The following is a 144,179-nucleotide window of genomic DNA, read 5'->3' on the forward strand; positions in this document are numbered from 1 at the left end:
AAATTAACTGAAATTCAGATTTGGTGAAAAATGAATTTGGAAGAAATGAAATTAATTGAAATGAAGTGAAATTCGAATTAGTGGAAAATGACATGAAATTAGATGGAATTAATTGGAATTATAATTTGGGGATTGGAAGAATTAATTAATTAATTAATTGAAATGAAATTATTTAATCAAAGGAAATTGAATTCATTAAATCATAAAGATTATTTAACTAAGGAAATTTTTGCAATTAATTAAATAATTGATATTTAATTAATAATTGAGATAGGGTTAATTGATTAAATGATGAAATGATAAGAATTCGATAATTAAAAATGTTAAATGTTCTGATCAGAATAAATATTTAACTTAATCAAATAATTAAAGAATTACTTAATTAAATAGATGAATAATTAGTGTAGAATTAATGAGACATTTTTAGGTGTCTACACTAATATTATTAGATAAATGTATAAATATAATTTTTTAAATTACATAATTAATTAAAAATATTGAAAATAAATTAAAATAAAATTTTAAAAAATGAATCTATTATTTCATAATTAAAATTTATTAAATATAAAAAAAATTATTAATAGATCTTAAGGAAATTTAGTTTCTTTTAATAAAATATGTTTTTTTATATTTTATAAAATAATAGTAAATATAATAGTTTGAAATAAAATATAATAAATTTTAATAAATGAAATAGCTTTAAAATTGATATCATTTTAGATTTTCTCAAGACTATTGAAAATACCTATACCAATTTATATAATGTATACAATAATATTATAAAAAATATATAATATTCTATATGCAATTATTCTCAAGTAAATAAAATAATCTAAACTTGTATATGTACAACGTATAGAGTTTGAACTCGACGTGATGTTGCATTAATTAGATAACGAAAAATGGCTATTAATAGATAACGAAAATGGCAATGAATTTATGAAATTGCCAATAAAATATTTAGTTTTCCATAAATAACAAAATATTATCCAATAAAATTAAATAATTTTCAAATGGTAGATAAAAATCGCTAATACACTTAAATGATTTTTCCTTTGGAGTATAACTTTTTGCTTATACACTTATATATTTTTTCCTTTAAATGAAAAACATTTGCCTCCTACATTATATATTTTCCCCACACAATAATGAATTAATCACGAGGATTTTATGGAGTTTTCATACCCTAAAAAAATATCCACCAATACAAATTATTATTTTTTTCAAATTTGAAAAAAATTTCGCCATCAATATGAAATTTTCCCCCAAAAAATAATGTTTGATTCGAAAGGATTTTACACTTTTCATTGGGGGGTGGTTTCTTAAAGTTATCCCTATTGGCTAGTAACCGGGATAGATTGGAGTGTAAATGGGAACTACCCAAGGAGGGATGGTATAAATTAAACTTTGATGGAGCGGTCAGAGGAGATCGAGGAATATTAGGTGCTAGATTTTTTATTTCAAAATGGGATGGAAGGATCATAGATAAAATGACAAAGCCTTTAGAATAGGGTACCAACAATCAAGCAAAATTCCAAGCTTTGGTGTTAGGGCTTAAGAAATGTAGAGATCTAGATATAAAACTTTTAGAGATCCAAGGGGATTTTGCCACAGTAATCAATGAATTAAGAAGAGAGATAACACAAAATTAAAGATTAAATGCATTATTAAAAAAATCTTTAAGTATTGTTAGCTCCTTTGAAGCAGAGTGGTTTTCAACCATATTTACAAGGAAGGAAATTGGGCAGCAAATGTTTTGGCTAATAAAGTAGCAGACAGTATTTGTATAGATGTAGAGTATCCACTTTAAGTCATGTTTGGTTTGTCAATTATTTTTATTAGTTTTGGTTTGGTAAGGTTTTAAAATCCTTTGGAGCGGGAATTCAATCCGAATTTTGAAAATTAAAATGGAGACTTCTAGGCCCATAGTGATTTAAGTTGGAACGACACATCATCAATAATAAGAACAGGATAATAAGAACGGGCATATTTTATTTAAAAAGTAAAAAGTAATAAGAAGTGAAGTGATGTAGACAAATTGTTAGGGAAAGTATTGATGAGTAAGAAAGCATGTGATCATAGCATCATCATATAACATAATTGAGCAGGGATTCAAGAACTTTTTGCTAGATATGTCGAAGTAAGTACTCCCTTGCCAACTCTTTAGCCTAAAATCTTACAATGATCACACGAGTGGAGTTGGATACATATATTGCAATAGATTTATTTTGTGTGTCTCCAAGGATTCATTATGGGATGTAAATTTTGCGTGAGAAGCTTCATCGCCTCTATTAAACCGAGATTTTATAACCATTCTTCATTCATTTTCTCTTTGTGTTTAGTAAAGCTATGTGGATAATTTTAGTGGATTCTAATATCAGGCTGGTAGTGAAGAAGCGATAAATGGCACTCTTGGGTCCTATCACAGGTAAAATGCTTCAACAAGTGACAAATATTTCAAATCCACTCTTGTTGGATGTAATCTACGACATACTCCAGGAGTTTAGTTTCTCATAGCCAACCATAGGTATAGAGTCAATACCGACATCCTGACTCATTTCTTGGCTACTATCTTGAAATTGGGGGAATCCAAAGTGGTAGCAGAATCTAATTATGTTTGAGGATTTTTAAGGCAAGCTTTTTGGGGGATATGGACAGAGCTCTCTATGAGAATGATCACAACCTTATTATCCCTCCATCTTCCTTTTACAGGTTAGCAAGTAGGAATGGAGTCCCAACACCTAGGTTTCCAATACTTTTCATATGGGATCAAGAGTGTTGGGAATTGAGTATTCATTTGAAGAGAAGATGCTTAGACTTTATCAAAAAATTTATGGGATTTGCAGATGATGGAGTTTTGGTCCCCCTATAGGGGATGATATTGATGTCACTCTGCAGTGGGTTCGTGAGTTCAAACATTTGACTGGAAGGTGTGACAAAGATGATCCTTTCTCAGAGAGTGGGAGTAGCAACAACAGTGAAGAAGATGAGGAAGGCCTAGTTATAGGGAGGGAGTGAGCCCAATATTGACTTATAGCCCTATCATGGTGTTGATAATATATACATGATAATATTTAGAAAGGTATGTATGGTCGAGATATGATAGTAAAATATCTCTGGCTTTATTAATTGTCAGAGATAGTAGATCTACTATGGTTTCCATCCCTATTTTTCTATTTAGGGATTGTTGTAGCTTAGAAGTCCCCTCCGAGATAAATTAGTAGTGATATGGCTCAATATATGATTTAAAGAGATCTGAGAAGGTTTATTTTTTAAGATGTAAATTTCTTCTTATATTAATACAAAATGACTATATGCCCTTTACCGAGCAAAATATATAAATCTGATTGTATAATTAAACATAGCTATTATATCATTTAAATTCTCATCATAACCTAATTGTACAATTAAATTGAAGAGAAACTAACAAATTAGGTTTATGTTATAATTGACATCTTTTTAAGATAAATAATGTACTATTATGCTTATCCTAACCCTAACTTTGATGTAAACCCTAAACATAATTGTAACCCTGACACTAAACCCTAACCATAAATGTCCCTAATATTAAATCGCATCCATAACCCTAATCCTAAACACAATCTGAATTGTAATCCTAAACCCTAATGCTAACCATAATCCTCAACCAAAATCAAACCCTAACATTGATGCTAACCACAACCATGATAGAAATCCTAATCATTATCATAAGCCTAACGGTAAACTCTAACCCTAATCATAGACCTAACCCGAACCATGATGTAAACGTTAACCCTGACAATAACACTAAACTTAACCCTATCACCAACCATAACCATAATACTCATGATTAAATAAAGTTTAATATATCTTAGATTTTAGTATTTGCTTTGATCTTGCAACACATATATATTATAAAAAATAGTCTAAATAGATATATAAAATTTCATATATCTTTGTGTAATAATATAATAATATAATTTATTTTAATAGAAAGGTACTATATAAAATTATATATTGATTTATTTTATGTTTTCCATATTGTGTCGCACGACTTTGGCTAGCATATATACCTTAAATTTTAATTTAATCTATTTTATATAGATTAAATTACAACTTAAGGTATATATGCTAGTTCTTAAGCCTTCCTTACTTTCAATCATATAGAGCACTTTCTAAATTGAGGAGGAAAGGAATCATTGTACCATGGTAGCAAAGGTAGAGTGTAAAGGTGTGAATATGTTAACAAAGAACTTTATTTTGTATCTTCAATTTGACAACCATTTAGACATCAAAAAGTTGATTTATTTTCAATATTTCTTTTTATTATTTAGTTTAAACAATTGTATTTCTATATTTATCTAAAAATTATAGTTTAATTTAAAAAAAATTCTATTTATTTTTTATTTATTTTGAAATTATTATGTTTATATTAAATTAAATAAAGAACAAATAGAAATAAAATTTTAAAATACAGCTATATTTTTAGATAATTGTATTTAAAATAAATGATTAATTAAAAATATTGAAAATAAATAAAAATAAAATTTTAAAAATGAATCTAAAAAAATATTAAGATCTTAAGGAAAATTAATTTCTTTTAATAAAATATGTTTTTGATATTTGGTAAAATAATAGTAAATATAATAGTTTGCAATAAAATAAAATAAATTTTAATAAATGAAATAGCTTAAAAATTGATATCATTTTAGATTTTCTCAAGAGTGTTGAAAATATTTATACCAATTTATATAATATATACAATAATATTATAAAAAAAAATATAATCTTCTAAATGTCATAATTATCAAGTGAATAAAATAATCTAAACTACTATATATTTAATCTTTAATAAAAACATAATTCTCAAGTGAATAAAATTAATAATAAGAAGAAGCATCTACCTTTACCAATTTATACAATATATACAATAATATTATAAAAAAATATATAATCTTCTAAATGTTATAATTCTCAAGTGAATAATATAATCTAAACTATTATATATATAATCTTTAATAAAAACATAATTCTCAAGTGAATAAAATTAATAAGATTTAATGACATCGTGGGAAACAATGAAAATTAATTGAATTCAATAACAGTACAAGCTGTGCAGGTATTAGGCAATTAATGTAAGAAAACCAGTGGTTAATTCACTTCTTTGCCGCCTGTTTTGTGAACTAATAAAGAGGCATTACAAAGTTATGTCTTAACAACAAAAAAAACAAAGAAGAAGAAAGAGTCGTTGTCTTAACAACAAAAAAACAAAGAAGAAGAAAGAGTCGCTGTCTGCAGATCGCTATCTGCAGTTGCTTTGTTTTGTATGAGCTATGGATGGAAAAGCGTCAACCTCCCCTTCGCCCGCAAAACGCAGTGGAGAGTCAAAGAAACAGAAACAGAAGGAGAAGAAGAATTCGCAAAAGAGAGCCCTGCGCAGGAGGCATAATCTCAACCACAGCCTGCAGATGTATCATGACAAGCATAAGCACGAGCACAGTCCCATCTCACCCACACTTAATCTACACAATGCAACTTATTTAAGTGTAAGTCCAACAAGTGATGTCCAGAGAAATAATTGGTTGTGTTCCTGACATGGTGTTTCACTCCTTGTGTGCAATGTTTTAGTTTGCCCCGATTTGCCATCATATTTCTCCTTGTATTTTTATTGTATGCGAAAATGCATGTGGTTTAGAATGAAAAAACTTTCTTTTGCGAGAGGATGTTTCCTTGTGTCATAAGCTTTTTTTCTATTTGTATGGGTTCATGATTTATCATTCTTATGTATTTGCAACTTAGATTTAGATGATGTTTTAGTGTATGGGAAAACCCCTTCTGCTTTTTTTTTTCCCCTCTTTCAAGAGGATGTATAATTCTGGCTGTATCCAATCTTATGTATTTGCAACTCAGATTTAGATCATTTTTTAGTGTATGCGAAAACCCCTTCTGTTTTTTTTTTTTTTCCCTCTTTCAAGAGAATGTATAATTCTGGTTGTATCCAATTTTCAATTCGCTTGGGTTTATCACCGGGGACCTAAACCCACAAGAATTGGACACTTTCCTTTTGGTGATTGCTCCAACTTGTACGCTACAGTTCCGTTGATGGTTTTAATTTTTGCAATGGCTTAGGTTTTGTTATGGAATATAACTAAGGTCTTATTTATAAATTTGGAACCGGTAGGGTTGTATAGTTCAAACCAACATAAGGTAAATGGAAAAAACAAATCATCTAGTGGAATGCTTGCATGAGTGTACTCTCATACATCAAAATGGCGTCTTGTTTGGTGGTGATCTTAAAAAACTGATATCTTGTTTGGTGGTGATCTAGTATAGGAGTTGTCCTCCTAATTTTATTTTTAGATGTCTATGAAGTTATCTGATTGTCCATGAACTTGAAGTTTGGAAAATATATAACATTTTTTCAGCTTTACATAGGGTAGAATAATCCCCTACTCCAGGGGCATTTGCTGTTATATTCTTAAGTCTTAACAGCTTCAGTTGATATCATAGTTAATGAAAACTTATTGTAAAGACATGTTAATAACAATGCAGTGTTTGTAGCCAAATGAAGAAATAAATCATATAAATGTAAACCAAATTCTTTGTTACTAGTGGACATTATTATAATTTCTTGGATTATATTTCATGCCTGTGTGCACTTCATGTCTTATGGTACTTATGTATACTTGCTTCATGCCTTAAGTGAATTCATGTGAATACTTCATGCATACACTTCATGATTTACATGTATTTGTGCCTTATGTGTATATTCTATGTTTTGCATGGATGCTTCTTGCCTTATGTAATTCATTTGTATACTTTGTACTTTACACCTTATGTGTATTCATGTGTATGACTCATGCCTTATGTATTCATCTGTATGCTTCATACTTGATGTATTGGATTCATTCATAAAGTGTTTCTATATACCTTTCTCATGTATGCTTCTGCCTCTATGTGTATTGCCTCCCATGTGTTCATCCATGGATGTGCTTTGTATCTTTTCATGTACTTTCAGCACTAATTTTTTTTGTTTTGAATGAATGCCCCTTATCTTACATGTTTCAATGTGATTGAATATGGTTAGTTATTCCATGAGTATGCTTTATGAGTACTTATAAATGGGGTGATTGTTTTAAATCACCTGGGCCCTTCTTTTTGCAAACATGGGTTTCATACTCCTAATAACATGGGAAGGACAACATAGGGATTACTGAAACATGACGATACCATGAAAATCTATAGGATGAAAGAATGTGTAAGAGTAATATAGGAAGGAAGAATGTGTAAGAGTACAACTGCTCAAACCATGAGGTGATAATATAAGAACTTGATGAGTATAGAGATTTTGCCCATAAATCGTCATAACAAGAGAAAGGAAACATGTTGAGAATGCAGTCAGACAAAGATAATATTAGCCATGTTCAATTTATTCATGATATATTTAATACCAATCTACCACCTAAGTTTACCAATACCTCAATATCCAATCATAACAATCCATATGGTTATAGACTATACAACATGAAGGAGTGATACCAGACTTAATTAATTGAGATCTTATTCATTACCCACCTCTATTTGGTAACTATGATGTCAGTGACATTCACGATGCCCACTAAAATTTTTCATTGACTAAACAATTTCCAATATTAATACATACTCTTTATGGATATTAAGATTAAGCCAAGTTAATATTATTAACTTTTCATGTTGTCATCTAGATCAAACATCTTGCACATTCTCTAATTAATACAACCTCTACATTCTAGGAAATTTATCCCTCTAATTGGGGATTCAGACATATTCATCCAACAAATTATAAATCAATAAGTTTAGACATATCTCATATATGTATTCCTCTCATGAACAGTATGTAATGATAGCGTAAAATCATCATTTGTGGTTTCCTTAGAATAACTCCTGCAATTAGAAGTGATACTGAAAAACAGTATTTATCATTTCACAAACTCCTTATCACAAAATGTTATGTTGAAAATTTGTACCAAGCATGACTAAAAATAATCATCTTCCACAATATCAAACCCCTTTACAAATCTTATAGCATTTTATCATTTCTCGAGCAATGGTGTTAGGCTACAACTACCATACAAAACAACAATATTTAGTGAACAAATTTCTAAGGGCCCCATTCTATAAGGCATTGGGAGCATGATAATCTCACAATTAAGGTCATTTTTCAAATCATCATATTGCCAACCTAACTAGTTTTTGCAAACACAATTGGATGGCCTTGATCCTTTCCTCTAGAAGAGAGCGGGCTTGTCTTAAGCTAAATCATGCCAATTTCCCACTATTGGTTATAACTCACACTCAAATTAAAGGTAAAAGCATATATGCCTTAATTCAAACCTACAACATGTAGCAATATCAGAGTAGAGTCATCTTGAGCACTACCATTGTGATCACCCTAATTTGAAATTGCTTGAGGACAAGCAATCTAGGGAAGGAAAGACTATCATGTCCCCACATTTATAGTAGAAATAATTACTATAGTTTTTGCCATATAAAATCATATGTTAAAAACATATCAAAATTATATTATATCACATTAACATTAAAATAATATTATATATTATCAATTTACATTTTATATTGAATGATGTTATTATATTAATAATAAATAATATTATATTATCAATTTAAATTTTTTATTGAATTTTATTATATTAACAATACACATTATATTATAATGGTGGTTTGTATTAAAACTTATATTATTTCTGTTAACCAATTAATACCTATATTTACCAAGGCTCGAAATGTACAAAAACTGCCAGCAAGGATAATAAAAGAGAAATGTATAGAAACTGCCAGCAAGGATAATAAAAGAGAAGAGGGCCTATAATGGAATATAATAGCTGATATTAGATATATAAAATTTTATATGGTCTTAAATTAATTAATGGAATTAATATGATATAAAGTTCAAAAGCAAATAATGTATGATTATTAAAATAGCATTAAAATGATTATACATGAGAACACTATTAGACATAAGACACACACATATATATCTGTTAATGAATTCAGAGGGAACAAGGCAATCAAATTCAATTTGTATAAGTTGCTATAATATTGTACCATGCTAATAACATAAAATATAACAATAACAATTAATGAATAATTCTGATTTAAAGTAATACTAACAGAAATAACTGTTAACAATCTGATATAAGACACTCAGGCAATATAATATGATGAAGTATAATAACTATGTCAAGTACAAATTGATTACCATAATTAGTTCAATTGAATGACAAATATGATTTCATTGGAATATCACAAAAGGTTCATTGTAAATGAGGGAATCTCTTAAGAATGCCACTCCATAGTGGATGCCTAACACCTGCCACATGGAGCCAAGAGGGGTGAAGCATCTGCTCTTGGGCTTAAGAGAGAAGGTGGTTGTGATGAGGGGGAATAGTGATAGAACACCTCGCTAGGTACGCCACTCCATGATAGATGCCTAACACCTGCCATATGGAGCCAAGGGGGATATGGTATTCTGCCCTTGGGCCTAGGAGGGATGGTTTCTAGGACACCCTATCCAACTAATGGACTAAAGGAATTGATTAGTAACTGACTTACAACCTAACTTTATATAATAATCTGATCTCATTTAGGAAATATAATAATATGATTATATCCTGAGTTATCGGGTTCGGCCCCCTAGACCATTGGTACTAGTCCGGTACGGTCCTGGTTCGGGGTTCGGGTCCGGTTTTCCTATGGTTCGAAAAGGGTTTGTTTTTCACAGGCTTGGTTCAAGCCAAGGTGAACCCAAGATGACCTAGGGTCAAACCCAAGAGGACCCAAGACGAACCCAGGGGTCCGACAGTCCAAAAATGGAATTTTTTTTTGCAAATATATTTTTTTTGAATTATAGCACATAAAAAATTCAAATGACCCTATGTCTCAAGCCACACACCTATGCATCTTACAACCAAGAGAGAAGCACAAGTCTTTATGAAAGAACAAGTCAGAAATCACAATTCCCGTATGGGAGAATGCACCTTGATCAGAATTTTGACTTCTTTGGCCTGGTTCCTGACATCTTAAAAAAGAAAAAAATTGATGCATGCCATGGAGTTCCATGTGGGTTTGAAGGTTGTAATTTGGTGTTGGCAACAGGGGCATAGCCCCTCGACCCTGCCCTCTATAGCGATAGGGAGCGTGTCCTGGGCGTTGCCCCAGGACCCTACGAGGGGCACTGCATATATATATAATTTACATGTTTTTGTACTAACGAACCCAAACCCCTTTTCAAAATTTTTCCGTATCCGCGTACCAGGTTCTTCAAACCCGAACCGGTGCCTAAACCCGAACTCGTAACTTAGATTATATCCCACAATTATAATTCTAATAGCCTATAATATACCAAATTTGATATCATTTAATATAGTTCATTTTCCAATTTAAGTATTATTTCATATATGTTCTCTAATTTTGTTGTAGGAAAATAGTATACAAAGGTACACCTATAAAACCCAATTACCTAATTATAGATTTGGCCAAATTTAGGTTAAATTAAAGTGTAACTAATTAGGGGACATTACAGTGGTATGAGAGCATGATTCTGCCAGCCTATTGGACAAAACAACTACTCAGTTAGGACTAATTATTCCAGTCTCTTATCAAATAAATAGAAAATTGAATTGGTTAGGCCAACATTGCATTCTTATGAGTGTGCCTTTAACTGCTTCATGTCTTACGTGTTTCTTATGTGTTTTGAGCATGCCTACTTCATGGGTGTTTTATATGTACACTTTCCTCATGTATAACTTGTGCTTGCACCATGTCTATCATGTGTCTATCATATGTGTTTTATATCTTATGTGTATTTGTGTTACTTCATGAATGAGATGTTTTCAGATGTCTATTCCATGATTACCTCTCTCTTGTATGCTTCATGATCGATGTGTCTTCAGCGTGTCCACTCCACGAGTACCTTTCTCATATATGCTAGTACCTTTTGTGTATTTATGTATTACTTCATGGTTTACATATATTATTCATGTCTTGCATGTATTCATATGTATGGATCATGCTTTACATAACTCCTTCATGCCTTGTATGCATTACTTCATGCCTTGCATATAGTCATGTATGTTACTTCTTGGCTTACATGTATCCATTATTTCATGCCTATGTGCACTTGATGTCTTATGGTACTTATGTATACTTGCTTGATGACTTAAGTGAATTCATGTGTATACTTCATGCGTACACTTCATGCTTTACATGTATTCGTGCCTTATGTGTATATTCTATGTTTTGCATAGATGGTTCTTGCCTTATGTAATTCATTTGTATACCTTGTACTTTACACCTTACGTGTATTCATGTGTATGACTGATGCCTTATGTATTCCTCTGTATGCTTCATACTTGATGTATTGGATTCATTCATACGTGATGCATTGGATTCATTCATAAAGTGTTTCTGTATACCGTTCTCATGTATGCTTCCACCTCTATGTGTATTGCCTCCCATGTGTTCATCCATGGATGTGCTTTGTATCTTATGCAATTGTTTCATTTAATTTCAGCTTGAATTCTTTTTGGTTTGAATGAATGCCCCTTATCTTCCATGTTTCAACGTGATTGAATATGCTTAATTATTCCATGAGTATGCTTTATGAGTACTTATAAATGGGGTGATTATTTGAAATCACCTGGGCCCTTCTTTTTGCAAACATGGGTTTCATACTCCTAATAACATGGGAAGGACAACATAGGGATTATTGAAACATGACGATACTATGAAAATCTATAGGATGGAAGAATGTGTAAGAGTAATATAGGAAGGAAGAATGTGTAAGAGTACAATTGCTCGAACCATGAGGTGATAATATAAGAACTTCATGAGTATATAGATTTTTCCCATAAGTCATCTTAAGAGGAGAAAGGAAACATGTTGAGAATGTAGTCAGACAAAGACAATATTAGCCATGGTCAATTTATTCATGATATATTTAATACCAATCTACCACCTAAGTTTACCAATACGTCAATATCCAATCATAACAATCTATATGGTTATAGACTGTACAACATGAAGGAGTGATACCAAACTTAATTAATTGAGATCTTATTCATTACCCACCTCTATTTGGTAACTATGATGTCAGTGACATTCACGATGCCCACTAAAATTTTTCATTGACTAAACAATTTCCAATATTAATACATACTCTTTATGGATATTAAGATTAAGCCAAGTTATTATTATTAACTTTTCATGTTGTCATCTAGATCAAACATCTTGCACATTCTCTAATTAATACAACCTCTACATTCTGGAAAATTTATCCCTCTAATTGGGGATTCATACATATTCATCCAACAAATTATAAATCAATAAGTTTAGACATATCTCATATATGTATTCCTCTCATGAACAGTATGTAATGATAGAGTAAAATCATCATTTATGGTTTCCTTAGAATAACTCCTGCAATTAGAAGTGATACTCAAAAATAGTATTTATCATTTCACCAACTCCTTATCACAAAATGTTATGTTGAAAATTTGTACCAAGCATGACTAAAAATAATCATCTTTTCGAGCATTTTATCATTTCTCGAGCAATGGTGTTAGGCTACAACTACCATACAAAACAACAATATTTAGTGAACAAATTTCTAAGGGCCCCATTCTATAAGGCTTTGGGAGCATGATAATCTCACAATTAAGGTCATTTTTCAAATCATCATATTGCCAACCTAACTAGTTTTTGCAAACACAATTGGATGGCCTTGATCCTTTCCTCTAGAAGAGAGCGGGCTTGTCTTAAGCTAAATCATGCCAATTTCCCACTATTGGTTATAACTCACACTCAAATTAAAGGTAAAAGCATATATGCCTTAATTCAAACCTACAACATGTAGCAATATCAGAGTAGAGTCATCTTGAGCACTACCATGTGATCACCCTAATTTGAAATTGCTTGAGGACAAGCAATCTGGGGAAGGAAAGACTATCATGTCCCCACATTTATAGTAGAAATAATTACTAAAGTTTTTGCCATATAAAATTATATGTTAAAAACATATCAAAATTATATTATATCACATTAACATTAAAATAATATTATATATTATCAATTTACATTTTATATTGAATGATGTTATTATATTAATAATAAATAATATTATATTATCAATTTAAATTTTTTATTGAATTTTATTATATTAACAATACACATTATATTATAATGGTGGTTTGTATTAAAACTTATATTATTTCTATTAACCAATTAATCCCTATATTTACCAAGGCCCGAAATGTACAAAAACTGCCAGCAAGGATAATAAAAGAGAAATGTACAGAAACTGCCAGGAAGGATAATAAAACAGAAGAGGGCCTATAATGGGATATAATAGCTGATATTATATATATAAAATTTTATATGGTCTTAATTTAATTAATGGAATTAATATGATATAAAGTTCAAAAGCAAATAATGTATGATTATTAAAATAGCATTAAAATGATTATACATGAGAACACTATTAGACATAAGACACACACATATATATATGTTAATGAATTCAGAGGGAACAAGGCAATCAAATTCAATTTGTATAAGTTGCTATAATATTGTACCATGCTAATAACATAAAATATAACAATAACAATTAATGAATAATTTTGATATAAAGTAATACTAACAAAAATAACTGTTAACAATCTGATATAAGACACTTAGGCAATATAATATGATGAAGTATAATAACTATGTCAAGTACAAATTGATTATCATAATTAGTTCAATTGAATGACAAATATGATTTCATTGGAATATCACAAAAGGCTCATTGTAAATGAGGGACTCTCTTAAGAACGCCTCTCCATAGTGGATGCTTAACACCTGCCACATGGAGCCAAGAGGGGTCAAGCATCTGCTCTTGGGCTTAAGAGAGAAGGTGGTTGTGATGAGGGGGAATAGTGATAGAACACCTCGCTAGGTACGCCACTCCATGATGGATGCCTAACACCTGCCATATGGAGCCAAGGGGGATATGGTATTCTGCCCTTGGGCCTAGGAGGGATGGTTTCTAGGACACCCTATCCAACTAATGGACTAAAGGAATTGATTAGTAACTGACTTACAACCTAACTTTATATAATAATCTGATCTCATTTAGGAAATATAATAATATGATTATATCCTGAGTTATCGGGTTCGGCCCCCTAGACCATTGGTACTAGTCCGGTACGGTCCGGGTTCGGTGTTCGGGTCCGGTGTTCCTGTGGTTCGAAAAGGGTTTGTTTTTCACAGGCTTGGTTCAAGCCAAGGTGAACCCAAGATGACCTAGGGTCAAACCCAAGAGGACCCAAGACGAACCCAGGGGTCCGACAGTCCAAAAATGGAAACTTTTTTTGCAAATATTTTTTTTTTGAATTACAGCACATAAAAAAATCAAATGACCCTATGTCTCAAGCCACACACCTATGCATCTTACAACCAAGAGAGAAGCACAAGTCTTCATGAAAGAACAAGTCAGAAATCACAATTCCCGTATGGGAGAATGCACCTTGATCAGAATTTTGACTTCTTTGGCCTGGTTCCTGACATCTTAAAAAAGAAAAAAATTAATGCATGCCATGGAGTTCCATGTGGGTTTGAAGGTTGTAATTTGGTGTTGGCAACAGGGGCATAGCCCCTCGACCCTGCCCTCTATAGCGATAGGGAGCGTGTCCTGGGCGTTGCCCCAGGACCCTACGAGGGGCACTGCATATATATATAATTTACATGTTTTTGTACTAACGAACCCAAACCCCTTTTCAAAATTTTTCCGTATCGGCGTACCAGGTTCTTCAAACCCGAACCGGTGCCTAAACCCGAACTAGTAACTTAGATTATATCCCACAATTATAATTCTAATAGCCTATAATATACCAAATTTGATATCATTTAATATAGTTCATTTTCCAATTTAAGTATTATTTCATATATGTTTTCTAATTTTGTTGTAGGAAAATAGTATACAAAGGTACACCTATAAAACCCAATTACCTAATTATAGATTTGGCCAAATTTAGTTTAAATTAAAGTGTAACTAATTAGGGGACATTACAGTGGTATCAGAGCATGATTCTGCCAGCCTATTGGACAAAACAACTACTCAGTTAGGACTAATTATTCCAGTCTCTTATCAAATAAATAGAAAATTGAATTGGTTAGGCCAACATTGCATTCTTATGAGTGTGCCTTTAACTGCTTCATGTCTTACGTGTTTCTTATGTGTTTTGAGCATGCCTACTTCATGGGTGTTTTATATGTACACTTTCCTCATGTATAACTTGTGCTTGCACCATGTCTATCATGTGTCTATCATATGTGTTTTATATCTTATGTGTATTCGTGTTACTTCATGAATGAGATGTTTTCAGATGTCTATTCCATGAATACCTCTCTCTTGTATGCTTCATGATCGATGTGTCTTCAGCATGGCCACTCCACGAGTACCTTTCTCATATATGCTAGTACCTTTTGTGTATTTATGTATTACTTCATGGTTTACATATATTATTCATGTCTTGCATGTATTCATATGTATGGATCATCCTTTACATAACTCCTTCATGCCTTGTATGCATTACTTCATGCCTTGCATATAGTCATGTATGTTACTTCTTGGCTTACATGTATCCATTATTTCATGCCTGTGTGCACTTCATGTCTTATGGTACTTATGTATACTTGCATGATGACTTAAGTGAATTCATGTGTATACTTCATGCGTACACTTCATGCTTTACATGTATTCGTGCCTTATGTGTATATTATATGTTTTGCATAGATGGTTCTTGCCTTATGTAATTCATTTGTATACCTTGTACTTTACACCTTACGTGTATTCATGTGTATGACTGATGCCTTATGTATTCCTCTGTATGCTTCAGACTTGATGTATTGGATTCATTCATACGTGATGTATTGGATTCATTCATAAAGTGTTTCTGTATACCGTTCTCATGTATACTTCCACCTCTATGTGTATTGCCTCCCATGTGTTCATCCATGGATGTGCTTTGTATCTTATGCAATTGTTTCATTTAATTTCAGCTTGAATTCTTTTTGGTTTGAATGAATGCCCCTTATCTTCCATGTTTCAACGTGATTGAATATGCTTAATTATTCCATGAGTATGCTTTATGAGTACTTATAAATGGGGTGATTATTTGAAATCACCTGGGCCCTTCTTTTTGCAAACATGGGTTTCATACTCCTAATAACATGGGAAGGACAACATAGGGATTACTGAAACATGACGATACTATGAAAATCTATAGGATGGAAGAATGTGTAAGAGTAATATAGGAAGGAAGAATGTGTAAGAGTACAATTGCTCGAACCATGAGGTGATAATATAAGAACTTGATGAGTATATAGATTTTTCCCATAAGTCATCTTAAGAGGAGAAAGGAAACATGTTGAGAATGTAGTTAGACAAAGACAATATTAGCCATGGTCAATTTATTCATGATATATTTAATACCAATCTACCACCTAAGTTTACCAATACGTCAATATCCAATCATAACAATCTATATGGTTACAGACTGTACAACATGAAGGAGTGATACCAGACTTAATTAATTGAGATCTTATTCATTACCCACCTCTATTTGGTAACTATGATGTCAGTGACATTCACAATGCCCACTAAAATTTTTCATTGACTAAACAATTTCCAATATTAATACATACTCTTTATGGATATTAAGATTAAGCCAAGTTATTATTATTAACTTTTCATGTTGTCATCTAGATCAAACATCTTGCACATTCTCTAATTAATACAACCTCTACATTCTGGGAAATTTATCCCTCTAATTGGGGATTCAGACATATTCATCCAACTAATTATAAATCAATAAGTTTAGACATATCTCATATATGTATTCCTCTCATGAACAGTATGTAATGATAGAGTAAAATCATCATTTGTGGTTTCCTTAGAATAACTCCCGCAATTAGAAGTGATACTCAAAAATAGTATTTATCATTTCACAAACTCCTTATCACAAAATTTTATGTTGAAAATTTGTACCAAGCATGACTAAAAATAATCATCTTCCACGATATCAAAACCCTTTACAAATGTTATAGCATTTTATCATTTCTCGAGCAATGGTGTTAGGCTACAACTACCATAAAAAACAACAATATTTAGTGAACAAATTTCTAAGGGCCCCATTCTATAAGGCATTGGGAGCATGATAATCTCACAATTAAGGTCCTTTTTCAAATCATCATATTGCCAACCTAACTAGTTTTTGCAAACACAATTGGATGGCCTTGATCCTTTCCTCTAGAAGAGAGCGGGCTTGTCTTAAGCTAAATCATGCCAATTTCCCACTATTGGTTATAACTCACACTCAAATTAAAGGTAAAAGCATATATGCCTTAATTCAAACCTACAACATGTAGCAATATCAGAGTAGAGTCATCTTGAGCACTACCATTGTGATCACCCTAATTTGAAATTGCTTGAGGACAAGCAATCTGGGGAAGGAAAGAATATCATGTCCCCACATTTATAGTAGAAATAATTACTATAGTTTTTGCCATATAAAATTATATGTTAAAAACATATCAAAATTATATTATATCACATTAACATTAAAATAATATTATATATTATCAATTTACTTTATATATTGAATGATGTTATTATATTAATAATAAATAATATTATATTATCAATTTAAATTTTTTATTGAATTTTATTATATTAACAATACACATTATATTATAATGGTGGTTTGTATTAAAACTTATATTATTTCTGTTAACCAATTAATCCCTATATTTACCAAGGCCCGAAATGTACAAAAACTGCCAGCAAGGATAATAAAAGAGAAATGTACAGAAACTGCCAGCAAGGATAATAAAAGAGAAGAGGGCCTATAATGGAATATAATAGCTGATATTATATATATAAAATTTTATATGGTCTTAATTTAACTAATGGAATTAATATGATATAAAGTTCAAAAGCAAATAATGTATGATTATTAAAATAGCATTAAAATGATTATACATGAGAACACTATTAGACATAAGACACACACATATATATCTGTTAATGAATTCAGAGGGAACAAGGCAATCAAATTCAATTTGTATAAGTTGCTATAATATTGTACCATGCTAATAACATAAAATATAACAATAACAATTAATGAATAATTCTGATTTAAAGTAATACTAACAGAAATAACTGTTAACAATCTGATATAAGACACTCAGGCAATATAATATGATGAAGTATAATAACTATGTCAAGTACAAATTGATTATCATAATTAATTCAATTGAATGACAAATATGATTTCATTGGAATATCACAAAAGGCTCATTGTAAATGAGGGACTCTCTTAAGAATGCCTCTCCATAGTGGATGCCTAACACCTGCCACATGGAGCCAAGAGGGGTGAAGCATCTGCTCTTGGGCTTAAGAGAGAAGGTGGTTGTGATGAGGGGGAATAGTGATAGAACACCTCGCTAGGTATGCCACTCCATGATGGATGCCTAACACCTGCCATATGGAGCCAAGGGGGATATGGTATTCTGCCCTTGGGCCTAGGAGGGATGGTTTCTAGGACACCCTATCCAACTAATGGACTAAAGGAATTGATTAGTAACTAACTTACAACCTAACTTTATATAATAATCTGATCTCATTTAGGAAATATAATAATATGATTATATCCTGAGTTATCGGGTTCGGCCCCCTAGACCATTGGTACTAGTCCGGTACGGTCTGGGTTCGGGGTTCGGGTCCGGTTTTCCTGTGGTTCGAAAAGGGTTTGTTTTTCACAGGCTTGGTTCAAGCAGAGGTGAACCCAAGATGACCTAGGGTCAAACCCAAGAGGACCCAAGATGAACCCAGGGGTCCGACAGTCCAAAAATGGAATTTTTTTTTGCAAATATTTTTTTTTTGAATTACAGCACATAAAAAATTCAAATGACCCTATGTCTCAAGCCACACACCTATGCATCTTACAACCAAGAGAGAAGCAGAAGTCTTTATGAAAGAACAAGTCAGAAATCACAATTCCCATATGGGAGAATGCACCTTGATCAGAATTTTGACTTCTTTGGCCTGGTTCCTGACATCTTAAAAAAGAAAAAAATTGATGCATGCCATGGAGTTCCATGTGGGTTTGAAGGTTGTAATTTGGTGTTGGCAACAGGGGCATAGCCCCTCGACCCTGCCCTCTATAGCGATAGGGAGCGTGTCCTGGGCGTTGCCCCAGGACCCTACGCGGGGCACTGCATATATATATAATTTACATGTTTTTGTACTAACGAACCCAAACCCCTTTTCAAAATTTTTCCATATCAGCGTACCAGGTTCTTCAAACCCGAACTGGTGCCTAAACCCGAACTGGTAACTTAGATTATATCCCAGAATTATAATTCTAATAGCCTATAATATACCAAATTTGATATCATTTAATATAGTTCATTTTCCAATTTAAGTATTATTTCATATATGTTCTCTAATTTTGTTGTAGGAAAATAGTATACAAAGGTACACCTGTAAAACCCAATTACCTAATTATAGATTTGGCCAAATTTACGTTAAATTAAAGTGTAACTAATTAGGGGACATTACAGTGGTATCAGAGCATGATTCTGCCAGCCTATTGGACAAAACAACTACTCAGTTAGGACTAATTATTCCAGTCTCTTATCAAATAAATAGAAAATTGAATTGGTTAGGCCAACATTGCATTCTTATGAGTGTGCCTTTAACTGCTTCATGTCTTACATGTTTCTTATGTGTTTTGAGCATGCCTACTTCATGGGTGTTTTATATGTACACTTTCCTCATGTATAACTTGTGCTTGCACCATGTCTATCATGTGTCTATCATATGTGTTTTATATCTTATGTGTATTTGTGTTACTTCATGAATGAGATGTTTTCAGATGTCTATTCCATGAATACCTCTCTCTTGTATGCTTCATGATCGATGTGTCTTCAACATGTCCACTCCACGAGTACCTTTCTCATATATGCTAGTACCTTTTGTGTATTTATGTATTACTTCATGGTTTACATATATTATTCATGTCTTGCATATATTCATATGTATGGATCATGCTTTACATAACTCCTTCATGCCTTGTATGCATTACTTCATGCCTTGCATATAGTCATGTATGTTACTTCTTGGCTTACATGTATCCATTATTTCATGCCTGTGTGCACTTCATGTCTTATGGTACTTATGTATACTTGCTTGATGACTTAAGTGAATTCATGTGTATACTTCATGCGTACACTTCATGCTTTACATGTATTCGTGCCTTATGTGTATATTCTATGTTTTGCATAGATGGTTCTCGCCTTATGTAATTCATTTGTATACCTTGTACTTTACACCTTACGTGTATTCATGTGTATGACTGATGCCTTATGTATTCCTCTGTATGCTTCATACTTGATGTATTGGATTCATTCATACGTGATGTATTGGATTCGTTCATAAAGTGTTTCTGTATACCGTTCTCATGTATGCTTCCACCTCTATGTGTATTGCCTCCCATGTGTTCATCCATGGATGTGCTTTGTATGTTATGCAATTGTTTCATTTAATTTCAGATTGAATTCTTTTTGGTTTGAATGAATGCCCCTTATCTTCCATGTTTCAACGTGATTGAATATGCTTAATTATTCCATGAGTATGCTTTATGAGTACTTATAAATGGGGTGATTATTTTAAATCACCTGGGACCTTCTTTTTGCAAACATGGGTTTCATACTCCTAATAACATGGGAAGGACAACATAGGGATTACTGAAACATGACGATACTATGAAAATCTATAGGATGGATGAATGTGTAAGAGTAATATAGGAAGGAAGAATGTGTAAGAGTACAATTGCTCGAACCATGAGGTGATAATATAAGAACTTGATGAGTATATAGATTTTTCCCATAAGTCATCTTAAGAGGAGAAAGGAAACATGTTGAGAATGTAGTCAGACAGAGACAATATTAGCCATGGTCAATTTATTCATGATATATTTAATACCAATCTACCACCTAAGTTTACCAATACGTCAATATCCAATCATAACAATCTATATGGTTACAGAATGTACAACATGAAGGAGTGATAGAAGACTTAATTAATTGAGATCTTATTCATTACCCACCTCTATTTGGTAACTATGATGTCAGTGACATTCACGATGCCCACTAAAATTTTTCATTGACTAAACAATTTCCAATATTAATACATACTCTTTATGGATATTAAGATTAAGCCAAGTTATTATTATTAACTTTTCATGTTGTCATCTAGATCAAACATCTTGCACATTCTCTAATTAATACAACCTCTACATTCTGGGAAATTTATCCCTCTAATTGGGGATTCAGACATATTCATCCAACAAATTATAAATCAATAAGTTTAGACATATCTCATATATGTATTCCTCTCATGAACAGTATGTAATGATAGAGTAAAATCATCATTTGTGGTTTCCTTAGAATAACTCCTGCAATTAGAAGTGATACTCAAAAATAGTATTTATCATTTCACAAACTCCTTATCACAAAATGTTATGTTGAAAATTTGTACCAAGCATGACTAAAAATAATCATCTTCCATGATATCAAACCCCTTTACAAATGTTATAGCATTTTATCATTTCTCGAGCAATGGTGTTAGGCTACAACTACCATACAAAACAACAATATTTAGTGAACAAATTTCTAAGGGCCCCATTCTATAAGGCATTGGGAGCATAATAATCTCACAATTAAGGTCATTTTTCAAATCATCATATTGCCAACCTAACTAGTTTTTGCAAACACAATTGGATGGCCTTAATCCTTTCCTCTAGAAGAGAGCGGGCTTGTCTTAAGCTAAATCATGCCAATTTCCCACTATTGGTTATAACTCACACTCAAATTAAAGGTAAAAGCATATATGCCTTAATTCAAACCTACAACATGTAGCAATATCAGAGTAGAGTCATCTTGAGCACTACCATTGTGATCACCCTAATTTGAAATTGCTTGAGGACAAGCAATCTGGGGAAGGAAAGACTATCATGTCCCCACATTTATAGTAGAAATAATTACTATAGTTTTTGCCATATAAAATTATATGCTAAAAACATATCAAAATTATATTATATCACATTAACATTAAAATAATATTATATATTATCAATTTACATTTTATATTGAATGATGTTATTATATTAATAATAAATAATATTATATTATCAATTTAAATATTTTATTCAATTTTATTATATTAACAATACACATTATATTATAATGGTGGTTTGTATTAAAACTTATATTATTTCTGTTAACCAATTAATCCCTATATTTACCAAGGCCCGAAATGTACAAAAACTGCCAGCAAGGATAATAAAAGAGAAATGTACAGAAACTGCCAGCAAGGATAATAAAAGAGAAGAGGGCCTATAATGGAATATAATAGCTGATATTATATATAAAATTTTATATGGTCTTAATTTAATTAATGGAATTAATATGATATAAATTTCAAAAGCAAATAATGTATAATTATTAAAATAGCATTAAAATGATTATACATGAGAACACTATTAGACATAAGACACACACATATATATCTATTAATGAATTCAGAGGGAACAAGGCAATCAAATTCAATTTGTATAAGTTGCTATAATATTGTACCATGCTAATAACATAAAATATAACAATAACAATTAATGAATAATTCTGATTTAAAGTAATACTAACAGAAATAACTGTTAACAATCTGATATAAGACACTAAGGCAATATAATATGATGAAGTATAATAACTATGTCAAGTACAAATTGATTATCATAATTAGTTCAATTGAATGACAAATATGATTTCATTGGAATATCACAAAAGGTTCATTGTAAATGAGGGACTCTCTTAAGAATGCCACTCCATAGTGGATGCCTAACACTTGCCACATGGAGCCAAGAGGGGTGAAGCATCTGCTCTTGGGCTTAAGAGAGAAGGTGGTTGTGATGAGGGGGAATAGTGATAGAACACCTCGCTACGTACGCCACTCCATGATGGATGCCTAACACCTGCCATATGGAGCCAAGGGGGATATGGTATTCTGCCCTTGGGCCTAGGAGGGATGGTTTCTAGGACACCCTATCCAACTAATGGACTAAAGGAATTGATTAGTAACTGACTTACAACCTAACTTTATATAATAATCTGATCTCATTTAGGAAATATAATAATATAATTATATCCTGAGTTATCGGGTTCGGCCCCCTAGACCATTGGTACTAGTCCGGTACGGTCCTGGTTCAGGGTTCGGGTCCGGTTTTCCTGTGGTTCGAAAAGGGTTTGTTTTTCATAGGCTTGGTTCAAGCCAAGGTGAAGCCAAGATGACCTAGGGTCAAACCCAAGAGGACCCAAGATGAACCCAGGGGTCCGACAGTCCAAAAATGGAATTTTTTTTTGCAAATATTTTTTTTTTGAATTACAGCACATAAAAAATTCAAATGACCCTATGTCTCAAGCCACACACCTATGCATCTTACAACCAAGAGAGAAGCACAAGTCTTTATGAAAGAACAAGTTAGAAATCACAATTCCCGTATGGGAGAATGCACCTTGATCAGAATTTTGACTTCTTTGGCCTGGTTCCTGACATCTTAAAAAAGAAAAAAATTGATGCATGCCATGGAGTTCCATGTGGGTTTGAAGGTTGTAATTTGGTGTTGGCAACAGGAGCATAGCCCCTCGACCCTGCCCTTTATAGCGATAGGGAGCGTGTCCTGGGCGCTGCCCCAGGACCCTACGAGGGGCACTGCATATATATATAATTTAGATGTTTTTGTACTAACGAACCCAAACCCCTTTTCAAAATTTTTCCGTATCGGCGTACCAGGTTCTTCAAACCCGAACTGGTGCCTAAACCCAAACTGGTAACTTAGATTATATCCCACAATTATAATTCTAATAGCCTATAATATACCAAATTTGATATCATTTAATATAGTTCATTTTCCAATTTAAGTATTATTTCATATATGTTCTCTAATTTTGTTGTAGGAAAATAGTATACAAAGGTACACCTATAAAACCCAATTACCTAATTATAGATTTTGCCAAATTTAGGTTAAATTAAAGTGGAACTAATTAGGGGACATTACAGTGGTATCAGAGCATGATTCTGCCAGCCTATTGGACAAAACAACTACTCAGTTAGGACTAATTATTCCAGTCTCTTATCAAATAAATAGAAAATTGAATTGGTTAGGCCAACATTGCATTCTTATGAGTGTGCCTTTAACTGCTTCATGTCTTACGTGTTTCTTATGTGTTTTGAGCATGCCTACTTCATGGGTGTTTTATATGTACACTTTCCTCATGTATAACTTGTGCTTGCACCATGTCTATCATGTGTCTATCATATGTGTTTTATATCTTATGTGTATTTGTGTTACTTCATGAATGAGATGTTTTCAGATGTCTATTCCATGAATACCTCTCTCTTGTATGCTTCATGATCGATGTGTCTTCAGCATGTCCTCTCCACGAGTACCTTGCTCATATATGCTAGTACCTTTTGTGTATTTATGTATTACTTCATGGTTTACATATATTATTCATGTCTTCCATGTATTCATATGTATGGATCATGCTTTACATAACTCCTTCATGCCTTGTATGCATTACTTCATGCCTTGCATATAGTCATGTATGTTACTTCTTGGCTTACATGTATCCATTATTTCATGCCTGTGTGCACTTCATGTCTTATGGTACTTATGTATACTTGCTTGATGACTTAAGTGAATTCATGTGTATACTTCATGCGTACACTTCATGCTTTACATGTATTCGTGCCTTATGTGTATATTCTATGTTTTGCATAGATGGTTCTTGCCTTATGTAATTCATTTGTATACCTTGTACTTTACACCTTACCTGTATTCATGTGTATGACTGATGCCTTATGTATTCCTCTGTATGCTTCATACTTGATGTATTGGATTCATTCATACGTGATGTATTGGATTCATTCATAAAGTGTTTCTGTATACCGTTCTCATGTATGCTTCCACCTCTATGTGTATTGCCTCCCATGTGTTCATCCATGGATGTGCTTTGTATCTTATGCAATTGTTTCATTTAATTTCAGCTTGAATTCTTTTTGGTTTGAATGAATGCCCCTTATCTTCCATGTTTCAACGTGATTGAATATGCTTAATTATTCCATGAGTATGCTTTACGAGTACTTATAAATGGGGTGATTATTTTAAATCACCTGGGCCCTTCTTTTTGCAAACATGGGTTTCATACTCCTAATAACATGGGAAGGACAACATAGGGATTACTGAAACATGACGATACTATGAAAATCTATAGGATGGAAGAATTTGTAAGAGTAATATAGGAAGGAAGAATGTGTAAGAGTACAATTGCTCGAACCATGAGGTGATAATATAAGAACTTGATGATTATATAGATTTTTCCCATAAGTCGTCTTAAGAGGAGAGAGGAAACATGTTGAGAATGTAGTCAGACAAAGACAATATTAGCCATGGTCAATTTATTCATGATATATTTAATACCAATCTACCACCTAAGTTTACCAATACGTCAATATCCAATCATAACAATCTATATGGTTACAGACTGTACAACATGAAGGAGTGATACCAGACTTAATTAATTGAGATCTTATTCATTACCCACCTCTATTTGGTAACTATGATGTCAGTGACATTCACGATGCCCACTAAAATTTTTCATTGACTAAACAATTTCCAATATTAATACATACTCTTTATGGATATTAAGATTAAGCCAAGTTATTATTATTAACTTTTCATGTTGTCATCTAGATCAAACATCTTGCACATTCTCTAATTAATACAACCTCTACATTCTGGGAAATTTATCCCTCTAATTGGGGATTCAGACATATTCATCCAACAAATTTTAAATCAATAAGTTTAGACATATCTCATATATGTATTCCTCTCATGAACAGTATGTAATGATAGAGTAAAATCATCATTTGTGGTTTCCTTAGAATAACTCCTGCAATTAGAAGTGATACTCAAAAACAGTATTTATCATTTCACAAACTCCTTATCACAAAATGTTATGTTGAAAATTTGTACCAAGCATGACTAAAAATAATCATCTTCCACGATATCAACCCCCTTTACAAATGTTATAGCATTTTATCATTTCTCAAGCAATGGTGTTAGGCTACAACTACCATACAAAACAACAATATTTAGTGAACAAATTTCTAAGGGCCCCATTCTATAAGGCATTGGGAGCATGATAATCTCACAATTAAGGTCATTTTTCAAATCATCATATTGCCAACCTAACTAGTTTTTGCAAACACAATTGGATGGCCTTGATCCTTTCCTCTAGAAGAGAGCGGGCTTGTCTTAAGCTAAATCATGCCAATTTCCCACTATTGGTTATAACTCAGACTCAAATTAAAGGTAAAAGCATATATGCCTTAATTCAAACCTACAACATGTAGCAATATCAGAGTAGAGTGATCTTGAGCACTACCATTGTGATCACCCTAATTTGAAATTGCTTGAGGACAAGCAATCTGGGGAAGGAAAGACTATCATGTCCCCACATTTATAGTAGAAATAATTACTATAGTTTTTGCCATATAAAATTATATGTTAAAAACATATCAAAATTATATTATATCACATTAACATTAAAATAATATTATATATTATCAATTTACATTTTATATTGAACGATGTTATTATATTAATAATAAATAATATTATATTATCAATTTAAATTTTTTATTGAATTTTATTATATTAACAATACACATTATATTATAATGGTGGTTTGTATTAAAACTTATATTATTTCTGTTAACCAATTAATCCCTATATTTACCAAGGCCCGAAATGTACAAAAACTGCCAGCAAGGATAATAAAAGAGAAATGTACAGAAACTGCCAACAAGGATAATAAAAGAGAAGAGGGCCTATAATGGAATATAATAGCTGATATTATATATATAAAATTTTATATGGTCTTAATTTAATTAATGGAATTAATATGATATAAATTTCAAAAGCAAATAATGTATAATTATTAAAATAGCATTAAAATGATTATACATGAGAACACTATTAGACATAAGACACACACATATATAACTGTTAATGAATTCAGAGGGAACAAGGCAATCAAATTCAATTTGTATAAGTTGCTATAATATTGTACCATGCTAATAACATAAAATATAACAATAACAATTAATGAAAAATTCTGATTTAAAGTAATACTAACAGAAATAACTGTTAACAATCTAATATAAGACACTCAGGCAATATAATATGATGAAGTATAATAACTATGTCAAGTAGAAATTGATTATCATAATTAGTTCAATTGAATGACAAATATGATTTCATTGGAATATCACAAAAGGCTCATTGTAAATGAGGGACTATCTTAAGAATGCCTCTCCATAGTGGATGCCTAACACCTGCCACATGGAGCCAAGAGGGGTGAAGCATCTGCTCTTGGGCTTAAGAGAGAAGGTGGTTGTGATGAGGGGGAATAGTGATAGAACACCTCGCTAGGTACGCCACTCCATGATGGATGCCTAACACCTGCCATATGGAGCCAAGGGGGATATGGTATTCTGCCCTTGGGCCTAGGAGGGATGGTTTCTAGGACACCCTATCCAACTAATGGACTAAAGGAATTGATTAGTAACTGACTTACAACCTAACTTTATATAATAATCTGATCTCATTTAGGAAATATAATAATATGATTATATCCAGAGTTATCGGGTTCAGCCCCCTAGACCATTGGTACGAGTTCGGTACGGTCAGGGTTTGGGGTTCGGGTCCGGTTTTCCTGTGGTTCGAAAAGGGTTTGTTTTTCACAGGCTTGGTTCAAGCCAAGGTGAACCCAAGATGACGTAGGGTCAAACACAAGAGGACCCAAGACGAACCCAGGGGTCCGACAGTCCAAAAATGGAATTTTTTTTTGCAAATATTTTTTTTTTGAATTATAGCACATAAAAAATTCAAATGACCCTATGTCTCAAGCCACACACCTATGCATCTTAGAACCAAGAGAGAAGCACAAGTCTTTATGAAAGAACAAGTCAGCAATCACAATTCCCGTATGGGAGAATGCACCTTGATCAGAATTTTGACTTCTTTGGCCTGGTTCCTGACATCTTAAAAAGGAAAAAAATTGATGCATGCCATGGAGTTCCATGTGGGTTTGAAGGTTGTAATTTGGTGTTGGCAACAGGGGCATAGCCCCTCGACCCTGCCCTCTATAGCTATAGGGAGCATGTCCAGGGCATTGCCCTAGTTCCCTACAAAGGGGCACTGCATATATATATAATTTACATGTTTTTGTACTAACGAACCCAAACCCCTTTTCAAAATTTTTCCGTATCGGCGTACCAGGTTCTTCAAACCCGAACCGGTGCCTCAACCCGAACTGGTAACTTAGATTATATCCCACAATTATAATTCTAATAGCCTAAAATATACCAAATTTGATATCATTTAATATAGTTCATTTTCCAATTTAAGTATTATTTCATATATGTTCTCTAATTTTGTTGTAGGAAAATAGTATACAAAGGTACACCTATAAAACCCAATTACCTAATTATAGATTTTGCCAAATTTAGGTTAAATTAAAGTGTAACTAATTAGGGGACATTACAGTGGTATTACAGCATGATTCTGCCAGCCTATTGGACAAAACAACTACTCAGTTAGGACTAATTATTCCAGTCTCTTGTCAAATAAATAGAAAATTGAATTGGTTAGGCCAACATTGCATTCTTATGAGTGTGCCTTTAACTGCTTCATGTCTTACATGTTTCTTATGTGTTTTGAGCATGCCTACTTCATGGGTGTTTTATATGTACACTTTCCTCATGTATAACTTGTGCTTGCACCATGTCTATCATGTGTCTATCATATGTGTTTTATATCTTATGTGTATTTGTGTTACTTCATGAATGAGATGTTTTCAGATGTCTATTCCATGAATACCTCTCTCTTGTATGCTTCATGATCGATGTGTCTTCAGCATGTCCACTCCATGAGTACCTTTCTCATATATGCTAGTACCTTTTGTGTATTTATGTATTACTTCATGGTTTACATATATTATTCATGTCTTGCATGTATTCATATGTATGGATCATGCTTTACATAACTCCTTCATGCCTTGTATGCATTACTTCATGCCTTGCATATAGTCATGTATGTTACTTCTTGGCTTACATGTATCCATTATTTCATGCCTGTGTGCACTTCATGTCTTATGGTACTTATGTATACTTGCTTGATGACTTAAGTGAATTCATGTGTATACTTCATGCGTACACTTCATGCTTTACATGTATTCGTGCCTTATGTGTATATTCTATGTTTTGCATAGATAGTTCTCGCCTTATGTAATTCATTTGTATACCTTGTACTTTACACCTTACGTGTATTCATGTGTATGACTGATGCCTTATGTATTCCTCTGTATGCTTCATACTTGATGTATTGGATTCATTCATACGTGATGTATTGGATTCATTCATAAAGTGTTTCTGTATACCATTCTCATGTATGCTTCCACCTCTATGTGTATTGCCTCCCATGTGTTCATCCATGGATGTGCTTTGTATCTTATGCAATTGTTTCATTTAATTTCAGATTGAATTCTTTTTGGTTTGAATGAATGCCCCTTATCTTACATGTTTCAACGTGATTGAATATGCTTAATTATTCCATGAGTATGCTTTATGAGTACTTATAAATGGGGTGATTATTTTAAATCACCTGGGCCCTTCTTTTTTCAAACATGGGTTTCATACTCCTAATAACATGGGAAGGACAACATAGGGATTACTGAAACATGACGATACTATGAAAATCTATAGGATGGAAGAATGTGTAAGAGTAATATAGGAAGGAAGAATGTGTAAGAGTACAATTGCTCGAACCATGAGGTGATAATATAAGAACTTGATGAGTATATAGATTTTTCCCATAAGTCGTCTTAAGAGGAGAAAGGAAACATGTTGAGAATGTACTCAGACAAAGACAATATTAGCCATGGTCAATTTATTCATGATATATTTAATACCAATCTACCACCTAAGTTTACAAATACGTCAATATCCAATCATAACAATCTATATGGTTACATACTGTACGACACGAAGGAGTGATACTAGACCTAATTAACTCAGATCTTATTCATTACCCACCTCTATTTGGTAACTATGATGTCGGTGACATTCACGCTGCCCACTAAAATTTTTCATTGAATAAACATTTTCCAATATTAATACATACTCATTATGGATGTTAAGATTAAGCCATGTTATTATTATTAAATTTTCATGTTGTCATCTAGGTCGAACATCTTGCACATTCTCTAATTAATACAACCTCTACATTTTGGGAAATTTATCCCTCTAATTGGGGATTCAGACATATTCATCCAACAAATTATAAATCAATAAACTTAGATATATCTCATATATGTATTCCTCTCACAAATAGTATCTAATGATAGAGTAAAATCATCATTTGTGGTTTCCTTACAATAACTCCTGCAATCAGAAGTGATACTCAAAAATAGTATTTATCATTTCACAAACTGCTTATCACAAATTGTTATGTTCAACATTTGTACCAAGCGTGACTGAACATAATCATCTTGTATGATATCAAACCCCTTCAGAAATGTTATAGCATTTTATCATCTCTCGAGCAATGGTGTTAGGCTACAACTAGCATACAAAACAACAATATTCAGTGAACAAATTTCTAAGGGCCCCATTCTATAAGGCATAGGCAGCATGATAATCTCACAATTAAGGTCATTTTTCAAATCATCATATTGCCAACCTAACCAGTTTTTGCAAACACAATTGGATGGCCTTGATCCTTTCCTCTAGAAGAGAGCGGGCTTGTCTTAAGTTAAATCATGCCAATTTCCCAATATTGGTTATAACTCAAACTCAAATTAAAGGTAAAAGTATATATGCCTTAATTCAAACCTACAACATGTAGTAATATCAGAGTAGAGTCATCTTGAGCACTACCATTGTGATCACCCTAATTTGAAATTGCTTGAGGACAAGCAATCTCAGGAATGGAAGATGTTATTATCATGAAAATAATATTATATATTATCAATTTACCTTTTATATTGAATGATGTTATTATATTAAAAATACACATTATATTGTAATGGTGCTTTGTATTAAAACTTATATTATTTCTGTTAACCAATTAACCCCTACATTTACCAAGGCCCGATAACCATTCTTTAAAGGGTGGTTTGAATGGTTCGAAATCGGGTTTTATATAAAGCGATGCTCTTCTTGAAAAGAGCCTTCAGAAATAGAGGGACATCAAGTCTTCAAAAAGGGTGGTGCTGCCTATTAGGAGACCATCGTGGCTCTTCACCACATCGGGAGGTAGGATAAATACCCCCCTATGCAAAATGGAATAGGGAGAATACAGGAGGGGAACAAGAAAGTCAGATCTGCCAGCAAGGATAGAGAAATGTACAGAAACTGCCAGGAAGGATAATAAAAGAGAAGAGGGCCAGTAATGGAATATAATAGCTGATATTATATATATAAAATTTTATATAGTCTTAATTAAATTAATGGAATTAATATGATATAAAGATCAGAAGCAAATAATGTATAATTATTAAAATAGCATTAAAATGATTATACATGAGAACACTATTAGACATAGGACACACACATATATATTTGTTAATGAATTCAAAATGAATAAGGCAATCAAATTCAGTTTGTATAAGTTGCTATAATACTGTACCATGCTAATAACATAAAATACAACAATAACAATTAATGAATAATTCTTATTTAAAGAAATACTAACACAAATAACTATTAACAATCTGATATAAGACACAAAGGCAATATAATATGATGAAGTATAATAACTATGTCAAGTACAAACTGATTATCATAATTAGTTCAACTAAATGACAAATATGACTTCATTGGAATATCACAAAAGGTTCATTGTAAATGAGGGACTCTCTTAAGTATGCCACTCCATAGTGGATGCCTAACACCTGCCACATGGAGCCAAGAGGGGTGAACCATCTACTCTTCGGCTTAAGAGAGAAGGCAATTGTGATGAGGGGGAACGATGATAGAACACCTCGCTGGGTACGCCACTCCATGATGGATGCCTAACACCTGCCATATGGAGCAAAGGGGGATATGGTATTTTGCCCTTGGGCGTAGGAGGGATGGTTTCTAGGACACCCTATCCAACTAATGGACTAAAGGAATTGATTAGTAGCTGACTTACCAAATAACTTTATATAATATTCTTATCTCATTTATAAAATATAATAATATGATTATATCCTGAGTTACCGGGTTCGGCCCCCTAGACCCTTGGTACTGGTTCGGTACGGTCCTGGTTCGGGGTTCGGGTCTAGTTCGCCTATGGTTCAGATAGGGTTTGTGGTTCACAGGCCTGGTTCAAACTAGTGCAAACACAAGACAACCCAAGGTCAAACCCAAGAGGACCCAAGACGAACCCAGGGGTCTGATAGCCCAAAAATGGATTTTTTTTTTTGCAAATTTTTTTTTTTAACTCCACCACATAAAAAGTTAAAATGACCCTATGTCTCAAGCCACACACCTATGTATCTACCAACCAAGAGAGAAGCACAAGTGTTTACGAAAGAACAAGCTAGAAATCACAATTCCCATATGGGAGAATGCACCTTGATCAAAATTTTGACTTCTTTGGCCTTGTTCTTGACATCTTACAAAATAAAAAAATTGATGCATGCCATGGAGTTCCCTGTGGGTTTGAAGGTTGTAATTTGTTGTTGGCAGTGGAGGCACAGCCCCTTGACCCCATCCTCTACAGCGGCAGGGACCGCACCCTAGGCACTGCCCTTGGACCCTGCGAGGGGCACTGCATATATATATAATTTACATGTTTTTGTACTGACGAACCCAAACCCCTTTTCAAAATTTTGTCATACCGGCATACCAGGTTCTTCAAACCCGAACCAGTGCCTGAACCCAAACCGGTAACAAAGATTATATCCCACAATTATAATTCTAATAGCCATTAATATAGCAAATTTGATATCATTTAATATAGTTCATTTTTCAGTTTAAGTATTATTTCATATATGTTCTCTCCTTTTGTTGTAGGAAAATAGTATACATAGGTACACCTATAAAACCCAATTACCTATTTATAGATTTGGCCAAATTTAGGTTAAATTAAAGTGTAACCAATTACGGGACATTACAGTGGTATCAGAGCATGATTCTGCTAGCCTGTTGGACAAAACAACTACTCTATTAGGACTAATTATTCCAGTCTCTTCTCAAATAAATAAAAAATTAAATTGGTTAGGCCAACATTGCATTCTTATGAGTGTGCCTTTAACTGCTTTGTGTCTTACATTTTTCTTATGTGTTTTGAGCATGCCTACCCGATGGGTGTTTTATATGTACACTTTCCTCATGTATACCTTGTGCTTGCATCATGTCTATCATGTGTCTAGCATATGTGTTTTATATGTTATGTGTATTTGTGTTAGTTCATGAATGAGATGTTTTCAGATGTCTATTCCATGAATACCTCTCTCTTGTATGCTTCATGATCAATGTGTCTTCAGCATGTCCACTCCAAAAGTACCTTTCTCATATATGCTTGTACCTTTTGTGTATTTATGTATTACTTCATGGTTTACATGTATGATTCATGTCTTGCATGTATTCATATGTATGGTTCATGCTTTACATAGGTCCTTCATGCCTTGTGAGCATTACTTCATTCTATTTTTTGCATGGATGCTTCTTGCCTTATGTAATTCATTTGTATACTTTGTACTTTACACCTTATGTGTATTCATGTGTATGAATCATGCCTTATGTATTCATCTGTATGCTTCATACTTGATGTATTGGATTCATTCATACTTGATGTATTTAATTAATTTATAAAGTGTTTCTGTATACCGTTCTCATGTATGCTTCTGCCTCTATGTGTATTGCCTCCCATGTGTTCATCCATGGATGTGCTTTGTATCTTATGCAATTGTTTCATGTACTTTTAGCATGAATTCTTTTTCTTTTGAATGAATGCCCCTTATCTTACATTTTTCAACATGATTGAATATGCTTAGTTATTCCATGAGTATGCTTTATGAGTACTTATAAATGGAGTGATTATTTTAAATCACCTGGGCCCTTCTTTTTGTAAACGTGGGTTTCATACTCCTAATAACATGGGAAGGACAACATAGGGATTACTAAAACATGACGATACTATGAAAATCTATAGGATGAAAGAATGTGTAAGTGTAATATATGAAGGAAGAATGTGTAAGAGTACAATTTCATAAACCATGACATGATAATATAAGAACTTGATGATTATAGAGATTTTGCCCATAAATCGTCATAAGAGGAGAAAGGAAACATGTTGAGAATGCAGTCAGACAAAGATTATATTAGCCATGTTCAATTTATTCGTGATATATTTAATACTAATCTACCACCTAAGTTTACCAATACGTCAATATCCAATCATAACAATCTATATGGTTACAGACTATACGACACGAAGGAGCGATACCGGACTTAATTAAATGAGATCTTATTCATTACCCACCTCTATTTGGTAACTATGATGTCAGTGACATTCACACTGGCCACTGAAATTTTTGATTGATTAAACATTTTCCAATATTAATACATACTCTTTATGGATGTTAAGATTAAGCCAAGTTATTATTATTATCTTTTCATGTGGTCATCTAGGTCAACCATCCTGAACATTCTCTAATTAATACAACCTCTACATTTTGTAAAATTTATCCCTCTAATTGGGGTTTCAGACATATTCATCCAAGAAATTATAAATCAATAAATTTAGAGATATCTCATATATGTATTCCTCTCATGAATAGTATGTAATGATAGAGTAAAATCATCATTTGTGGTTTCCTTACAATAACTCCTGCAATCAGAAGTGATACTCAAAAAAAGTATTTATCATTTCACAATTTGCTTATCAAAAATTGTTATGTTCAAAATTTTTACCGAGCGTGACTGAACATAATCATCTTCCATGATATCAGACCCCTTTACAAATGGTATAGCATTTTATCATCTCTCGAGTAATGGTGTTAGGCTACAACTAGCATACAAAACAACAATATTCAATGAACAAATTTCTAAGGGCCACATTCTATAGGCATAGATAGCATGATAATCTCACAATTAAGGCCATTTTTCAAATCATCATATTGCCAACCTAACCAGTTTTTGCAAACACAATTGGATGGCCTTGATCCTTTCCTCTAGAAGAGAGCGGGCTTGTCTTAAGTTAAATCATGCCAATTTCCCACTATTGGTTATAACACACACTCAAATTAAAGGTAAAAGCATATATGCCTTAATTCAAACCTACAACATGTAGTAATATCAGAGTAGAGTCATTTTGAGCACTACCATTATGATCACACTAATTTGAAATTGCTTCAGGACAAACAATCTAGGGAAGGGAAGACTATCATGTCCCCACATTTATAGTAAAAATAATTAATAAAGTTTTTGCCATATAAAATTATATGTTAAAAACATATCAAAATTATATTATATCACATTAACATTAAAATAATATTATATATTATCAATTTACATTTTATATTGAATGATGTTATTATATTAACAATAAAAAATATTATATTATCACTTTACATTTTTTATTGAATGGTTTTATTATATTAACAATACACATTATATTATAATGGTGCTTTGTATTAAAACTTATATTATTTTTGTTAACCAATTAACCCCTATATTTACCAAGGCCAGATAACCATTCTTTAAAGGGTGGTTTCAATAGTTCCAAATCGGGTTTTATATGAAGCGATGCTCTTCTTGAAAAGAGCCGTCAGAAATAGAGCAACATCAACTCTTCAAAAAGGGGGGTGCTGCCTATTAGGAGACCACCGCAGCTCTTCACCACATGGGGAGGTAGGATAAATACCCCCCTGTGGAAATGGGAATAGGGAGAATACAGGAGGGGAACAAGAAAGTCAGATCTGCTAGCAAGGATAGAGAAATGTACAGAAACTGGCAGCAAGGATAATAAAAGAGAAGAGGGCCTGTAATGGAATAAAATAGCTAATATTATATATATAAAATTTTATATGGTCTTAATTAAATTAATGGAATTAATATGATACAAAGTTCAGAAGCAAATAATGTATAATTATTAACATAGCATTAAAATGATTATAGATGAGAACACTATTAGACATAAAACACACACATATATATCTGTTAATGACTTCAAAAGGAATAAGGCAATCAAATTCAGTTTGTACAAGTTGCTATAATAATGTACCATGCTAATAACATAAAATACAACAATAAGAATTAATGAATAATTCTGATTTAAAGTAATATTAGCAGAAATAACTATTAACAATCTGAAATAAGACACTAAGGCAATATAATATGATGAAGTATAATAACTATATCAAGTACAAATTGATTATCATAATTAGTTCAACTGAATGACAAATATGACTTCATTGGAATATCACAAAAGGTTCATTGTAAATGAGGGACTCTCTTAAGTATGCCACTCCATAGTGGATGCCTAACACTTGCCACATGGAGCCAAGAGGAATGAAGCATTTGTGTAATGCCCCGCCAGGAAACCCTGAAGGGATAAGCCAAAACACAAGAATAGAGTGCAATAATTTTTTTTTTAAAAGTTACACCACATTTAGATACAACAAGATATCAAAGATTCAGATTACATAGCGGAAGACATCAACTAACACCTAAAGAGTTTCCCAATGAGATTACTTAAATTTCACAATTCACTTAACTCACACAATTAATCCAATAAGCTAACTATCTTATAATGAGATCATTCTTAACTAAGGATAATTTCTTTCGGAAGATGGAAATATAAATCACAAGCAAAGATTCATCCATTAAGATCTATTCATAATCTTCATTCAAGCTTTTCACTAAAATACAAGCCATTCATCTAATATTCTAACACACTAGAATTTCATCATAAACATATGAGATCTTTTCAAGCGTACTTAATTTCCCTAAAAACAACTGAATATATTCCATTACTCTAAGTTACATTCTTTCATATTCCAATTTATTGCATTTTAAAGGACGATTGCATACATGCATCTATGATAAATCTCATCTAAACCACTTATGCATTCGATCAAAATGGCATTCAAGAAAGAACTGTATATAAGCATTTAAAGTGAATTCCATTTATCCACTTATCCATTCTAACATAAGCTAATCATACATGATAAAGTTGAATAAAGGAAACATAAGAGAATAACATCACATAACACCATAATGATCTCGGAGTTCACTCCTAAAGGGTACATCTCCGGGTCTGCTCAATGGCAAGACCCCTCTGATAATTAATAAAGTTAAGACTACATGAGGTTACACCATTACAATCCGGTCATTAAGGCGAAACATAAACAATATACAAATGACCACATCGGTCAATTAATACATAAATGATCCCTCAAAAGAAAAGGATCCAGCTGAACATAATCAAAGCTAATACAAAGGTCCATTGGAGCATCCACAAAATTGAGTCATCACCACCCAAGGTCTAACATGAAACCGATACTCACAAGGGCATAGACAAAAGGACGACCCATAAAGGTACTCCTAACAGGACAAAATGACAACACACTAGCGAACGTAGGGACAAGTGTCATCACACAACCTGGTATGGTTACCATGGCAGGTCTTCATAGGCCCCGGCCCCATACACTAGGTTACCTTGGGAACCTAATCCAAGCCTCCGACCCATCCAAGCCTCATGTGGACCCACACATCCTCTCGTGAAGACAAGGATGATGGTTTGCCATTTCAGGCCTTCTCATAGCATGTCGAGTCTATGTTAGCACTCGTCCCATGTGTGAGGCACAATTATCTTACTTAGAGATTAACATTCAAATATACTGATAGGTTATCACTTATTAGACTCACTTTCGATGGGTTATCCAGCATCCACTTTGGGCACGGCCCCTAATCGAAAGCCACTTTCCATACGACACTAGACTATACTTAGATGAACTCAAAACCAGGGAATAGATGTGGTCTGACGAACGGAGTTCAAGAAGGAGGGAACAACCATCTTGTCAAACATGACTCAAAAGTGGTACACTTACTAACGGTACTCTAACTAGAGACTAAAACAGCTATGGTCAACCACAAATCATCATTCGACACCCACACAGAGGATATGACCAAATACAACACTACCACAAAACAACAGTCAACTCGGAATCTGAGGATTGAAATAGGTACCCCCAAATCAATCCATACAATAGGGTCCTATCAAACAAGCACGGCTTGCCATTACATAAGCAAAAGCGAATACAAAAATTAAACTCACATAGGTAATAACTGGAAAAGACAATATTTTCTCATATTGATATGAACATTAATAGTTAACCAAGTTTTTGAATGATCTAAGTTTCCAAAAATACACTAATAGGAAATCATCATTGCAAGGTGATTACAGTATCACAATTTGCAATAGTACCATTGTCTATTTCTCAAACAGAGGAAAAATATAAATTAACCATTCATTTTACTAAATGAGAATATCAGTAACTAAACAATTTTCCCAAATGATACTTAATTAAATTTCCAAAAGCACATCGTTTAAATTCATAATGTCCAAGGGTTAAATATTCATTTCTAACATTTCCAGATGCCCTATATCATTAAAATCTTCAAACAATATATATTCTTGAATAAAATATGCTTTAACTCGAAATTTTTTCCAATATAACAATATTTCATCTTCCCAAAATATACACAATTAGTATTAAATCTTGCATAATAACCTAATCAAATATTCATTAGCATATATACATTTATCCCCTTTGATAAATATATATTAATATTAATTAAAAATTGATTAATCACTTTATGTAAAAAAAAGAGACTTTTAAACTAATAAGTTTATTTATTAATTAATTTATTTTTTTTATAATAATTTTCTTTTTTTAAATTTTTTTTAAAAGGTCACTGTTAAAAAAAACAACAACAGTTCCAGCCAGTCTTAGCAGAGACTAAAAAAAAAAATTAAATTTTTATTTTATTCTCCATTTGCAATTCCAAAGGAAACCCAGATACTCTTAAACCAACAACATATTTGCCAAATAAGATCTATTAACTTCCATATATTCAACCAAAAACATATATCTCTGATTTAAAGCATGAAGTTGAAGGTATTCATATGGAACTTTATTTTTTATTTTTTATTTTTCAAACAACACAGAAATTTCCAGAATATGAGAGGTTTTCAAAATTGAAAGGATAATTCTTTTGGGCATAAGAAAGCTCATTTTCCATGCAAGGATGCAAACAATAAACCAATACCAACTAATTCCACAATGATTCATAACCTTGAGGCAATCAATGGAGAAATTAAAACCAAATAGCTTGAAGAACATCCAATGCCCATTTTCTTTTTAATTTAAACAATAACTAACTGATAACCAGAATCCTACCTCAGTAAGTATTCCTGGAAAGGATCTGATGAAGAGCCCTAACCTGTAGCTCAAGAAATCATTCTCCTTCCAAAACCCCCAAATTTCATCCCAAAAATATTTTTCCAACAAAACATTTTTCCAAAAAAAATCCCTCCTCCAAAATTTCCAAAAGTCTAGGTTATAAGGAAGAGTTGACCAAAATTTCATTTTTGGAATTAAAATTTTTATTTAAAAATAATTCCCTAAAATTACTAGTTTCCAACTATATCAGCAAATTAAATTGCTTTTCCCATTTAAAATTGATTTTTTCAATTAATTCAATTTAACCTTTCTAATTTAAAAATCCAATAGAATACAATTAAATCTATTGCAATTAAATACAAAACTTTCTTTTTCAACAACATATACAAAATGCATTTAATATTCAAAATCAACCATTTAATTGAACTTACTCCCAATTTAAGATGAGCAATCCAATATCAATGATAATCGCATAACGAAATCCCGATTAATTTGGTCCATTAATCTTTAATGCACAAACACATATTTAATCAAATTAAATACTAAGGACTAATTAATCAATTTAACCATACACACCAAGCATGCAAACGAAGAAAGTCAACCAGACAGACGACTCGCAAACCCATACAAAAAGGGAATACTGACGACAACTGACGATGCTCACTTGAGCACGACTATGGTCAACTAGGGTCTTACGACCACCTAATCCAGCTCTAAGGATTAAAGAGGTACACTCAAACCTGCAAATCCAGGTGAAGACGAACCTCGCACTAATGCGGCGTTGTACCTGAAATCACCTGCAACCAAGAGTCATACATGCATACATATATAAACTTAATGAAAGGATTAGCCCGATATTAATACCATGAAATAGGAACACTAAACAACTTGCATACAACTAGTGTGAAAACCACATCAACAACTATGCATTAAATCAAACATCTGACTATAACATTATATTAAGATAAACTGACGAAGATTAAACCAAGATTAGAAATTGATTAGGGCAGGGGTACTACATTCTCCCCCCCTAGGTTCTGACTTACTCTTGGAAGTCGTAAGGCTAGATGGAGAACATGTCGTACGCATCAGCCCTGAAACTCATTCAACAAAGATCAAATTGCACATAGATATCTTTCCATAATCAAATGAAATATTATTGCTAAATCCTCTACAAATGCCATTACCCATTGGCACGATACATCTAAATCCATACATTTCTTATAACATTCTAGAAATTATCCACAATCATAGCAGAGAAACAAGAATTTTCTCTCTTTCATTACCCCAAATTAAAGCATTATAAGGAGGTAAACAACAATTACCATAATCATCTACCTAAAATGACAAGAAAACATGCCATCATGATCAATTTCTTTTACCAACCCATCTTTATCATAACATTTTATTGCATAGAACTAGCTTTAAATATCAATTTCTACAACCAAATTAACTTCCAATAAATAAGAGCAACAAAATAACTCAATTGATTACACTTGTCAGGCATAAGAAAACCTTTCTAAAGACTATGTCCCATAACATAGTGACAAGTTAACACAATTTACTCCATGATACAATTAATAACCATCCACAGAACTGGAATACATAACTCAAAAGGCCACATGTGAGCATGTCTAATGCTCGGTCAAAGATAACATGCATGATCAGCATCTTTATGCCTGATCTCAGAACAACAATATGATCATAAATATCCAATATCTCACTCAAGGCTCGGTGGTGCTAGGCATACCATAGCGGTGCTACCTTCCATACAAGACCTTTGTGAATATCCCTTGTTGAGCAATGTGGTTAGCCTCCAAGAGATAGTCACCACACATAGGTAGGTAGTGGATCCTAGCTACATCACAGCATCACATACCCCCATCCTCAAGGTTCCTTACGACCACTTCCTCGCACACACTCTACCAAGTCCGTATCATACGTCTTTGGAGAGGAATTTCACATTTCAACACAAGACCAGCATACGAAAACAATAAGGATAACTAGTTTAGCCACCAAAGTACAGATGAATAAAGATAATAAATCATCAATTCCAACAGTAAGGCAAGAAAATAATCCAGAATTGCAACACCAAGTCAAAAGTGCAAAAGATCACAAGATCGTAGCTAAACCTTCAAAGTCAAAGTAAAATAAATTGCTGGTCCCCAAAGAAATACAAAGAATATCACAATTGCACATAACATCACTATGTGACTAACATCTAGCCACCAACAAGGAAGGAAGGAACAACTAACTAGCTATTGTAGTAGCTCATCATGTGGTGCGACATAGTCACACTACCCACATGGCATGGTGGTGTGCACCTCGACATCACCCCGCATCACGTCGTCACGCAGCATGGCAATACCCCAAGCGGAGAAAACATGCAATGGACGTATCCTGCATGGTAGTGTACCTCATGGAAAAAGCACGCGCAGGTCACATCCTGCATAGCGATGTATCTAGAAGGATACTCACCGTAAGTCAAAGGTATACATGACTAGGGTCCACCCACATGCCCACCAGCACATACTAACTGGCAGCACATGTGAATAAACCTACCTTTCATGAAGACAAGGCAAAGGATCGTCCAAATTACACCATCACTATACACAAGAATCACCATCCAAATGCTCAAATAAAGGAAAGGAATAGGCTGTCACACATAAACCTATAAATAGATTCATCAAAAGGGAAAGTATTGAGCACACCTTTGATATAGTTTAATAGTACAACTATATCATTCCTCGAAGTAGAGAAGCTAAATTTGCTTCGCACTGACATTACTCGTATGCCAATCCATACTATTCAAGGAACGGTTACTTCGAATACTACCCCTTAACATACTGAGTTACCCACAACCCGAGGTTTGGTACTCAGTAGGGAAACAATTAAGCAACATCACATAAACAGTATGGTTTCCCATACTCATAAGCAACATATCCTCCATGGTTGATTACTTCACCAATCCATGGGTACATATAATAAGCACTGGTTTCTTACAATACACACAATTACACCAGTACTAGTTTAGTCACATTTACGGGGAGTACTTTTCAGTACGCTAACATCTATACCAGGAAGATTTTAATTATGCTTTCTATATAAATAACTGAATCAAGTTTACTCTAGATACAAGTACTAAAACTATTAACAATTCACAATTACATAAGGAAATAACATCATTCTTATAGCTTTCTTGAATCTCACTAAGCATTCATAACTAAATTACTAACTATGCAAATTCTTTTCCCAAAGAGGACTTTCATCTTTCAATATGAAGCCAAAATGCAATAGTACAATTTCACATGTTTTATAAACATTCTATTTAAATCAATGCATTCTTTAATACCATTTCTAAAAAATCTTATGATTAGGCAAAGAGAAGGGAAAGAGAGTTTGATAGCCAAACTATTTCCTGCAAAGACACAAGATCAACCAAATCACACTATAATATCAAATTTCTCACTATAAGCCTATCATTTTAATTACACGGTTTTCATTTTGCTACCATTTTAGAAGGATGACAATCAACCTAACAAAACACTTCCAATAATTATGGTTGCAACAGAATGTTCTAGTTTTCCAACCAACAGAGATCAAAATAGGCAATCTTTTCGATAATACCAAACCTCTTGAAAACACTCACTTTTAATAATACAATACAAACACATGTCATAATTTGCAACCTATTAGAGAAAATCAAATTACTATCAAAGATAAGGAAGAAGCTATCAACTAAATAATACATCTTAATGCATGGACATCAAACAAGCTTTTCATTCGCACTTTCTAAACACATTAAGGTAATTACATATACCCAAAAGCGAGTTCAATGGAGCATTTGCTAAAATAAATCTTCAATCAAACTGGTTTAATGAAACACATAAAACAATCTTTCGGGGAACACATTAATACTCTCTCGAAGCTACAATAACATGCTCCTTTTAATACTTCTTCTACAAACCAATCACTTTCACATAATTCAACTATTCACATAGAAATGCACTTTACTAAGATAGAATTTAATTATGCTACTCCTACAAAATACACATGGAGAATTCTTTAATTGCACACATACAACTTTCTCCCAATAGCCAATATTAACTTTCAAACCCAAAGCCCTTTTTATTATTTAAAAACACATAAGCGTCATAAGGCTCACACAAGGATTCAAGAAGTCACACCCTTTTCTCTCTTGCAAACAAGAAAACTCGAATCAAAGATAATTACACATATCCTAATCATTTTAATTTCTAGAGAGAGAGAGAGAGGAATGTTGATGATCATTTAATTTTCTACAAAATAAGCATTCAATAATTGCCATACTAGTCCTTCAAGTGACCAACACTAAACTAGATCATAATCTTAAACAAGCACGATACGCACTTTCAGATTCAAGACAAGCACTGACCAACCCAAATGGATTAGTCTATAGAGTACAACACTCAAAAAGGAAGGTACATACGACTCTCTTTCAGAATAAGAGTAATCGTAGACCAAGACATCAATAAGCACACAAAGCACATATAATCACTCAAAAACCAACATCAAGAAGGTGAAAACAAGGTGTGAACACACACGTTACACACAAGTTAAGGTTTGCTCAATCACTCACATGCAAAAGGAGGACAAGCATACACATAAGGTTGATACACCTCACACTAATAGAGGCACACGCGACACCAGAGATCCCAGTGTTTGCAACATGTGCTCTGATACCAAATGTAATGCCCCGCCAGGAAACCCCGAAGGGATAAGCCAAAACACAAGAATAGAGTGCAATAATTTTTTTTTTTTAAAGTTACACCACATTTAGATACAACAAGATATCAAAGATTCAGATTACATAGCGGAAGACATCAATTAACACCTAAAGAGTTTCCCAATGAGATTACTTAAATTTCACAATTCACTTAACTCACACAATTAATCCAATAAGCTAACTATCTTATAACGAGATCATTCTTAACTAAGGATAATTTCTTTCAGAAGATGGAAATATAAATCACAAGCAAAGATTCATCCATTAAGATCTACTCATAATCTTCATTCAAGCTTTTCACTAAAATACAAGCCATTCATCTAATATTCTAACACACTAGAATTTCATCATAAACATATGAGATCTTTTCAAGCGTACTTAATTTCCTTAACAACAACTGAATATATTCCATTACTCTAAGTTAAATTCTTTCATATTCCAATTTATTGGATTTTAAAGGACGATTGCATACATGTATCTATGATAAATCTCAGCTAAACCACTTATGCATTCGATCAAAATGGCATTCAAGAAAGAACTGCATATAAGCATTTAAAGTTAATTCCATTTATCCACTTATCCATTCTAAAATAAGCTAATCATACATGATAAAGCTGAATAAAGGAAACATAAGAGAATAACATCACATAACACCATAATGATCTTGGAGTTCACCCCTAAAGGCTACATCTCCGGGTCTGCTCAACTGCAAGACCCCTCTAATAATTAATAAAGTTAAGTCTACATGAGGTTACACCATTACAATCTGGCCATCAAGGTGAAACATAAACAATATACAAACGACCACATCAGTCAATTAATACATAAACGATCCCTGAAAAGAAAAGGATCCAGCTGAACATAATCAAAGCTAATACAAAGGTCCATTGGAGCATCCACAAAATTGAGTCATCACCACCCAAGGTCTAACATGAAACCGATACTTACAAGGGCATAGACAAAAGGATGACACACAAAGGTACTCCTAACAGGACAAAATGACAACAAACTAGCGAATGTAGGGACAAGTGTCATCACACAATCTGGTATGGTTACCATGGCAGGTCTTCATAGGCCCTGGCCCCATACACTGGGTTACCTTGGCAAACTAATCTGAGCCTCTGGCCCATCCAAGCCTCATGTGGACCCACACATCCTCTCGTGAAGACAAGGATGATGGTTTGCCATTTCAGGCCTTCTCACAGCATGTCGAGTCTGTGTTAGCACTTGTCCCATGTGTGAGGCACAATTATCTTACTTAGAGATTAACATTCAAATCTACTGATAGGTTATCACTTATTAGACTCACTTTCGACGGGTTACCCAGCAGCCACTTTGGGCGCAGCCCCCAATCAAAAGCCACTTTCCATACGACACTAGACTATACTCAGACGAACTCAAAACCAGGGAATAGACATGGTCCGACGAACGGAGTTCAAGAAGGAGGGAACAACCATCTGGTCAAACATGACTCAAAGGTGGTACACTTACTGACAGTACTCTAACTAGAGACCTGACCAACTATGGTCAACCAAAAATCATCATTCGACACCCACACAGAGGATATGACCAAATACGACACTACCACAAAACAATTGTCAACTCAGAATCCGAGGACTGAAACAGGTACCCCAAATCAATCCATACAATAGGGTCCTATCAAACAAGCACGACTTGCCATTACATAAGCAAAAGCGAATACAAAAATTTAACTCGCATAGGCAATAACTGGAAAAGACAATATTTTCTCATATTGATATGAACATTAATAGTCAACCAAGTTTTCTAATGATCTAATTTTCCAAAAATACACTAATAGGAAATCATCATTGCAAGGTGATTACAATATCACAATTTGCAATAGTACCATTGTCTATTTCTCAAATAGAGGAAAAATATAAATTAACCATTCATTTTACTAAATGAGAATATCAATAACTAAACAATTTTCCCAAATGATACTTAATTAAATTTCCAAAAGCACATCGTTTAAATTCATAATGTCCAAGGGTTAAATATTCATTTCTTACATTTCCAGATGGTCTATATCATTAAAATCTTCAAACAATATATATTCTTCAATAAAGTATGCTTTATCTCGAAATTTTTTCCAATATAACAATATTTCATCTTCCCAAAATATACACAATTAGTATTAAATCTTGCATAATAACCTAATCAAATATTCATTAGCATATATACATTTATCCCCTTTGATAAATATATATTAATATTAATTAAAAATTGATTAATCACTTTATGCAAATAAAAGAGACTTTTAAACTAATAAGTTTATTTATTAATTTATATTTTTTTTTTATAATAATTTTCTTTTTTTAAAAAATTTTTAAAAGGTCACTGTTAAAAAAAAAACAACAGTTCCAGCCAGTCTTAGCAGAGACGAAAAAAAAAAATTAAATTTTTATTTTATTCTCCATTTGCAATTCCAAAGGAAACCCAGATACTCTTAAACCAACAGCATATTTGCCAAATATGATCTATTAACTTCCATATATTCAACCAAAAACATATATCTTTGATTTAAAGCATGAAGTTGAAGGTATTCATATGGAACTTAATTTTTTATTTTTTATTTTTCAAACAACACAGAAATTTCCAGAATATGAGAGGTTTTCAAAATTGAAAGGATAATTCTTTTGGGCATAAGAAAGCTCATTTTCCATGCAAGGATGCAAACAATAAACCAATACCAACTAATTCCACAATGATTCATAACCTTGAGGCAATCAATGGAGAAATTAAAACCAAATAGCTTGAAGAACATCCAATGCCCATTTTTTTTAAAATTTAAACAATAACTAACTGATAACCAGAATCCTACCTCAGTAAGCATTCCTGGAAAGTATCTGATGAAGAGCCCCAACCTGCAGCTCAAGAAATCCTTCTCCTTCCAAAACCCCCAAATTTCATCCCAAAAATATTTTTCCAACAAAACATTTTTCCAAAAAATATCCCTCCTCCAAAATTTCCAAAAGTCTAGGTTATAAGGAAGAGTTGACCAAAATTTCATTTTTGGAATAAAAATTTTTATTTAAAAATAATTCCCAAAAATTACTATTTTCCAACTATATCAACAAATTAAATTGCTTTTCCCATTTAAAATTGATTTTCTCAATTAATTACATTTAACCTTTCTAATTTAAAAAGCCAATAGAATACAATTAAATCTATTGCAATTAAATACAAAACTTTCTTTTTCAACAGCATATACAAAATGCATTCAATATTCAAAATCAACCATTTAATTGAACTTACTCCCAATTTTAGACGAGCAATCCAATATCAACGATAATCGCATAGCGAAATCCCGATTAATTTGGTCCATTAATCTCTAATGCACAAACACATATTTAATCAAATTAAATACTAAGGACTAATTAATTAATTTAACCATACACACCAAGCACGCAAACCAAGAAAGTCAACCAGACAGACAACTTGCAAACCCAAACAAAAAGGGAATATTGACGATGATGGACGATTCTCACTTGAGCACGACTATGGTCAACTAGGGTCTTACGACCACCTAATCCAACTCTAAGGATTAAAGAGGTACACTCAAACCTACAAATCCAAGTGAAGATGAACCTCGCACTCATGCGGCGTTGTACCTGAAATCACCTGCAACCAAGAGTCATACATGCATACATATATAAACTTAATGAAAGCATTAGCCCGATATTAATACCACAAAATAGGAACACTAAACAACTTGCATACAACTAGTGTGAAAACCACATCAACAACTATGCATTAAATAAAACATTTGACTATAACATTATATTAAGATAAACTGACCAAGATTAAACTGAGATTAGAAATTGATTAGGGCAGGGGTACCACAATCTACTCTTGGGCTTAAGAGAGAAGGTGGTTGTGATAAGGGGGAACAACGATAGAACACCTCGCTGGGTACGTTACTCCATGATGGATGCCTAACACCTGCCATATGGAGCCAAGGGGGATATGGTATTCAACCCTTGGGCCTAGGAGGGATGGTTTCTAGGACACCCTATCCAGCTAATGGATTAAAGGAATTGATTAGTAACTAACTTACAAACTAACTTTATATAATAATCTGATCTCATTTCGGAAATATAATAATATGATTATATCCTGAGTTAATGGGTTTGGCCCCGTAGACCCTTGGTACTGGTCCGGTACGGTCCTGGTTCGGGGTTCAGGTCCTGTTTGCCTGTGGTTTGGATAGGGTTTGTAGTTCACAGCCCTGGTTTGAACCAGGGTGAATCTGTGATGACCCAGGGTTGAACCCAAGAGGACCCAAGACGAACCCAGGGTTCTGACAGCACAAAAATGGATTTTTTTTTTGCAAATTTTTTTTTGAATTTCACCACATAAAAAATTAAAACGATCCTTTATCTCAAGCCACACACCTATGCATCTTACAACCAAGAGAGAAGCACAAGTATTTATGAAAGAACAAGTCAAAAATCACAATACCCGTATGGGAGAACGCACCTTGATCAGAATTTTGACTTCTTTGGCCTTGTTCCTGACATCTTAAAAAAGTAGAAAATTGATGCATGCGAAGGACTTCCATGTGGGTTTGAAGGTTGTAATTTTCTGTTGGCAGTAGGGGAACAACCCCTCGGCCCCGCCCTCTACAACATCAGGGAGCGCGCCTTGGGTGCTGCCCCGGGACCCTGCAAGGGGCACTACATATATATATATATATATATATATATATATATATATATATATATATATATATATATATATATATATATATATATATATATATATATATATATATATATATATATATATATATATATATATATATATATATATATATATATATATATATATATATATATATATATATATATATATATATATATATATATATAATTTACATGTTTTTGTACTAACGAACCCAAACCCCTTTTCAAAATTTTGTCGTACCGGCGTACCGGGTTCTTCGAACCCGAACTGGTAACCTAGATCATATCCCACAATTATAATTCTAACAGCCATTAATATAGCACATTTGGTATCATTTAATATAGTTCATTTTGAAGTTTAAGTATTATTTCATATATGTTCTCTAATTTTGTTTTAGGAAAACAGTATACAAAGGTACACCTATAAAACCCAATTACCTATTTATAGATTTGGCAAAATTTAGGTAAAATTAAAGTGTAACTAATTAGGGGACATTACAGTGGTATCAGAGCATGATTCTCCCAGCTTGTTGGAAAAAACAACTACTCAGTTAGGACTAATTATTCCAGTCTCTTCTCAAATAAATAGAAAATTGAATTGGTTAGGCCAACATTGCATTCTTATGAGTGTGCCTTTAACTGCTTCATGTCTTATGTTTTTCTTATGTGTTTTGAGCATGCCTACTCCATGGGTGTTTTGAGAATACCTGTCCTTGTATGCTTCTCGATCAATGTGTCTTCAACATGTCCACTCCATGAGTACCTTTCTCATATATGCCTGTACCTTTTATGTATTTATGTATTACTTCATGGTTTACATATATGATTCATGTCTTGCATGTATTCATATGTATGGTTCATGCTTTACATAGCTCCTTCATGCCTTGTGTTCATTACCTCATGCCTTGCATATAGTCATGAATGTTGCTTCTTGGCTTACATGTATCCATTATTTCATGCCTGTGTGCACTTCATGTCTTATGGTACTTATGTATACTTGTTTCATGCCTTAAGTTAATTCATGTGTATACTTCATGCATAAACTTCATGCTTTACATGTATTCGTGCCTTATGTATATATTCTATTTTTTGCATGGATGCTTCTTGCCTTATGTAATTCATTTGTATACTTTGTACTTTACACCTTACATGTGTTCGTGTGTATGACTCATGCCTTATGTATTCATCTGTATGCTTGATACTTGTCGTATTGGATTCATTCATAAAGTGTTTCTGTATAACTTTCTCATGTATGCTTCCGCCTCTATGCGTATTTCCTCCCATGTGTTCATCCATGGATGTGCTTTGTATCTTATGCAATTGCTTCATGTACTTTCAGCATGAATTCTTTTTGTTTTGAACGAATGCCCCTTATCTTACATGTATCAACATGATTGAATATGCTTAGTTATTCCATGAGTATGCTTTATGAGTACTTATAAATGGGGTTATTGTTTTAAATCACCTGAGCCCTTCTTTTTGCGAACATGGGTTTCATACTCCTAATAACATGGGAAGGACAACATAGGGATTACTGAAACATGATGATACTATGAAAATCTATAGGATGGAAGAATCTATAAGAGTAATATAGGAAGGAAGAATGTGTAAGAGTACAATTGTCCAAACCATGAGGTGATAATATAAGAACTTGATGAGTATAGAGATTTTGCCCATAAATCATCATCAGAGGAGAAAGGAAACATGTTGAGAATGCAGTCAGACAGAAATAATATAAGCCATGTTCAATTTATTCGTGATATATTTAATACCAATCTAGCACCTAAGATTACCAATACGTCAATATCCAATCATAACAATCTATATGGTTATAGACTATACGACATGAAGGAGCGATACCAGACTTAATTAATTGAGATCTTATTCATTACCCACCTCTATTTGGTAACTATGATGTCAGTGACATTCATGCTGCCCACTGAAATTTTTCATTCACTAAACATTTTCCAATATTAATACATAATCTTTATGGATGTTAAGATTAAGCCAAGTTATTATTATTAACTTTTCATGTTGTCATCTAGATCAAACATCTTGCACATTCTCTAATTAATACAACCTCTACATTTTGGGAAATTTATCCCTCTAATTGGGGATTCAAACATATTCATCCAACAAATTATAAATCAATAAATTTAGATATATCTCATATATGTATTCCTCTCACGAACAGTATGTAATGATAGAGTAAAATCATCATTTGTGGTTTCCTTACAATAACACTTGCAATCAGAAGTGATACTCAAAAACGATATTTATCATTTCACAAACTGCTTATCACAAATTGTTATGTTCAAAATTTGTACCAAGCGTCACTGAACATAATCATCTTCCATGATATCAAACCCCTTTACAAATGTTATAGCATTTTATCATCTCTCGAGCAATCGTGTTAGGCTACAACTACCATACAAACCAACAATATTTAGTGAAAATTTTTTTAAGGGCCCCATTCTATAGGGCATAGGCAACATGATAATCTCACAATTAAGGCCATTTTTCAAATAATCATATTGCCAACCTAACCAGTTTTTGCAAACATAATTGGATGGCCTTGATCCTTTCCTCTAGAAGAGAGCGGGCTTGTCTTAAGTTAAATCATGCCAATTTCCCACTATTGGTTATAACTCACACTCAAATTAAAGGTAAAAGCATATATGCCTTAATTCAAACCTACAACATGTAGTAATATCAGAGTAGAGTCATCTTGAGCACTACCATTGTGATCACCCTAATTTGAAATTGCTTGAGGACAAGCAATCTGGGGAAGGGAGGGCTGTCATGTCCCCACATTTATAGTAGAAATAATTAATATAGTTTTTGCCATATAAAATTATATGTTAAAAACATATCAAAATTATATTATATCACATTAACATTAAAATAATATTATATATTATCAATTTACTTTATATATTGAATGATGTTATTATAGTAACAATAAATAATATTATATTTCTTAATTTAAATTTTTTATTCCATGATTTTATTATATTAACAATACACACTATATTATAATGGTGCTTTGTATTAAAACTTATATTATTTTTGTTAACCAATTAAACATGCTTTTCTTCAAAAGAGCTGTCAGAAATAGAGGGACATCAACTCTTCAAAAAGGGGGGTGCTACCTATTAGGAGACCATCGTGGCTCTTCACCACATGGGGAGGAAGGATAAATACCCCTCTATGAAAATGGGAATAGGGAGAATATAGGAGGGGAACAAGAAAGTTAGATCTACCAGCAAGGATAGAGAAATGTACAGAAACTGCCAGCAAGGATAATAAAAGAGAAGAGGGCCTGTAATGGAATATAATAGCTGATATTATATATATAAAATTTTATATGGTCTTAATTAAATTAATGGAATTAATATGATATAATGTTCAGAAGCAAATAATGTATTATTATTAAAATAGCATTAAAATGATTATACATGAGAACATTATTAGACATAAGACACACACATATATATCTGTTAATGAATTCAGAAGGAATAAGGCAATCAAATTCAGTTTGTATAAGTTGCTATAATACTATACCATGCCAATAACATAAAATACAACAATAACAATTAATGAATAATTCTGATTTAAAGTAATACTAACAGAAATAACTGTTAAAAATCTGATATAAGACACTAAGGCAATATAATATGATGAAGTATAATAACCATGTCAAGTACAAATTGATTATCATAATTAGTTCAACTGAGTGACAAATATGACTTCATTGTAATATTACAAAAAGGTCATTCTAAATGAGGGACTCTCTTAAGTATGCCACTCCATAGTGGATGCCTAACACCTTCCACATGGAGCCAAGATGGGTGAAGCATTTTCTCTTGGGCTTAAGAGAGAAGGTAGTTGTGGAGAGGGGGAACGGCGATAGAACACCTCGCTGGGTACGCCACTCCATGATGGATGCCTAACACCTGCCATATGGAGCCAAGGGGGATATGGTATTCTGCCATTGGGCCTAGGAGGGATGGTTTCTAGGACACCCTATCCAACTAATGGACTAAAGGAATTGATTAGTAACTGACTTACAAACTAACTTTATATAATAATCTGATCTCATTTCGAAAATATAATAATATGATTATATCCTGAGTTACCGGGTTTGACCCCCTAGACCCTTGGTACTAGTCCAGTATGGTCCTGGTCCGGGGTTTGGGTTCAGTTCACATGTGGTTCAGACAGGGTTTGTGGTTCACAGGCCTGGTTTGAACTAGGGCGAACCCAAGATGACCCACGGTCGAACCTAAGAGGACCCAAGACAAACCCAGGGGTCTGACAGTCCAAAAATGGATTTATTTTTCGCAAAATTTTTTGTTTTGAATTCCACCACATAAAAAATTAAAATGACCCTATGTCTCAAGCCACACACCTATGCATCTTACAACCAAGAGAAAAGCACAAGTCTTTACGAAAGAACAAGTCAGAAATGACAATTCCTATTTGGGAGAATGCACCTTGATCATAATTTTGACTTCTTTGGCTTGGTTCTTGACATCTTAAAAAAGCAGAAAATTGATGCACGCCATGGAGTTCCTTGTGGGTTTGAAGGTTGTAATTTGGTGTTGGCAATGGGGGCACAGCCCCTCGACCCTGCCCTCTACAGCGACAGAGAGCATGCCCTTGCCATTGCGCCGGGACCCTACGAGGGGCACTGCATATATATATAATTTACATATTTTTGTACTAACGAACCCAAACCCCTTTTCAAAATTGTGTCGTACCAGCATACCGGGTTCTTTGAACCTGCACCAGTTCATGAACCCAAACCAGTAACTTAGATTATATCCCACAATTATAATTCTAACAGCCATTAATATAGCAAATTTGATATCATTTAATATAGTTCATTTTTCAGTTTAAGTATTATTTCATATATGTTCTCTAATTTTGTTGTAGGAAAACAGTATACAAAGGTACACCTATAAAACCCAATTACCTATTTATAGATTTGGTCAAATTTAGGTTAAATTAAAGTGTAACTAATTAGGGGACATTACAGTGGTATAAGAGCATGATTCTGCCAGCCTGTTGGACAAAACAACTACTCAGTTAGGACTAATTATTCCAGTCTCTTCTCAAATAAATAAAAAATTGAATTGGTTAGGCCAACATTGCATTCCTATGAGTGTGCCTTTAACGTCTTCGTGTCTTACATGTTTCTTATGTGTTTTGAGCATGCCTACTGCATGGGTGTTTTATATTTACACTTTCCACATGTATACCTTGTGCTTGCACCATGTCTATCATGTGTCTGGCATATGTGTTTTATATCTTATGTGTTGTTATCACTGATTAAATATGGGCTTTTCCTTTCCCATAATTTGCTGTGATTTTTGAAATTTTAAGTAAGGCACATTTTTTATTGCTTCAGCTCTGTGCTAGGACTTAAGGGCTTAGGTTTTGATTTTAAATCGCTTAATGTTTGATTAAAAATCCTTTGGTTTCTATTCTTTCATTACTTTATCCACTTAAGTAATTGGTCCTGGGGTCATAGGAAGTGTCCCCCCTTGTCTTTTGCCTAGGCGGTCATGTGAATTAATCATAAAATTTAGGCCTTATATATTTTCCTCCTAAAGTTGTCGGGCCCAGTAAGTGGTGTGCATCTCGCGGGTGGATCTATGGCTTTCGTTATTTTGCTAGGCGAAGTTGCGTGCAATTTAAAACCAGCGAAGTTGCGAAAATGACATGGCATGCCAAGTAGATAGTCTAGCTAGTCGAGAGGGTGAGTAAGATGGTGGAACATGGCATAGGCTTCAATAGTCAGCAAGCCAGGATTAAGGGTTAAAAGGCAGGTCCCAGAGGTGAGTCAGGTCCCGGGATAGGAGATGACCTGGCAGATACAGGTGGTAAGAATTAATTGGAGCCTAATGCTTTCTCTCGGCAAATGAAAGACTGACATGTCAGCTCTCAAGGTGACTAGATGCCTGGTGTTCAAAGTTGAGTAAGAGGGCCCACGCCTCCCGGAGTCTATTCAGATGGTTAAGTGTCAAGTAACTAGAAAATGATCTGATGGCCCTCGTGATTTTGCAAGGGTAAGATGCTCGTGCTTTATACCCTACGAAATAGTGAAAGTAAAAGAGGTTCGTCCATGTGTCATGATAGATGGTGACGTGTCCATGGACACATGGTTTTGGAAGAAGTTGTGGGCCTGCCAAGGTGGAACAGGCGGTATAAAGGAGAGACACGTAGCGGACGTTGAATTGAATATGAAAGGTTTTCCAAAGCTAGTGGCTGAGTGCCATGTGGTAGCCAATAGCCAATAAAGAGGCGGGATGCTGCGTAGAGCCAAGACTGTTAAGTCAGTGTAACGGTCGATCAAGTTTCTTTTGATCAGACGGTTGGCGCTATTTCGCAGGACCAAATTGCCTAATGGTTATGCTTCATGAAGCTACGAAAGAGTGAGAGGAAAGAATTGCAGGAACATTGTGGCCCGTTGGAGCGAAAAATATGAATTCTCTCATGAATTCAATTTTGAAAGGATGGCCGAAGCATGCAGAATCAATGTTGCAGTTAAGACCTTGGGTACAATATATGATTTCCTATCAACCGGATGAAGGTATCTTTCTAAAAAATTATTGCAGAGGAGCAGATATAGAGCTATTTTCTTCTTATATAGAGCAAGTCAATTCAGTTGCAGAGTGAATTCCTTCGAGCTAAGAACTTTGTGCATCAGTTTGATGCCAGCTATGACCCATTGTCTATCTTTTTCCCTCAGGAGGAGAAAATAAAGTTTCTAATTGTTTGCTTTGAGGATGTGATGCAGACCCTGAAGGAGAAGAGGGAAGCTATGATTAAAGGCAACCCTGAAAAGGAAAGAATGGTTCTAAGTAGGTTTGTTTCTAGCAAAGCAATCCCTCCTAGTGACTATAGACTGCACAAGAAATCTAGTTATAGTGTGATGATGCCTACAACAGGGGAGCCCTCTACCTCCAAACGAAAGAGGAAGATACAAGATGTCATTGACATCTAAGAGAGCCCAAAGAAGTAGAGAGTAGGGAAAGAAGTACAATCTAATACACCTTTGTACTCTCCATCCCAAACCCCTATCCACATAGGAGATGAGAAAGCAGCAGCTGAGCAACTTCTACAGTTAGGCAGTCTAGGGGAAATTGCTTATACTTATGATGAAGTGGAAGAAGGAATGCAAGAAGAACCCCTTGCAGCTGAAATGACTATTACCACCACTAAACTCAAAGGCTAGGAGTGGGATCCTGAGATAAGGCAGGCAAGTGATGACTTCTTGGCTGACAACAATTTCGTCAGATCAGGAGCATTTATGCAATTTATATGGAAAAATAATATAGATAAGTACAATGCAAGATGTAGAAGAGAAAAGGTGAGCAACCTAATAAAGATCTAGCCTTGGTATAGGAGGAAATAAAACAAGAGATGAGGGAAGAATTTAAGACCATCACTCTTGAGCAAGGGAGAGATATAGTGGGACAAGCTAGAGTGCTTATTTTACCTGAGTGTGATATAGCAGATGCCCTGGTAATAGAGGCAGTGAGAAAGGAGACCAAGCCCATGGAGGGAATTACTTTCAGTAAGGATAATTTTGTACTCATCATGTGGTCTCTCAAGAGAAATGAGAGTAAGAAAACCAAAGATACCCCAGGGTCAAGTTACCTTGGTGGAATGATGGTGAAGAGAGTGCAGAACATGGGGGTGGTGGAAGCTACTAGCACTATCCTAGAGACTAAAAAATTTAGTGTTGCAGCAGCAAAAAAGGAGGCCAAGGATAAAGAGATCCTCCAAGTCAAGTTGGAGACAGTTTTGAAGGCCTACAATAGTGCTAAGGAGGAGGTAAGAGGTAAGGATAGCATCATTGCTAATCTGCAAAGCCGGCTGACTAGACATCACCATCATGGTGAGTCTTCAACACTGATGATCTCCTCTTCCCGTCCAAGACCTCCACCTACTAGCCCTATCATTGAGTTCCCACCATCTCCCGCACCCTCCAGCTCTCAAATGGTTGAGATTACTCCTCAAGAGCTAGAAAATTTGAATCATGCTCAGGCCTTGTATGCAAAGAAATATGAGGAGAGAGTAAGGGCTACTATTTTTAGTTTTGCAGATACAATGAGTGCCTCATTACTATATAATAACATAGGCAAGATTTTGGATATGAGGAGTGAACTCAATGGGGATAAGGCCATTTTGACACCTATTCTTGACAAGTGGAAGCCTAGAGAGCAGGACTTGGATTCTATTTGTGCATCTTATGATGAAGCAGGGGTTGATCCTATCATTAAATCCACTTGTGACACCGCCAAGCATCTAGTAAAATTGGTAGGAGAGGTAGACAATGCTGATAGGAAAATCAACCTGTATAAAAAGGAATACACTGATCATGTTTTTGAATTGATTCCAGGAGTTTTTGCTAGCCCAAATCAGTTAAAGGACAAACAAGTATGGTTTAAATAATTAGAGGCCAAATTGTCAGCCAGAATAAAAGGAATTATTGATTTAGATGATGCTTCCTTTTTTGTTGTAACAATTCAAGAGATAGAGAGAATTAAATCTCACTATGCTTTCCTCAATTCAGAGGTTAACAAGATGAGAAATTCTTGGAAAAGGTTGACCAAGGCTAAGACAAAAGGGATTGATTTCACATGGCCAACTGATGATGTGTACAGTGAATGGACAACGAAATATGCCATCCAGGACACAAAGCAGTTAGAGGGTGCTGCGGAACAGTTGGAAGAGTTTGCAATAGGACAGTAAGTTGAAGAAGCTGTAGAGGTCGAAAAGGACTTGTAACTATTTTTGTAAAAGGCTTTGTAACCTCTTTTGTAAAAGAAATGATTGTAACAAATTCTCCTAGGAAAGTTTGAAGCTATTGTGTATCCATATTGTTATAAATGGATACGAGGACTATGTAAAAAGGCATCACAAATAATTGTAAGAAAATGCTATAGAAATTTATCTGAGCTTTCCTAAGTTTAATGGAGAATATTCAAAAAATTTTGTAATGCTTTCTTGAAGATAATATCAATATACAGACCATCGGTTTTGAGTAAAGATTTGTGTCATCTTCAAATGTGTTTGCATTTATTTACTGTTTCATATTGAATGATCCAGAGTTATTTTGTTTGAATAGGGTTTGTAAGGCAACTTTCAGTAGATGTGTTTACTAGATTTTCTCTTTAGGAGGGAAATTAAATATGCCGGGATCACTTCTACCAGTAAATTACCTATAAGACATCTTGAATCTTGATGAGCATAGTTTGATTTGGTATGCATAATTTGTCATGTATGTTAGGAATATATAGGGATTAAAAGAAGCTGAGCCAATGGGATGTGTAGAGATATTCTGTTTGGGGAGTATTGTTTGAATTTTGATGACTCTGTGACCTTAGATAAGGCACTGGTATCGATCAAGGTTGTCTATTGCATGTTTTGTAGATCAAAAATACTGAATATGAGTATAATTTTCATTCCTTTGCTTCAGTTAGTTTCAAGGTGAATAGATCCACTGGTTTTCTCGAATGGTTTGCTATGGATTTTTCTTTTGAAAGTGTGAATTTAGTTCACAAAGGTATACCCGCCTGGACTCTGAATAAGTTCAAAGTGTAGAAGGTTAAATCAAACCTTGTCATATGTTGTCCTAAGAGTTTCCTTCCCCTTAACATCTCTCCTACATAGAGTTTAATCATCTTATTATAATGATGTTGAAGTGAATTAGATTTTGAAGACAACAAAAGTGGTGACTCTGTTGGGGAGTGTCACATTAAGGATCCAGATGCAGATTTGTGCTTAAGTATGTAAAGAAAAACATTGTGTTTGTGGAATCCTTGCATATTATTCTAAAAAAAAATTTCTCGTAATTCCCATATTCTTGTGGGTGGCAACTCTATTTTATTGGAACCAGTCGTTGTGAATTGTAAATCATTTCAAAAGAAAACAAGCATAATGCAAGGAGGAAAAAATACTAGGTCATTCATGAAGAAACATCCTCGTGAAACTTTGCAGGAAGGTTTGCCAGAGTAGTCACGAAGGGGCCAAAAGAGATCTGTGCTGCATGAGCCATCAAACGTTGCTTGGGTACAGAAGAATAATAATACTGGTAAGATGCCTGATCGACTTATTTATGCAAAGTCTAATTCATCTTTCAGAGATTTTGAATATGATATATTAGGTTTCCATTCAGGATTGTTTGGAAATATTGATAATGCACCTGTTTTAAATCAAGATTTATCTCATGTTAGTGTTTCTGCAAGAGATAGGACCAGTTCAAATGCATTTAGACACTCTGTGCCTAGAACAATAGATGGAAACATTAGTTTGATTGACATAGACCAAGTCAATATATCTAATTCTGAGGAAAATTTCCTTGATGAAGATAAAGTGTCCCAAGAGACTGAAGACTTGAATAGAAGAGTTCACCATTTAATCTCCCTAAGAGCCCAAAAGGAAGCAAATAAGGAGAAGGAAGTCAAAGCTAAATTAATGGAAAGAGATAGGCTTCTTAGACAGATAGCTGATCTTGAGGTGCTAGATAAGGAGAAAGAAAAAAGTGATGAAGAAGGCCCTGTGATTAGAGAAATCTTGATCCCCAAGGTTAAGCCAACATATAGGTCAGTAGTCCAGCCAAGTAAGGAAACACTCGGTGATTCACAGTTTCCTAGGACAAAGGTGGATAAGGCAAAACAGAAATGGGTAGATGATGGAATTGAATCTAAAACTGTAGAGGAGATTTCTCATAGGTTATCAGCACATGAGAAAGAAATGGAAAGAATGAGGAAAGAAAAGGAGGATCTCCAAATGGAATTAGAGAAAGTTGAATTGGAAGCAGCAAATCAGGAGGTAAAAAGAAAAATTAGTTACTTAAAGGCTCCCCCTATCACGTTTCCATCAAAAGATTTGAATAAGCCCGATCCTTAGCAAATTTCCCTTCCCCCTGTTAAAATTCAACTTGCAGTGCCTACTAATGTACCATCAGTGAGTCAAACCCCTGTGAATATTCATCACACCCAAATATCTCAGCTTCCAATTCCAACAATTAGAATGAAGATGGGAAATAATAATGCCCTTGCCCCTTTTCAAAGGAGACCAATCAATTTAGTACAATACAAACAATTGTTTTTTGATGGGATCCCAAGATATCCCAATCATGTTCCTACTGAGCTAAGAGACAAACTACATAAATTATTTGGAAACAATGCCATTAGTGCTGAGGATCATCTAAAATCTTTTGGGGACCTAATAAATGATTATGAGATAGTGGATGAAGATGTTATTATGAAACTGTTTGTTCAGTCCTTGGTTGATGATGCAAGAGATTGGCTCAAAGGTCTTCCAGTAAACAACATAGGGTCATGGGAGGATTTTAAAAAGTGATTTGAAGAACAGTATGGTGATAAGACTAATGTGAGCTTTATGCTCGATGAGTTCAATAATATCAGAAAGTCTAATAATGAAATGGTCACTGATTTCAATGCCAGATTCCAAAAGGCCATGCACAGATTGTATCAAGTGATGAGATTAGATGATAACATGTGTTTAAATACTTATTACAATGCATTTGATTCTAAGATGGCCTATATCTTGAGAGATGAGAATCCACATAATTTGAGAGATGCTTTTAGAATTGCCATTAATGTAGAAAGTAATAGAAAAGAATCCGGGAAGTTGGGAAGAAGAATAGATGGTAGATTATGGCAAGAGACAAAATAGCAGCCCCATAAAGCACCAAAGGAGGAAGACAAGATAGAGAAGTTGGTCATTGCAATGAAGGATCTGACTGTCAAGGTAAACAAAAATGCTAAACCTCATTATAAATGGAAAGATAGACCCCCTAGATTGCATGACATGCCATATAATAATAACTGGAAAGATGGCAAACCCCAAAATGAGAAAATTGCCCAAAATCAGGACACTCCAGATCCCTTGAAAGGGAAAACGGTCCATAATATGGAAAACACTCCCTAGTGTATTGCTTGTGATGGACCACATTATCCTCATTAGTCTGTGGTGGATCAGGCTATTGAAGAATCTATGAGACAAGAAGCCGAGCCTGATATCAATATGTTTGAAATCGTCATAGAAAGTTATGAGGAGTCTATACAAAGTGAATACAGTGATGTATTAGATAATGAAAGGTTTGTTCAAAGACAACTAACCTTAGATTGGCATCCTACATTGAATGTGGTAACAATTGAGGATGAAGAAGTTCATCTTAGAAGGCCTAGTGAGGAAGAGGTCAAAAATCTCACTAAAGCTGCCATTGCCAAAGCAAAACACAACTATAACTTGAGAAGCACTAAGAGGGACACTGATCAAGGTGAACCTAGTTCCATGTTCACAAAAGAGATCACCCAAAAAGGGGCAGTAGGTAGTGCTACTACTGTTCCTAAGATTAGTGAAGAAAAGAAGGAACAAGTCAAAGATGTACCCAACAGTATAGATATCGGTGATATACAAGGGGCTGCCACAATGAAAAAGACAAGTCAACTCAAGACAGAAAGAGTTAGAGCTAGTACTGAAATAAGCAATAGTTCTACATTTGACATGGTTCAAGCTCTTACTCAAATGAAGGTCACTGTTCCATTAGTAGAATTACTGAAGATTGAAGAACATAGGGATGCAGCTTTGTCTTTATTCTCTAGTATATCTGATAGTGACACAGTCTTACCCACCGGTTCAGCTAGAATTGGAAAGGATCAAGAGTTCCAAACCCCAGAGGTTTATGTTGGAACCACTATCACTCAAGAGCCTTCACAGGTAGATACCTTCTATGTTACTTTGTTAGTCAATAACAGGTTGATTAAAAACTGCATGATAGATTGAGGAGTTGTTGCTAATGTAATGCCCTATGGTGTTATGAAAGAATTAGGACTATCAATAGCCACTGTGTATGGGAAATGCTATGCCATGGATAACAGAGAAGTGCCTGTGATAGGTACAATGAAAGATGTAGAAGTAAAAATAGCAGCATTCCCTGAGGCAACTTATAAGATGGATGTTATTGTTACTGATACTAAGCCCCATTATGGTATGTTACTTTCCAGGCAGTGGGTAGCAACAGTAGGAGGAAATGTTCAACTGGACCTATCCTATGCCACCATTCCAATCAATGGAAATGAGGTCAAATTGTACAGAGAGCCATGTGCTCCTAGGGTAATTGAAAATGTAGACCCTAATATGCTTAATTGTATGATTGATGTAGATCTTGATAACTTTAGACTTCAACCAATTTTACCTCAACTAAAGAATACTGACCCTATTGTGGTCAAATTAGAAGCACAATAGTATGGACTATGGCAGATGTATTTTGATGGAGCTTGCTCCAAAGAAGGATCTGGAGCAAGTGTTCTTTTTGTATCCCCATCAAGTATGACCTTTAAGTATTCATTCTTATTGGCCTTCCAATGCACAAATAATACTGCAGAGTATGAAACTCTATTTCTAGGGCTTGAAGTTGCAAAGAAGCATGGAATTTAGTTGTTGATAGTGTCAGGGGATTCGGAATTGGTTGTATCTTAGGTAAGATCCAAATATGCATCCAAGAATGATAGATTAAAGAGATATAAACATGCAGTTTGGGATGTTATTGAGCATTTTAGTGCATTTTCTATTAATTGGATAGAGCGATCAAAGAACATTATGGCAGATTTCCTAGCCAATGTTGCCTTGAATAATGATGATGCAACATTAACTGGTATTTCTACTATGGAGATAAAGTCTAGGCTTGTCATTCTTGACAATGTGTACAATTGGAAAGTTTTTGCTGATGATGAAGACATCCTTAGGTTCATCCAATGTGTTGATGATTATGATGGATAGAAGTTTGATTGCAATGCACTGGTGGAGGTGGTTGACAATAAGGAAACAGTGTTTGGAAATGATTTAGTCTAGTTGGAAACTAATGAGATACCTAAAGGGTTGGTAGAGTTGGAAAGCATGTTCAGTTATAATGATAGTCACTTACATCAGCAGTCTACCACCAAGTTGGAAGAGTTAGAGGAGGTAAACCTGGGGACTGAATCATCCCCTAAGTTAGTATATATTGGAAAGAAGTTACCCCCTCATGTCAGGACTAACCTTATTAATTTATTGAAGAAATATAAACATGTTTTTGCTTGGTCTTATGAAGACCTAAAGGTGTATAGACAAGATCTTTTTCAGCATGAAGTTCCTTTACTTCTAGATGCTAAGCCTTTCAGACAGAAACAGAGGCCCATCAATCCCTTGTTAGAAACTAAACTACAACAAGAGTTGACTAAATTGAGAGAAGGGGGATTATCAAACCAATAAGGCATTCTTCATGGGTCTCTAATCTAGTCCCAGTAAGAAAGAAGAATGGGGACATTAGATTGTGTGTAGATTTCAGAAATTTAAATGTTGCCTCTTTGAAAGATAACTACTCTTCCCCAAATATGGAAGCCATGCTATAGAGAGTGACAGGATGTGACCTTTTATCTATGACGGATGGTTTTTCTAGATACAATCAAGAGTTAGTGAAGGAATCTGAACGGTTTAAAACTGCCTTCACTACTCCATGGGGAACATATGTCTATGTGAGAATGTCGTTCGGATTGAAAAATGCTGGAGCTACATTTCAGAGGGCCATGGATGTAGCCTTTAAAGAATTCATCAATATCATCATGGTGGTTTATCAAGATGATCTAACCTGTTTCTCTAAAAGGGCTGATGATCATTGTGGAAATTTGGAAAAGGTGTTCAATAAAGCTTTGGAATTTGGTGTGTCACTAAACCCAAGAAATGTCATTTTGGAGTTACAGAAGGAAAACTACTGGGACACATTGTTTCCAAGGAAGGGGTAAGGATAGACCCTAAAAAAATTGAGGCAATAAATAAGGTGTCTGAACCTAAGAATGTGAAAGGCATTCAATCTTTTCTAAGCAAAGTGAATTTTGTTAGGAGGTTCATTGCAAACTTTGTAGAGATAGTCAAGCCTATTGTCAAGTTGCTAAAAAAGGATACCAAATTTTGTTGGGATCAAGAAGCCTCCAAGGATTTTTCTGAAATTAAGAAAGCCATTCAGGAAGCACCAGTGCTAAAATCTCCTGATTATAGTAAGCCCTTTTCCCTATTCTCTTTTGCTTCATATCATATAGTAGCGGCAGTATTGTTACAAAAGGACAATGAGGGATATGAACATCCCATAGCCTTCTACAGTAAGTCTTTGTAGGTGGCAGAACTAAAATATGAGACCATGGAGAAACAAGCCTATGCTCTAGTTAAAGTTTTTAAGGCTTTTAGGCCATACTTAGTGAATGCAAATATCATTGCCTATGTCCCACATGCCGCAGTTAAGGATATTTTGTCCCAGTCTGAAGTTATAGGGAGAAGATGTAGATGGATTAATAGGATCCAAGAATTTGAATTGGAGATAAAGATTACCAAATTGGTAAGAGGTTTAGGTTTGGCTAAAATCATGACTGAGTCCAATCTTATGAACATTGAAATACATAATGTTGAAGTCAGAGATACCTCAGTCACTAGCATTGAAAGGCAGCCTTGGTACTCAGAGATAATTAGATTTTTAAGAGATGTTACATTCTCAGAAGAAATGACACATAATCAGAAAAGATCTGTGAAACTCAAGTCCCAAAAATATGTCCTCATTCAGGGTGATCTGTTCTGGAGGAAAAGAGATGGAGAGTTACTAATGTGTCTAGATGAATTCCAGGCCAAACGAGTGTTGACTGAAATGCATGATGGAGTATGTGGAGGTCACTACTCTGCTAAGACTACTGCTGGTAAGATAATCCGTGCTGGATACTATTGGCCCACTTTATTCAAAGATGCTCATGCATATGTTCAGAAATGTGACCCATGTCAGAAATTTTCATCCAAGCTGAAGTATGAAGGAGCCTTACCTCTAAATCTAGTCTTTGTAGAAGCTCCTTTTGCCTAGTGGAGCATTGATTTTATTGGAGAGATTGCTGAGAGGTCAATTAGAGGTCACAGATGGATCATAGTAGCCACTAATTATTTCACAAAATGGATAGAAGCCATTCCTACAAGAAGAGCTACTAGTAAGGTTGTCATTGATTTTCTGATGGATAATGTTGTGACCAAATTTGGAATACCTGCAAAATTGGTGATGGATAATGCCATGTGTTTCAGATCAGAAGAGTTTATAGGCTTTTGTACTAGTCACGGAATACTCATGTCTTACTCTTCACCTTATCACCCCCAGGGGAATGGACAAGCAGAATCTAGAAATAAAAGCCTTTTGACTATCATCAAGAAAATCCTTGAAGAAAATAAGAGATCTTGGGATCAAAAATTGAAGTTGGCCTTGTGGGTAGATAGAATAACAGTCAAGAAGGTCATTGGAATGTCCCCTTCTGAACTGGTTTATGGTGCTTAGGCCAGATTGCCAGTAAATAATCTTCTTCCAATTTACAAGTTCGTGCAAGATGAGGATATGGAGCTATCTGAACCTATGGTAGACAGAATGATCCAAATTGTGGAGGTGGAAGAGCTCAGAGCTTTAGCTCACAAAAGAAATCAGAAGATCCAATTGCAATCCAAATACCTTTTTGATAAAAGAACATCATCAAGGAAGTTTCAAATTGATGGCATTGTTCTTCAGTGGAATGCAAAAGGACAGGACAAGGGAAAGCATAAAAAATTTGAATCATTATGGATTGGCCCTTTTGTGGTCTATGACATAAATGGTAAGGATTCATATTTTGTGAAGAATATGAACGATGAAGTACAGGAATTTCAAGTGCATGGACAATTCCTAAAACATTACTTCTCTTGATGTCCATGCACAATAGGTCCTTTGTTTGTACATATTTTGTTTCCTTCCTGTTTTTCTGTTTGGGTCTGTGTTTTGGTCAGTTTCTCTAGAGTTTTTGAGTTTTCTTGTGTTGACCTTGCGATCAACCATCCCCAGTCAGAGCCGCTATTATCACTAATTAAATATGGGTTTTTCCTTTCCCATAATTGGCTATGATTTTTGAAATTTTAAGTAAGGCACATTTTTTATTGCTTCAGCTCTGTGCTAGGTCTTAAGGGTTTAGGGTTTTGATTTTAAATCACTTAATGTTTGATAAAAAAACCCTTTGGTTTCTATTCTTTCGTTACTTTATCCACTTAAGTAATGGGTCCTGGGGTCTTAGGAAGTTCCCCCCCTTGTCTTTTGCCTAGGCGGTCATGTGAATTAATCGTAAAATTTAGGCTTTATGTATTTTCCTCCGAAAGTTGTCGGGCCCAGTAAGTGGTGTGCATCTCACGGGTGGATCTATGGCTTTCACTATTTCGCTAGGCAAAGTTGCGTGCAGTTTAAAACCAGCGAAGTTGTGAAAATGACATGGCATGCCAAGTAGACGGTCTAACTAGTCGAGAGGGCGAGTAAGATGGTGGCACATGGCATAGGCTACAATAGTTAGCAAGCCAGGATTAAGCGTTAAAAGGCATGTCCCAGAGGTGAGTCAGGTCGCTAGATAGGAGATGACCTGGCAGATACAGGTGCTAAGAATTAATTGCAGCCCAGTGCTTTCTCTCAGCAAATGAAAGACTGACATGTCAGCTCTGAAGGTGACTAGATGCCAGGTGTTCAAAGTTGAGTTAGATGGCCCACGCCTCCCGGAGTCTATTCAAATGGTTAAGCACCAAGCAACTAGAAAATGATCTGATGGGCCACATGATTTTGCAAGGGTAAGATGCTTGTTCTTTATACCCTGCAAAATAGTGAAAATAAAAAGGTTTGTCCATGTGTCATGATAGATGGTGACGTGTCCATGGACACGTGGTTTTGGAAGAAGCTGTGTGCCTGCCAAGGTGGAACCAGTGGTATAAAGGAGAGGCACGTGGCTGATGTTGAATTGAATGCAAAAGGTTTTCCAAAGCCAATGGTTGAGTGCCACATGGTAGCCAGTAGCCAATAAAGAGGCAGGACCTTGCGCGGAGCCAAGACTGTTAAGTCATTGTAACGGTCAATCAAGTTTCTTTGGCGCTATTTCGCAGGACCAAATTGCCTAATGGTTATGCTTCACAAAGTTGTGAAAGAGCAAGAGGAAAGAATTGGAGGAACATTATGGCCTGTTGGAGCGAAAAATATGAATTCTCTCATGAATTCAATTTTGAAAGGACGACTAAAGCATGCGGAATCAATGTTGTAGTTAAGACCTTGGGTACAATATATGATTTCCTATCAACCGGATGAAGGTATCTTTCTAAAAAATTATTGCAAAGGAGTAGATACAGAGCTATTTTCTTCAAATATAGAGTAAGTAAATTCAGTTGCAGAGCGAATTCCTTCAAGCTAAGAATAGGTTTTCTTGTACTCTCATGTAGCAATTTCTTTGTGGTGTGTTTAAATAAGATATTGATTTATCATAGAACTATTTGGGGGCATTAATATGATTTCTTACATTTTCAAAATGGCACCTAAGAGAGAATTTTCTAGGAAACTCAATTATCCGGAAAGAGCCATTTGTGACTATTTTCTTGAATAGTTGACGTTGTCAACTAATCAGGCATCGAAAGAAAAAGAATTAGTGCCTAGAGCTCCTCGTTTGAAAATAGGAAAAGAACTATATGACAAGGGTAACTGGTTGAGAGACCCACAGGTCAGATTGTCTGGGTTGGGGTTATTTAAGGTTGGATTTGGAATGAGAAATTCTCTGGCCCCACAAAATAGTATTTGAGAATTAGATGTTGGGAAGTTGGTAGTCCCAGGGGTATTTATGGATATGGATCTATTGACCCAAATTGCACTTAATTATGATCCAGTCACAAGAAGCATTTGGGATATAAATGGAAAAGCCCTTATTGAGATTAATACTGAAGAATTCAGAAGTGCTTTTGTGCTGAATGAGTTTACAAATTTTCTGGAACCCATAAATTTCAAATCATTAGCTCAAATATATAGTGCATAGAGGAATCATCTTGGGAATGGGCCTCTCAAGGAATTTTTTGTGAAGATAGGTGGGTTGACAGTTGTAGGACCCAACACAGAAGAGCCCTTTTCATTGACTCTGTTCATCCTTAGGGCTAAGGGAATGTATTGGGCACTTTGCCAAGTTATGGTTGAAGATGCTGAAGCGAATATGCCCAATCACTACTTGTTAACAATTGCTCATATTTTGAATCCTTCCCTTGTAGTAACATTTGATTATGCTTCTTTCATTGCTGATGCTATCCATGGGGGGTTAATAGGAATAAATAATTGAAAGGTGGATAGGCCTTTTGGATGGTACTCACTCATGATGCATCTATTTCTTTTCAAAGGTGGTGATTACTTTGCCAGTGGATTGGACCTCGTCAAAGAGAAAGAAGGAGAAAAGATGCTAGTACAACTATGGAGTATTGTGTTGTCATGGGATAGAGAGGATGCCAGTTTCTTGAAGTTTGATAAATAATTTGCATCCAAGATCAGGACTCTCGACCTTTGCTCAGAGATCCCAAGAATCCCCAAGGTTCTTTTGGAATTCACTAGACCAAAAGAATTTGCAGAGAGCATAAAGATTGTTCACAATTGGGATGACATTTATCTGTATCCAGTCTCAATAGTTTTTGAAGTTTTTGGTTTTAGAGGCACCCCATTCTTGTTACCCTATTAGGTCCCTCTCAAAGTAGGAATTGCAGAGGTCCTTAGACAACTTGGTAGTGTACAAGAGGCAGAACTAACAGGCAGGGGTAAAGGGACTATTTTCCCTATGGTTACCATAGACAACCAATTTGTAATAACTAAGGGAGGTTGGAATTTCTTTGAAGATTTTCTCAAGCCTTATGATTTGTCAACTGCAGTATCCAGGTGTGCTGATCCAGAAGATTTCTTTAGTGGCATGTTTAGAAAGAGAGCAGCGTGCAGAGGTAGACCCCATCAATTTTAATTTCCTGAAGACCTCATCAGAAATGAGTTTGATCTAGATGAGCAGGAGCTAAGAAAGGATAAATGGGTGGCTTATAAGAAAGCCTTAGACTTTGTGCATCAGTTTGATTCCAGCTATGACCCATTGTCTAGCTTTTTCCCTCTAGAGGAGAAAATAAAGTTTTTAATTGTTTGCTTTGAGGATGTGATGAAGACCCTGGAGGAGAAGAGGGAAGCTGTGATTAAAGGCAACCCTGAAAAGGAAAGAATGGTTCTAAGTAGGTCTGCCTCTAGCAAACCAATCCCTCCTGGTGACTATACACTACACAAGAAATCTAGTTATAGTGTGTTGATGCCTACAACAGGGGAGCCCTCTACCTCCAAAAGAAAGAGGAAGATACAAGATGTCATTGACATCCAAGAGAGCCCAAAGAAGCAGAGAGTAGGGAAAGAAGTACAATCTGATACACCTTTGTACTCTCCATCCCAATCCCCTATCCACATAGGAGATGAGAAAGCAGTAGCTGAGCAACTTCTATAGTTAGGCAGTCAAGGGGAAATTGCTTATACTTATGATGAAGTGGAAGAAGGAATGCCAAAAGAACCCCTTGCTGCTGAAATGAATATTACCACCACTGAACTCAAAGGCCAGGAGTGGGATCCTGAGATAAGGTAGGCAAGTGATGACTTCTTGGCTGACAACAATTTCATCACATCAGGAGCATTTATGCAATTTATATGGAAACATAATATAGATAAGTACAATGTAAGATGTGAGAAGAGAAAATGTGAGTAGCCTAATAAAGATCCAGCCCTGGTAGAGGAGAAAATAAAACAAGAGATGATGGAAGAATTTAAGACCATCACTCCTGAGCAAGGGAGAGATATGGTGGCACAAGCTACAGTGGTTATTCTACCTATGTGGGATATATCAGATGCCCCGGTACTAGAGGCACTGAGAAAGGAGACCAAGACCATGCAGGGAATTACTTTCAGTAAGGATAATGTTACACTTGTCATGTGGTCTTTCAAGAGAAATGAGAGTAAGAAAAGCAAAGATACCCCAAGGTCAAGTTACCTTGGTGGAATGATGGTGAAGAGAGTGCAGAACACAGGGGTGGTGGAAGCTGCTAGCACTGTGCTAGAGACTGAAAAATTTAGTGTTGCAGTAGCAGAAAAGGAGGCCAAGGAAAAAGAGATCCTCCAAGTCAAGTTGAAGACAGTTTTGAAGGCCTACAACAGTGCTAAGGAGGAGGTAAGAGGTAAGGATAGCATCATTGCTAAGCTGCAAAGGTAGTTGACTGGACATCACCATCAAGGTGAGTCTTCAACACTGATGATCTCCTCTTCCCCTGCAAGACCTCTACCTACCAGCCCTATCATTGAGTTCCCACCATCTCCCGCACCCTCTAGCTCTCAAATGGTTCAGATTACTCCTCAAGAGCTAGAAAATTTAAAACAGGCTCAGGCCTTATATGCAAAGAAATATGAGGAGAGAGTAAGGGCTACTATTTCCAGTTTTGTAGATACAATGAGTGCCTCATTACTATATGATAACATAGGAAAGATTTTGGATATGAGGAAGGAACTCAATGGGGATAAGGCCATTTTGACACCTATTCTTGACAAGTGGAAGCCTAGAGAGAAGGACTTGGAATCTATTTGTGCATCTTATGATGAAGTAGGGGTTGATCCTATCATTAAATCCACTTGTGATACCCTCAAGGATCTAGTAAAATTGGTAGGAGAGGTAGACAATGTTGATAGGAAAATCAACCTGTATAAAAAGGAATACACTGATCAGGTTTTTTAATTTATTCCCGGAGTTTTTGCTAGCCCAAATCAGTTAAAGGACAAACAAGTATGGCTTAAAGAATTAGAGGCCAAATTGTCAGCCAAAATAAAAGGAATTATTGATTTAGATGATGCTTCCTTTTTTGTTGTAACAATTCAGGAGATTGAGAGAATTAAATCTCACTATGCTTTCCTCAATTCAGAGGTTAACAAGATGAGGAATTCCTGGAAAAGGTTGACCAAGGCTAAGACAAAAGTGATTGATTTCACGTGGCCAACTGATGATGTGTACAATGAATGGACAACAGAATATGCCATCTAGGATGTAGAGAAGTTAGAGGGCTCTCCAAAATAGTTGGAAGAGGTTGCAATAGTACATCAAGTTGAAGAAGCTGCAGAGGTCGAAAAGGACGTGTAACTATTTTTGTAAAAGGCTTTGTAACCTCTTTTGGAAAAGAAATGATTGTAACAAATTCTCCTAGGAAAGTCCGAAGCTATTGTGCATCCATATTGTTATAAATAGATACCAGGACTATGTAAAAAGGCATTGCATAGAATTGTAAGAAAACACTGCAAAAATTTATCTAAGCTTTTCTAAGTTTAATGGAGAATATTCAAAAGTTTTTGTAATGCTTTCTTGAAGATAATATCAATATACAGACCATCGGTTTTGAGTAAAGCTTTGTGTCATCTTCAAATGTGTTTGCATTTATTTACTGTTTCATACTGAATGATCTAGGGTTTGTAAGGCAACATTCAGTAGATGTGTTTGCTAGCTTTTCTCTTTAAGAGGGAAATTAAATATGCGGGGATCACTTCTATCGGTAAATTACCTGTAAGACATCTTTAATCTTGATGAGCATAGTTTGATTTGGTATGCATAAATTCCCATGTATGTTAGGCATATATAGGGATTAAAAGATGTTGAGCCAATGCGATGTGTAGAGATATTCTGTTTGGGGAGTATTGTTTGAATTTTGATGACTCTATGACCTTGGATAAGGCATTGGTATCGATCAAGGTTGTCTATTGCATGTTTTGTAGATCAAAAATACCGAATATGAGTATAATTTTCATTCCTTTGCTTTAGTTAGTTTCAAGGTGAATAGATCCACTAGTTTTTTGGACTGGTTTGCTATGGATTTATCTTTTGAAAGTGTGAATTTAGTTCACAAAGGTATACCTGCCTGGACTCTGAATAAGTCTAAAGTGTAGAAGGTTAAATCAAAACTTGTCATATGTTGTCCTAAGAGTTTCCTTCCCCTTACCATCTCTCCTGCACAGAGTTTAATCATCTTATTATAAGGATGTTGAAGTGAATCAGATTTTTGGGTTCATTGTAATATCACAAAAGGTTCATTGTAAGTGAGGGACTCTCGTAAGTATTCCACTCCATAGTGGATGCCTAACACTTGCCACATGGAGCCAAGAGGGGTGAAGCATCTAGTCTTGGGCTTAAGAGAGAAGGTGGTTGTGATGAGGGGGAATGGTGATAGAACACCTCGTTGGGTACGCCACTCCATGATGGATGCCTAACACCTGCCATATGGAGCCAAGGGGGATATGGTATTCTTCCGTTGGGCCTAGGAGGGATGGTTTCTAGGACACCCTATCCAACTAACGGACTAAAGGAATTGATTAGTAATTGACTTACAAACTAACTTTATATAATAATCTGATCTCATTTAGGAAATATAATAATTTGATTATATCCTGAGTTACTGGGTTTGGCCCCCTAGACCCTTGGTACTGGTCCGGTACGGTCCTGGTTCGGGGTTTGGGTCCGGTTCACCTATGGTTTGGACAGGGTTTGTGGTTCACAGGCCTAGTTCAAACCAAGGTGAACCCAAGATGACCTAGGGTCGAACCCAAGAGGACCCAAGACGAACCCAAGGGTCTCACAGCCCAAAAATGGTTTTTTTTTGAATTCCACCACATAAAAAATTAAAATGACCCTATGTATCAAGCCACACACCTATGCATCTTACAACCAAGAGAGAAGCACAAGTCTTTACGAAAGAACAAGTTGGAAATCACAATTCCCGTATGGGAGAATGCACCTTGATCAGAATTTTGACTTCTTTGGCCTTGTTCTTGACATCTTAAAAGAGAAAAAAATTAATGCACGCCATCGATTTCTGTGTGGGTTTGAAGGTTGTAATTTGTTGTTGCCAGCGGGGGCACAGGCCCTCGACCCCGCCCTCTACAGCGATAGGAGTGCGCCCTGGGCGCTGCCCCGGGACCCTGCGAGGGGCACTGCATATATATTGTTGTACCGAACACATACCCCTTTTCAAAATTTTGTTGTACCGGCATACTAGGTTCTTCGAACTCGAACCGGTGCCTAAACCCAAACTAGTAACTTAGATTATATCCCACAATTATAATTCTAACAACCATTAATATAGCAAATTTGATATCATTTAATATAGTTCATTTTTTAGTTTAAGTATTATTTCATATATGTTCTCTAATTTTGTTGCAGGAAAACAATATACAAAGGTACACCTATAAAACCCAATTATCTATTTATAGATTTGGCCAAATTTAGGTTAAATTAAAGTGTAACTAATTAGGGGACATTAGAATGGTATCAGAGCATGATTCTGCTAGGCTGTTGGACAAAACAACTACTTAGTTAGGACTAATTATTCCAGTCTCTTCTCAAATAAATAAAAAATTGAATTGGCTAGGCCAACATTGCATTCTTATGAGTGTGCCTTTAACTGCTTCGTGTCTTATGTGTTTCTTATGTGTTTTGAGCATGCATACTCCATGGGTGTTTTATATGTACACTTTCCTCATGTATACCTTGTGCTTGCACCATGTCTATCATGTGTCTGGCATATGTGTTTTATATCTTATGTGTATTTGTGTTACCTCATGAATGAGATGTTTTCAGATGTCTAATCCATGAATACCTCTCTCTTGTATGCTTCATGATCGATGTGTCTTCAGCATGTCCACTCCACGAGTACCTTTCTCATATATGCTTGTACCTTTTGTGTATTTATGTATTACTTCATGGTTTACATGTATGATTCATGTCTTGCATGTATTCATATGTATGGTTCATGCTTTACATAGCTCCTTCATGCCTTATGTGCATTACTTCATGCCTTGCATATAGTCATGTATGTTGCTTCTTGGCTTACATGTATCTATTATTTCATGCCTGTGTGCACTTCATGTCTTATGGTACTTATGTATACTTGCTTCATGCCTTAAGTGAATTCATGTGTATACTTCATGCATACACTTCATGCTTCACATGTATTCATGCCTTATGTGTATATTCTATGTTTTGCATGGATGCTTCTTGCCTTATGTAATTCATTTGTATACTTTGTACTTTACTCCTTAAATGTATTCGTGTGTATGATTCATGCCTTATGTATTCATCCGTATGCTTCATACTTGATGTATTGGATTCATTCATAAAGTGTTTTTGTATACCTTTCTCATGTATGCTTCCACCTCCATGGGTATTGCCTCCCATGTGTTCATCCATGGATGTGCTTTGTATCTTATGCAATTGTTTCATGTACTTTCAGCATGAAATCTTTTTGTTTTGAACTAATGGCCCTTATATTACATGTTTCAACGTGATTGAATATGATTAGTTATTCCATGAGTATGCTTTATGAGTACTTATAAATGGGGTGATTGTCTTAAACCAACTGGGCTCTTCTTTTTGCAAACATGGGTTTCATACTGCTAATTACATGGGAAGGACAACATAGGGATTACTGAAACATGACGATACTATGAAAATCTATAGGATGGAAGAATGTGTAAGAGTAATATAGGAAGGAAGAATGTGTAAGAGTACAATTGCTCAAACCATGAGGTGATAATATAAGAACTTGATGAGTATAGAGATTTTGCCCATAAATCGTGATAAGAGGAGAAAGGAAACATGTTGAGAATGCAGTCAGACAAAGATAATATTAGCCATATTCAATTTATTCATGATATATTTAATACCAATCTACCACCTAAGTTTACCAATACATCAATATCCAATCATAACAATCTATATGGTTACCGACTGTACGACACGAAGGAGTGATACCAGACATAATTAATTGAGATCTTATTCATTACCCACCTCTATTTGGTAACTATGATGTCAGTGACATTCACGCTGCCCATTGAAATTTCTCATTGACTAAACATTTTCCAATATTAATACATACTCTTTATGGATGTTAAGATTAAGCCAAGTTATTATTATTAACTTTTCATGTTGTCATCTAGATCAAACATCTTACACATTCTCTAATTAATATAGCCTCTACATTTTGGGAAATTTATCCCTCTAATTGGGGATTCAGACATATTCATCCAACAAATTATAAATCAATAAATTTAGACATATCTCATAGATGTATTCCTCTCATGAACAGTATGTAATGATAGAGTAAAATCATCATTTGTGGTTTCCTTACAATAACTCTTGCAATCAGAAGTGATACTCAAAAACAATATTTATCATTTCACAAATTGCTTATCACAAATTGTTATGTTCAAAATTTGTACCAAGCATAACTGAACATAATCATTTGCCATGATATCAAACCCCTTTACAAATGTTATAGCATTTTATCATCTCTTGAGCAATGGTGTTAGGCTACAACTACCATACAAAACAACAATATTCAGTGAAGAAATTTCTAAGGGCCCCATTCTATAAGGTATAGTCAGCATGATAATCTCACAATTAAGGTGTTAGGCTTCAACTAGCATACTAAAGCTCTATAATTTGTTTATGTAAGTTTTAAACTGAGTCTATTTTCTTCTTTGTTTTAGTATGCTAGTGTTCTTCAACATTTTACTTGGCAGAGATGAATATTTATGCTGATTTAAATAATAAATCATTTTTACTTTGAAAATTTTCTTCGCTTCTCATTGATCTGTGCTTTTTGAGTCATGGATACTTGAGACTTTTGTTTATTACAATACATCCATTATTCTATGCTTTTTTATGTAGATCATTGTGGATTTCTCATTTATCTTGAAAAAGCCTCTAAATTATTTTGATTTCTTTTCTCAAGTGCATAAAACTACTGGTCCTTCGAATCAGATAGAGAGCATGAACGTGCAGGTAACCGATAGAGTTCTCAGCTGCTCTTTCCAAGAAATTTGTACTTATTACGTTGTCAAATATGTAGGTATCTTTCATGATTATATATTTATGTTGAAGTTGCTTATACTTGCAGTCACATACGTCCACTCCACCTCATTCTACAAGAAACAGGACAAATTCTGTCAATTTAGAGGATTATGAAACAGATAACATAGACACAGAGGATGTAGATCTGATGGTAGGATTTTCTCCAATCTCCATTGTTTTTGGTTTTTGTGAAGATATTACTTCTCTTTCCCAATACTTTGTTGCATAATATTATAAGTTTGGGTATCAATGGCTGCAGAGACAAACATATCAGCTAGCTACTATTAAAGTTGAGAATAATCCTAGCTAGGATGAGTAGTCCAGTCCAATGCAAGAGAAGAGCACAAGAGATACTATATCTTTGCCATGGCGAGAAGGACTTCGGCTTCGAAAGTCAACCATCTGACATTCTTCTCAAGATTCTAAAGACCAGGAATGCACAGAGGAAGATGATAGAAATAAAGGGGAGGCTGGGGATGAAGGAGAGGAAGATGAAGTTGAGGAAGTTGAGGAAGAGGGTGAGGAGGGTAAAGAACAAGAAGGAAGGAGACGGTATGCTCTCCAAAATCGCACTGAGGTGAGGAGGTTTTCTCTTGAAAAAGAAGAAAAGCAGCGACTGCAGTCTCTACCACATAAAGTACTACATAAAGGAATGAAAATAAAAAATGCACGTGATGCGAGACGAGGTGGCTCAAGGGTGGAAAAACATCGTTGTGCACAAAGAGTTGATGATTCAGATGATTCTCTTCTTCTGGATGAGATGGATCAGGGTCCTGTTGGTTCATCATCATGGATGCATGTGGGAAATACAAACTCTGGTCAAGAATGGGTTTGTGGCAGACTTGACATGCATAACATAACTACATGGGGTTTGAAAGTTGCAGCATCTGGATGGGGACACCAAGGTGATACGTTTGGTTATGGAGGTGTAGGTGCACAACCTGCTGAGCCTAGTTCAAAAGGTGGAGCTGATATTCAACCCTTGCAGGTTGATGAAACAGTGAGTTTTGATGATATTGGAGGGCTTTCTGACCACATTGATGCATTGAAAGAAATGGTTTTTTTCCCTCTTCTTTATCCTGATTTCTTTGCCAATTATCACATCTCTCCTCCAAGGGGAGTCTTATTGTGTGGTCCTTCGGGAACTGCAAAAACATTGATTGCAAGGGCTTTAGCATGTGCAGCTTCCAAGGTTGGACAGAAAGTAAACTTTTACATGCGAAAGGGAGCTAATGTGCTCAGCAAGTGGGTTGGGGAAGCTGAGCGGCAGCTGAAATTACTTTTTGAAGAAGCACAAAGGAACCAACCATCCATAATATTTTTTGATGAAATAGATGGTCTTGCCCCAGTGAGGTCTAGTAAACAAGAACAAAATCACAATTCTATTGTATCTACGCTTCTTTCTCTAATGGATGGTCCAGACTCTAGAGGTAAAGTAGTGCTTATTGGAGTGACAAATAGGATTGATGCTATTGATGGAGCTCTTCGCCAGCCTGGTCGGTTTGATCGTGAATTTGTATTTTCCTTACCCGATTGTAAAGCACGAGCTGAGATATTAAAGATCCATAGAAGAAAGTGGAAGAATCCTTTATCAGAGGAATTAAGAATGGAATTAGCAGCAACTTGTATGGGTATTGTGGTGCTGATTTAAAAGCTTTGTGCACAGAAGCTGCAATTAATGCTTTCTGTGAGAAATATCCTCAAATATACACTAGTGATGATAAGTTTGTCATAGATTTGGATTATGTGAAAGTAGAGAAGCATGATTTCTTGGAAGCTGTGTCTACTATTACTCCTGCTGCCCATAGAGGTGCAACAGTACAGTCAAGGCCATTGTCCCCAGTAATAGTTCCATGCTTACAAGGACAACTAAAAATAATCAGTGATTATATTTCTGACATCTTCTACGTAGTGGCCAAGGGTGATAAAAAAGATTCGCTAAATGACAGTTCTCGCCATCTTGCCAAGTTACTTGGATTTCCCTATGGTTCTTCCATTCCATTTGTTTACAGACCAAGACTTCTACTTTGTGGGAAGGAGGGTGCTGGCTTGGTACGGTTAGAAATTGCTTTCATAGATGTTTACACATCTATAACATGAGTCTGTTTTTTAAAAATTTTGAATTGGTTGGCTTCTAATCTAGCTACATTTCTGAATGATGCTATACTTCTACTTTTCTTGCCAGGATCACATTGGCCCTACAGTTTTACACGAATTAGAGAGGTTCCCTATGCATTGTCTTGGGCTTCCATCACTTTTGTTTGACCCAAGTGCACGGACCCCTGAGGAAGCCCTAGTACACATTGTAGGAGAAGCAAGGAGGACTACTCCTTCTATCTTGTATCTGCCTCAACTTCAACTTTGGTGGGAGACGGTGTGTATATCATTACATTAGTACACTTATACTTTTAAAGCTCTATGCCTTTGGGATTTCCTGTGATATATTTGAAATCGCTTTGTTTTTTTGCTAGAGCTTCCTAAAATGACTATATATCTAATTTTGTTTGTTTCACTGAGCTTCATAGGCCCATGATCAGCTAAGAGCTGTTCTACTATCTATACTGGAAGAATTGCCATCAGACCTTCCTTTATTACTTCTTGCAACCTCCTCTGTACCCTCTAATGAATTGGATGGAGAAGCTGCATTCTTGTTTGGTCGTTGCTATATGTATGTATCAAGGACATCATTGTCTTAGTTTTTGTATTTTTTCTGCTTAGTTTGTTCAAGATTATGCTAAGGCATGTGAATCCATTCTATATAGCATTGAGTACCAGGTACCTCGTTAGCTTCTGACTCTGTATAAATTGAATTTGTCATTGAATTGAGTGTACATGAATTCGATGGTATCTGGTACACCTTGAATGCATTGCAAATTTTATTTTGGTTTAGTATAATAGAAGGTAAAATCCTGAATGGATTACATTCTTTTGCTTTATGTGCAGTTACCAAGTAGAAAAACCAAGTTCAGATGACAGGTGTAGATTCATCTCGCAACTGGTTGATGTTGTTCTTACTAGCCCTGATCAACAAGTAGTAATTACTCCTAAAAAGAATGTTTCTAATCCTGAACTTCCAAAGGTACCAAAAGCAGCAAGAGGATCAAGTGAAATTGAGCTACGTGCCAAGGTAGAAGCAGAGGAGCATGCTATTCGACGACTCTGAATGTGTCTTCGGGATGTCTGCAGCAGTGATGCATCAATCATTATTTGATTCATTTATTGAGGACATGTTTACCAAGTTAAAATTAATTTTGAGTGCTTATATGTATCCACATACAATGTGCAGACTTCTGTATGAAAAACGGTTCAGTGTCTTCCATTACCCTATCATGGATGAAGACGCTCCTGACTATTATGCAATAGTTCAAAATCCAATGGATATCACTACTTTACTGCAACGAGTAGATAATCGACGTTACTTCACATGCTCAGCATTCCTGCAAGATGTGGAACTAATTCCAACCAATGCAAAAGTAAGCATGATTGGACATGCCTATGATCCTATCAGCTTTATGGGGTTGAACAAAAATTTGTTTTCCATTCATTCCTGATAATAACTATCATTAGTTTTGCATAACAGGCATATAATGGTGATGACTACAATGGAGCTCGAATTGTCAGCAGAGCATATGCACTAAGGGATGTGGTATGGTTAAATATGCTAATAATAGAGACATGCAGTAATCGAAGTTCAAATGTTTTATGTCAAGTAGTAAGCATTTATTGTTCACTTTGCTAATCCTTGTCTTACGCGTAATCAGATTCTTGGCATGCTTTCCCAAATGGATCCTGCACTAGTTGCCTTTTGTGATAAAATTGCTGCTCAGGGTGGGCCAACTCGTTTGTCAGAGGATTCAACTAAAATTTTTCCTTTGAATCCTGTTGCTCAACCAGTTCATATTACAAGAGCAAGTGAATGCTTACGCAACGTTCAGCCTGATATGAATGTATCTCAAAGTTACGAGGTCTTGAAGCGCTCAAAGCAGAATAGTGATCCTGATCAAGGTGGAATTATACTTTGCACCATGCCACTTGTAATCCTTTTTAATTTTTGATATTTAGAATTAGAAACACAATTGTATTGAAATTCTCAGAATGTGTTTTTTCTACAGGTAAAGTTGTGGCTGGGGACTCTGATCCATTTGCTGAGGACAGATCACAACCCATGGAGATTGATACTCCTGGGCAGAATACTCTAAAAACAAAATGCCTTCATGGTAGTGTAACAAATGAGGCATTTAAAGGTGTGCAGCAATGTGAGGCAAATAATCAAGAAGAAATAATGAATCAACCGGAACGCAAATCCTCTTCCAAAGTGCCAATAAGCAATCACTTGGCAGAACAGATTGAATCAATAGAAGATAATTTTGTGAAATGTACCGAAGGTTATGGAATCTCAGAACTTGAAAGACTTTATGCTCTAATTTGTGGAAGGGTGATATCCTTAGCAGATGCGAACAAACCTACAATTATTAAATTCTTGAAGGACTTCTCATCTGATGAAAGCAATTTTCATAGATAGTTTTGTAACCGAATGTCCTATGAAGTGTTTTTGGGGCTCTAATTTGTCGAGGGGTGATATCATCGAAAGATGTGGACAAAACTATGGTTTTTAAATTTTTTAAGGACTTCTCATCCGCTGAACGAAATTTTTAAAGAGATTTTTGTAACGGAATGTCCTATGAACTGCTATGTTACCAGAAACGCGACAGGAGAACTTCGTTTCGCGTTTTCCCCATCGCGAACGGCGGTTTCCAAACTGCTGTCTCACAGTCAGAGAAATTTAAAGGAGTGAATTTTGCAGTGAAGACCTTAATCCTGCTACAGGGGAAATAAGAGAAGATATCATTAATACTGTGATATATGCACAGGAAATTTTGGTAATACATAGGTTTCAGTGAGAATATGCTCACTTTGTAAACAGATTTCTTCATGATATTGTTCTCTTTCAGGTTGAATAAATTGATTTTTTGTTATTGTCTCCATGGATGAGTGTGCATTGCTTTCAAATTGATATGTCAAGGACATTGATATTGGTCTTCTTAGTCTTTCTGAGTTGCATTTTCCATTTACTGTCTTCATTGAAGGAATGGATTAATCTGGTCTAAATGGAATATGGAGTAATGTATGTTCATCTTTGGATTTCTCGGAAGAATTGCAGAAAGTGTCTATTGGTGGGAGTGTTTCTATAATGTAATAATACAAAGGCGCCCCTTGGATGTGAATTTGTAGTGTCGTGATGAGTCTCTGCATGGTTTGGTATTTGACTTTGTTGCCCGGATGAAGCACTGATCTGAGTAGTTATTTGTTCAAAGGTCTAAGCATTCATTGGAATTCAAAGATGAATCATTTGAACACTCTATTTTCAGTTATGCTCTTTGCTTTGTTAGCTTAGGATTCTTCATGTTCTTTGATTTAAGAAGTGAGATAGTCGAGAACACTATCAGTTTGAGAAAATCTTGCATATTATTTTATATCTGCTTGTTGTTGCTGAATAATCTATCATTTTTGATAAGGGATACCTTTAGGTCTAGCAGAGCTTAAAGAGCAAAAGGTGTCAACCTTTGGGTTGAGTTTTGTTTGTTGGTCAAACTAACATTTAAAATCAAGAATAAGTAATCGCAAAGCTTTAGGTTTTAATGGGTATAATTTTGGAAAAAAAAGTCAGCACACTCGACTTGTGACTACACAAGACTAATGGTTGTTAAAGCAACTAGGCATTCTACTACTATTGGAATTAGTATGACAAAAAATGTTCCAAACAAATTACAATGTAATATTGAAAATTTTTTATTAAGATGAGAGTAATAATATTAAAAATCACAGCTGTGAAAAATTGAAGATCTTTTTGAAATGCTGCATGTTTGATGTTTGTGGTTTGTGATTTGAACTGCTCGATTAAAAAATCTTTGTTTAATGCCTTTAGTACATCTTTAATTAGTGAACATTGACCAGCCAAAAAAAATAGATTGGTTCAATGGTGGATAAATAAATCGCACCATTTAGATATACTTCATCAACCTAATATGGTCCTAACCACCTTGTTTGCATCTATGATCCTTATATTGTGAGTCATAAAGGGGAGTCCATTCACCTTTTCGCAACATTTTTGTCTTGATAAAGAGGTCTTTCCACTTAATTTAATATTTTTTCACTATCTCAATATGATGGAAGGTTTCTCTTAAGATAAATTCAAGAGCATTAAGTTGCATCATTCTCTTTTTTTGGGCTGCTAATAAGTCCATAATGAATTAAAGTTTTTACCTTAATGTATTGTGTTCAAACTCAATTGGAAGGAAATATTTTATCCCATAAACTATTTCATATGGTGTAAACAAGTTGTAGTCTTAGTAACAATCTATCAAAGAAATTGGCCTATGCCATATTTAAGTACCTTAGTAACAAACTATCAAAGCCTCTTTGATAGAAAATATCACCAAGATAGTGAAGTATGGTGTACATTGGAGGAAAGTTTTTTGTTATTTATGTGAAAGGTTAGGTGGTGAAGTTTGACCATGGTGGTAAGCGTAAATATCATGATACTAGGGTGAATAAGGACCAATAAGCTGTCATATAAGTTCAAAATTAGGGACATTGTGTGGGTATTAATAATTTCTCAACAAGAACTTAGAATATCGACTATTCTATGGCATATCCAAGACACATTCAATTATGGCTATAGTATCATCAACTAAATTGTTTTTCCAACTAGATTTGCAAGAATTTATTCTTGAAACTATTTGCCATGTATTTGTAGGTGATCAATTCACCATATTTTGTTTGATATTCATCATTAACCTTTTTTACTATTAGTTTAGAATAACCATAAGCAAGGATGTGTTGGATATTCCATTGAATTGTTATATTAAGACCAACAAGAAAAGCTTCATATTCAACAACATGGTTTGCTCATGGAAAGCTAAATCTAAATGCTTTCAACATGGAATTTCCTTGAGTATAAACAAGATTCAAACGCTTGCTCCATGACTAGTACAAGAACAATCAAGACATAACTTCTATATAGAGGGCTCTTCAGTAGTAAAGATAGATTCATCAAGATTATCTATAACGAATGGATGATTATCTATAAGAGGTGCCTTAAATAATTGATCCATAGAAACCTATGCTTTAATTTATTTTTTATCTTAAAACTTACTGTCAAATTCACCTAACAACGTTACCCTCTTAGCCATATTAATTGTAAGAGAATTTTTGAATAAGAGGCATTTGAATGGATCCAATTAATAAATGAGATTTGCTTGGTGACTAAGCATGTAATGTCACAATTTTTGTGTACAAAAAAGACTACTAAACATTACCGTTCCATAGAAATATAGGAAAGCTCATTTTTCATGAGTGTTTGATTGATAATAGATTGTTTTCTCACAATCTTGTTTATCATTTTTTGCTAAGAGTGCGCCCAAGGAGACTAGTATAGTTGATATGTAGAAGTATGTGATTATTTTAATAGGAGACATAAGAACCATTGGTGATGCAATATAGTCTTTGATATGATCAAAATATTCTTAGTAGGATTCATTCCATTGAAACCCACCATTTTTCTTGAGAAGGTGGGGAAATGGTTGACATTTGTAAAAAGTTGTGCTATTAATCTTCATATGGCTAGTAGCTTTCCTTGAAGTCAATTATATTATTTTAAAATTTTAAAGGGGTGGCATATCCATGATAGTTCCAAATTTAGAAATATAAACATCTATATATCATTGAGATATAATAAAGATCAAGATTTTTTTGATGTTATACCAAAAATACATTTCTTGGAATTAAGGCATATATATATATATATATATATATATATATATATATATATATATATATATATGTATATATATATATATATGTATATATATATATATATATGTATATATATATATATATGTATATATATATATATATGTATGTATATATATATATATAAGGATTCAAATATAAATTCAAGGACATGAGTGGTATTCTCTTATTTTCTATTTTCCCATTTGAAACATCGTCTAAATAAACTTCCACAATTTCTATGGAGCATGTAATGAAATGTAACTATCATTGCCCTCTAATAAGTAGCTCCCACATTTATCCATCTAAAGGTGTCACTTGATAGAAAAATATACCTCAAGGGAATTATGAAAGAAATTTTGTGTTGGTCTATAATAACAATTCAAATATGATTACAACTCAAAAAACAATCCACAAGTGATAGCATTTTATAACTAGCTTCGAAATCAATAATTATGCCAATGTTGGAAGGATGAAAATCATCTTTTGGGTAAGATGAAATAACATATTTGAAGGTTATACATATGCATATTCCTTTTATCTTTTTTGACATGAATTATAATGGATATCCATTCAAGATAGTCAATTAGGAATATGAAGTAAACATTTAAAAGTTTTTGTAGTTCTTCTTTGACTAGTAGGGCAATTTTAGGATGCATCTAATGTAGTTTTCCTTAATTGAAACTTAGCATTAAAAAACCATGCATGGAGGTGAACCAAAATAGAAGGGTCCAATCCAAACATGTTAGCATAGGACCAATAAAAATATATGAAATGTGCTTTGCAAAATTGATGACACTCTGTGTTCTTTTGGAGGATTTTAAGCTGCAAATATATAGATTATTTTTTATCCCCAAATTTTTATGAATACTAAGAGGTGGGGGGGGGGGGGGTGAATTACTATGCCCAAACTTTTAACAAAACTCTTAAGAAAATTTACTACAAACCAGTATAGTAGTTTAAACAATAAACTGATTAAAACACAAACAAGCCAAATAGAAAATAGAGAATTCACCCACATAAGAACAATCACCATAACACAAGATATTTTGATGTGGAAACCCAAATGGGAAAAACCACGGTGAGTAAAACTCACAAGTCAACTATATGCAGAATAGTAACCAGACTGGTTAAGGTTAGATCGGTTAAGGTCAGACTGGTTAAGGCCTTACAATTTTCTTCATCAGAACAGATCTTGTTAGGAATCCAGATCTCTGTTAGGAGATAAGTCCTGTTAAAGACTACCTTGTTAAAGGATTTCAGATTCACAACTGTGAACCACCTTGTTAGAATATTTACAAAAGGCTTGACTGGACCTACCCAGTTAAGGATTTCAGACTTGTTGAAGAGATTAGTAATCAACAAGTGAATGATCTAGACAATAGCATAGAATGCTTGATTAGATCCTTGACAACTCTTTGTTAATGCATTGCAACATTACTTCAGTCTTCTATCCTTTTCATGTTCAATCTCTATCACACGATGCTTCTATAACAACTCCACTTCTTCAACATACATACACACATACATTCATTCCTATAAAAACCCAGACATGATGTCCTTAAATAGGAAGCTGATTTCATGTCGGTCCAATGAGATTGGATTACAATTTCCTAGGTTCAAAGCATCTAGACACATTTGGTAACATGACACAGAAGCATCGCCAAAGTGTCGGTGGATGATAACTTATCACACTCTACCATTTTTCTTCTTAAGCACAATATACCGATAAACAAAGACTGGTAAACTGGAACATAGTGTTTCAATAAAAAATATTGACTGCCGCTAGGGGTCCTTGTTCCACTTGAGGTCTTCATACCGCTTGAGGTCTTCAATCATGCTTTGACCGGAAAGCATTTTCTGCAAAACATTGATAGTCTTCTACAAACAAAGACTATTCATTCAATGGCATATAATACCGGTGTGAACAATACAACACATATTACCGGTGGAGATTAACTCATACATAAAATAAGTGTGTGTCCATCAATGACAATCACAACTAAACATCATCAAAATACCAACAAATTTATGTCATTTTTATTTTCAATCAAGATTGCTAAGTGATATTTTCATTGTGGAAGTGCTAGGGGAAGATTGGATTCCTCATGTAATAAGGCCTCTAAGAATTTTTCATCACTAAAAAAATCTTTATTTTCATCTTTTCTATGTTTGATAGCACATTAGAGAGGGTTTCTCTAGGGGATTGTTTTAAAAAAAAGTACGACTAAGGAACTCTTCCTCTTTCCCAAAATAGATAGTGGTATCAAGATTGATTTCAAATTATTTTATATGACCTCTCATTTTAATACCATTGCAGAGTTCCAAGAATTTGACAATTATCTCATTATCTTGAAATGTTTTTAAAGGCATGAGGTTTTGCTAGTCTCAATTAATAAATGACGCATATATAAGTTTTGTGGAAGAGATTGGTGATATATAAAAAATTGAAAGAGGCAAGATGGTCCATCCCATGGTATTTTCAATATTGTCAAAGGTTTCCTTTGTATTCATAGAAGTTACATGGTGTACATTATTTTTCTAATTAAGTAGCATGTATCCTAATCAATGACGGTGAACATTGTATTGTACTTGAATCAATTCAAGAATATCTTACTCATGTCAGCCTAATTTTTACAATTCATGTTTTCACATATATGTGTAGACGTCTAGAATTGCCTTAACGCCCATGAATGCCACTTTTACTAATTTTTCCTCTTAACTAATTAAATAATTTAAAAAAAAATTAATTCATCCAGCTTTATTTTCCTATTCTAAATTTAAAAATTAAAATTCCCTCTCTTCTCATAATTAAATAATTTTTAATTATTTAATCATCTTATTTTATTGTAATATTAATTGGATATTTTTATTATTTAATTAACCCCCTCATCCCATTTAATTAAATAATCTATAATTAAATATCCCTTCCTATCAATTTCTCACAATTAAACAATTATTCCAAATTATTTAATTTACCGATTTATTTAATTGCCCATCCCTTTTCAAAAATCAATTTCTTCCAAAATAGATAAAATATTTATTTTAATTATTTCTCCTACAACATATGTTTAAAATGGCTAATTATTCCCTCCCATTAATTACCACCAACTTCCACTTCAACTCATAATCACCTTTTTTTGATCAAGCCAATTAATCTACCTCACTCCCAATCAATTCAAATAATAGCTCAATCATCTATCCCAATACATCAATCAAGCCAATTGGCTAATCAATCAGTCTGACTCACATGAGAAATCAACTCTCAATCAAATTGTCTCAACAATCCTCAACCATTGATAATTCCATTGCTATTCTAATGTGAATTGTTGATCAATATCATGAAATCTATAAAAGAAAACCTAATTATCATTCATCAATAATCATAGTCTTCAAATTTTTTTGTTATCATGTTGTAGGAAAAGATTGACGATTTTGAGAGCCATCACATACAACACAAAAAGAAGGAGAGCAATGGAAGTCTCTTTCATGAATTTGACATTGGGTTTACTTTGTTATTGATTTTTATTTTTTACTCTTACATTGATCGCGATTGAGAATTTAGTAGTTGATTTGAGTTTGTGGTTTCTCGTTTGATCTATTACATGTTTCACATTTTATATTTGTTACATTTGATGAACCTGATGTGAAATCATGCATTAATTAAATCTATTTTGTGGGTTTTTAAATCTTACAAGTTGCAAGTTTTATGTACTACATTCATGGAATCTTCACTAGATTTTCTTTAATTGGTAATGCAATTGCAGGTTGCTATGCCACATTCACATAAAATAGTGATGTGTACACAAAGGAAAGTGTCGCACACACATAAATTCACAATGGGGTGACCCCACAATACTTGGTTACACTTTTTGGTACATCTTGATTTTTGTTGAAATCATACATTTTTTAAGAAAATATAGTGATTTAAGCTAGAAGAGGTCCCATTTGAAGTAATTAATTGAGGAGAGTTAGATCAAAGGCTCTTAGATCAAAATTTCTTGGATAGAGTCTCTCTACTTCTAAATCATACCCGCAATGGAGTCTCCTTCACAACTATCAAAATGTTGATTAAAAACCACCTTTACATTAGGTTTTGGGGGTCAAATGAATTCATTTAATAGTTTTGAGTTTTAAAGTATTTAGTCCTTATTACAAGCTTTCCTAATAGTATAATTTTTAATATATTTAATTTCATTAATATATTTTATGTTTTATTTCTTATGAATTTAGGTTTTTCATCGAAAATTAAGGACATGTTTCACACATGGAGAATTTGAAAAATAGAAAATAAAAATTGTACAAAAATATATTTTCCCTAGGTATTGATATCCTCATTTCAACACAAAAAGAAGAATCTAATTCAAATGCATAAAAAAAGAGTTATGCATTACAAAATATGCATCTGTCCAGATTACAATTACTCTATCTTCAAAAATTAACTAAAAAAAATTATGTAACAAAAAATTATAAAAAAATGTCCATTCACTAGATACCAGTGTGACAATTCCATATTTCAAAAGGCAAGTGGGAGCATTGGAGAAAGGTATTAACATCCATCACAAGACAAACTACATAGGATTAATTTTGTTGCATGTAGTTGAAAATGCCCTTGCAGGTCCGTGTATATAAAAAATTGTAAGCGTAGAAAAGGAATATGAATTATTTGATAGATTGCCTCAAAGAAATAATTTCTCAACCCCTTGATTGTAGGGATTAACAAAATGGATTTGTTTAAAAGGCTTTAGAAACTTGCAACCCAAATTAAATGGCAGGTGTGAAGTCAGAGTCTATAATATAAAAAAAATAGATAAAATGTCATTATAGGGGCATAACATCTTCAAACATGAGGCCAATGGGGATAAATATTAAAAGGGTCTAATATATTCTTAAAACTAAGTGTATGATGAAGGTCTTGAAACCTAAACATGAATTAAGATTTGTCTCTTAATAATGAAGTTTTGATGTGTTCCTTAAAATTTTAATTTCTATGCATCAATGATTAATATCTTACCTTAGTCCTAAATTATGAAACAATATGTTCATATCCAAGTCAATTGTTTGACTTTTATGCATTACATACTATACACATTAATGTTCATGAGTGAATATTAAAATACTAGGAATTTCTTTGAAGATAAAATATAACTTAATTACATGTGAGCACTATAGATCCAAACTCAACAGAAGGTCTATATTATCTAGCTATTAAACATAACATTGATAGCTTGTAAACCAAATAATATGAAATTTTATACAAGATTATAAAGATCATGCATTTTTAAATTCTCTACCAAATGACCACGTAACAATCTCTAGGGCCTATTAGTATTAGTCTCAAATCTTAATACCATTTTTGCATAGATGTGGCCAACAAATCTACTCTAGATCAAATTCTTATCAACTATTGAATTTGTTTTATGCCTTGTATTTTTCATACATTAGAGAGTGTTGGCTATTATAAATAGTATGTTCTATACATTCTAATAAAATTACTTCTACATGACCTTATCTATTGAATTAATTTGACTTTTGTTTACATATATAGAGACCTACAACATCTCTAATGGGGCCAAGCACAAGTTGATAGTTGAAACACCTTAAAAGTGAATAGCTATCATTCTCCACTCGTATAATAGCCTTTATTTGGTATTTATAAATCTACTATGATATCAATAGTGACACAAGAGTGACCATGTATGTCCAGTCTCCATTAATGAGTGGCTTTAAAACATAATGAGGCATCATGGTCAATTATTTCTTAGTTCTTCTTTCTACCATGAAATACCTAGGGTACTAATAAAAATATACCCTTCTTATTGTCTAATGTGCTTTAGCACAACACAGAAAGTATAAAAACTACTAAAATCAAAATTATAAGCAACTAATGATTACAACTATTGGATTTGACCATATAACTTCTTGAATATGGGGTACTACCCAGGAACATACCTTAATAGTGCCATCACTAGATTATGTATTCTCTTTTTATCATAGATAAATCTTCAAGGTGATCAACACCCTTGGTGTAAAAATAGGGATATTATTAAACATGCATTCATAAAATTAAACCCAAAAATTTAAATGAAAAAAAAAATCGAACCCAAATTAGATCATACTTTCATTATTCAGATAAGAAATTTCCATAGACAATAACTTTTATCATTCAGGGTAAGATATTTCAATAGACAATTACTTGTTTTGTCAAAGTAGGAATATTGTTGACCTTTACAATAAATGTGTGGTTTTGTATTCACAATTATACTAAGTTCATTCATAAGTTCATTCAACATTATAATTGTGGGATATTACTATACAGGTTATCTTGTTTTATATATGTGTAGAGTGATATTTATATGTGTAGAGTGATATTTATATAGTTTTATAGTATTTTATTTCAATGCTTTGTTTGTATCATTTTAGCATATGATTTGATTATTTTGATGTATTTATTAATTTAAAATTTAGTTGATTAAAATAGTATATTTTATTTTCTTGTTTAGAATCATGTTATTTCTTACTTGAATAGCTTATTCATCGTCAATAAAATTATACAAAGGATTTCTACAGATAATCTTCATTATTTTGGACAAGTTCCCTTTGTGATCTTGTATCTCCATTTTGTATCGCATTCTTAATTTTTTCTGATCCTTGAGGGATCTGGGCTAGACCGAAGGTTTTCTTCCCTCCATTCTTTCCTACTGGTGCCCACATTGAATGGAGGTGTAGATGTAATTCTATCTATTTTTTAAAAATTAATAAAATTATTTGGCCTCGACCTTTTATCGATCAAAAAAAAAAAATACAAATTTTCATATTTCAAATCTAATAATTCTCAGATCCAACCATTACTCACTTATATGAATGCCAAATTTTAATTTCATATATCGAGTGTGTACATATTTTAAAATTTCATCCTAAGACATTTTCACATTATTCAAGAATGTTTTGATAGAACATTGAAAAAATTCTTCTCTTTATTTGCATATGCATGTCATTCAATCACATCATAAATCAATCTAAAGTTAACTTTGTTCTATCAATTATCATCCATTATCAAGCTAACACTTAAAGGTACATTCTAGTACAAAACTTCAATTGGCTTACATTTGCAATATTAGGCACTTGATATAGTGATGTTCATTTTCCTATTGGTGTAAGGGCATGCTTTTGGAAAGTAAAATTCTACAATTTATGAAGTTTCGTAAGTAAGCTTTAGATTGTGTGTGGAAGAGGTAAGATCATGCAATGGCATAAATAGTGCCATGAGTTCTTCATGATTGATAAAACCACATTGTTTGCACATAATAGCAAAAAGATAGAGCACAAATGATTATAGTCAATGTAATGTCCACATGATAGTTGTGCATGAGTGATAGATGACAATCAAACAAGATCAATAATTAATTTTGGATGTCATTAGATGATCTAACCAATATTAACTATAACATTTTTAAGATTAGCAATGTATGTTGTGTCTTTAGGGCATTAGAGAAAGTTTATAACTTTTAATGTTGGAGCTTACTACATTGGTAATAAAATTCGGGTTTTAGCCACTAAATTATTTTATAATACCTTTTTGAGCCTAAGAAACTATGCAATATCTCATTATAAAATTTAATAAGTATTAATTTTGTGTATATAGTCAAGGTCTTGTCATTGTCCTTACAATAGGAGTTGAACCTAAATATTCATATAGTCAAGATTGGATATGTATATATTTTATCTGAAAAAGTATATTCATTGTTATTTGAGTTATTGAAAAGAATTGTTCTGATACCATCTCCTTGTTGAACACACCACAGGATTGAGAGGGGAGGGGGGGAAGGGTAGAAGTTGGGGGGGGGGGGGGATATTAGTCTGGACCTAAAAATTTACATAATTTCTAATCTTAAATTAAAGTTCAAGTCACAACTATAAAAAATTACTGCAATAAGAAATCATGAGAGCACAAAGCACAACAAACACATGAGCACAAGATCTAAAACAATCCTTGGACTAATTTTTTGGCACATCACTTGGAGGGAAATTTCCAAACAATCGTTATAGGTTGCAAGTTAATGCAATTTGGCAATTTTATGTAATAATGGCTACCATAAGAATAATTGGGAGAATAAAAATGGGGGTCATCTAATGGTGCTTGAGGGCCTTGAGACATTTCATGGGCTTGATTAGGAGTTGCATGAACTATATCATCAAGTGAAGATTATATGACTAATTCATGTGATATGATAATGAATACAAATATGCAAGCCATTAGATCAAAGCAAGATCAATGGCCACCATTCTCTTTGCTAAATTTATATTATAAAATTATAGAAAATAACAAAAAGGAACTTATATAAGATAAATATCATCATAGGGGCATAACATCCTAAGAAGAGTGCATGTCCTAGGGGGATAGAGGCAAAATGATAATGAAAATGTTGAATTGACAAATGTTACCCCAAATATGAAACCCTTGGCATGAAATATCACACAAGCCTTGTTGTAGATTGGGTGAATTCACACAACATGTTAGTGCATGATTTCATTAGGGAGAAACACATTGTAGTCGAACATGATTTTTGTAACAAAGTTGTATGCTTGTATGCTTTTCTCCTTGAATGCATACTTGAACTTGAATTGCTTGGTTATGCTTGGTTGAACCTGGTTTTAGAGAATTAGAGTTTGAAATGAGAGAGAGAGAGAGAGAGAGAGAGAGAGAGAGAGAGAGAGAGAGTTTGAAATTGGTTTTAGATACTTCAATTCAATGTGCTTGGTTCATGCATGCAAGACAGGGTTCTTTGAAATATTTATGACACTAGTATTGTCACATAAGATCTTTATAGGTTTTCTAAACTTCATCTTGAAACCTTCCAAAATGTATTTCATCTAGATAGCCTGGGTACAATTCATATAAGCTGTAACATACTCAGCTTCAACAATAGATTGTGAAATACAACTCTTCTTTTTTACTATTCCATGAAACGAGTCTTCCTCCAAGAAAGATTGCTCCACCGATTGTGCTTTTCTAGTCATCAACATTACTTGCCCAGTCTGCATTTGTGTACACCTTCAAATCAAAGTTTCCTCCATATGGATAGCATAATTCATAGTCAACAATACCTTTCAAATATCTGAAAATCCTCTTAGTTGCTATCAAATGTGTTTCCTTCAGATTCTTCTGAGATCTTGCAACTAGACCAACTACATGAGCTATATCTGTTATCTTGTGAACAACATAGTGCAATTTTCCAATCATTGTCCTGTGCTCTTTCTCATCAATAGATGTGGCCTCATCTTCCTTAGACAATTTACAACCTGTAACCATTGGTGTCCCAATTGGTTTATAGTCACTCATACCAAATGTCTTTAGTACCTCTTTCACATACTTATACAGTGTGATGAAAATACCACTCTTCATTTGTTGTATTTGCAAACCTATGAATTTTTTTTATCTCCCACTAGAGATATTTCAAACTCACTTTTCATTTCATTTGCAAAGTTATTACTCATTTCATCATTTCTTCCAAATATGATATCATCTACAAACACTTCACTAACCAATATTTTATCTCCTTCAGATTTAAGATATATTTTGCTATCTTCACTGGTTCTCTGAAATCCTATCTTCATTAGGTGTGAATGAAGCCTTTCATACCATGTTCTTGGTGCTATTTTCAATCCATATAGTGCCCTGTGCAAATTAAATACCATGTCCCTCTTGTTTGTTAAAGAATAACCATCTAGCTACTCAATGTATACTTCCTCTTCTAGTATTCCATTCAAAAATGTTGACTTTACATCCATCTAGTATACTTTGAATCCTTTATGAGCTACAAAAGCCAGTAAAGTTTTGACACCTTCCAGTCTAGCCACTAGTACAAAAGTCTTACCATAATCTTCTCCTTCTTCTTGTGCATAACCTTTGCAAAACAATCTAGCTTTGTTGCGACCTACAACACCATCTTCATTGAACATGTTCATGAAAACCCACTTAGTACCTATTAAATTTTTATTTACCGACCGAGGTACTAGAGTCCATGTGTTGTTCTTCTCAATTTGTTCAAGCTCCTTCTCCATAGCTTTAACCCAATGATCATCACCAAATGCTTCCTTAGCAGTTTAGGCTCAATAGTGGACATCATGCAGGAATTTTCTTCGATTCTTCTTCTAGTTTGCACTCCAATATCCTTATCTCCAATAATTTATTCAGGATTGTTATTGAGTCTCACATACCTCGAAATAAGATGATCATCATCTTCGGGTTCATCTTCATTATCATCATCTTCTTCTAAGTCTACTTGTTCTAGTTAAACTAGTACATCAATATTTGCTTTACCAGTTTAAAGTTTCACAGGTTCTGGTTCCAAAAACAAAATGAAAGGGTCTTCATCCTTTTTCTCTACATTGGTTTCTCCTGAGACTTCAGGATACTCATCCACTAGAACATCAACACTCTCAATGATTCTTTGTGTCCAGTTGTTAAAACACTTGTAGGCCTTACTCTTGGTGGAATAAACAAGAAATATACCTTCATCACTTTTAGCCTCAAACTTGCTAATATAGTCACCTCTCTTAATAAAAAATTTGCTACCAAATATCTAAAAATAATCAACATTAGGTGATCTACCATACCAATATTCATAAGGAGTCTTGTCCTTACCTCTTTTTACCAAAATCTTGTTCATAGTGTAGACAGTTGTGCTGATAGCTTCTCTCTAAAAAATTTTCGCTACACCTCCTTGTATCAACATCGTCCTAGCAGCTTGAACAAATGACTGGTTGTTTCTCTCTACAATAACATTCTATTGTGGTGTCCTCAGTATAGAAAGCTGTCGTTTGATACCATTCTCTTCACAATATCTAGTGAATTCCTAAGAAGTGAATTCTCCGCCTTGAGTTGTCCTCAGACACTTTATCTTCTTTCCACTCTCCTTTTTAGCTAAGGCCCTGAATGAATTGAATTTACCAAATGCCTCTATTTTATCCTTCAAGAATGTGATCCACATCATCCTTGAGCAATCACCAGTGAAGATCATAAAATATCTATCACCTTGAATACTTTTAGTCGTTATTGGTCCACATAGGGCTATATGAACCAAATCTAACAGTTTCTCTATGGAAAAAGACTTGCTCTTGAAAGTTGAGGATGTCATCTTTACTAACTAACATTCCTTAGATAGAGCATTACCCGGTTTGTCCAATTGAGGCAAACCTCTCATTGACTTTGACTTACTCACTTTAACAATGTTATAAAAATTCAAATGACAAAATCTCCTATGCCAAAGCCAACATTCATCTATTTTAGCAATTAAATATTTGCTAACTTTAGGATTCAGGTGAAATAGGTTACCTTTATTTTTCTTGCCGGTTGCAATCAGTTCACCTTTGCTATCATAGATTTTGCACATACCATTTTTAAACTCCAATGGATATCCTCTGCCATTGGGTTGGGCAACATTGAACAAATTGTGCTTTAGACCTTCAACCTAATAGACATCATTTGCACTGCTCTTTCCATTAATAGAAATAGTTCCCTTACCTTTAATCATGCAGGGTGAGTCATTACCAAATCTTACAACTCCACCATCAAATTCCTTCAAAGAAAGAAATTTACTCCGATCACTGGTCATATGATGTGAACAACCACTATCAATGATCCAATCATCAAAATTATCCATGCATGAAAATAAAGATTTCTGATCAAATAATTCTTTAATGCCTACAAACACAATGTCTTCATTAGCATCACCATCAGATTCCTCATCAGTGATACCACCATCAACTACAATAAGATAATCTCTTTGTCCTTTTCCCTTGTACTTCTTGAACTTGTCTCGCTTGTGCTAATTATCACCATTGGGACAATTAGCATCTTGATGAATACTAAGAGGGCGTGGTGAATTAGTATGCCAAAAATCTCTGCACTAAAAAACTTAAATAGTCTGAAGACAAACCAGTAAAACAGTTTAACAGACAGACCGATTATCACACATGCAAACCAAAATGCAAGTAAAGCATTCACCCACAAAAGCAATACAACCATAACACATGATATTTGACGTGGAAACCCAAATGGGAAAAACCACGTTGAGATGGAACTCACAAGTCACTATCTGCAGAATAGAAACCAGACCGGTTAAGGTCTTACAATGTTCTTCACTAGAATAGATCCTTTTAGGAATCTCAATCTCTATTAGGAGATAAGTCTGATTAAAGACTACCTTGTTAGACAATTTTAGATTCACAGAAGTGAACCACCTTGTTAGAGCATTTTACAAAGGCTTTTGGGCCTACCCGGTTAAGGGCTACAAACTTGTCAAAGATGTGAGTAATCAACAAGTGTTTGATCTATCTAATAGCACAGACTGCTTGGTTAGATCTAGTATAGTTTACTGCTAATGCATTCCAGCATTACTTCAGTCTTCTCTATCTCTCTGTCTTAGTTATAAATTGATCTTCTGAGATAAGATCGCTCTTTCAACAACTCAACAATCACCTTAAACCCTAGCACAACATAGACCCTTTTAGCAATAGCCTAAAACCCTAGACATGATGTCCTTTTAAAGGAATCTGATTTCATGTCAGTCCAATAGGATTACATTACAATTTCCTAGGTTTAATGAATCTAGACATACTCAGTAACACGACACAAAAAGCACCGTCAATCAATCGGTGGATTGGTAACTCATAACAAAATGCCGATTGGTAACTAATCACAGAGTATTACCGGTTCATACAAAATACCGGTTGTCGGTTTGACAAAAATGAAGACTGGTAAGAATGTGTTATGCCACTTTTCTTCCTCTTACCGCTTGAGATCTACGAGCTGCTTGGGGTCGACATGCCGCTTCAGACCGGGAAACACATTTTGCAAAATCACCAATAGTCTAAAGACTAGAATACAAAATACCGGTTGGAAAAAATACTGGTTGAGCTCTAGCTCATACATATAAAGGAGATCTCAATAAAAGTGTGTGTCCATCAATGACAATCACAACATAAACATCAAAAATGCCAACAATCTCCCCCTTTGGCATTAATGGCAACACTTAGGAAAATAAAATTTTGACATCTAAGTGTTTTACAACAAAAACATGGCTTTAAGAAAATTGCTCCCCCTAGGCATATACACTATCCCTTAATCAATACAATGTATAGCAATTTTGCATATAGAACATAAACATTGAGATATCAGAGCATATAGCATATATAAAAACATATATCAAAATTTTAAAACCAGATACTTCTCCCTATTTGTCTCCAAAATACATAGAGTACTTCTCCCCCTTTGCCAACAATGACAAAGTACCACTGAACAAGCTTGTTTCCATTTGATATTGAAATAATAAAAGTTTATGACAACAATGAATAATACTTGTCAAAAACTGATTTATAGTCCTGCAAAAATTCTCATTGATAGAGACCAGGACTCAAGTAGGGAGGTTGCAACTTCTTTCTCTATTTGCATCTGGGATACCTATTCCTCCATGGCATCAATTGTGCTCAGCTCCTGCGTAACTATCAAGGCATCTAGGTTCAGAAAACACTTCTCAAGAATTTGTAGATGTGGAAGTAAAACCAGTTATAGCTCCTGCAAATCTCTAGATCGTGTACTGATCTCTTGCTCCATTTTGGCTGAATGGATCTGGAACCGGTGAATGGTTTGCCCATAAGTTGCAAAGGAATCATAGGGTGGCTTAAATGTGCTCAGGTAGGACTGTAAGTCCATTTGAAGTTTTTGCTTCTAAGTTAGTACATCATCGCAAAATAGATGGGGTTGACAGATTTTGCTTAGCAGCAAGTTTTCCTCATCCAAAGCGTCCCTTATATCCTTTTGGTCTTTCAAAAGTTCAGACTGGAGCTCATTCAACTTTTTCACCAGAGCAATGTTAAGAGCCTTTTGATGCTCTTTCTTGACATTTGCCCCAACTGCTTCTTCTAGGCTCTGCACCTGATCATCCACTACAGTACATAGTAGTTTGAGTTGTGCTAGTGATGATTCAGTGTTAGGAAGATTGGTACCGGGGATCAAACCGGTAAGGGTGTCTACAGCCGCCTGAATTGTGTCTTGCTCCTTTTTCCTTTGAATGATTCAAGGCGCTCTTGAGCAACCTTGATGTTCCGCATAAGCTCTGACTCACTTGGAGATCGGAGATCGATAGGACTAGAGATATCAGTCGGTTTGGCTTGACTCCCGATTGCCTTTGGAGTGTCTATCTGTGTGCTCTTCGTTGCTTCCATTGCCTTGTCTGCTTCTTCCTTCTTCCTTTTCTCTGCTTCCTTCTTCTATTCTTGTGCCTTGTCTTCCTCTTCTTTCTTTTTCCTCTCTGCTTCCTTCCTCTTCTCCTCTTCTTTCTTTTCTTCCTCTTCCTTCTTCTTCTTTTCTTCCTCTTCCTTCTTCTTCTTTTCTTCCTCTTCCTCTTCTTCTTTCTTCTTCCTATCATCTTCTTGCTTCTTCTTCTCTTCATCTTTTCATTTCTCCTCTTCCTCTTTTCTCTTCTCTTCCTCTTTTCTCTTCTCTTCCTCTTTTCTCTTTTTCTCATCTTCATCCCTCTTCTTCTTCTCTTCCTATTCCTTGGCAGCTTCCTGTGTGTCCTTGGCTTGCTCATTGCCCTGTTCGACTTGTTGACCTTTCTCTGTTCCCTCGGAAGGTATGTCCAGTGCATCGACGACATCAATAGTGTCAATTGGTTCTTCAACCAGGTTTCCTTCTTCATAAAAAAATTCATCCGATTTGGATACAACCAGCTCTTTTTCCGCTTGGAGGTTGGCCATTCATTCTTTGTGAGAATTGATAGCATAGTCCATGTGCTGATGAGTGTCTTTTTCAACATCATCAATTCTCCCCTCTAACAGCTAGAGTCTTCTTCTCCTTGTGAAGAAGAGTCCTTTATTCTAATCCAAAACATCAAATAATTCTGAATTTGAGAGGTTGGGAAAGTACTGTGCAAAGACTTTCTCCCTAATCTCCCATTCTTTCTCAATACCAATGCGCCATTTATTATCTAATGCTTTATATAAAGAATTTGGTGTTTGAGATTTTATCTCTGATGGCAACCGGTCATTTTTATAGAAATAAATAATGATTTCCTATAATACTTCTTCTTTATCCTCATCACTAAAATCATCATAATAATCTATTAAATCAAGAAGTAATTTTCTCCTAATATTCTTTATTGTCCTCTGATAATGTGTCAAAGGTTTGTATGAGGAGATATCAATATTTATCGGTGTAGATGCTGCTGGTTAATTCTTCTTCATCTTCTTTGTTTGTCTAGCCTTCTTTGGCTTTTCATCAGACTCAGTCTCTTTGGAGTCTGGTTCATTTGACTTAGTCTTCCTTTTTCTTTCGAAGACTTTTGCCGGTGCCACTTCCGGTTTCTTCTTTGCAGGTGACCGCTTGGTCACTCTTGGAGTTGCAGTGGTAGCCGGTGCCGATGTTGCAAGCACTGCCTTTGCTTTCTTTGCTGTCAGTTCTTTTCCTTTCTTAACAAATGGTTCCTCAGCCAATGCAATCCTCTCCAAGTAGGTTCCGGTCCTCTTAGCCTTAGGATCAAGAGGCGAGGCAATAAGGGTTGGGGCATACCCTTCCAACATATCATACATAACCTCATAGCCCATTGGCTCCACTTCTTCCATTCTAGGCTCAACAACCTTCATTAAGCATTTGTCCACCTGAATGGTGAAACAGATGTCATCTTCGTATTTCTTAACTATGTCACTTGAGATCCTCACCCTTTGACTCATCTTCCTTCTGAACTCATCAAAATAATTGTTCAGCACCTTAGGGTAACTAGTTCCAATGGCTTGCATGCTTTCCTTGATCTGCTTGGTTACCGGTTGGTCAGGAGACCACTGGACATCTCCTACTCCAAGAAAGTAGCCTTGGAAATAGAAAAACAACCCAACCAATAGTTGTTTGAACTTGAATCTCAGTGCATTATCCTGTTTAATCGACTTTAGATTAGATAGGAGTTGCCTCTGCATACCGGTGCATAAGTCAAATGATGCATCCTCTTTAATCATCTGGTAAGCGGCATTTACTGCTACGGCAGATATAGAATTAATCCTACTAGCTGAGAATGTTTTGTATCCTATCACCATGTAGGCGTATTTCACCAGATCATCCTTGATAGGATTAACTGTCATAGCACGTGAGTCACTTGTTGAACCGGTGAGCTTGGCCATTTCCATTTTGCTTACCATTCTTAGGGCTAGCACTTCCCCTGTGTTATAGAAGCCAATGACTGCATGAATTGCTTGAGGTGTGATATCATGCGTCCTCTCCAGGTACATCTTGTCACCATGGACTTTGCTCAAAATGATCCTGATATGATCCTCCGTAAAATCTTCCAGAAAGTATACTGCATTATGGAGTTTCTTCTTCTCTAGGATACTAAACTCCGGTTTGATTTTCTTTTCCTTGCCGCAAAATAAACCTAATTGGGTGTGAATCACTAAGGACCCTAGGTCTTCTATTTTTCGATCAATATAATATGAAGTTCCCTCTTCAACTATGACTCCATCCAGAACTTGTGATAAGGCATTAAATCTGGGCTTCCTTTGAATAAAACTTTCCGACTCAATGGATGTACTAGAACTGGTATGAGATGTGGAAGCCATTGTTGATTATTTCAAGAACACGAAAAATACCTTTACAATGCAAATTTAGGGCTTCCTGATTCTGATCTTAGGGCTTACAGCCAGATTGATAAAAAAGAAGATTGGTAAGAATGTGTTATGTCGCTTTGCTTCCTTGTACCGCTTGATATCTTCAAGCTGCTTGGGGTCGACATGTCACTTCAGACTGGGAAACACATTCTGCAAAATCACCAATAGTCTAAAGACTAGAATACAACATACCGGTTGGAACAAATACCGGTTGAGCTCTAGCTCATACATATAAAGGAGATCTCAATACAAGTGTGTGTCCATCAATGAAAATCACAACATAAACATCAAAAATGCCAACACATCTATGTCTCCAATCTTGTTGCATGCAAAACATTTCAAAGGTAATTTACCTCTAAATTTACCGATTCCTCTGGGCAACCACTTGGCCAACAAAGATTCAATCTAAAATAAATTATCTTCATCATCGGCTTCTTTGCTGGATCTAGATTCATAACTATGACTGGCATCTCTACTTTTTCTCATAGATGGGTCAGAAACGGAAGCTTTAAATGGTGATTCAGATTTCTGAACACTACCATCATAACCATTTAATTCAAAAGCAGTAAGTTTACCAATGATGGAATCAAGGGTTACCTTGGTTTTTCTCAATAGATTTCAACTCCTAAATGGCTGCAACTCAGATAGCATAGACTAGTAGCATGGTTCTCAATACCTTACTACCTACTATGGCATCATCCATTTTACCACCAACACCCTTGATCTCACCAACTATCTCTTTTATCCTCTAAACATACTGTTGGATATTCTCACTTTTTGCCATCCGTATGTCATCAAAATTCCCTCTTAGACTCCTTCCTTTACAATCTTCACATGTTCATTATCTTTATAAATCTCTTGAAGTTTCTTCCATACCTCACGTGCAGTCTCCAGACCATGAACTATTAGGATCTAGAGGCAACTGAGAGGGGGGGCGGGGGTGAATCATTTGTCTATTAATTTCAACCCAAATACAACTTAACCAAACTTAATGCTGGGAGATAGTTTAGCAGTTAATAATAGTACCGGTAAAGTTTAATTCATGAAACAGAAAGACAAATAACATACATAACACATAACATAGTTATTTGTACGTGGAAACCCTATAAGGGGAAAAACCACGATGGGAAACCTTACCCACAATCAAATGATACTACTACAGATAGTATGTGTGTACAAATGGGGTCTGCACATGCAGAAAGGCCAACTGCCTAGATCTCACTGCTCAATCACAAAATGGGAGTAATACTGACTACAATTGGATGGTTAAATCCAATGATAATGTACTGCTCAAAATAGCATCTTCATATGCTAGATTCAGTACCGGTTAAGCTCTATTTGTCTTCCTCATACCTTCCTTAAATCTTGAAATGATGTCTGCATGTATAGCTCTGCTTATATTCACATATATCTTATTACAATCCTTTTCCTTACTCCTCTACATAATCTCACAACTAAGATCTTACATATATACCAAAACCTAAGACTAGATGTGTAGGTCGACTCACTAAGATATTACAATAAAATCAATTACAAATGAATCAATATGTGATGCATCATGTTAGCTCAATACATTTATAATAGTAACAAATCATCTCCATTATGTGTCATGCTGATCTAGAATAGATAATGCTTGTCGGTCCATAACCTAGACCTATTTGCCGGTAACAACAAATATGAAAACTCGATTGTACCAATAATTAAATCACCAAAACCAAGTGTCCAAATAATGTCTTTGACATAACCAAGTAATCTCCAGATGATAACAGATCAGCCTTAGTTCCAGTGAACAATATAACCTGTAGGTTAATCAGATACCGGTGACTGTGCATAAGTCACTGAACATGCCGGTGAATATAACCAAATATCTCCACAAGGATAATTGTTGACAAGTGTTGACATCAATGACAAAACCAATGCAACACATCCATAATACTAACATGAACATAAACATATTCAGCATTAGATAAAGAACTGATAATAGCCTCTAGTGCTTGATTGTTTTCTTGTTGCTCTTTCTTTTGATCATCAATCATAATTCCAGTAGGTGCAACATATTGAGTATTAATATGTTCCCAATATTGATTTCCAAGACACTTGATATAAATTTTCATTCTGTCACTCCATATCCTGTACTTCTATCTATTAAACTTTAGACCTTCCTTCTTCATCATGATTTACAAGATCTTTACTTCAAGTTGTTAGGATTAGACCTTAGAGGACCTAAGAACCTAGCTCTGATACCAATTGATGGTATTATGAAAGAACAAAGATTTGGTCAACTAATGAGGGGGGGGGGTGAATCAATAGATAGAAAAACAGATAAAACTTCACCAATCTCAAAATCAATCTCTCAAAGTCAACTTAGAACTATCAATGCAATATCTCTATCAGGATAAAAACTGTCAAACTAAACTGGTTGACTGTTACAACAGATAACAATAATCAACTTGAAACTTATAACCATTTAAATACTTTTATTGACATAAGTAAAACTTCATTTCATATTGTTGTCGGTTATCACGAATTATCAAAGTGGAATAAGTAGTTAAGAAAATCAACCATAGAAACATAACCACAAAAACATTCACCACTTGACACAATATTTTTGATGTGGAAATCCAAATGGGAAAAACCACGGTGAGATGGAACTCACAAGAAATTTTGAACTCTTCTAAAGTTTGCCTTGCTAGGAGCCAAGCTTGTTAAAGCTTTACAAAAGGTCCTGTTAAGAACTGATCCTGTTAGGGACCACTGGGTTAAGGGATTGACTATAATGCCTTGTTAGAAGAAATACCTTGTAAGGAGTAACCTTTGTAAAAGATTTAGAATCCAAGATAATGGATCACCTTGTTATAGGATTTGAATAACACCAAGCTTGTTAGAGCTTACCCGGTTAGGGGATTTAACTGCTATAATTTTTAGAAAACAATAGGAGTTTTCTGATCTATTTGAATAACACTTCACTTGCTTGTTCATATCCTTTTCATGCTACTATCTTCCTTTACTCAAACTGCAGATACATCATCCGGTTCGGCAACAACACATTCAATTCAACTTTGCCAACACACTCAAACTAAACAAATCATCAACCTTATAAACAAATCAACTAGGTTGATAACACAACAAAAACTTAATTCTCATAGAGATTACAAACAAGTAGGTTTAAGTATGACTATTGGATTACATAACAATCTCTACACATCATTCAAGAAAGCCTTGACCACTCCTTAATCACCACCTCATCGAACTTAGTAACTCATCACCCACTTTGCATTATATGCAATATACTTGCTCATTCCCAATACAAAAAAAATGTTACCTCAACATGCCAAAATCACTTTGAAACTCTCTTCATACAATATGCATATGTGTCATAATCATCACCGCTCGTCATCAAATCATAAACCAATATAACCAAACTTAATTGGTTAGGGTTTATCAAAACAACAGGTATGGTTTACCGGTTCAACCCTCCAATACTTAGCAATACCAATTCACTCCACAAAATTTCCTACCAGTTACAGTTCTTTCACTTAGCTCTTCCTACCATTTACAAAACATCATTACAATAATAGCATTACTGGTTAATTGATATCAATGACAACATAACATATCATTAATGCAATCTTCATGCAAATGCCAACATTCACTATGGAGAGCACCCTTGAATTCTTCAATTTTCAGAAGTGGGTGGTTGAAAACATTACCAGCATGCAGCGTAAACAAAGGGAGCTGGAAGTTTAGATCAACAAGCTGATCAACATGTCTGACTCTGGGAAACAGCACGAGGAGATGGAGAATAGTGAAGTGAAGGAGGAAATGGAAATGGAAGACTGGCTGGAGAAAGATTTGATAAAAGGCGACCTGAAACATTTGGAGGACATCATTAAAATAATGAAGGAACATGTGGAGGAGGATAAGGATAGTGTCAATGCCTAGATGGCCCGAAGCAAGAAAGCCTTTAAAAGCCTTATGAACCACAACCTCTAGGTTCTTAAAGTCTCCTCCCAGAATATGAACGTGCTGGTGAATCATCTAGAAAAGAAAAACTAGGAGAAGAACCTGGTAGTTATTGAAGATGCTCCTACTTCCAGCCTAAGCCACCAGACCCCTAGGTGCAAAACCAGGTAGACTATGACGGAGAAGGATATGAAGATGAAAGAAAGTCAGATTGCTCAGGAAAATACTGACTTGAGGGAAGCGGCCAAGGCAATGATGCTCTTGGTGCAGAATGCAGAAGAAACCATGAAGAATTTATAAATTTATTTTTATGCTGGACTTGAGGCCAATTTCTTGCTGGTCTCTTGCTGTCCTTTTCTCTGTTACTAGTTTTTTTGCTGGTCTTTTGCAGCCGTTGTGTTTTGTTTCTTTCCTGAATATCTTTCGTATGTAACTGGGTTTCGGGTCCCTTAAAACCTATTTTTAATTAATCAAAAACATTGACTATGGAGAAAATAATGACAATAATAATTGTGGTTTAGGATCTCCTTGTAAAATGAAATAAATAAAGGTACATGAGGAGGTGAAATTTTATGAATAATAGTCATAAATGTTTTTTTGTAGAAGTATGGGAAAAAGGAACAAACATGGAAGTTGTAATATCCATAAGTGTATACATCACATAATTAGTTGTATGTTTGAATACCTATTAGTGTTCAATATTTTTAGATTGTGCATGCAATGAAATACTATTAGCATATCTTTTTTAGTTTCATTCTAGTGGAGCAACCTAACAATTTCCCTCATGATTCATACAATTCATATGAATTATATTATATTATCAATGAGACTTACAATTTTATGCTTCAATACCACACAAGTGTATGTATGGTGTAAATTAACTCTATGAAATTTGTAGAGGGATTTTATTCATTATAACAATCAAATAATCCTTAAGAGGAATCCACTACATTAATAGTGTAGATACTTAAAATTGTCCTATTTAATTAAATAAATTTTTATTTATTTAACAAATTCATTAATCCTCTTCTAAGCCTTTCCTCATTTAAATAAATACTTTTATTTATTTAAATTGTCCTTTTCCTAAATTAAATATATACTTATTTATTTAATTGATCCCATTTCCTCTACTAATTAAATAAATCTTTATTTATTTAATTAATTCATTAGCCTTTTCTATTCATGACACATGTCATTCATCTCTTAATTCCTACACTACCTACCCCCTTTATCATTTTATTATTTCCTCTACCTACCCTCTAATCCTAGCCGACCATTTATCTTTACACCTCTTAATCGTATCCCTCCATTTCTTACAGTGTCTTCTATATAAGAGGATGTTTCTTTCATTATGAACCCTAATCATTCAAATCAGCTAATGAGCATTCTAATCAATCTTATGCAATCAGGCCTTTTTGCGATCAAACTATCAACCACATCTTCATTTTTTGTTGAGATCTTCTGCACACATAAAATCTAAGACCAAATATATCAAGCAAGATCAATGGAGATAAGAAGAATGAAGTTTCAAACCCTAGTTGACATGTGATGGTATAATCTTTTTGATTTTGTTGATTTGCATTGTCTTAAGTAATCTTCATATGTTATGGTGGATCTTTGTTGTTGTTAGGCTAGGGTTTTGTGGTTGAATTCATTTAGTCTTTCAATATTGTTTTTCCATTATCAAGTTTTCACCATACACATTTTGGCACGCTAAGTGGGACTCTTGTCCCTTTTGCATTTTAACATCTTTTGTTGCAAATTTTGTGTTTTTGAACTTCCAAATCTGACATTTTTCGATGACATTTCAACTTTTTGCGTCAGCACCCTCTGAAATCATGTTTTTGTTTTTCTGTCGCGTCTACGCATTCCAAAATCCCGTCTGTGTTCCTGACAACATTTTTAGTTTCCAGATCGCAGGTTTTCATTTTAGTCTCGTCTATGCAGTATTTAGGGGCATCTGTGAGTTTAAATCATGTCCACGCATTCCAAATCATGTTTGTATTCTTGACAACATTTTTTTTTCCCAGATTGCAATTTTTCATTTCAGTCGCGTTTATGCAGTATTCAGGGGCATCTACAAGTTTAAATCAAGTTTGTGATTGGTTTAATAATGTTTGTGTTCTCTGCATTTTTTTTTGTGTTCTGCATTTTTCAGTTCCTCACTTAGGGTTTCTATTTCATCATTTTGTCTTGCATTTAGGGTTTTAGATTTGGTTCATTTAAGCTAATATCTTGTGATCCAACTAACAAAGTGGTGCAATTTGTTTTTGGAAGCAAATCGTGAATCAAAGGCCCCTATTTTTCACAAAGTGTTTTTGGATTTTGTTAAAATAAACCTAACTTGTTTGCTTGCAAGAAGGGGTAATTATTTGAAACAACCCAAATTACTAACAAATATTTGTTGTAGGGCCTTGGCATGGGTTTGATTTTGATTTTAATTGTGTGCTTTGTTTTCATAGATTAGCACACAGTTCAATTGGTGCACTAAAATTGAACCAATGTCTTTTGTGTCTTGACCAATAGGCTCTTTGTGTTTAATCTTTAGAGGGTCTATCTCCCCACGTGGGCACTAGGACTACTAGTGAGGAGGGAATGACCCAAGTGGTAGCGAGGCAATACCTCATCTTCCAAACCACTATAAAGAACTATATCCATTGTGAAATCCATGGGTAACATGTGTTGATTAGTCCACACCGATACTATGTCTCCCCATAAACTCGTTTGATCAAATTAATTTCTTCAATAGTAGGGCATAACCCGTATAGGCTGGGAGCCTTCTGTAATTACAGAGTTGAAAGTGTCGCATGTATGGCCACACAAGTGGATGCCCTTACTGGTACCTTTTTGTTTTAGAAAGCCAAAATCCTTCTAGTTGCTAGGATAGGAGGTCGAACCTCTGGAGCAGCCCACACACATATGGTTCTTAGTAGAGGTACAAAGTTCTCCACGAGGAGTTTTCATGGGGACTAGTACTTGGCCACCCCAGAGAAGTGAGTGTCAAGGGTGGAGCTAGTGGGGTCAAGCACCTAAGTATCCTCTTTGAATAGCGTATCCTCGGGGGAAACCCCATGTGGGATCAACAACTATTGTCTTGGCCAACCATAAGATTTGTTCTTGTCTTCTTTTAAACATTCAAACATTCAAGGCCAACCATCAAATATTGTGTCTTTTGTCTCTTAAAGTGTATGCAAAACATTTTTACATCAAACAACACACTTTCTTTTGAGTCATTTTGTGTCTAAACACTTGCAAACATAGAGTCCTCATCAACATTGTGTCCTCTTGTCATGAAAAAATGGTCAAAGATTCAGATTTGGTCACAACAACAACTTCACAAATTGGAAAAATTGCACTCAAGATTTATAAACACGTCTGTGTCTGATAGAAATACATATGTATACTTTAACCACACCTGTGTAGGACAGCAACACGTTCGTGACATCGTGCAAACTGTATATTCACAAGATTCTCAGAATCACACTTGTACAATATCTAGTCAAGTTTGTCTTTAATAATTGTGTGTGTGAAGGATGCATGCACACCTTTATTCAATATTGGGAAAACTTACATTCCAATGAACAAGAGCAATCAGTTTCAGAATTCTTGAGATTCCTAGGTTATTTCTCCAGGTTTTAATCTACCATTCAACCTATTTTTGGGTCTCATAGAGTTCATCACTGCTTTACATCTTGAATGACATTCACATTTTTCTAAACTTGAGTCAAAAGGTCACTTGGTTGTCCCCGTCTTACTTTTTCAACACAATATATACAACAACATTTTGCTAAGTGGTCCCTCATCAAGGTCTATCACCTTTGGGTCTCATTTCATCTTACTTGGAGTCAAGGTCAACTTACTTCATCAAGAGATCTATCATCTCTTTGTTATTCACACCTACTCTACTACATACATACTTGGTCTTACACTTTGACATAGCAAATACACCTTAGATTCATTTACATTCCATCCAACTCTTGGTCTTCCATACTATTTCAATTTTCATCTAGTCTCACACATCTTGGTCAAGACCTAGTTTATGGTTGAAACCCATTCCCAAAAATCTAGAATGGAAGCTAAAGAGGCTCAAGACTCTGCAAATATGAGTGGCTATGAGTACGACAATCATATCTTTTTCAATTCTGACCATACCACATTACCTAACTTGGACATCTATAGAAACATTTAGAATATTGAGAACACAGATAATACAAACAATCATGATGCACAAGATGACAATATGGATAACACTTCAGTACACTCAGTAGAGGTGGAAGATGCAATCATGGATCCTCATTTCAACAAGATGATACAAGAAATCATGAAAAGAGAGATAATATTTCCTACAAGTGATGGCACAAAGTGGAGCTAAGATACCTCATGATTTTGGCATGTCCCAAATAATAGAAAATTGACCTACTCAAGAAAATTAAGTCAACATGGATCAAGGAGACCTAATAGTCAAAGTAATAGAAGATCATGTCTCATGCCTGAGTCACAATCATCCTTATTTTAAAAATCCAAGATTTCAAATACACGTGATCAAGCTTATGATACTCAAGAAAGAACATCTCATGAACAATTTCGTCTACACAGACCCTTGTGGAAATATTATGTGGATAAATACATCCAACCAAACACCAATACTAAGGACCAAACACAAAGAACTTGGATACCCAGAGGAATGCTCAAAATTTGGATACAAGAAAACAACATGTCAAATTTGGGGGCAGTACACAAGAGAAAAATTGTGATATGCCTTATGACCCTATATCAGATGGTCCCTACATTCATTATCATTATAGAGCCCCTCCATATGAACATGTTTACAATCAATACCATACATACATTTGGAACAACAGATCAAGGACTTACAAAAGAAGATGAAGGACATCAATACACCAAAACCAACTTACACAATCAGAGAAATATGTCCCTATCTATTTGATAGAAAAATTCCAATGCTTCCATTTCCTACACACTTTGTAACACCAAAATTTGAAAAGTACAGAGGCAAAGGGGACCCTAAGGCACATATAAGACAATTTTTCATAGCTTGCATTGAGGTAGCAGCAGAAGAAACATACTTGATGAGATTGTTTCCACAAAGCTTAGGTGAATAATCTATGGAAGGGTTCTCCCAACTTCCACCTAGAATTAAGTCATGGGGTGACTTAGCAGAGGCATTTATCCAGCATTTCTCATATAACATAGAGACATATATATTAGTTGCCACTTTTTGTAATACCAAACACAAAGTTGGGGAGTCCTTTTCATCATTCTTACAAAGATGGAGGAATTTAGCCAGCAAATGCTCTTGCGAAATTCCACAAAAACAATTGGTAGAGATGTTTACACAAAATGTCAACAAAGAAAGTGGTTATGACTTGAGGAAAGCTTGTTTGTCCACTTTTAAGGAAGTCGTTGAGAGAGGCTTAGCAACAGAGAAGGTCTTAATTGAGAAAGGTATCATCAAGATATTTTAAAAAAATAAAGAAGATTTTAAAGGAAAATACAAGCCACGATTTTGGAACAAGAAAAATAACACAGTAAATGATGGCATTGTTGATGCTAACATGGTGAGACCAAAAACCCCTCTTTTAGGACCAAGTTCTTCTGCAAACAACCAAGTAAATACACAAGGAACTTCAAAACCATGAAGGAAATACACCCCATTGGGAGAACCACTTGAGTCAGCTTTTAGGAATGTAGTAGCAAACAAGCTAATAAAAATTCCAGACAATCCTCTATCTGAACCAAAATTCAAACCAAATTGGTGGAATGATGATGAGTATTGCAAATATCACAAGAGAAAGGGACATAAAATAGGAAATTTGCATCGCTTGAAGAACATTATAAAGGATCTTATTGATAGAGGCGACATTGAGATTAATGATCATACATCCAATCAAGAACATGAAATGTTTAAGGAACCATTCCTTAAACATGACAAGGGAAAAGCCAAAGCCACAGATAATCAAGCCAACTATACCAAACTATCCTATGACTATGATTCAACCATCAACTACATTTCATTGGACAAACATGTTTCTACTACTATCGTAAAGGACAAAATGCCTGGAAGTTCTACCCAAAGAACCAAAGTTGTCCTAAAAGGAATTGTACCTTCTTTTGAATCCACCTGTAAATGTAATGTCACAACTCGTTGAGGTAAGGTCACCCTGCAAGGTGCTCTATCTAAAATCACCACTTCATCTTCGGCCAAACATGAGTACAACCTATTAGAACAGTTTGGGAAGACGCCCACGCTTATCTCAATCCTTGAACTATTATGTATCTCTCCTTCGCATAAAGCCATACTTGACAAAGTCCTAAGAGAAACTTATGTACCCACTGATCTGAACATGGACCAGTTTCAAGCTATGGTGGGATACCTTTTCATTCCACATACCCTCACATTTATAGAATCTGATGAGGCATCTGTGACCTATCCTCATAATGCACCTCTACATATTGAAGCCTTTATCTATAAAAAATGCATCAAACAAGTCTTGATAGATGGGGGATCTGGTCTCAATATATATACTTTGAACACAATAACACAATTGGGATACTCGGATAAAGTTTTGAATGCTACAAATTAAATTACCATCAAGGCATATGATGATGAAGAGAGTTCATCTAAAGGCATGGTCACTTTATCTCTCAGAGTTGGGCCAATAACTAAGGATGTGGTTTGTCAAGTCCTTGATCTAGATCTCACATACAATACAATCTTGGGATGCCCATGGATTCACAAAATGAGAGTCGTTCCCTCAACATATTATTAATGTATCAAATTCCCATACAATGGAGTTGAAGTGACCGTCAAAGGCGGCCTGAATCTGTTCATATATTGTAACAACCTGTGAAACTTGCAACATAGATCAGAAATAACAATACCAGTCAATCAAGAGGCTATTCCTTCATCAACATATGTGGATCCAGAATCCTTGATAGCTTCAACATCCAAACAAACATAGCTCAAAGAAAAGTTCAAGATTAAAGATATGGGATGTGATGAGTATATCTTTCATGTTGATCAACTCCCATTGTCTCCTAAGGTATTTGGTTGAAATGAAAAACCTACAAACAATGTGCAATGCCAATGAATTGGGTGTGAGCTACCTAGCATTGTGACTACTAATTCTAAATGCAAATCTCCTCTAGTGGTGCAAGAAGCTCTTGATATCAATATTCCTAAGAGTGGTTCCAATGAGGAATCTATTGAGTGTATCATCATCCCTCTTGATAAATCACATAGCTTTACCATTTCATCCATTCATTCCATTTCCACTTATCTCCCAGTGTTGGATCAACAACAATCACAAAAGCCCATACTCATTGGGGATCAAAAATGAAGTTATGAAAAGAAAAATCTAAAATTCAAAAATAAAGGAAAGTCCTCTAGTCCAAATCAAAATCAAAAGCTATTGGACTCTACAAAAATCAAGGTCAAGGATAAAAATCCTATGAAAGACAAAGAGCAAGAGATGATCTCCCCTAATATCAAAATAACTGGGGGCAAAATTTCTACAATTTCAAGTCAAAAAGAATACTTGTTGATCCTAAGTCTCCATCATGCCATCCTACTTTCACTTCTTTTCGCAATCATAAGCCTTCATAACTCTTCCACTTGCTTCACACATCCATTCCCTTTTGGCAATACATCATGTCAATAGACCTTTAATGGAACTTCCTCGAAGGAATTTGTTGTCAGGTATGCCCAAAATTCTTTATGTGAGACACATATGGGCATGTGTAGTCCACATGCTAGTAATTCTCTCAGTTACTTTACAAAATAAGACAGTCACTTGAGCTACACATCATTCAGTTAAGGAACAATGCAGTTACAATCATAAGGTAAAGCATCACACATTTGAGGTAGCTGACTTAGTTCTCAAGTAGAATCCAAGAAATCAATAGGACCAAGAGAAGAAAGGAAAATTTGAATCCAATTGGCTTGGTCATTATGTCATCACAATAATCTACGGATTAGGTGCATATCAACTTTTGACCCCAGATGGAGAACCTTTGGAAGATCCGATCAACAACATGCATCTTCATAGGTTTTACTCATAGCTCTTCAGAGTATCCAAATTCAAAGATACAAAAAAAACCAAAAACATCAAAAATACAAAAGAAATTAAAAAAAAAATCAACAATACAAAAAAAAAAAATAAAAATCCAAAATACAAAAAAATTAAAAAATGATCAAAAATACAAAAAAATCATAAAAAAAATAAAATTGTTACTTGGTGAAAACCTAGCAAACAGGTGCCTTGTGACACAAAAAAAAATCCATACAAAATAAAGAAATAAATTCGTCCAACGGTGAAAACCATTTCGGTGGCACCCTGGGCAAGTACCATGGTGAAAACCGGGTTACTGACACCATGTGTAGAGACATTGCTCCTCCCTCCTTTAGGATTCAATCGCATCCCTTCACTTTGCATACACTCACAACCTATCCATCCATAATAAACTTACCCATTCCCATCATGACTTGTTATTGATCTACCTAAGATTGGTTAGCCATTCATAATAATCCATTCCTTTCACCCCTATCCATCCAAAATAAACTTACCCATTCCCATCATGGCTTGTTATTGATCTACCTTAGATTGGTTAGCCATTCATAATAATAATTCAATTTCACCCCTTTTCATCCATAATAAATTAGCTACTATTTTTCGCTAGGGCAAATCCCAAGTCTAGTGATGTGTGTGGAACTAAGAGCATCACACATTCTGACGAGTAGAGTTTCTTCCAGTTTTCTTTAGTCTATCTGTGCCCAATCCACAATAAATAAACACTTATATCACGGATCTGCAATAAAGTTTTGTCTTCTCCATTTTGATCAGTTTCAGATGAGATGTAAATAGCAGCAATGGGCTTCAACAAATCAAATCTTTCAATAGACTTAGACAACATTATGGTTCAGTACTATCTATCTTTTTTATGAAAGTAAACATTGTGACCAAAATCAAATAGACTTATACAAGTGATAAGAGACACTAAACTTGAGCACTGCAGTGGATGTTGGTGTCGAGTCTTGGTTCTCTTTTGACTTTATCTTTTGGTCACATGTCTTTTAGCTTTTTTGGGATGTCTCTAACTAGAGGTTCTATCTCCAGGATGTCTTTGACTAGAAAGGTGAGAATGGGATATGTTCACCTATTGTTTTGTTGTTTGTGGATTGTCTCTTAGTAATGTATGACTTCAAAGGATATGAGGACACTATGAGTCTAGTATGAACTGGGGCATTCCTTGTTTGTGACTATTTGATCTCCATACAAACTAGTACAATGACTTTCTGGGTCAAACCTATACCTCAATTGTCATAACCTATTTGCCATAATAAAGATCAATGATGATAAAGAACAAGAACATTTTGCACTTCCATATCTTCTATCTTCCATCCCCCTTTCGTGATTGACCTCCATCGTCCTTCTAGATTTCGTGTAGCCCGCTATCACATGACTGAGTAAAATGACATGCCAAAACTATTTGCATTTCATGTAGATTACACCTACATTACCACATATTAGTGTTTCATACATACATATAGATATCACAATCGCACTGCATTTTGCATATATCATTAGTTAGTATATGCATTCTCATATAAAACATAAAATGCCAAAATAATAACACAAGACATGTTAGCACATTTTATATTCTCATCATGTAAATAACTATTCGCATTATCATATTCATCTGCATTTCATACATTCACATTTGTATAACATATAAAACATAAAAGAAGAAAAAATATCGCATTTCATCATGTATATATATATGCATTCCTAGCATAATTAAACATCATAGATACATGTATCTTATACACATTCATACATCATAGAATCATAAATTTTATTAGCATATATAAACATGCATCACATAGAAGCAACATCACATAGGTACATATGCATATAGCTGTCGAAAGGATGAATCATCTCATATATATCTAAAAAATCATAAGTGTCATGATTCAATGATGTCAAAATCATATGTCTACAGTCACTCGAAGGTATTTACATCATCATACAAAAATGGTACAAAAACTGATACTTGGGGATCCATTTAAGACTATGATAAACTCCCTCCCTTAGAGCCAACCAACCTCGATGGAGACTGAGCCCTAGAAATCAGTGCCCCAAAATCATATCTCATGCCCTCTCTATCTAGTGGTGGTGGAGGACCCATCACCCCACCACTCAATGCCTGTCTCCTATCTCTCCCTCCAATGGTCATGCAAAATGTGTATGGTGAAAAGTGGATAATGGAAACAATAATATTGAAATAATAAATGAATTCAAGTAGAAAACCCTATCCTAACAACAACAAAGATCCACCATAACGTATGAAGATTATCTAAGACAATGCAAACCAATAAAATAAAAAAGATTATACCATCACTGTCCACTAGGGTTTGAATCTCCATTCTTCCTATCTCCATTGATCTTGCTTGATATATTTGCTCTTAGATTCTATGTGTGCACAAGAGCTCAACAAAGAACAAAAATGTGGTTGATAGCTTGATCGCATAAGATTGATTAGAATGCTCCCTAGATGAATATAATGATTAGGGTTGATAATGGAGGAGAGTATCCTCTTATATAGATGACACTATAGGAAATGGAGGGATAAGATTAAGAGGTGTAAAGATAAATGGCCGGCTAGGATTAAATGGCAGGTAGAAGAAATAATTAAATAATAAAGGGGGTAGTTAGTGTAGGAATTAAGAGATGAATGACATGTGTCATGGGTAGAAAAGTCTAATGAATTAATTAAATAAATAAATATTTATTTAATTAATAGAGGAAGTGGGATCAATTAAATAAATAAAATATTTATTTAATTTAGGAAAAAGGTAATTTAAATAAATAAAATTATTTATTTAAATGTGGAAAAAGGCTTAGAAGAGGATTAATAAATTAATTAAATAAATAAATATTTATTTAATTAATATAAGAATTAGGATAAAATAATTAAATAAATAAAAATATTTATTTAATAAGACATGACAATTTTAGGTGTCTTCATTTTGCCCCTCTTTGAGACAATGTATCTTGTCACGTTGGCTAAAAGAAGATATGATAAACTAATACAAAGTTTCCCCATGATGAGAATGATATGCCCCCTCGAGAGATTGGATGAATACATTTGAAAAGATCATAGACAATCTCTCGATAATAAAGTAAGGCTAGAAAGGACTGACAAGATAGGATAGAGTGACATAGTGACGAGATAAAGAAGACTAATGCAAGAGACTAGGGCTAGGGTAGCCTATAAGATAGACTACGATGGAAAACATCCTCATTGGCATCCACATACCTAAGAGATCAAAGTGCAGAGAGAGTAAAGAGAAGAGAAGTCAGGAAAGATGACATTAGTTTACAGATTCAACCGTGTTCGCCAATATCAGAGGCCAGCATATGCAAGAGAGCCAGTGAGTACCACAAAACCTCCTTGTACTTTGGTGTATTAATTGTTGTCATAAATGCATGTTAGGTAGGGATAGAAAATTTCAAGCAGGGGGAAAAAAGCTTTAAGGTGCGTATGTTGGTGCCAGGCATGTTTGGGAAGGATAGGCGTGTCTATTTCTAGTTTAAACGCATCTATGATTTCAAAGATGTTTGTGCCAGATGCAAGCATGTCTATATTGAGAAGGTGGATTTATGCAAGATAGAGTCATGTCTGTGTGTTTTAGGTGTGTGTGTGTGCGGGGAAGGCACATTTGTGTATGTTTAAAGTGTGTTTATGTCTTCAAGGTCAAATCAATAGTTCTATGATAAACATATGATGTTGATTAGATAAGTTGTTGAGAGGATACACTCAAATAGGTCCTCTAGGGAAGACAAGGATAACAAATAGGGTTGGGATTGACAATTCTGTGATAGGACATATGTTGCCAATCAGGAAACTACTCAAGAAGATACACTCAAGCAGAGGCCCTAGAATAGGATAGAGATTCTTGTGCTTTATCATCTTTGGGATTTATTATGGAAAATAGGTTATGCCAATCCAAATATAGGTTTGACCCAGAAAGTCATTGTACCTGTTTGTATGGAGATCAGATAGTTGCAACCAAGGAATGCCCCAGTTCATACTAGACTCGCTGTGTCCTCATATCCTTAGATAGATCATAGAATTACTAAGAGACAATCCACAAACAACAAAACAATAGGTGAACATCAAAAGCACTTGGATACCCAGAGGCATGCTCAAAATTTGGACACAAGAAAACCCCATTCAAATTTGGGGGCAATACACATAAGCAAACCCATGATATGCCTATAGAACATGGTATAAAAAGACATTCCAATCCTCATTATGGCCCTATATCAAAAGGTCCCTACACACATCATCATTATAGACCCCCTCCATATGAACGTGTTTATGATCAATACCATTCATACATGCATTATCCTCATCCTCCACGCGGTGGCTCAGGCATGGGATATGGTCCAAGAAGTCAATGTCAACCCAAAATTTTTTTGGAACAACAGATCAAGGACTTACAAAAAAATATGGAGGACATCAATACATCAAAACCAATAGAAGAAGCATACTTGATGAGATTGTTTCCACAAAGCTTAGGTGAACAAACATACTTGCAAACAAGGAATGCCCTAGTTCATACTAGACTCACGGTGTCCTCATATCCTTGGATAGGTCATAGCATTACTAAGAGACAAACCACAAACAACAAAACAATAGGTGAACATGAAAAGAACTTGGATACCCAAAGGTATGCTCAAAATTTGTACACAAGAAAACCCCATGTCAAATTTGGGGGCAATACACAAAAGAAAACTCATGATATGCCTATAGAACATGGTATAAACAGACATTCCAATCCTCATTATGGCCCTATATCAGAAGATCCCTACACACATCATCATTATAGACCCCCTCCATATGAGCATGTTTACGATCAATACCATTCATACATGCAATATCCTCATTCTCCACGTGGTGGCTCAGGCATGGGATATGGTCCAAGAAGTCAATATCAACCCAAAAACAATTTGGAACAATAGATCAAGGACTTACAAAAGAATATGAAGGACATCAATACACCAAAACCAGCAGAAGAAACATACTTGATGAGATTGTTTCCACAAAGCTTAGGTGAACAAGCTATGGAATGGTTCTGCCAACTTCCACTTGGAATTAAGTCATGGGGTGACTTAGCAGAGGCATTTATCCAACATTTCTCATATAACATAGAGACAAATATATCAGTTGCCACTTTGTGCAATACCAAACATAAAGATGTGGAGTCATTTTCATCATTCTTTCAAAGATAGAGGAATTTAGCCAGCAGATGCTCTTGCAAAAGTCCACAAAAACAAATGGTAGAGATGTTTACACATAATGTCAATAGATAAATTGGTTATGACTTGAGGAAAGCTTGTTTGTCCAGTTTTAAGGAATTCATTGAGAGAGGCTTAGCAACAAAGAAAGTCTTAATTTGAGTGAGAGTTCTGGATCAGCATCGGGACAACATGAGGCAGATGACTTAGAGATACCTGCAGATGGAGGGGGTTCAGATACTAAGGATCTTGATGATCCCTTGGATTTGGGGGACCCAGGGGAAGGACCAACACCACGTGAAGAGAGGCTAGCAGATGAGCAGGAAAGGGCAGGTTCAAACTTCAAAAATAGAAGACAGCAACTCAGAAGGAGCCCAAAGACAACAAGGAACTAGGGGTTCGAAGAACACGGTGGAAGGAAAAGATCATCCAGAAAAGGATCTTTCATCAACAGATGTTAAGGGGGGACCCAATTTGAATGGACAGACATGTAAGTGGACCTCTATGTTTGGGGTTAAACCTAAAGGTAAGTCCTCATCGCCTCCTATTAAAAACACCTCGAATGTGTCTAAGGGAAAGTTTGCTATCATTGTTCCAGATCAAATCATAGACCAAAACATTGCTAGAATGGAAAATACATTGCTCAGTAATTTTTTATGGTCTAGACCTAATATTGAAATAGTTTGTGGATTTGTCAAAAGAAAGTGGCTCTTGAAAGGTTAGGTTAAGGTGGTAGCAATGAACAAAGGTTGTCTATCCTTTTCTTTTTCTTGCGATGAGGATAGAAGAAACATTCTTTGTAGTGGGTCTTGGGCAATAGGCAAATACATCATGTACATCCAGAAGTGGCACCCTAATGTGGCAAAAGGGAAGAATTTATTGATCTAAGTCCCAATGTGGGTCAAGCTCCCTGGGCTTCCAATGGAATTCTGGGAGGAAGATGTTTTTGCAGGAATAGCCAATACCTTCAGGGAGCTTATCGCTATTGACCAGATCACGACATCAAGAAGAAGGCTGATTTATGCTAGCATTTGTGTTGGAGTTGGACCTAACACGAATATGCCAGAAGAAATTGAGATATAATCTATACTGGGGAAGTGGAAGCAGAATATTGTTTTTCAAACTATCCGCTTTGCTTGTTTTCATTGTAAAAAAGTTGGACATTAGGCTAAAAAATGTCCAAGTATCGAGGGTAAACCCTACTTCCAACCTAAGGTTTGGAAAAAGTGGATAAGCCTCTAAAATCCTTGGAGTCCAATGACTCGGATCAAGAGAAACAGTCTCAGATTGGATGGGTGGAGGAAGAACTCACCAGTGAAGTGGGGAATGAACTAAATGATAGTTCTGATACTTAATGTTAAGTACAGATGCCAAGCTAATAAGATGAGAGGGGGGGGGGTGAATCATACAAACTTAATCTTCCATAAAAACAATAGATTCAACCTCGGTAACATATACTTCAGTAATATAAACAAAACTGCTAAACATACAAACTCAAAAGCATATAAACATCATAAAACTCATAACACCAGATTTAACGTGGAAACCCAAATAGGGAAAAACCACTATGGGATTTCAGACCCACTAAGAAATAAACTCTTCTAGAGTATGCTTGGTTAAAAGCAAATCCTATTAAAGATTACAAACACATTGCTAAATGTGACCCGGTTAATGGAATTCACTCAAATCTATTAGGATGTTCACCTTGTTAGAAGTGACCTTGTTAAAGGATTCCAAACACTCAATCAGAATGTCACCTTGCTAGAGGGTTTTACAAATAAGTCTGTTAAGTCCACTCGGTTAAGATATTTTCTATCACTTTACAAAATAACAGTAATAAAAATCTATCTGCAACTTCACATCTAAAATGGTAAAGAAGTTTCTTATTTGCTCAATACAACAGGACTTATCTTGTCCATCTCTTGGGCTCTATACTGTGCTATTCAAAACAGGTCTTCAAGCTTCCGTGCTTGGTGATCACTATGTAGCATCCCTATGCATACACTTGCCCACATACATTGTTTATCAATAGTTCATTATTTATAAGGAATTTGCCAACCGCTTAATATCCTTGATCACATTTCCCATGATCAATCATAGCCATTAGATCTTCAAACTTGACTAGGTTCAATGTATCCTTCAATCTGAAAACGTTTTACCCTGCCTTGGAACTTGCATACATTTCTTGGAACTTGTGCTAGGGTATTGTGGTTCAATCTGAGTTGTAGATCTTCCTGCCGATTTTCCTTTGCCATAGATTCTTTAACAAACTTCATTGATGACATACCAATCATTTAATCATAACCAGCTCATCAGCTTCCTTCATTAAATAATGCTTTTATTCATTCAATGCATTATGTTATTACTCGGTTGCAACTCGGTAAATACTAAACTTCACTCAGTAGACATTACGCCTTCATTAAATGATAGCGATAACCTTAGCATTTACCGACTAGGTTCCTTAAGGTTTACCGACTAGGTTCTTTAGGGTTTACTGACTAGGTTCCTTGCTCGGTAACATAGTATAGTATCAACGTTACAATCAACAACATATGTAGGATATCAAAACAATCAAAACATCATGATCTCATCATTGTCTAACTCGGTAATAGTTTCCCATTGAATAACTTATTCCTCCCCTTATTCATCACATTTTTTCTATGTCTTTTAGTGACATCTTTATACTCATCAAGTCATACTTCTTAAGATATGGCAACATCATACTAAATTAGAAAATCAATTTCTTGACATCAATGACAAAATAATAATATTAAGATAGTAAACATACTTAATTAGTTATGTCCATAATCATCGACAACCTTCTCAATATCCTTATTGAAATGCCAACAATATCCCCCTTTGGCATTGATGGCAAAACTAATTGATTTGACCTAATTGATTTGGATTGCTGTTCTGAAATGCCGAAATGCTCTCCCCCTATCATCAGTCTTCTCCCCCATACATTAGTCTTCTCCCCTTTTCTTAAGTTTTCTTCCCCTTTGACAACAATGCCAAAAAGTAAAGAACTAAAACATAATTTCTTCCTGTATGGAGTGATTTCTTTCTGTTGTGTGTCAACTTAGTCTCGGTCAGAGTATTTTGTCTTCAATTCCTGTTCCCTGTTACTGTTTCCTGCACACCTTTAGAAAACATCCTAAAGTGTGTAAATCAACATCAACTCCTAAAAGATATTCTGTAGAGTCGTCGAATTGATGCTTTCACCAAACTTGGTCAGTGAATGGAAGATAGGGGTAGGACCCCTAACTTACTTTTGAGATACTCAAAAGTGTCCCTTGGCAGTGGCTTGGTGAAGATATCTGCTATTTGTTCCTTTGTGCTAACATACTGCAACACCACTTTCTTCTCTTGAGCTTCTTCTCTAAGATAATGATATTTGATAGAGATGTGCTTTGTCTTAGAGTGCATAATAGGATTCTTTGAAATGTTAATGGCACTAGTATTGTCACAGAATATAGTTACTAGCTTTGTAACTTGCTCATTTATACTTTCTAATAGTTGTTTGATCCATGCTATATTGGTACAATTCAATGCTGCAGCAACGTATTCAGCTGCTGCTGTTGACTGTGAAACACATCCTTGTTTCTTGCTAAGCCAACTCACTAGTCTTTCTCCTAAAAAGAAAGCTCCTCCACTTGTTCTTTTCCTATCATCAATGTTGCCTACCCAATTAGCATCAGTATAGACTTTTAAATCAAAAACATTTCCTTTCTGATATGCTAAGCCATAATCTTCAGTGCCTTTCAAGTATTTGAAAATTCTCTTGATTGATGTCATATGTGTTTCCTTGGGATCTGCAGAGAATGTTGCAACTATACCTACTGCATGTGCTATATTTGGCCTACTGTGAACAACATATTGTAGCTTTCCAATCATGGATTGGTAAAGTGTCTCATCAACAGATGCAGATTCATCAAATTCTTTGATAATTTTCAGTTGGTAGTCATAGGAGTAGTTACTTGTTTTGAATCCTCCATTCCAAATTTCTTCAAGATTTCCTTTATGTATTTGGATTGAGTAATGAAAATCTCATTTTTCATTTGTAGTATCTGTAAACCTATAAAATACTTTATCTCACCAATTAATGACATCTCAAATTCTTTGCTCATTTCATTTCCAAATTTCTTGCATAGAGAGTCATTTCCACAAAAGATAATATCATCAACAAATATGGCTGAGATCAGTATTTCGTTTTCATCATTCATCATGTACATATTGATGTTTTCACTTGTCCTTATAAAACCAATCTTGATTAAATAAGAGTGCAATCTTTCATACCATGCTCTAGGTGCTTGTTTCAAATCATATAAAGCTTTGTTCAACTTACATACTTGATCATTATTCTTGTCTTCAACAAATCCTTCAGGTTGTTCAATAAAAAATTCTTCCTCTAATATACCATTCAAAAATGCAGATTTGACATCCATTTGATATACCTTGAAATTCTTGTAAGCAACATATGCCAACAATGTTCTTACTCCTTCAAGTCTTGCCACAGGTGCAAAAGTCTCACCATAAGCAATTCCTTCTTTTTGGGCATAACCTTTGCAAATTAGTCTTGCTTTATTTTGAATGACCTCACCTTTTTCATTCCGCTTGTTTCTGAAAATCCACTTTGTACTGATTAAATTTTTGTCCTTCAATCTTGGGATCAGTGTCCATGTGTCATTCTTGATTTGATCAATCTCTTCTGTCATAGCATATATCCAATCTTCACTATTAAATGCCTCTTTTGCTATCTTTGGTTCAAATTCAGATATCAAACATGTGTTCTCTCTCAGTTTGTTCCTTGTCGTCACTGGATCATTCTCATCTCCTATAATCTGACTTGATGTATGATGTCTTCTGACATACTTGGCTAATATAGGCTCGGTAGGCTCTGTATGATATTCTTCATCACTCGGTAACTGAATATTCTCTTCATTTCCTTTACCAATTTTCTCGCTAAGACTTGTTGGTTGAATATAGAAAAATTCATCATAATCTTCTGGTTCCTTGGAATTTCCTTCATCATTTCTTTCTGAAAATTCATCAATTTTCACATTTTCAATTTCTACTATTTTGTTATATGATTTGATCAAACATTTAAATGCTTTGCTTCTAGAAGAATAACCTAGAAATGTTCCTTCTTCACTTTTCTGATCAAACTTTCCATTTCTATCATCTTTGTGAACATAGCATCTACTTCCATAGATTTTAAAATAACTTACATTAGGTTTCTTGTCATACTAGATTTCATATGGTGTCTTCAAAGTTCCTTTCTTCAGTTGTACTCAGTTCAGGGTGTAAACTGCTATGCTTATTGCTTCTCTCCAAAATGTTTGTGACACTTTCTTTTCAATCATCTGGGTTCTGGCACAATCTACAATAGATCTATTTCTTCTCTCAGCAATTCGATTTTGTTCTGGAGTTCTCGGTGCAGAGATTTGTCTTTTTATACCATGATCATTGCAAAATAAGTTGAAATCATCAGATGTGAACTCTCCTCCTCTGTCTGATCTAAGACATTTCAGTTGTCTTCCTATTTCATTTTCAACTCTTGCCTTGTACCATTTAAACATTTGAAAAGCTTCAAATTTTTCTTTTAAAAACATAACTGACATCATCCTTGAGTAATCATCCACAAATAATATAAAATATTTATCACCATAGTAACTTTGAACTTTCATAGGACCACAAAGATCAGTGTGCACAAGATCTAAAATTCCCTTAGAAGTGTAGGACTTACTTGTAATGCTTGATCTTGTCATTTTACCCATCTGGCATCCTCGGCACATAGCATTCTCAGGTTTTTCCAAACTCGGTAGACCTCTTACTCGGTGCTTCTTGCTTATTTTGATCAGATTATCAAAATTTACATGACAAAACCTTTTATGCCATAACCAGGTATCATCTATCTTTGTATACAAACACTTGTTCCGAGTTGAGTCAAGGTGAAATGTGTTACTTTTTGTTTGTGTCCCAGTAGTAGCTAACTTTCCATGCTTGTCATGAACTTTGACAATTCCTTTATGAAATTCTATTCGGTAACCTGTGTTGTTTAGCTGTGCTAGACTAAACAAATTGTATTTCATACCTTCAACCTAATAAACATCATTTCATTTTGCATTGTCAAGAAGTGTTATAGATCCTTTACCTTTTACCAGACATGGTGCATCATTACCAAATCTTGCATAGTCTCCATCATAATCTTCTAACATAACAAACTTGTGTTTATCACCTGTCATGTGATGTGAACATCCACTATCTATGATCCAAGAATCATTAGTATTAATGTGAGATATTAGGGATTTTTATTTATACCTTTCTTCATTTGATCCATCATTGATAGCCACATAAACTACTTCCTCTATATCAGTTTCATCTGATTTATCATCATTGGATTCCTCATCAGCTATTAGGCATGACTTTCTATCTCTTCTCCTGAAATCTCGATGTCCTCTGTAGTGATTATCTTTGTTGGTATTTTGGTATGGTTTTGTCGTTGATGTCAACACCTACTGAGAACAAGCACTTTGGAGATCCAGCAACATTCACCGGCAAGCAACTATTGCAACAGTTACTGGTATATGGTTCACCGGCAGGATATAATGTTCACCGGTACCTAGAATGATATGGAAGACACTTGGTAATGTTGAAGACATCATGTGGACATTTTGATTTGAAGAATTGATCATTGGTATATTCATATTTGCATATTTGCTTTTACTAGCAAATAGGTCTAGGTTATCTAGGGTTACACCGGCAGGTTTATCTTTTCCAGATCAGCATGGCATGCTATGGAGTTGATTTATTATTAATGTAAATTCATTAAACCAATATGTCTAATCGATTATTTCATCAGATATTATATTGTATGTAAAATGATTTTATTTACCGACCTACTAAAATTGGTCTTAGGTTATGGTATAAATGTAAGATCTTATTTGTAAGATCAAATGTGAAATGCGAAAAAGAATTGAGTGAAGGTATATGCAAGATTAAGCAGAGGAATACACGAAGACATTATTTGAAGGTGAAGCTAGGTTTTTGTATAAGCATATCAGCATTACACCGGTACTGAATCCAACATATGAAGATGCTATTTTGTGCAATACATTCTTATTGGATTTAACCATCCAACTATAGTCAGTGTGACTCCCATTTTGTGATTGAGCAGTGAGCTCTAGGCTGTTTGCCTTTCTGCATGTGCAAACCCCATTTATGTACACTTACTATCAGCAGTAGTATCATCTGATTGTGGGTAAGGTTTCCCACTGTGGTTTTTCCCCTTACAGGGTTTCCACGTACATATATTGGTGTTATGTGTTGTGGATGACTTTATGTGTATGTTTCATGCATTAATACTTACTGGTATAGCAATTTACTGTTAACACTGTCTACTGGCATACTTAACTGGTTTACCGGTATTAAGCATTAAGTTGGTTAATTGGTTCTTGGTTTGAATTTATTAGACAACTGATTCACCCCCCACTCTCAGTTGTCTTCGGAACCTAACAATCTTTCTGTCTGTCATCTTAGTAATCTCTCTTTTCAGTAGATTCTTTACCAGGACAGTTAGAAGGCATATGTCCTATCTTATCACAATTGAAACATTTCAAAGGTAGTTTTCCTTTGTACTTACCTTTGCCTCTCGGTAACCTTCTGGCTAATAGTGCTTCAAATTCTTCTTGCTTTCTGATTTCCTCATACAGTTTACGTACTTCTTCCAGGTTCTTGCAAAATCTTTCACTTGCTCCACTCTGATCCCCTTTAGTGTACTTACTCATTCTATCATTGTAATCATCAGATTCACCAATATGAAAAGAACTAAATGTAGATTCAACTTTATTTACCAAAGACCCACTGTTATCAAAATTACTTAACTCAAATGCATGTAGCTTACCAATAGTAGCATCCAAAGAAACTAGCATATTAGGTACAGACCTCAATTCATTGATTGCAGAGACTCAGATTAGATAAGCTGGTAGAAGGGTTCTTAACAACTTACTTGTTAAATCCTTTTCTTCAATAGTTCCACCTACTCCTTTGATTTGATTGACAATCTCCTTTAGTCTTGTACTGTACTGGGTTATGTTCTCACCTTCATTCATCCTCATAGATTCAAGTTTTCCTCTTAGACTGTCAACTTTTTCTCTTTGAACATGTTCATCACCGCTATACACAGATATGAGCTTGTCCCACATTGCCTTTGCATCATTGCAGCCCTCTAGATCATTAAACTCCGAGTCGGTCAATGTAGATGTTATTTCAATCATTGCTTGGATATGTTCTTGCTTTGCCTTTATCTCTTCCATTGTCAATGGATAGGTGCTCGGTGTAATGAAATCATTCTCCAGATAATATACAACATATTCTCCAACTCCTGATAGATGTAGCTTCATCCTTTTCTACCATGTAGAGAAACTTGACTTGTTCAGCTTCGGTGCATCCCTCTTATACATCTTTAGATCTTTTCCTCAAGTGCCTTTAAACTTTTTCTTCTGGAGTCCAAAGCTTTGATACCAATTGATAGTTCTGATACTTAATGTTAAGTACAGATGCCAAGCTAATAAGATGAGAGAGGGGGGTGAATCATACAAACTTAATCTTCCATAAAAACAATAGATTCAACCTTGGTAACATATACTTTAGTAATATAACCAAAACTAATAAACATACAAACTCAAAAGCATATAAACATCATAAAACTCATAACACCAGATTTAATGTGGAAACCCAATAGGGAAAAACCACTGTGGGATTTTGGACCCACTAAGAAATATACTCTTCTAGAGTATGCTCGGTTAAAAGAAAATCCTACTAAAGATTACAAACACATTGCTAAATGTGACCCCGTTAAGGGAATTCCCTCAGATCTATTAGGATCTTCACCTTGTTACAAGTAACCTTGTTTGAAGGATTTCAAACACTCAATCAGAATGTCACCTTGCTAGAGGGTTTTACAAATAAGACTGTTAAGTCCACTTAGTTAAGAGATTTTCTGTCACTTTACAAATTAACAGTAATAAAAATCTATCTACAACTTCACATCTAAAATGCTAAAGAAGATTCTTATTTGCTCAATACAATAGGACTTATCTTGTCCATCTACTGGGCTCTATACTCTGTTATTCAAAATAGGTCTTCAAGCTTCTGTGCTCAGTAATCACTATGTAGCATCCCTGTGCATACACTTGCCTACATACATTGTTTATCAATAGTTCATTATTTATAAGCAATTTGCCAACGGCTTGATCTCCTTGATCACATTTCCCATGATCAATCATAGCCATCAGATCTTCAAACTTGACTAGGTTCAATGTATCCTTCGATCCGAAAATGTTTTACCCCGCCTTGGAACTTGCATACATTTTTTGGAACTTGTGCTAGGGTATTGTGGTTCAATTTGAGTTGTAGATCTTCCTGCCGATTTTCCTTTGCCATAGATTCTTTAACAAACTTCATTCACAGCATACCAATCATTTAATCATAACCATCTCATTAGCTTCCTTCATTAAATAATGGTTTTATTCATTCAATGCATTCTGTTATTACTCGGTTGCAACTTGGTAAATACTAAACTTCACTCGGTAGACATTTTGCCTTCATTAACCGATAGTGATAACCTTAGGGTTTACCGACTAGGTTCCTTAGGGTTTATCGACTAGGTTCGTTAGGGTTTACCGGCTAGGTTCTTTAGGGTTTACCGACTAGGTTCTTTGCTCGGTAACATAGTATAGTATCAACCTCACAATCAACAACATATGTAGGATATCAAAACAATCAAAACATCATGATCTCATCATTGTCTAACTCGGTAATAGCTGCCCATTGAATAACTTATTCCTCCCCTTATTCATCACATTCTTTCTATGTCTTTTACCGACATCTTTATACTCATCAAATCATACTTCTTAAGATATCACGACATCATACTGAATTAGAAAATCAATTTCTTGACATCAATGACAAAATAATAATATTAAGATTGTAAACATCCTTGATCAGTTATTTCCATAATCATCAACAACCTTCTCAATATCCTTATTGAAATGACAACAATCTCCCTTTGTCTGTTATAATGCCAACACTTAAGATTCAGATGTTGGAACCAAGTGATAAGGACTTAGAGCATAAAGAAAGAGACAACATTCAGTAAGAGGATCTGGAAGAGGACAAGACAAAATTAGTCTTAGATAAAAGTGAGAGTAAAGTAGATCAAAAGCCCTCATATAACAAAGAGGAAGGAGATAACTTTAACCTTGTTGCAAGATCTCATGATCTAGATAAAGAATTAGACTAGCTCCAGGAGGCTCAACCGTATAACATCCTGGGCCAAGGGCTATCAGAAATCTCATTAGTTACCATAGCAAAAGTAAAGTTGGCCTTTTCAGAGGAACAAGATCCAAAATGGGGAGATGAGGAAGACATCAAAAAGGCACTGGGGAAGAATGAAACAAAGCAGGAGGATGAAGAAGCAACAGAGGACAAAAGAAAGAATAAGCAAAAAAAAAAGAATAACAATAACCTAATCAATAGTATGCTGACTAGAAACACCAGGAGCAGGCTTGGGGATGTGGGAGCACAACACACTTCTCCAAGAAGACATTCAGATGCCAAGAAAAGATCAATGGAAACAAGAAGGAATATAGCAGATGGTACCCAAAGAACCATCTTTGAGGTAGGTATTTCCAAAAACCCATGAATATCATCTCCTGGAATATTCGGGGACTGAATAGCCCTCACAAATATGATTTAGTTAAAAGTATGATTAGAGATAAAAATCCTGAAATTCTTTTGATTCAAGAAACTAAGATGGCAAAAGAAAAGTTCAAAGTATGAAAATGTTCAAAAATGGAGGAGTCAGGAGAGGTAGTTCAAAAGGTGCATCGGGAGGAATTTTTACCTTCTGGAACAAAAATAATGTAGAAGGTGAGGTGCTGATTCAGGACAACAACCTGGCTTGCATAAGATTTAAGCACCTCAATAATTGCACTACTTGGGTCCCAACTAATTTATACATGCCTAACACTAAGACTGGGAGAAGTGAGATGTGGAGAAATCTTACTGGGTTGAGAAGTAGGTTTGCTAAGGGCAACTGGTTAATCATGGGAGATTTCAATACACCCTTGAAGCAAAATGAGAAAAAGGGAGGGAGTCAAGCTAATCTAGATAGTAGATTAGACTTGATGGATTTCATAATCAATAATGCCATTCACGATATGGAGCTGCAAGGAGTCAAATACACTTGGACTAATAGAAGAAGTGGTGAAAATTTGATTCAGGTTAGACTTGATAGAGCTCTCCTTTCCTTAGATTGGTTTAACCTTCATGAATGCTCTTTATCTTCTCATATAAGGGCAGGATCAGATCATTACCCTATAACCTTCATGGCTGAAGTAAAGAATAGGAGACATTTCCCTTATAGATTTAAAAAAATGTTGACTAGACACCTGGATATGGAAAGTAAGATTAAGGACTGGTGGCAGGTCAGTATTGAAGGAAACAGCATGTACAAAGTGGTCAAAAAGTTGAAGATTGTTAAAGATAATGTTAAGAAGTGGAATAAGGAATGCTTTGGGAATATCTTTACGTCAAAAGCTACAATCCTCTTAGAGCTCAAGGAAATCCAGGATGAGATACAAAACAATGGTTATACTAATACGTCTAGAGACATTGAAGATGCTATTCTTATGAGATATCATGATATTATAGCTAAAGAGGAAACCTACTGGAAACAAAGATCAAGAAATGTCTGGTTGAAGGAGGGGGACAAGAATACTAAATAATTCCATATGTCCACCTTGAGACATAAGGCCATTAATAGAATTGTTCAGATTAAAGTGAATGTTAGATGTGTAGTAGATGATGATTCCATGAGCAAGGCTGCTATGGATTTTTTCTCCAATTTACTTGCTAAGGATCAAAATTTGGATATACATGCCCAAAGGGACCTCCTGGATAGTATTCCTACCATTTTAAGGGATGATCAAAATGCTCACCTGACTGCCATCCCTTCCCATAATGAAACTAAGATAGTTGTAAACTCCTTTGAGGGTAACAAGGCCCTAGGTCCAGATGGCTTTCCCATTTTCTTCTTCAAAATGTACTGGCATATTATTGGAGATGATGTTACTAGAGTTGTGAAAGAAGTTTTTGGTGCTAGAAAAATGTTGAAAGAAGTTAATGGTACCTTTATTGGTCTTATACCCAAAAAGATGGGGGCTGACTCAATGGATCTTTTTAGACCTATTAGTCTATGCAACTCTCTCTATAAGATTATCTCCAAGGTTCTAACCTCTAGAACTCTTAAGTTACTCCCCTCCATCATTTCGCCTCAGCAAAGCGGCTTTGTCCTGCGTAGACAAATTTTGGATTCAATCATCGCTATCCATGAAAATATCCACTCTTTCTCTTTCTCTAAAAAAGAAGGTTTTTTTCTGAAGCTTGATCTCTCTAAAGCTTACGATAGAGTGGATTGGGATTTTATGATGGATTTTCTCTCTACTTTTGGCTTCAGCCCCAAAAGTGTTAGCCTTATCAGGCAACTTGTCTCTTCGGCTTCTTTCTCTATTTTAATGAATGGATCTCCCTCTCCTTTCTTTAAAGCTTCTAGAGGTCTCAAACAGGGCGACCCTCTATCCCTAGTTATCTTTATCATTATGGTGGAATGTCTGGGGAGATGTATTTGAAAGCTGGTTAAGAAAAGGGAGTTTTTTGGTTTGAATCCTTCTTTGGCGGATCAAATATTTTCCCATTAGCAGTTTGTTGATCTGATTCTATAATAATGGGGAAAGCTACAGTGAAGGATTCTAGAAGATTTAAAAAGGCTTTAGATAACTATGGAAATGCCATTGGTTAACTTATAAACTGGTCTAAAAGATTTGTTTATTTTATCAATACCCTGAAGAGGAGGATTAAAATTAGTAATATTCTGGGTGGTCAAATTGGTAGTCTAACTGCTTCTTACTTGGGGCTCCCCTTATGCCATGATCCTTCGGATACCTTTTTGGGAGCCTTGGTGGATAAATTCCACAAAAAGCTATCTTGATGGAAGGGTGCTCTTCTTAGTCAAGCAGGTAAGGTTCAATTGCTGAGATCCACTCTTCAAAGTATTCCTCTCTATGCTTTCAGTCTGTTTAGGATTCCTGAGAAGTATGTTGAGGCCATTGAAAAGATTCAGAAATCCTTTTTATGGACAGGGGTTGAGGAGAAGAAGAGAATAAACTTGATTGCTTGGGAGAAGTTCTGCAAGCCTATAAATAAAGGAGGTCTAGGCCTTAGAATAATAAGAGACATAAATAATTACCTTATGGCCAAGCAGATTTGGAGAGGTTATAGAAATTAAGGAGAGTGGAAAATGATATGGGATAACAAATATAAAAGTCAATGTCCAAACCTTCAAAGCTTCCTCAAGGCGGAGATTATCCCCATTGGATCCAACATATGGAAAAATGTATCTAGGACAAGAGACGTAATTGCCAAAGGTGCAAAATGGAAATTGGGAAAAGGGAATCTTATCTGATTTTGGGAAGACCCTTGGCTTCTAGAGACCCCTTTGATTGAAAATTCTGAGTGGAACAAATTTTAGAATCAATATAAGGAAAGATTTGGAACCAAGGTGGAGGATTACTAGAAAGATGGACAGTGGAAGGACTTGTCTTAGGTGGACCAGTCATGAACTCTATGATGAGGATTGAAGAAGAAGACAATTTAATTTGGAAACTCACAGCTAGTGGTTCTTTTACAACCGCCTCTCTGTATCATCAACAGTTCTACAACATGGAAAGTCCATGCTGGGCTAAAGCATGGGTGAAAGGCCTCACACCTAAGATGGACATTTTCTTCTGGATAGCCCTTCAAGATAAAATTCTTACTATTGAGAATATCAGAAAATGAGGTTTTAGCATGCCTAGTTTCTGTATTCTTTGTAAGTAGAATGAGGAGACTATAAACTATATGCTCTTTCATTTCCCTTTCTCTACTGATGTTTGGGGAAATTGTCTGGATCACTTCAAAGTCAGTTGGGGCTTTCCCAACTCAATTCAGGAGATTTTCAATTCATGGCATCATCCTTCAAAAAACAAAACCACTACCTTATTATGAAAAATTGCTTTACCTCACATTTGTTGGGGCATATGGAAAGAGAGAAATAGTAGAGTTTTTAGAGAAAAGACTACTAAGGCTGAAATTGTGTTTGAAAAAATAAGAAGTGTAGTGGAAAATATGAATATCATAGGTAGTATGGATACTCCTCATGATAAGGATGATCGGTTTTGATAGTTCTGATACTTAATATAAGTACAAATCCAATAGACAACAAGATGGGGGGGGGGTGAATCATACAAACATAATCATCAATGAAAACATCAGATTCAACCTTAGTAACATATATCAGTCATATAATAAAAACTGTCAAACATGCAAACTCAAAAGCATATGAACAATATAAGCCTCATAACACCAAATTTAACGTGGAAACCCAAATAGGGAAAAACCACTGCGGGATTTCGGACCCACTAAGAAATATACTCTTCTAGAGTATGCTCGGTTAAAAGCCAATCCTATTAAAGATTACAAAACACATTGCTAGATGTGACCCGGTTAAGGGATTTCCCTCAGATCTGTTAAGATCTTCACTTTGTTAGAAGTGACCTTGTTAAAGGATTTCAAACACTGATTTAGAATGTCACCTTCTTAGAGGATTTACTTATAAGACTGTTAAGTCCACTCGGTTAAGAGATTTCCTGTTACTTTCACAAGCTAACAATAATACAATCTATCTGCAACTTTACATCTAAAATGCTAAAGCAGATTCTTATTTGTTCAACACAATCTAGACATAGAACTAATCTTGTCTATCTGTTGGGCATCAATACTCTATTATTCAAACAGGTCTTCAAGCTTCTGTGCTCGGTGATCACTATGTATCATCCCTGTGCATACACTTGCCCGCATACACTGTTTATCAATAGTTCATTATTTATAAACAATCATCTAACCGCTTAATCTCCTTGATCACATTTCCCATGATCAATCATAGCCATCAGATCTTCAATCTTGTCTAGGTTCACTGTATCTTACAATCTGAAAAATGTTTTACCCTACCTTAAAACTTGCACAATCATCTTGGAACTTGTGTTACGGTAATGCGGTTCAATCTAAGCTGTAGATCTTCTTGCCGACTTTCCATTGCCTTAGATTTGTTAACAAACTTCTTCCACGGCTTGCCAATCATTGATCTGCTCCAGCTCATTAGCTTCTTTCATTAAATATCACATGCAAACATTTAATGCATTTTGTTATAGCTTGGTTACAACTCGGTGAATACTAAACTTTACTCGGTAGACATTCTGTCTTCATTAACCAACTGCGATAACCTTAGGGTTTATCGACTAGGTTCCTTAGGGTTTACCGACTAGGTTCTTTACCTGATAACATAGTGTAGTATTAACCTTTACATTTTACAACATATGTAGGATGTTAAAACAATATAAAACATCAAGATCTCATCATTGTCTGACTTGATAGAGTTGCCGATTAAATAACTTATCCCTATATTCATCATATTCTTTCCTGTGTCTTTACCGACTTCTTTATAATCTTCATATCATATTTATTAAGATATGGCAACATCATACTGAATTAGAAAATCAATTTCTTGACATCAATGACAAAATAATAATATCAAGATAGTAAAACATCTTTAATCACTTATGTCCATAATTATCAACAACCTTCTCAATATCCTTGTTATATTGCCAACAATCTCCCCCTTTGGCATTGATGGCAAAACCAATTGATTTGACCGTTAAGAATTCAGATTGTTGTGATTCTGAAATGTTGAAATGCTCTCCCCCATACATCAGACTTCTCTTCTGGTTTTCTCTCAATCTTCTCAGGTCTTCTCCTCTTGGTAGTCTTCTCCTCCTTGGGTAGGTCTTCTCCCCCTGGTAGTCTTCTCCCCCTTGGGTAGGTCTTCTCCCCCTGGTAGTCTTCTCCCCCTTAGGTAGGTCTTCTCCCCCTTTGACAACAATGCCAAAAAGAAAAGAACTAAAATATAAGTTGTTTCTGTAAGAAGTTATTTCCTGCTAATGTGTATCAACTAAGTCTCGGTCAGAGCAATTGTTTACAATTCCTGTTCCCTGTATCATTTTTTGTATTATCCCAATATTGTTCCAGTACACTTTTAGAAAAGCATTCTTAAAGTGTATCACTCCAGTATCAGCTCCCTAAAAGATATTCAATAGATTCATCAAAGTGATGCTTTCACCGAACTCGGTCAGTGAGTAAGAGATAGGGGTAGGACCCCTAACTTACTTCTAAGATATTCAAAAGTGTCCTTTGGTAGTGGCTTGGTGAAGATATCAGCTATTTTTTCCTTTGTGTTAACATATTCGAACACCACTTTCTTTTCATGAGCTTCTTCTCTAAGATAATGATATTTGATAGATATGTGCTTTGTCTTAGAGTGCATAACAGGGTTCTTTGAAATATCAATGGCACTAGTGTTGTCACAGAATATAGTTACTGGCTCAGTAACTTTCTCATTTATACCTTCCAACAATTGTTTGATCCATGCAATGTTGGTACAATTCAGTGCTGCAGCAACATATTCAGCTTCGGTTGTTGACTAAGAAACACATCCTTGTTTCTTGCTAAGCCAACTCACTACTCTTTCTCCTAAGAAGAAAGCTCCTCCACTTGTGCTTTTCCTATCATCAATGTTGCCTGCCCAATCAACATCAGTATAGACTTTCAAATCAAAATCATTTCCTTTCTGATATACTAAGCCATAATCTTCAGTGCCTTTCAAGTATCTAAAAATTCTTTTGATTGCTGTCATGTGTATTTCCTTAGGATCTACAGAGAATCTTGCAACAATACCTACTGCATGTGCAACATCAGGCCTACTATGAACAACATATTGTATTTTTCCAATCATGGATCGATAGAGTGTCTCATCAACAGATGTAGATTCATCATTCTTTGATAGTTTGCAGTTTGTAGTCATAGGAGTACTTACTGGCTTTGAATCCTCCATTCCAAATTTCTTCAAGATTTCCTTTATGTATTTGGATTGAGTAATGAAAATTTCATTCTTCATTTGCAATATCTGTAAACCTATAAAATACTTTATCTCACCGATTAATGACATCTCAAATTCTTTGCTCATTTCATTCCCAAAGTTATTGCATAAAGAGTCATTTCCACAAAATATAATATCATCAACAAATATGGTTGAGATTAGTATTCCATTTTCATCATTCTTCATGTGCATGTTACTATTCTCACTTGTCCTTATAAAACCAATCTTAATCAAATAAGAGTGAAGTCTTTCATACCATGCTCTAGGTGCTTGTTTCAGACCATATAAAGCTTTGTTCAATTTACATACCTGATCTTTATTGTCTTCAACAAATCCTTCAGGTTGTTCAATGAAAACTTCTTCTTCTAATATTCCATTCAGAAATGCAGATTTGACATCCATTTGATATACCTTGAAGTTCTTGAAAGCAACATATGCCAACAATGTTCTTACTCCTTCAAGTCTAGCAACAGGTGCAAAAGTCTCACCATAATCAATTCCTTCTTCTTGGGCATAACCTTTGCAAACTAGTCTTGCTTTGTTTCGAATGACCTCCCCTTTTGCATTTAGCTTGTTTCTGAAGATCCACTTTGTACCGATTACATTTTTGTCCTTCGGTCTTGGGACCAGTCTCCATGTGTCATTCTTCTTGATTTGATCAATCTCTTCTGTCATAGCATTTATCCAATCTTCACTGTTAAATGCCTCTTTCACTATTCTCGGTTCAAATTCAAATATCAAACATGTGTTTTGTCTTAGTTTGTTCCTTGTCATCACTGGATCATCCTTATCTCCCATAATCTGACTTTGTGCATGATGTCTTCTGACATATTTGGCTAATACAGGCTCGGTAGGCTCTGTATGATCCTCTTCATCACTCGGTAACTTTATATCTTCCTCATTTCTTTCAACAATTATCTTGGTAGGACTTTTCGGTTGCACATAGATAAATTCATCATAGTCTTCTTGTTCTTTGGAACCTGTCATCAGTTCTTTCTGCAAATTAATCAATTTTCATATTTGCACTTTCTACTATTTTGTTAGATGATTTGATCATAGATTTAAATGCTTTGCTTCTAGAAGAATATCCTAGAAATGTTCGTTCTTCACTTTTCTGATCAAACTTGCCATTTCTATCATGTTTATGAACATAGAATTTGCTTCCAAAGATCTTAAAACAACTTACATTAGGTTTCTTGCCATACCAGATTTCATAAGGTGTCTTCAAAGTACCTTTCTTCAATTGTACTCGGTTCAAGGTGTAAACAGCTGTGCTTATTGCTTCTCTCCAAAATGTTTATGGAACCTTCTTCTCAATCATCAGTGTTCTAGCACAATCCATAGTAGATCTGTTTCTTCTTTCAGCTATTCCATTCTATTGTGGAGTCCTCGGTGCAGAGACTTGTCTTTTAATACCATGATCATTGCAAAATAGGTTGAACTCATCAGATGTGAACTCTCCTCCTCTATCTGATCTAAGACATTTCAGTTGTCTTCCTGTTTCATTTTCAACTCTAGCCTTGTACCACTTAAACATTTGAAAAGCTTCTGATTTTTCTTTTAAAAACATTACTGACATCATCCTTGAATAATCATCCACAAATAATATGAAATACTTATCACCATAATAACTTTGAACTTTCATAGGACCATAAAGATCAGTGTGTACAAGATCTAAAATTCCCTTAGAAGTGTAGGACTTACTTGTAAAGCTGGATCTTGTCATCTTGCCCATTTGGCATCCTTGGCATATAGCATTCTCAGGTTTTTCAAGACTCGATAGACCTCTTACTCTGTGTTTCTTACTTATCTTGATCAGATTATCAAAATTAACATGACAAAACCTTTTATGCCATAACCAGGTGTTATCAATCTTTGCATGCAAGCACTTGTTGTGAGTAGAGTCAAGGTGAAATGTAGTACCTTTTGTTTGTGTCCCGGTAGCAGCTAACTTTCCATTTTTTTCATGAACTTTGACAATTCCTTTCTGAAATTCTATTCGGTAACCTGTGTTGTTTAGTTGTGCTACACTCAACAAATTATATTTCAAACCTTCAACCCAATAAACATCATTGCATCTTGCTTTATCAAGAAGTGTTATGGATCCTTTACCTCTTACCGGACATGGTGCATCATTACCAAATCTAACATAGCAAACTTGTGTTTATCTCCTATCATATGATGTGAGCATCCACTATCTATAATCCAAGAATCATTAGTGTTTATGTGAGATATTAGGGATTTTTCTTCATACCTTTCTTCATCTAATCCATCCCTGATAGCCACATAAACAACTTCCTCTGTATCCATCTCATCTGATTTGTCATCTTCAGATTCCTCATCAGCAATTAAGCAGGTCTTTTTATCTCTTCTTCTGAAGTCTCAGTGACCTCTGTAATGATTATCTTTCTATCTGTCATCTCGGTAATCTCTCTTTTTAGTGAAATCTTTGTCAGGGTAGTTAGAAGCCATATGTCCAATCTTATCACAATTGAAACATTTCAAGGGTAGTTTTCCCTTATACTTACCTTTGCCTCTTGGTAACCTTTTGACCAATAATGATTCAAACTCTTCTTGCTTTCTGATTTCTTCACACAGTTTGTGTACCTCCTCCATGTTCTTCCGAAATCTTTCACTTGCTCCACTTTGATCTCCTTTAGAGTACTTATACTTTCTTTCATTGTAATCATTAGATTCATTCAGATGAAAAGAACTAAATGCAGATTCAAATTTATTTACCAATGACCCACTATTATCAAAATTACTTAACTTAAATGCATGTAGCTTACCAATAGTAGCATCCAAGGAAACTGGCATATTAGGTATAGACCTCAATTCATTGATTGCAGAGACTCGGACTGCATAGGCAGGTAGAAGGGTTCTTAACAACTTACTTGTCACATCCTTTTCTTCAATAGTTCCTCCTGCTCCCTTGATTTGATTTACAATCTCCTTTAGTCTTGTACTATACTGGGTTATGTTCTCACCTTGATTCATCCTCATAGATTCAAGTTGTCCTCTTAGACTATCAACTTTTGCTCTTTGAACATGTTCATCTCCTCCATATACAGATATGAGCTTAATCCACATAGCCTTTGCATCATTGCAGCCTTCTAGATCATTAAACTCAGAATCAGTCAATGCAGATGTTATTTCAATCATTTCTTGAATGTGTTCTTGCTTTGCCTTTATCTCTTCCATAGTCAATGGATAGGTGCTCGGTGTAACAAAATCATTCTCCAGATAGTATATAGAATATTCACCAACTCCTGATAGATGAAGTTTTATCCTTTCTGCCATGTAGAGAAAATTGACTTATTTAGCTTAGTTGCATCCCTCTTATACATCTTTGGATCTTTAACCTTAAAATTTCCTTTCGGAGTCCAATGCTTTGATACCAATTGATAGTTCTAATACTTAATATAAGTATAGATCCAATAGCTAACAAGATAAGAGGGGGAGGGGTGAATCATACAAACTTAATCATCAATTAAAACATTAGATTCAACCTCGGTAACATATATCAGTCATATAATAAAAACTGTAAAACATGCAAACTCAAAAGCATATGAACAATATAAGCCTCATAACACCAGATTTAACATGGAAACCCAAATAGGGAAAAACCACTATGGGATTTCGGACCCACTAAGAAATATACTCTTCTAGAGTATGCTTGGTTAAAAGCCAATCCTTTTAAAGATTACAAAACACATTGCTAGATGTGACCCAGTCAAGGGATTTCCCTCAGATCTATTAGGATCTTCACTTTGTTAGAAGTGACCTTGTCAAAGGATTTCAAACACTCATTTAGAATGTCACCTTGTTAGAGGATTTACTTATAGAACTGTTAAGTCCACTCGATTAAGAGATTTCCTATTACTTTCACAAGCTAACAATAATACAATCTATCTGCAACTTTATATCTAAAATGCTAAAGCAGATTCTTATTTGTTCAACACAATCTAGACATAGAACTAATCTTGTCTATCTGCTGGGCATCAATACTCTATTATTCCAACAGGTCTTCAAGCTTCTATGCTCGGTGATTACTATGTATTATCCCTGTGCATACACTTGCCCGCATACACTATTTATCAACAGTTCCTTTTTAATAAACAATTATCTAACCACTTAATCTCCTTGATCACATTTCCCATGATCAATCATAGCAATCAAATCTTCAATCTTGTCTGGGTTCACTGTATCTTACGATCTGAAAAAAGTTTTACCCTGCCTCAGAACTTGCACAATCATCTTGGAACTTGTGTTAGGGTAATGCGGTTCAATCTGAGCTATAGATCTTCTTGCTGATTTTGCATTGCCTTAGATTTGTTAACAAACTTCTTCCACGGCTTGCTAGTCATTGATCTGCTCTAGCTCATCAGCTTCTTTCATTAAATATCACATGTAAACATTTAATGCATTCTTTTATAGCTCGGTTACAACTCGGTGAATACTAAACTTTACTCGGTAGACATTCTGTCTTCATTAACCGACTTTGATAACCTTAGGGTTTACTGACTAGGTTCCTTAGGGTTTACTGACTAGGTTCTTTGCCTGATAACATAGTGTAGTATTAACCTTTACATTTTACAACATATGTAGGATGTTAAAACAATCTAAAACATCAAGATCTCATCATTATCTGACTCGGTAGAGTTCCCATTGAATAACTTATCCCTATATTCACCATATTCTTTCCTGTCTCTTTACCGACTTCTTTATAATCTTCATATCATATTTATTAAGATATGGCAACATCATACTAAATTAGAAAATCAATTTCTTGACATCAATGACAAAATAATAATATCAAGACAGTAAAACATCTTTAAATAGTTATGTCCATAATCATCAACAACCTTCTCAATATCCTTGTTATATTGCCAACACAATTTATCTACAAAAAGTGGAGATTAAAGGTTCAAGAGTGCTTTCAGAGAAGCCCTAGAGAGGGAGTGATATGAATCAGCCCACCCAAGGGATGGATGAAAATCAATTTTGATGGGGCCTCAAAGCATAACTCGGGTGTTGCAGGATGTGGCATGGTCCTAAGGGATGAATGGGGAATATGTAAAATCATAAAATGTATTCCCATAGGAAATCAGACTAATCATGTTGCTGAAGCCATGGTAGCTTACCATCGGATGATCCTTTTCAAGGAAGGCAAATGCACTAAAGTTTGGTGTGAAGGAGACTCCTTAAACATAATCAATTACTTAAATATGAAATTCCCGCCTTCTTGGTCAATTAGTAATGCTATTAAAGCAACTAGGAAAATCAGCGAAGAATTTGAAATGTGTGTTTTTAAACGTGTATAGGGAGGCCAACTCCTACGTTGACTAGGTAGCCAACCTAGCTTGCTAAACGGGAGACATCATTACTAGTTATGGTGAAATGAAATCTTTGCTCAATCAGGACCGGAGCCAGACAAGGAAATGTGGTACTTTTAATCATTATTTCTAATGACCTTTCCACCTTTTTTGATGCAGGGTTTTCTTGAAGATAATGAGCATTTATATAGGTGCCTTATCATTATTATTTGGCATAGATTCTAGGCACTATTACAGAATAACCACAGAAACCAGAGGAGAGGCTATCAAATTGAGAGAAGGAATTGCAAGGAAGGTGCTGAAAAAATGGGAGGTAACAAGAAAAGATTTGAACCTACTTCCTGCTCTGATTGGAGAAAGAATAAAGAAGTCTGGGATATCCTTCAGCAAGGGGTGATAAGTCGATGCTTTGACATGTTTTTTATCATGAATCTTAGGTTTTTTGGTATCTTTTGGGTTGCATTGTGATAGTAAAGTATTGTGAATTTACTATATGTAATCCATGTTTTAAAACTGAACTGAAGAAATCATGTTTGAACTTTGTCGATTAATTCCTGTAGCCATGCCAATTTATTTTTGCAGCCAAATGATTTGTCCCTGTGATATGCAAATTATTTAGGATAATGTCATATGTGAGTCAATGAATATATTAATTAAGTAAGATATATATGCATGTCCTTTTATGTTGTTTTTCTTTTAGTGCAGATAATAATTGATGCTGCGGTGGATGATTTTCTTTCGTGCCTAAGGACTGGAGAATCATGTTCAGATAACTAGAGGTCAAACTGAAGGGGATTTGAGCAAGCGCAATATATGGCATAATCGGAGCAGTTATACTTCACCATGGCAGTTTAACTCTGGTGCATATTGAATTCACAAAATATCGCTTTGGCATGCAAAGACTATGGTTTGGTTTCAGATCCATGGTTCCTATAGTCAAGCTCTCACTTATCTCCTTCATCTGACAATTATCCACCTCTTCTTCTGGGTGTAACTTGAGTTGTCCATTGCAGTTGATCTTTTCTTTATAATAAGCTCTTCCTTCTTTCTTAGAGTTAGATAGGATGGAAAGGAATTGAGCAGAGTTTTGTCAAGCATTCTGAATTTTTCTCTTTTAGAATATGTAATCATTTTCAGGAAGAAATGAATAAGAATATGTTGTTTTGATCTGTTAATAGTACTTTGCTGGGAGTTTGATATCACTCATCCAAGGGGGCCCACTTGGTGAGTGATCCTATGTTTATGATCATTGAAGTTAGTTTTTACTTAGTTGCAGTAGAAGTTCATGACTAGATTGTTCCTACAGCCACTAGAAATAGATCCGTTGACTATTCCTGCAGCCAAGACAGAACAGTGTGATTTCTGTTATTTTCATTAGATCATTTCAGTAGTGTTTTGTGAAGCTTTCATGTAGCCTTTTATGATTTCCATTCTTTCCTTTCCTTTCTACATAATGTTAGTCACTACAGTAATGCAGAATAATCATTTAAGGAGATGAGTGCATATATATTGCAGACCCATTTCAAATTTTACGTTCTTGCATTGATAACTAAATGAACACCAGCCATGAAAATAGTAAACTCTACCATATGAATGTCCAAACTTCAAATTGAGATTTCAATTAGAGGTATTATTATTATCATTATAGTTGGGGTAGACATTTTTGGTGTCGTTGCTGGGGATGGTGCCAAGCTAAGAACCTTTTATGATTATTTTAGTTTCTAGTTAATTGTTTGAAATTTCATGAATCTGCATGCATAATAGAAGAAGAGATGCCAGAGGTAGATTTATGCCCACTCATACTACTCATGCAGAAGATAATTTTCTAGATATAAACACTTTTGCTAAACTGTATCAGGTCCCACAAAATTTGAATCACCCGGAGTCTGAATTTCTAGAAGGTAGTCTTCAGTTCCTTTTTGGTCTACAAGAAGAAGAATTTCCTATAGTAACAACCCCCACAAGTCCAATGTAAGGGAACCCACCTCCTGTTGGGAATAATCCACCACCACCACTTGGTCCAACATTTGAGTTTCCCATCTCTGACCAGCATGATAATGCTAACCTCAAGAACATTCCAACATCTTCACTTCCTAAATTCTATAGGTTGGTGATAGAGGATCCGGATATAGTTCTTTTTGAGTTTGATGTTCTTTGTAGGAATTTTGACTATACTACATATGCCCATAGACTCAAAATTTTTCCAGCCACTTTGAAGGAGTCATCCTTGAGATGGTTTATGAGCTTGGGTAGTAGCACAATCAACACATGGGATGAGATGAAATGATTGTTTCTTGCAAAATATAAAGAGTATTGTAGATGCACTGATAATCATGGGGATGATATATTTAGAATGACACAAACTAAAGATGAGAGGCTTGAGGATTATCTGGAACAGTTTTGTTTAGTGTCAAGAAGTCCAAGCATAGTACTCTGAATGAAGATTCCCTCAAATTGATATTCTTGAGGGGTATCAGTGATGAATGCACCAATTCCTTAGATCTCATGGGAGGAGGTGACATTACACAATCTACTTGGGCTGAAATAGGACAAATTTGCAAGAAGTATTCCAGATCTACTTCTAAGAAGAATAGGAGATTTAAGCTAGGGGCACCATCATCATCAACTGGAACTGGAGTTTCTAGATTGGAACTTAGCCATTTGTTAAAAGATTTCAAGGAGGACATTATAAATAATATGGCTACTCAGTTGGATACATTGGCAGCTAAGAAGAAGCATGAGGAAGCTGATGCATTTCGTGCAGAATTCTATCCTCATTGTAAGTAGCGGAAGAAAGATTGCAGATGTAAGATGGTTGCAAATGTTGAGGCACCTGATTTCAAACCAATTCAAGGTGAGGATGAACAAGTCTTCTATGTTGCTCAAAGAAGACCAAATTTTCAAAGACAAGGTATGCCACCTGATCCACTTTCCTTTTCTAGTTATAGTGGTAATTCTTATGCACCAAATAACCAATGGCAACCACAATATTCTCAAAATTTTGGTAACTATCCACATTGGTATGGATCACAAGGCCAAGGAAAACAATTTGCTAATCAAATCCCCCAGTGGCAGCAACCACAAGGAAACTGGTACCCACCTCAGGGTTTAGGGAACCAGTTTCAAGGGAATTGGCAACCTACCTCTCAATGGAGGGGAAACCCATCATGGTCATCCCAATCTTCTGGATATCAGCCCCCTGCTCACCAGCCACAACCTCCTGCTTTAATGCCTCCTCCTGCAGCTATAGCTGCACCTCCTAAGTCAATGTAGCTGCCTACTCAACCGTTGCCTAATCCAAATATCAAATCTCAGCAACAACAACAAGCTTATTCAGCTGATGCTAATCAATACCCAGCCTATTCTTTATCACTAGATGATATTCACCTTCGATTTAGGACAACTCTACTTGATCCCTCTCATCTAGTTATTACTGAGGTACAAGAAGAGCAACCAATCTTTGATCCTAAAGATGTAATACCTCAGAATCAAATATTACCACCATTTCCCCATAGATTGAAAGACAAAGAAGTTTCCACTGAACAAAAACAAAGCTTTGATATTCTCGATCAACTGAAGCACATTTGTGTTAAAATTCCATTGTTGCAAGCAATAAAGGATGTCCCAATATATGGTAAGGCATTGAGAGAAGCATGCCTAAAGAAACTTGGCAGAAAGAAAAATGATCCACAAATAGTTCATGTTATGGGTCAATTGGCTGATATTATGTTAGTAAAAATTGCTATTCCAAAGTATTCTGATCCAGGTAGTCCTATTGTGAGTATAGTCATTAATGGCAGTCAAATAAAAAATGTTTTAGTTGATCTAGGGACAGCCATTAATGTAATGACAAGGGAAGTAATGAAATATCTAGAGATAGATAGTTTAAGAGCTACACCCACAGTTCTCCAACTTGCTGATGGCTCTGCACTAAGACCTGATGGTATCATAGAGGATATAGTAGTTATTCTAGATTCCTAGGAATATCCTGCAGACTTTATGATTTTATCTCCAAAAGCAACATTGGGGGGATATCCAGTCATTTTGGGAAGACCATGGTTTTCCATAGCTGATG

At 34.9% G+C, this 144,179-nt stretch overlaps 1 pseudogene; it reads left to right on the plus strand.

Annotated features, from left to right (window-relative positions):
- Positions 1 to 5,312: 5,312 nt before the first annotated feature.
- Positions 5,313 to 80,463, plus strand: LOC131057646 (ATPase family AAA domain-containing protein At1g05910-like; annotated as a pseudogene).
- The last annotated feature ends 63,716 nt before the right edge of the window (positions 80,464 to 144,179 follow it).

This window comes from Cryptomeria japonica, chromosome 2 (genome assembly GCF_030272615.1).
Source record: "Cryptomeria japonica chromosome 2, Sugi_1.0, whole genome shotgun sequence".
Lineage (NCBI taxonomy): Eukaryota > Viridiplantae > Streptophyta > Pinopsida > Cupressales > Cupressaceae > Cryptomeria > Cryptomeria japonica.